Source organism: Mytilus trossulus, chromosome 10 (genome assembly GCF_036588685.1).
Source record: "Mytilus trossulus isolate FHL-02 chromosome 10, PNRI_Mtr1.1.1.hap1, whole genome shotgun sequence".
In the NCBI taxonomy this organism is placed as follows: Eukaryota; Metazoa; Mollusca; class Bivalvia; order Mytilida; family Mytilidae; genus Mytilus; species Mytilus trossulus.
Window position 1 is genome coordinate 2,208,029 of NC_086382.1, and position 113,397 is coordinate 2,321,425.

The following is a 113,397-nucleotide window of genomic DNA, read 5'->3' on the forward strand; positions in this document are numbered from 1 at the left end:
ATGTCACTTTACATGTATATAGAAGACTGAAGCATATTTTCAAAAAAATATATACGCGTTCAAAACTTAAAGATATATTTTTGAAGGTGATATCATTATCATTTTATGTACATGCACAGTCACATGATAATATTGCATAATCCTACCTGTTCCTAGGAGATTCTGTTCAAATAGCATATCTATTTCAGAGGATGAGAATGGATCAGCTTTCATCTTTTTGTTTCCCAGTCCCTGTGACTTCAAGTGCTTTCTTTTCGCGGATAACACCTCTCTACTGTGGTGAAATTCCCTATCTTTAAGAATATTTATTCCACTCTTTTCCATCAAGTGCCTATTAATCGATGACTGTATTGACTTCAGGCTGTCTGGCTCATACTCCTCATTTTTCCGGGACCGGACAGACAAATAAAATCTGGCTAAGTACTGATTGAGTTCAGGTACAGATATATCCTCTATTGCCCGTAATTCGTTGTTCTCCTTTAACCATTCAGTTAATAATTTTATGTCACTTTTAGTTTTTCTCTTTGTATTATCATTTTTCATTTCTTCAATGAAATTACTGGTATCATCATTTGTTACAGTCATAAACCTCTCGTCGTCTGCTTCTGTTGCCATCTTGTTTACAAATAGTATTTGATTGACAGGTTACCGGAAGTCAAACTCGGGGGCACGATATGGGTTTTTGAGGGCTGATATCGATATCAGCCCCGGGGGCTGATAACCAACCTTGACTTCCGGCTATTATTGGCCATGCAAAAACGTACATATCAGTACTAAATATGTGATAATCTGTATTACAAAAGGCGCACATATTCTTTCTTTGAAACAAATTGAATTTGCACCAAAAAAAATCTGTGTTTCAAATTAAACAAATACTTTTTTCCTAACATACTTATTGTACTAATCTTTGAACATTTTGAAAATAATCTTAGAATATTGCTGACGACGTTTCAAAATTAAATTTGTATTGCATATGTTGTTCTTATTGACAAATAAATGTAATTTGCATAAAAAAGGTTTCCTTGTTTTCTTCAACAGTAAAATTTGTTTTATTTGCCTTGTTCTACATGTACATGTTCTGTTTTAAAACAAACAAAAAAATCTATTTTTCATCATGTTTATTGTACTTCTAAAATATAGATGACGTTTTAAGGAAAAGAAAAGTATTGAATTTCTTAAAATGTTGCACAAAGTTTTTCCAGATAATAATGTATTGTAGTATCTGACAAACAAATTGAATTGAATAAAATAGTTTCCTTGTTTTCTACAACAGGAAAATATTGTATTATTTTTTATATTCTTTTTCAAAACAAAACCAGTACGTGTTTGTGTCAATTCATTATATCACTAGAATATAATTGACCATTTACGGAAAAGATTCTTAAAATATTGCTCGTTTTTTCCAAATCCGTTGCGAATATTGATTTTTTTTCTTATCTTGAAATAAAGTTATATATTTTCATCGCTCTAACATTAATCTGGTGATTGCTGAGAATAACATATATATATTTCACTGGCTTTTGTTCGTAACAGTATGGAGGACATTGCACTAGGACTTTACGATTATTTGTGCGAAAGTGTAGTGGGATCAGAAAATAAAGTAGTTTACAGAAGACAGTTTTTTGATGTTCATGATGACTTTCTCAATTGCAGCGGCGGTCATTTAGTGGAATATATCAGCAGTGGAAGTAAGGCTGAGGGCTTAGACTTTCCGGATAGCGATCTAGATATCATGCTTGTTCACAAGATAATAATTGAAAACAACAATTTTAAGGGATCCAACGCAAAATATAAGCACATGGACAGAACCTTTCTACATCTTAATGTACGTGTTGCTCAAAGTTTTTCCAGATAATAATGTATTGTAGTATCTGACAAACAAATTGAATTGAATAAAATAGTTTCCTTGTTTTCTACAACAGGAAAATATTGTATTATTTTTTATATTCTTTTTCAAAACAAAACCAGTACGTGTTTGTGTCAATTCATTATATCACTAAAATATAATTGACCATTTACGGAGAAGATTCTTAAAATATTGCTCGTTTTTTCCAAATCCGTTGCGAATATTGATTTTTTTTCTTATCTTGAAATAAAGTTATATTTTCATCGCTCTAACATTAATCTGGTGATTGCTGAGAATAACATATATATATTTCACTGGCTTTTGTTCGTAACAGTATGGAGGACATTTCACTAGGACTTTACGATTATTTGTGCGAAAGTGTAGTGGGATCAGAAAATATAGTAGTTTACAGAAGACAGTTTTTTGATGTTCATGATGACTTTCTCAATTGCAGCGGCGGCCATTTAGTGGAATATATCAGCAGTGGAAGTAAGGCTGAGGGCTTAGACTTTCCGGATAGCGATCTAGATATCATGCTTGTTCACAAGATAATAATTGAAAACAACAATTTTAAGGGATCCAACGCAAAATATAAGCACATGGACAGAACCTTTCTACATCTTGATGTACGTGTTGCTCAGCCTGGTTTCGGGATGATACTTATAGATCATACTCATCCTTGTTTGAATAATGATATAATAAAAAGGAGCTCTTCTGCATATTTAATGTCGGAATGTGTTGTTGTAACTGATTTTGGAACATTCCTCTCCGGAAAATTATGGAAAACGATGAATGCAAACTTGAATTTTAGAATAATGTCAATAAAGATAAATGGCCCATGTTTAACGAATTTAAAAGATTCAATGGACTTAGCTTTGGCTTTGCCATGTGACAACTGGGGGAATATTGCAGAGTCATTCTTTACAAGATCAAGATCATCTTATTGGCCAGCTGAAAAAATAATTGAAAAAATCCGTCAAAACGGTTTTTTGCTTGTTCCTATCGGTAGCAAATCGGATTCAGTTGAGGATAATCCTCTCGAATGGAGAATTTCATTCTCTCAAGCAGAAAAGTTATTGATACGTTCTTGGAATCATACACAATTTGTTTGCTATGCTTTACTTAAGCTTTTCGTAAAAGAAGTGGTAAAGAAAGCAGAGGCGGTTGACAAGTTAATCTGCTCTTACTTTTTGAAAACAACCATACTCTGGATATCCGAAGAACTCCCTCTTTCTACATGGAGTCCTCAAAATCTTATTAAATGTTTCATGTCATGTCTTCAACGTTTGATTTATTGGAATATGCACGAGTACATTCCTAATTATTTCATACCTGAACACAACATGATTGACAGGAAATTTGAAGGGCAACCACGGGAAACATTAGTTGCAATTTTAAATAAATTTTATGACATCGGATGGTTCAGTGTGTTAGAATGTCAGTCGCTTAAAGAATTTCATTGCTTTTATACAATTGCTAAAGTCGCTAAAAGTGGATATGAGTTTAATATAGCTATTATGCCACTGCTAAAAATTTTTGAGTTCTTTCCAAATGTTACTCAAATTACTGGAAATACAAATTTTAAATTTTGTGTCGATAAAGTAAGTAATTCGAATGTCCCTATCATGACACGAAACATGTATTTTTGCTTCGTCTTATCTGCCTTAGCGAAGATATTGCAGACCACACATTTTACGAAAGCCATCAAAAGACAAACAAGAATACATATACCTTGAGACAGAGGTGGTTATGTCCGGCAATTATCGCAACGTACAAAGACAAAGAAGCATTGATTATTCTTAATTATGGTAGACTTACATGTACTGTAGAAAAACTGTTTACTTTTAATGGAAAGGAGTGCAGAGAGTTTTATTCAGCGAAGCAACAAAATACATCAATGCAGAAAAATAGTATTCTGAGGGACATACGATTGCGTACTATGCTCAAGTTTGTTGTAAGGTCAGAACCAAACTCTGCAAATGAAACACATCCGTTTATTCATTTGGCCACAACAGTAAGAAAAATACATTGCCCGTCCGTTGTTTTTATGTATTATCTTAGGTTTTTGTGTTTCTTTAACTTAAAAGACATTACGCAACTTCGAGGTAGCTTACGAAGTTTACATTGGACTGTTAAAAACAATGTCTGTATCGAACGTGTTAGTTCTATGAAAAACAGAGCATGTTTATATCTGAGTCGAGCATACAGGATTATTGGAAAAGAGGAAGAAGCCTCGTTTTGGTTATCAGTTGCAGAACGAGTTAAGGGCAAATCGTCGAGAAGTAAGTAGAAAGTTTTGGTTGTAATTTACTATGATTGTTAGATATGAACTATATAAGTCAACCTGGTAATTACGTCAAGTGAATGTGCAATCTACGTCATGAACAGTCATATCGAAAGAACACAATTAGCTGTCTGGAATGTATGTCAAGGCGATAGTTTTACGGTATATGTAGTACTTAAGAGGGTGTCCATGAAAAACACAGGCAGTGGATGGCACATGACATATTTTGTTTCATCATCTATTTCATATCTCAAATTCATTCTTTCTTCAAGTTAAATTTTGCCTTTTTATTAACTTCAACAAATAAAAAGAAAAAAATACATAGAAAGCACTGAAAATTCATTGAAAAGGGGAGATAACTCTCCATTTTGTACAAAATTTTGTTGCGTTGTTAGTGAACTTTAAAATCATTTTCTGAGCTATCCACTGTTGATTCAAAAATATCTTTGACATATACATCCTTTGTATGATAAAAACATTGCATTGAAACCAAAATTTCAGTGGGAAAAAAAATATGTTTTGCCACCCATATCGTGGATTTGCTTGATATTTACTTGGACAGCCTCTTAATAATATAAAGAGGATCATGCAACTGAATACAAGACAATTCATAATAATCCCGAGGAAAGTAAGAACCAGGCAGCAGGTGGACAATACATACACACCAAACAAGACATGTATAGAGAACATGTAACAACTATGTTTAAACAAGCATTTGACATTAACAACATAATTAACAAATATATTTTCTCTTTGCACGTTTTCGTTATTTCTTGGGGATCAATTGTGAGCATACACACGAGCGGTGAAATCTAGTAGAAATAAAGGCCAGTAGAAAGGCTGAATAACTGTTATTACTCTTTTGGTAGCCCATACCGCAAGCTGAAGGGTCAGGATACGATTTAGATAAAAATCTTTTGCATACCTAATTGAAGTTTTGTGACCAACAACCTGAATGGTCATTAGGATCACTTCAAAAACAATCAAAATTCAACTTTTTTCCGAGATTGATTCTATTATTGTTGGTTCTGTCTTCCTTTTTATACCTCATCTGTATAATTTTATTGACTCATTTCGTGCCAGATAAAAATCTGACTGGTAAGAAATGATAAACAAAAGAAAATTAGAAATAACACGAATGATATTGTCATATTTTCTAATTGAGTATTAATCGTAAACGTATTAAAACAGTAAACTGATTGAATTGTGTTTGTATAACTTGTATTGGGCAATCAAACTAAGGACTATATATATTTCAAAAGTAATGCAATATGAAGGTACGTACTGCAGAAGGGGTTGGTCGAGATTTTTTACAAGGTGTCTATCTTTAAAAGACATATATCAAAACAAACAAAAAAGACATAAAGTATATACCATGCAATGACGCAACAATCAAACGATAAAAAAAAACTAAACACATAACAAATATTTCCTACCATTTTTTTTTATCTTAATCAAATACACATGTTACACAGGGAATCAGTAAGTTTTCATTTTCAAAAAGCTTTTGGTGGACTACGCTGAGGATCCTACTTACGATTTCCTGAGCATGAAGTGTGTTTTTTATAGTTGAGCTATCGAGAGGTTGTGCAAAATTTAGATTTCAAAATAACTAAAATATATATCAAGAAAATCAAGCAGTATTTTAAACGTATAATCTATAATGTCTTATATGCGTTCATAGAATATGCAAAATGGGCGTAATTAACTGATACAATCTAATTGACATTGTGTTTATACAGTGCTGCAACATAGTTTTATTTCCTTTGTGTTGTCCTAAAAATGTCATATCCATCAGCCCTTCTGTTCTATTGTTTCATCTTTCAAGGACTCAACAGTGATGCTGAATAATTATTTTTTGATGAAAGCTTTATTTGTATCCGATGAAATACTACAAGAGCAGTATTTAAGTATTTTTCCTTATTATATAGGGCAAAACCAGTATAAAATATCGTTTACATATGTCTCCATTTATATACTTAATTGAAATTAAACAAATGATTTGTGGCAGTTTACTCCTTATTGTAATGTCGTCGTCCCTAAAGTCCTCCGCTATGTTTTTAAATTTTTAATGGTTACAACTTGATCGTCGATGTGTCAAGATAGCGTCTAGTTTGATCAAAAACTTAATACAAAACAGATAATACATAAAAGTGACACACATTCAAAACGCTTATCTTGCAATATCTAAAATATCATGCCTACAAAAAAATAAGGTTATATTCCGTAAGTACGCATCCAACCTTATCAATACGATGCTTATCTCCACACTTTGCATAAAAAAAGTCAAATTTACATCATTTAAATAATACAGAATTGTTGTAGTCCGTTGGTTGTTTTACCACGAAAATGATCTAACACTAAGACTGCATGTTTATGCAGTTAAGTTCTAGCACCTTAAACAATTCCAGAAATTTTATGAACGCCATCACGAGTTGGTTGACCGTTCACAGATGACATTGGATATGTTTTTTATGTCGCAACTACACCATACCCTTCCCTTTTCACGAATGTGACCTATCGAATAAGACTATTTGCTGGATGTGTAATAGCACAAGCAACATGATTGGTGCCACATGTGGGGCAGGATATGCCTACCCTTCCGAAGCACCTGATATCACACCCATTTTTTTGTGTGGTTCGTGTTGCTTAGTCTTGAGTTTTCTATGTTGTGTCTTCTGTACTATTAAGTTTCTGTTTGTCTATTTTTTAATTTTTAGCCATGGCGTTGTCAGTTTACTTTCAATTTATGAGTTTGACTATCACTATTTTTATCTTTTATCACTATTGGACATATACGATTTACAATATGTTTCCACTTGCTGTTTGTCGACATTTAACCATTTTGCAACGCCCTTTGTGCAAGGCAGTTTTCAACAGATGTTTTTTGAATCAGTTAAAGCGAATGATCAGCTTTGTCCAAGTTATCAAGTAATTTTATTCGAGTGCATGCAACAACGCTGGTGGTCCAGACTCGTATTAGTCGAAGTCAGTATTTTCCTGGCTGCTATTATAGATAATAATTTTATTTTGTATCTGCTTGCGGTTACGCAGTTTTTAAATCTTCCGTGAATAAACTTCCTGTTTGCCGACAGTTTGAAATTCCTCACATCTCATTGCACATTCTGAATGTCAAAAATCAATTGAGAGAAACCAAATCTTGGTTACAAACTAAAACTGAGGGAAACACATCAACTATAATTATAAAAGGAAAACAACGACAAATCTAAAAAACTGAAGTGCTACTAAAAACAAACGACAGTGTCAGTAATGCCACAGTAAACGCGTTACCTCGAAACATGTTCCAACGGAGGTCCATAACCGATATATTTTTTGTTTCTTTGAGTGCAATATTTGTCCAACTACGTACAATATCAAATTTAATGTATGTTTCACTACGTCGCGTGTCTTGTAATTGATTTTTTAAAAGTATATAGGTTGCACTCCAGGGGCTCAAACCATACGAAAAAGAGAAAACCTACACCAGGATTTTGTTATGCAGATCATATACAGAAGTGTATGAATGATAATGCTCTAGAAAAATATTAATTATAACCTTTACATCGCATGTAATTGCAGTAAATTATCCATTTTCTTAAAGTCACGTTCGGATTTCTGTTTGCAAGAGCATCTTCTGGTGTCTTGCTGTATATTTTGTTATGTATCAAAATCGTGTTGGAAGTACAAAAATAGGAAAGTACAGCTGAAATGATTGTTATAGACGTTTCCTAATGATTAAAAAAACTACTCCAATGTGTGTTACATCAGGTTCAAACTTTTATCAAATCTCGATTTTATGTAATTGAATTTTCATACTTTATACGTGTACCTACCAAAATTTTAAAAAGAACTCAATTTGAGAAAATCAACATATTCTCACAATGAAATGGGGAACAATTTCAGCCAAGCGGAAATACGGGTTTGCATTTTTTTTTAATAGTTTTCCTTTCTTTAGTTTAAGTATAGAAAACCTAGACATCCTGGAGACGCTTTTCACTTTCAAATTGAGGCCTTTTATTTATAAGAGAAATAAGTGATATTATTAAACATTTTAAATCGTTTATATGTTTAGAGACGGAACGACGATTACTCTTACATTGTTGTATTACAATAAGGCATTTGTCTTTAATTCTGATTTAACTTTCTACCCAGACTTTCCGCTTCTTTCACGATATTTAGCACTCGACAGTTTTAAGCATTGATGTACGATTATACTCTATACAGTCTTTATATAATTTTTTATCAAATGTACCAGGATTAAAATTTAATACGCAAGACGCGCGTTTCGTCTTCAGAAAACTCATTAGTGACGCTAAGATCAAAACAAGTTATAAGCCATATAAGAACAAAGTTGAAGAGAACTTAAGACAAAAAAAAACCAAAACGTTGTACCAAATACGGTTAAGGTAATTTATTCCTAGGAAAAGAACAACTAAATGATGATTAAATATTCGAAATTTTAAGCCTTGATGTATGATGAAACTCAATACAATCCTAATATAAACCAGGACACAAACTCAAATTAAAGGATGATTAGGTTCAAATATCAACACTGTATTCATTTATAGAATCACAGAAATGTCAGTGCCAGATTGCATCAAATAACACCATATAAATATCACTCAGAAATATTTTCAAAAAGTTCATATACTTTTCTTATTATGCCCTTTTAAAATTATATTTTAAAATATCGTTGAAAATGAAACTGAAGATGTTCATTCTATATGAAATCATCTACGATATTGAATTTTACATTGTGCATGTCTGACGCGATTTACATGTACAAAAGACATATCCTTGACGCTAGGAAGAATTATTTTTAAACGCCGATTTCTACTTTTTGAATAAGGTAAAAAATATGATATATATTTAATGCGTTTCCCTCGGTTTTAGTTTGTTACCCCGATTTTGTTTTTTGTCCATGGATTTACGAGTTTTGAACAGCGGTATACTACTGTTGCCTTTATTTGTCAAAACTCAAAACACAATTGGTAATTGAGTATGTCGTCAGACTTCAAATATGTATGTTTAGGTTCGCATTAAGTAAAAAAGTTTGATTGAATATCTCCAGAAAAGCGGGTCAATTTCATGTTATTTGTTTGTTTAAAACAATTCATAAATAGGTATATAAAGTACTTATAACTATGACAGGACCCCAAATCCAACAGTAGTCAGAACACATATACAATTCTTAAGGGCATACGATACAGTTACAGGGGAGGTAATGACGTTGTTAACGAAAATGTTATTTTCGCAACGTAAAACTGTCACAGTGACATATATTTTATAAAACTGTAAATAGAGGATTTTTTTTAATTTTGATAAACATGCAGCAAAAAATGACATATTTTCCTCGATTCATGGACATTTGATAAATATGAGTTATTTCTGAATTAAAAAATGCATATTTTTTTAGGATACACAAAAAATACAGAAATTACCGATTATTTAACAAGAAACAATTAAGTGTTTATCTTTTATAACAAAAAAGTAATGTCTTTCCATCGAAGAAGAAATTAGGGCCGCAAATCTGATTTTTGAGCAAATTTACAAATTCGACCTCATTTTACTCAAAAAGTAGCACATGACGATATATTTTTTATTACATATTTGATTTAATCAGGTAAAAATTAGCCTATATGCAAATTTTCACGAACTTGTAAAGACAGGATCAAAACTGTATCGTATGCCCTTAAAATGCATTTGTCGTTGAAATTCGTCACATAAAAAACCATCAATTTGTTTTTCTAAATTCCAATAACAAAAACATTTTTTTGGTGTACAGTTTTCAGGACATTAGTTTTTCTCGTTTGAATTGTTTTACATTTTTGGTATTTCAAGGCATTTATTAGCGGTTCGGGCTTTGCTCATTGTTGAAGCCGTAAGGAGACATGTAGCTGATATTTTTTATGTTCTCAGGTCTCTTATGGATAGTTGTCTCTTAAGTAATCATACCACATCTTCTTTTTGTATGTAAACATGGCATATGGTTCCTTATAGTAACATACTATAACAGAGTCGGAAATATTTTTATAATATATATCTTAAATTCATGAATAGGGTCTAAAATAATTTTTAAACTACTATTTCCGAATGTCAACACCTAATCAGGTTGTAAATCAAGGTTACAAGTATTTATTAATCTTATGTTATGAAAATAAGGACCCACCCTTCCCCCCTTTGCCAATGATGTTAAACACTGCCTCTTTTCAGCCTCCCTGCCAACGCTTGATATGGTATGACTTATATAACGTCCCATATCAAGTTTGGATACACCCGAAGGATTCAGCGGCCAAATAGAACATAAGGCAGTGTTGGTTATATATTTGAACAAAGACAGGTTTGGGAAAACTAACCACAGTTTATTAAGTATGCATGTAATTATTTCAATTATACAATAATTGAAGATAATGCTAAATGAATTAAGGCAAATACAAAATGTAAGTAATGCATGAATACAAAAGATAAATGATGTGTAATAAAAACTGTGGTTCTCAAACATCAAGACTAAACTACACATGAAAATACAATGAATACAATATTATATAATAAACAGTAAAAAAAAAAAATAATAAACATGACAAGATACAAACTTAAAAGACAGTTCATGAACTGATTGCCATTACATAAATACATGAATGAGGGTCGGGAGGGGCATTAACTTGGACTTGGAGGAAAACATAAAAGCTGACACCAAATTATGAGTGGAAGGACATATATCAAACGATAGTTTCAAAGCTTGACAAGGACAGAAGGGGGAACCTGGAATTATAGGTGAAGGTACTTCGAGAGCTCTTTCCCTATTTTGTATGGTCTTTGTTTTCCTGAGTGTTAAAGTGGCCCCCTCCTTCGAAAACTTAACAGATGCCCTATTTAAATGCCGATCAGGATTAAATTCCTGTAAAGATGGTGTAAAAAGGTTTGATTTCCTGAAAAAGGAAAAAATGCTACTAAGCAAGCTGCCCAAAAAGTTATATCCAAACTTTCATTTAAGTCTATAGTGGTAAAAATGCCAGACAGTATTTTAGGAGTTATGGGTAATTTGGGGCGTTTTTCAGCCCCTAGAACTCTTTTAACCCCTTTTAAGACACCTTTGACAAAATGTGTATCAATAGGGTAAGGTAACTCAGCCTCTTCATGCAGGAGGCGCACAATATTTAAATAATTGACAACTGAGTTATAACAAAGCCTTTGCGTTAGAAAAACAATATATCTGGCCAAATTGTCTTTGCTAATTGGGACCATAGGAATTAATAAACCTCTGCAAAAGGATTCATAACTTCTAAAATACAACATATATGTCTTTTTTGTTGAGTCTGCAAACATCCTGCTTTGGAAAAACAAAACCAGGCTATCCAACTCCTGCACCTGCCCTGCACTTGGAATGCCTACATAAAAGATAGGATAGGGCTTGGTTAGACATATGGGATTCCAAGTGCCTTACAAACAGTGGTTTGGGAAGATAAAAATTCATAAATTGGTAAAACGCCTTTGGCTCATGTAACCTAGATATGAAGTCTGCCATAATATTTTCTTTCCCTGGCACATGAACGGCTGTTATATGAAAATTATATGTTGCAGAGAGCCAAAACAAGCCCCTAATGTAAGACATCAAAATTTTGCTGCGTGAAGTGCACTTATTCAAGCATGCAACAGTGGTCATATTGTCTGAGAAAACAACAACTCTTTTATTTTCCTAATCTTTCCCCCATCTTTGCGCTGCCAAGACTACTGCAAGAGCCTCAAGCTCATTGATATGGAGATTTTTCACTACAGGGAAATCATTTTCCCAATTCGTATAAAACCAGTCATAACCAAAGAAACCCCCTCCCCCCTCCTTGCATGCATCTGTGTATACTGATGACAAGGGGATCTTTTCTAAAATGAGGGACTTTCCATTAAAGGTCTCTAGGAATTTTTTCCACCATTCAATATCATGCCATATTTCGCCATGGAGGATTGCCTTATGCCAATCATGCTTTAAAGGGGTAATCGCGTCAATAATTCTGCGAAGGAATACTCTCCCGCCATGAACCACTGCTGATGCCCAATTAAGTTTGCCTGCTATAGATTGCAATTGCTTTTTTGATGCTCTTTTTCGCTTACTAAATTCTGCCAATTCATGCTTAAGTAGGGAAAGCTTTTCCCCTGGAAGCCTTAACTCCATTGCAGTAGAGTCAATTTCTATGCCTAAGAAAGTCAATTTAGTGGTGGGGTCAACCACTTTTGACCAATTTATCATAAAACCCAACTTGCGAAGAAGGGCGAGTAAAATGTTCAATGCTTGAATACAACGCTGCTTTGTTGTTTCACAAATAAGAAAATCATCTAAGTATGCGATGATAGTAAAACCTCTGCGTGACATCATACGACGGACAGCTTGGGATAGCCTATGAAAAATATGGGGTGCCAATTTTGATCCAAATGGAAGCTTTGTATCATAAAAAGTATATTCTGTTCCATCAGGGAAGGTCCATTTTAAACCAGTAACTTCTTGACTTTGTGAGCTTTTTCGTAAAGGGGGTTGTTAGGTGAAGCGGATGGGTGGTTTTTACCAACTATTCCTGATGGTAACTCATTAGCTGCTGAGGTCACAATGTCAAACCCAAATTCTATACCATGAAGTAAGTATTCCTTGTCAAAGTCATACTTTAGTTCAGTAACCCAAGCATCAAGGTGAAGGTCACGCAGAGGTTTAACTGGGCCTATCCGTTTTTTGGAAAGCTAGACTGATGCCCTGAGCCAGAGTGTCTTTGTCCACAACCTGGGACATTACACACATGTTCAAATTTGCACCCACTAAGTGAACAACCTAGCCTGGAGTTGAACTTTTTACATATTTCTTTCCCACCAGCTGTGTGAGAAGAAAATGGTTTGAAACCCTTAGAGGTAGACACTGGAGGTTTGAAAAACTTGGTAGAATTACTACCCTTTGATTTTAAAAACACAGTTTGAATATGTGGTACATCAGTTCCCCATCTGAACTTATGTAAATTTTGCAACCTGCGATACTCTCTATCATAAAAGAAAACTGATGTAACATCATGTGAAAGAAACAACTGGTACGTACGAGTGGCATATGATAGGTAGTCCAGTATGTTATTCTGGACTAGATGACCCTCTTCTAATAACTTATATAAAATTGCCAAGTTTGCCATTGACCATTGGCTTACATTTAACGATTCAAGCTTAGGTTTAGAAGGTCCAGATTTTAAAATTAACTGACCTGAACCTGATTCGGATACAATCCGTTCATCGTTATCCCCACTGTTTACCCCTGATAACATGACAAAATCAACAATGTCTAAATAATTAGAGTTAGTTTTGTTATTTCCTAATGACTTAATAAATATTTGTGGGTCCTGCCAGGACTGAATGTTATTAAAACAAGCACTACCTTGATTAATGACACCGGATGCTGCTTGCTGCTGTTGTAATTGGTTTAAAACATTGCCAACACATGTGTCTGTCAAACCGGATGTTAGGTTGTTATTGTTATTGTTGCCGCCATCTTGGATGTCTGTAACTTCCGGTGCGCACGCATCTTCTGAAGTCGGACATGCCGGAAGTCCACCATTACTGCCTTTTGGCGCGTTTTCAGTTTCTGCTTTACATGACTGCCTTATACTCTTCAGGAGTAGCTTCTGTTGTCCAATCGGTATTTTGGTCTTCTGAAGATCTTCGCCTTCTAAAAGCGCCAAAGCTTCCATTGAGTCAAATCCTAGACTTATCACTGCATTTGCCGTTGCCTCGCTAAGCTTTTTTGCATCTGCCCAGGTCAAAACCCGTTCCACGTCTGTCATGGTTTTGGAGCTTGAGCCTTCAAAAGTCATCTTGCTAACTGACTACACAATATCACAGCAAAGTTAATAAATCCAGTCGTTGATTACTGCACAAAAAACATGATTTCCAGGTCAGCTTCCGGAGTTACGCTAAGTATGGTATTATCCATTGGGATGTCTAGAACGTTCCAGCTTAATGCTCATCAACTTTAAAAGTTCTGGTTTGCACATGCGATACAATTCTGCGAATTTCCAAACTGTTTCATCGGTAACTATTATGCTGTACCACGCGAGATTATCTTGACGTCCTCGGATTGATCACCGTATTCCTATCAAGAAGTTTTTTCACAGATGATATCAAACTTTCGTTAGTATCGTAAATTCATCACATAGTACTGTAAATGAAAGCTTTCCATCGTACTGTATAGAACGTCCACTTTCGGTTGTTAAACTTATAATTAATAAGTATGAGAATAAAAATCTTTAGCCTTAGTTTAAACAAGGTGTTTGCTGCTGCAAGTTATTATTTTGAATGCTGAACCTGACGATGATGCCAGACGATGTTAATTGACCTACAAACTGATTGGCTAAATTATGAAGCGGGAAATATGAATACTAGCTCTTGATTGGTTGATATGAAATGCCAGACATATCAACGGTACCTATGCTGCATCCTGATTGGTCAATATGAACAAGTTATGATGTAGAGGCGCAGGAGATATAAACAATGTACATAGTTACCAGATACGATTGCAATGCAATCACTGCCCTGCGATTTCAACCATGATTAATAATATATTTAAATAAAATATCCACATTCTTATTCAAGACATTTCAACTGATCCCAATACACAAATAAATTATAACCGATATTTGTCGGATGGTCTTTTGGAAAAGAGGGACAAAAGATACCTTAAATAGTTAGCAAAGATACCAGGATTATAATTTAGTGCGCCAGACGCTAGTTTCGTCTACATAAAGACTCATCAGTGACGCTTAGGTCAAAAAAGTTATTAGAGCCATTCAAGCTTATTTAACGAAAGGAAACTGACAACTTGAAGTAAAAAATAAGACTAAATAACAAACACGATTTCAAAAAGACAACATATTTATTATAAAAAAAATCTTAGTAATACGAACTCAATCACACACCAGTGTTATTACTTGTGCTTTGAAAGAGTTAGTAGATTTTGCTTATAATATGTTACCTGGCGATTTACTCATGAAAACCCAACCAGATGATAAGTCGCATTCGATATATCACATTAGAGGTTTCTCAACATCTTACGAACGAACGAAAATCGCCCTAACTTGACGTAACTTGCCGTAACGAAAAAAGAGGGAGCGCTTATTTATTCAATCATTTTGGACTAGTGGCTGTGAACTTCCATTAGAAATGTCTTCTGCATAATCAAAACAAAACCAACCAAAAACATACATGCAGGTTTTTTTAAACCATTCTGAGTTTTAGAAATATTCTTTTGACTGCAAATAGTCTCAGATTTGTACTTAAGTGAATTTTTGTTCGGATGAGAGAGGCAGTACATATTTTTGAAAACTTATTTAAGCTCAAATTAAAGGTGAAAATTCCAGGACAAAAACGGGGTAAAATAGATCTTTGACTGTACGCCTGTATGAATGGTTTTTAATTTGAAAAAAACAACATCCTCGCATCCGAGATAACTGTGTTGATCCAAACCTCTTAAATCCAAATGTGAACTTCTTCGCCTTAAATGATTTATTTTCAAGCTAAATTTGCAAGAAGATAGATAAAGGAAAACGTTGAAATAAATGTTTGAATAAAAAACAAAGCCAGTTGACTTATAACAGTTGACTTGTAAATGATGTTTAGTAATGTATATTGTTTGGCCTTTGGATTGTTTTGATTTTATGGCCATTCTTATTTCCCTTTTTGTATGATTTTATTATAGTAAAGGCGTATACACATTAGTATTAATATATTTCTACTTGTTTTTTTTATATATTTTTTCTCCCCAAGGGTGACTTGGGTATAGAAATATGGTCACTTGGTCTTCTCCCGACCGGCAGTAAAACGCTAGCCGAAGTGGGGCGTCCGTTTGGCTGTGCGGGATGTATCAAGTTCGCAGTCACGTCCGGTCAGAAGGGGTGACGTTAAATCCGATGCCTCGTGTGAAGAGAGTGTCACGCTCTTTGCACGCTAAGAACCCATGCAACAACTCTTTGAGGGGTCCGTAGGTGGCCTGTTGCAAGGCAAAATTTCTGTCCCTATCCAATATACCCTCCTTTTCCGGTGGCAGTCTTCGACCATCATCCGAGATAGCCTCTATTGTATCAACCTACCTATTGTATTTATTGTGAACTTGTTCTCGTCCTGAATATGCATGAAATATTTGCCACCGGACGTTAAGCAACCAACAATCAACAATCAATATATATTTTTTCCATTGAGATTTTATGACATGTTTTTAAAATTAATTTCTGTTTTTATGTAAATCTACTTGTTTCTATATATATATTTTAGTCAGGTATTTTTTTTTAAATGTAAACGATTAATAATAACTATAATTATATGATAATTACTTTTAGTTTTGTTGGTGCTGTATCACTCATAATTTCAATTCGAATACATATAACTATTAATTTACGATTTATCGAATGCAACTTTATATTTCAATTACTGAGACCCCCCCCACCAAAAAAAAAAAAAAAAAAAAAAAAAAAAAATTAAAAATCAAAAACCTCCTTTTAAAACAGATAGTATTATAAGGCTGCCGAAATATTTCGGGCAGATGCAAGAGAAAATAGGAGGATGAAAACATTTTAATAGGGTCATTGGTTCCTTGTATCGTCACCCAAGATGGCAACTGTCATGTGTTGTAGAACTTTGAGCTGGGTTAGCGCAAAGACGTGTTGGTATAATAAATGAAACATACTAAAGTTTTATCATCTCAATCACTTATCAATCCTTTAACACAGCGAAACCAAATGCTAATATCGTCGTGATATGCATTGAGTTCCTGCCACTGAGCGTTAAACATCCAACAATCAATAAATCAAATGCACAGTGGCACACGATTCAAGGTTTTTTAACAACGACATTAGAAAGATAATTTCTTTTTTAATGGATAAGGGAGATAAATCAAACGCATATATTTCACATATAAACAAACGAAGCTCAACGTATGAATACGTAACATCAAAACAACAGCAAATCAATCAGAATACTTATCTTTAACAACAACAATCAAATGCAAGGTTGCAAATATATACTAGTCAACATAAGACGATACACGACTTTGAAATAAAATTTATCAAAAAGTATTAAATATAAAAAAAAATGAGATACTCTATTTTAAAAAGCTTTCATTTGCAATGTATTCACATGTGATAATGAAAATCAAAACTTGTAGGAAAGCATCTAAATTTAGTGTAAACGATCGTAGGGTGCAAATTAGTTTTGCGGAAAGTTGAATAAAAAATCTACACATAATTTTCTAAGTTCTAAATAAAATTTCAATTTTTTTTAAAATATTCAATATGCTAATCAAGTAATGTTTATGTTGTAAGTAATGGGTTGAATTATTGTTTTTTTTTCAAATTTTTGGGAAAAGAAGTGTTTTTTGAAATCTCAAAAAATGAATTTTTTTTTTTATTTTCTTCTCAAATCAATGCTTTAGATATGAACACAACACACAGTAAATTTGGAACCTTTCGGATAAGTTTTAAAATTGTTACCGCTTTTTGAATATCACTTTACACATACTGTCTATGGTAAATCAGTTGATAATGTATACATTTTAACAATTTCTCGTGGTGACAAACTTTACATAACAAATAAACGAAGAAACTAAATGATTTTAAAAAACAACTTGATGGCAAACACTGTCTTTACCTTTAAATAAGAGGTTGACGTCATTATTTGGAACTTCTTTTTTTTAAATTGTCGTTTTATGTAAATTTTGTAAAAAACAAAAAATCTCGAAAAAAACGTCACGAAAGGAAAAAAAAAATTTTTTAACGGATTTATATTCCCATAATGATTAAGTATTACTACCTTAAATATTGGTCCATTGAATGGAAAACTTTATCTTTAATTTGAAAAAAAGTCTTGTATCGTTTCTTTTGTTGACCAGTATAGTATGCAATTGTTTACTGTTGTCTTTAAACATGCTACAATATCGTTAGAAATATTTTACTGCACACAATGACTGCTCCATAACGATACGTTCGTAGAGTTTCGTCCGTTCGTAAGATGTTGAGAAACCTCTATAAGGAGACAAACGGGATAGGATTGTATGAATTTGGTTGTTGGTTGTTTGGTTGTTTTTTTATAACTTTTTGTTCTAGTTTTCCTTTTTTTCAACATTTGTGGGGGAAAATATCCGTTTTACATTTTGTATTATTTATATTGAAAATGTCACTATGCATGGAGTGTTTTCTCAATTGTGATATTTCTGTCTTAGGTAAACACATTGGTTGTATTAGTTTTTTTCTAAATCAGATCTCCAGAAAACAAACAGAATAAAATAACCATATTTAGCTTATTTAATTTTTTTTTTTTCTAAACATTTACAATATTTTTCTAATCATCATCTGAGTTTTATTATATTTATATCCACCCCAATAATACAGTTTATGTTCCTTGTCGTTGAGATATGAATTACTACATGCAATATGCCACCATGGGCCATAAAAGGCAGCACAGTTCCCACGGCCGTAGTCGTCATTATCCTTATCATTTGTAAACGCTATTCCGTTGTTGTAAACCATATAATTACCTGAAAGACAAAACAAAATAAATATACTCACCAAAGACCTTAATTATTGTAACTAGAGGACACCCGCGTCAAAAAATATCAAAACTTCATATACTCTTGATCTTACGAAAATATGATACAAAGATGAATATAGTAAACTATTTATATGGACCTGGACCATCACAAGAAAAGAAATTAAAAATAGTAGTGTATGCGTATTAATCACAACAGATTGAAAAATCTAAATGTGATGCAGTGTTCACAGTTAAATTCAATCATATCATATTATAATTTTTCACCTTGTCCCTTAACGAGGAATCTTTTCCTCAGTTGTATGCGTTTTTCTTATATTAACAATAACGAAATTTGGTACATGTTTTTAGAGCTTATACTGGTGATGATTTACTTTCCTGTACGTTAAATAGTTATTATATTTAAAGAGGGACGAAATGTACCAGAGGGACAGTCAAACTCATAAATCGAAAATAAACTGACAACGCTAAAAATGAAAAAGGCAAACAGACAAACAATAGTACACACGACACAACATAGAAAACCAAAGAATAAGCAACACGAACCCCACAATAACTAGGGGTGATCAGATCTTGCTCCAAATGTGGCACCCGTCCTGTTGCTTATGTGATAATAAATCCGGTAAATAGTCTAATTCGGTAGGTCACATTCGTGATAGGGAAGGGGATTGAAGTTTAAATTAGTTAGCTATTACATAATATATTAGACAAAAACAATGTGTTCTTTCTAAACTGGGGACCGAAGTGAGACGTTATTACAATATTTGACATTTATTCTCTTGTTCCCGATAAAGAAAACAAATATTTCAAAATCTGTTTTAAAGCATTGAAATATTGGACTGTTATTTCAATTCCAGATAAAATGGATAAAAAGGAGTATTTTCTGGATATCTTTTGATCGTTTGATTATATTTGAGTCAGCCGTTCAATTTTTATTAGTCTTTAAGATCTAAAAATGTATGTGAATTTAGCAGCCGGTTCATTATTCGATATTCGATATTTAATAAAACAACCGGCTTATAGCTGTCGGTTCTATAGTCCAATTTAGTTGAAATGTAAAGCAAATATTTGTTCACATTGAAAGCATGATTTTCAGAGTTAAAGGAATGAAAAGATCAGTAAACATTGGTTTTATGACCCCTTAAAGCTTTCGTATACTCTCGTTGTCCTTGAATATAAACCTTGAATATATGTAATAAAACGACATCTAAGATGTAATTTAACTATAATATATGATACAAAAATAATAACTTATCGCTCTAGAAACCTTTAAAAAAATATATATACAACTATATATGGAAATCCCAAATATATAGTGAAAACATGTCTGAGAACTGTTAAATGACAATGAGACCACCCCTCCCCCTTTGTTCTTTCAATATCCACAAAATTCGACGAAATCATATTTTTTGTTTATTTGACGATTGAATCAGAAGGATTTCCTAGAACATGTAGAATATTTTCATCTTCGATATCTATAGGGGCTTACTTTGACACTTTTCAGCTAGAAATTGTCTAAATTTCTGGACAAAGACAACAGGGCAAAGATGAGAGCCCCTGAACTCTCTGTCTGCCTAATATAAAGCAGACATTTGGGTAATAGGTAGATACAGAAGCAAGTCAGTTCGTACCTTGACCATTTTGTACCCCTGCCATTGTGTACCTAAATTTGCAATTTCGTATCAAACAATTACCATTCCGTACCTAGTTTCGTACCCTATGTGCCAAATGCATTTACTATTTCGTTCATCATGGACTTAGTACATGTTATATTTTTGGGGTAAGTTTTCATGATTTGGATGCTTTTTAAAATATAAGATATCAAATGAAATTATGCATCACGACGTCACAATTTTATAAAGACCGATGATTGGTTTTATTAATCAGCACACTAGTTATAATTACTTTGTGTTTGTTTGCAGGATTTAATATTAAGTTATTGTTATACTCTAAAAGGGTTATTTAACCAACATTTGTGTTTTTATCTGCAACTGTTTTTATAGAAATTGGTAGTTGGTTTTGTCAGGAAATGTACTGAAAAGGGACACAATCAGATTTCAACTCAAAAAGTGAGCCATGAGTCACAGTGTTTGCATAAGTATTTGTATCTTTTGTGACCAATCAAATAACTTGCTATGGCTTTTTAATTTAAGAAATTACAGAGAGCCAATAGATTACTTTATCCACATACAAATCTTTCATGAGGTACGACATTGAATACAAATAAATCTTCCATGAGGTACGAAATAGCATACATAAAAAATTTCCAAGATGTACGAAACGGTATACATATAAATCTTCCATGAGGTACGAAATAGTATGCATATAAATCTTCCATGAGGTACGGAATGGCATTCATATAAATCTTCCATGAGGTAGGAAATGGTAAACATGTTAATATTCTATGAGGTACAAAATGGTCAAGGTGCGAAATGGTCGAATATAGGTTAAGCAACCGGCCGCTAACTTCACATCCATTACATTTTTAAAATCATTTGGTATCAGCTTAAACTCTTGCAATTTGCCAGTTTTGTTTTTTCATAACCAAAACACTTGGATTTTAGTGAATCTTAAAAGTATCGGGCCAAAAAATGTGTATAAAATAATTCAAATGTTACGTTTTTCTATGAGGGCACCGTTAGTTTTGAATCTCCCTTACTTTTGATTTCCATAATTGTAGTTTTATAGTTCAAGTTCTGTTCAAAACGGTACCCAGCATATATACATTATTGGGGATATTTCGTGAAAAATAAGTTTATTCATCAAAACCAAGGAAATTTTTGAAAAACCTGTAACTATTACACAATGCTATACATGTAGTACCGTCTTCAATTGTAAAAAATATTAAAAAATCATACATAATTTTATATTAGATATAAATAGTTTTTCTTGTACAATAACCTTTATCTGTCCAGTTGAAGGTATATACGTTATAGCCTATATTTAAAAACAAACTATTTTTTTTGTTAATTTAAGGAGTGAATATTTTTAATTCATTCTAAACACTGATTATCAATAAAAAATAAAAAATAAACAGAACAGTCTTTTTTTCTTTTATCGAAGAATAAAATAATAGTGCCACGTAGAAGAACAGCTTGCTAGAACATCGACCGATGCTTTTAAATCTCTGGAAACGAAAAAAAAAATAACACAGGCTGCGGACTTAACATAAACAAACGTGAGATGGCATGACAGCCATATGACAACTTTTTACAAGGGACCAAATGTTTCAGACATTAACACCTATAGCTCCCCGTACTACCTTCAAAAATAAGCAAAGCCCATATTGCAGCGTTAGTTAAAACAAAACGGTTCCTATATGACGAATGGAAAACAATTCGAACGAGAAACTTAACGGCCGAATTCATTTGCAAACAATTGAACGAAAAACAAATATGTAACACAGCAACAAATGGAATCCTCAGAGTAAAAAGCTCCTGAATTGGGAGATTAGGTATGTTGAAGACAATCAATCTTGTTAAGGTAAGTATATTTAAAGCACTCACAATCTTGTTTAGATTAGATTTAGACCGTATCGCATACATTGACGTATCCGCATCTGTAGATATATATATACATAATATGTGATTCCGAGTGTATTATGCTTCTTTTAAAAAAACTAATTGGAATCTCTTTGAAACAATCAAACATTTAATTTCAATATTTGGTGTTCTGTAAAAAAGAATAAGAGGTTCTATCAACTACTGTTACATGTACTTAAAAAGGAGCCATTGTAGGACAGGTAAACGAATATCGTACACAATCCTTCAAAAATCTAGTGGAAAGAAACAAGATCTTACATGAATAAACACTACTTATATATATGTAACAAACTTTGAATATTGTTCATTTGCGATGTTATCATAATCGGTAATAGAAGTACTGAGTATCACTCTATTTGTCAAATAACAATATGGTTCTCTGTGAGCACAAGTTCATATACAAACAAACGATTTTATTGTATTCACTTCTATCATGCCTGTTACTGTTCAAACTATTCGAAATATCTTTAAAAGTCGGGTTACGCGTTCCACAAAAACTCCATATGTCCTAATTGGTTTGAAAATTTCTGCATTACAATTTAACACGGGGGGGTCTCAACATGGGATTTTGGGTACAGTTGTGCAGCTGGGATTTTAAAAACACCCCCCCCCCCCCCATTCATATATTGAATAATTGTGAAATCACTACCTATACATATATTTCACAGCGAAATCATAACCCAATCATATATTTATGACCCATTGATATATCACAATCGGTCAATTACTACCTATTGATATATTTCCTCGGTAAAATTGCCCCCCATTCATATATTTGATGGATCAAAAAAGGGACCCATTCCAGCGGCACATATGTATATACCTTTATATAGGAAGAGACCCCCCGTGCAATTTAATCAGTCGCCCATTTGCATTATTGAAAGAACATAACATTAAATCTCAGGATCACATACTGTTTTTTGGTAGATACGGATACGTCAAATATATGATACGGTTGATACGTCTTTAAATGACCGAATTCTATTAGAGCATTTGCATTATTCACGTATTTGCTGGCATATCCGTATCGACGTATCGTATAACACGTATACATGAGGAAAGGATAACTTAAGCCAGGTTGGTCCCGATGAAGATATTTTTATGCAAAACATACAATAAGAATAAGTAATAGTATATAAAAAGTCACAAGCCTATAATGCTAATAAACCAAATATAAGTTTTAATAGTCGTAAATAAATTGGTTCTTCGGGCCGCAAGAGCTGCACATAAACAAACAACCCTACTTAAAATATCCTATGACATGTATGATTTCTGTACAAAGTTCCAACAACTCCAAAAAGGCTACAACCGGGTCTTCAACGCAGCGAGAAAATCTACTCCAAAGGGGTTGGCCTCAGCTGGCACCTAAATAGATATGTGTACTAGTTCAGTGAAAATGGCCGTCATCCTCGATTTAAAAATATATAAATGAACAAACATTTGAAAAAAACGTACAAAACTTACAAAGGACAGAGGCTCCTGGCTTGGGACATGCGGTGGGGTTTACTGTGTGTTGATAGATCCCAACCTCCCTCCCCCTGTACCTCTGGAATGTAGAATAAAGAACCACATTGAAATAAGCACAATACAACTCATAAATTAACAAAGGACTACTACAAGTTACTGATATGCCAGCTCCAGACCTCAATTAGAAAATATTATTCAATGTTCTTCCTCTTTAAACTGAATAGCTGCAAAATATAAAGAATTTGATAAAAGTATACTTAATTCCGAAAATAATGCATAGAATACACAAATGATGTTATAGAATAGCCACTTTTTTTTAAAGATAAAGCATTCAAAAATGCAGTCCGACATACCCAATCAATTATTTAGAGGAAAAATGCACAGGAACAGATTTAGATGTAAACTGTTATAATAAAGCAACAAACATAACGTGTGTAGCAATCAGTGGTGGATCCAGATTTTTTTAGAAGGGAGATGGGAATGGGAATAATCTCGCTTACATTTACTGTTTTATAAGCAGTTTACTAATGGGGCCCGGACCATATTCTGCCACATTTCAGTGAGAATTTTTAAATTAATCCTAGATAAGGGGGACCAGACCTCTTGTTCCCCTCTTAGTCCGCCTATGACAATAAACACTTCTATTGATACATAGTGTCCCTGTAAAGTTTTGTAGGCAAGGTGTGTTCGATTTAATCCTATTATATTTGTATATAAAAAAGATACATTTATCACACACAGTTATTAAAAACGAAGCGTGTATGTTCCTGATCTTATAAAAGCAATGCATATTTGGTTTTTTAAACTCTATATTATCAACATTAGGTTCATATTTTACATCTGTTTAGTTTTAACTGAGGTCGGGACTACAGAATTATTTTATACAAATCTACCCGATACGTGTACGTCGATCCCTGCACGTAAATAGATACGTACACGGATCGACGTATAAGGATCGGGCAGATTGGTATAAAATAAGGATTTCGTCCCAACCTCAATCAAAACTTAATTAAAAGTAAATGCATTATTAAATATCTTCATCGGGACCGACTTTACTAAATATATCCTTTCCTCATATACGTGTTATACGATACGCCGATACGGATACGCCAGCAAATGCGGAATAATGCAAATGCTCTAATAGTAATTATTTAAGAACAAACCATTCATTTCTCATTCATTAGAGAAACTGGTGTGCAGTTGATATACTGTCTGCAAAACAAATCTAGTTTGAATCTGCACCCGAGAATGATAATACTGTCTTTTCAATATTTGAAATATATATTTTTTTGTCATTTATTCATAAGAGCTTACCGGCTGTTCCACTGTAATCTCCAATACTCAGTTTGTACTTTGAATTCTCGTCTCCAACACTAAACCTTTTATATACCGCATATGTTTGCTTGTTGTTTGTATCAGTTAGGTCAACCCTCAGCTCGTATTTATCTTTACTTGTAAGAATGTTTAAATATTTGTTACCTTAAAAGAGTAAATATAAAAGTATTATTTCCCGTAAAAAACAATTGTGTAAATTTAGATACTATCCTGAAAGTTAACTTTAAATATAACAGAATCAATTCCAAATGACTCATTTTACTCATTGTTTAACTCATGAAATTTACCAAGCCAGTATTCCGTCTGTGGATCGCCAAACCCTTCCTTATAGTCAATCCAGTTTCTGTCAAAGCTCGTTGTTCGGTCTATTCTACGTTGAAGTACCTACAATCAAGTATACGAAATAAAATCACTGAAACAGTAGATTTCTGAATATAAAATAAATGACAGAAAAAGAATTTATAGTATAATCTGTTTCCCTTAAATGTTCACAACATTAGTTAATTCTATATTATTTAAACTAAACATTTTCAATGTGTTTGTATTATACAAAGTAAACATACAAAGTTTCCCTCTTGCTCACATGCTGTGTACTGGTCACGGTATCGAAAGAAAAAAAACCACTTGACGATGAATAATATTTCCTCAAAATTTACGTCCCTTACATTGTTTTTAAGAAAGTATAGTTTAAAATATGGTAATTTTTTAACGTTTAAGTATAGTAATTGGTTTAATTAATTTTTATTTTTCTCTCAATAAGATTTGTAAATATAAAACTGCACGAAAAAAAAACTGGTGGAGTTTAATTGTCAATTACAAATCCGCAATTGATGACTTAAACCAGCGGAAAGGAACAGAAACTTTTAGCCAAGTCCAACAATTTAACAGTGCAGATTGCTTACTAAAATATAATAGTTTATCAAAATTGTCATAGAGAAATGCTGAAAGTATTTTTTTTTTTTTCAAATTTAAATATAAAAATTTGTGAACAATGAATAATCATTAGAACAAGTAATCAATAAAGAAATCTATTTTTTCAGCCTTTAATATTTCACATTTTGTATTAGTTTGTTGTAAACTAATTTATCTATTTAGAGTGTTTGCTGATATTCGATGTCAACGTTTTTTAACGTCTTTAATTTTGCATTCCAACTTACAATCTGAAAATAATAATGACAATATTTTTTTTAACTGAACTCAAATATGCTAATTCAATAATTTTAGACGACTCAGTATTTTGTATTCCTATAACATGTATAATGTCAATAACAGGCACTTAACGTCCTGAACCAGTATCATCAAGTATGTAAGGCCGTTTATCTGAAACGCCAGATGTATGTTCCTTCTAATAGTAAGTCTTGATTCGACTAAATAGGAGCGCTCAAATATTAAAGCCATATTATATATAAACTCGTTGACTTTTTTTCATGCCAACAATGAAGTACCAGGTATTTGATTGCTATTACCTTGCATGGATACATATGGTCATATGCGATGCATCGACTCAGTGGAAGTCAAAATGTGTTACAAAAGACAATCAACTTCTGTTAGGAAAAAAATATATATCTGAATATCCTAATACTATAATACGTACTGTCCATCCTCCTCCGTCAGTAGACATATCACAGTAAGCCTGTATTCTATTGAATTCATCTGGAAATATGGTATATACTCCACTTAGTGTTGTATTCAAATAGCTGCAATCTTTGGTCTTGTTTAACGGGGAAACTGTTTCTGAAAAAATGTTGTAAAGTTTTAGAATGAGTTAATTTTTCCTATAATTACGAATATGACATTTCTAATGAATAAGGCATATTATTTTCACACAAAAATCTAATTTCAAATTATTTACATTATGCTAATTTAAACAAAATGTTTTGTTCGCTTTTGGCATCTTTTTTTATTTTGCAGTATTTTTTGTTGGACAAAAAACACGTCAACGACATTGTATTTATGTTTGACTATTAAGATAACAATACATCTTGTCACTCTTGGGTTGATGCTTTTTTTAACTTTAAAACAAAATCGCTTCAAAGTATCACCGTCACAGTAATCATTACAATATTAATGGTTCAGATGACTATATGAACTTTATGCACCAAAATGAACTTCCAATATTATTTTATATATCAATGATACAACTAAATACCAAAAACAGAACGCAATAGAAAATCATGATAGGTAAGAAACATTTTTCAATTATTTAATCGGTTTACAGTTTCGAAGAATGTTTTCTCTATCTTGTCATAGTGTTAACTGTTTTCTTCCTGTACTTATTTGTATTGTATGTTTTGAAAGAACACAAAGAATGCTTTTCTTATCTAAACGGAATTTACTAACCATCATTTGATATTCATAATATTCATGTTTAGCTATATTTGCTTCATATTATAATTTCCAGGAAAAGAGACAAAATTACAAATACATAAAGGGATATCTTACTATTTAATGTTTCCATCAGATTTGTTTTCCATTCTTCTAATGCCTGGCTTTTGATTTGCAAGTTTGTAGTACTTTTCTTGAATTCCTCTCTTAATTCTTGGGACAAATTAGCAAAATGAGATTTAAGATCACACGCAAGGTCGTTAAATTTGTGATCGTTAGCATCTTGTGATTGCTGAAGCTTTGATAAATATTCTGACATCATTGCTAACTTTAAACTTTCTTGTCTGTGTTCAAACCCACTTAACGAATCTGTTATTTCAGTATTAAAGGCTGATTCACTTTCACTTAAGTTTTTGTAAACTTCCGATATTTCACGCGTTATCGCCTTTTGCTTGCCCTCAAGATTTTGAACTATGTTTGAAAATCGCTTGTCATATTCCTTTTTTGTCGTGTTTAGTTTTAACGAATAATCTTCGAACATGGATGTCTTTGTCTGGTCTTGCTCGATTTTTACCATATCTTGAATCTCATCAGAAAACGTTGATTTAATGTCATCGTTGATGTAACTTTCTAACTGTTTATTCACCGAAGTTATATCAAGTTCAGCAACTAGCGGTGCTTTAAGGTCGTTAGATATCAATGGCATTCTGACCGGCTTACATTCTGAGTTGGACTTCGAACATGGTTTACTATTTACATGAACAATCGACAATATAACCATTTGTACAATAAATGATATTGTTTTTTTCATAATCTTCATCCTTGCAAATTCGTGTTTCCTATATCAATATAAAGTATAGGCAGTGATAGTTACAATATAAATTGATATATTACAATGTAACATGAAATCGAAATAGTAAGTAATTAGATGATATCTTCTCTGTCATTCAAATTGCTCGTGATGTGAGTACATGGAGTAAGATGCAAGTACAAGTATGTCTTTACTGAAATACTTAACCTATTCAAGATGGCATTAAAAATTGAATATAACTTTCGCTATAACCATCAACTTTGTTGTTCGCTCGGTATTAGAAAAAGGACATTAAGTTTACCTGAATAATAAAGGAACTGAACTTGTAAAACCTGAATATTGACATGCATATTTAACAAAAGAATGAAAAGCAATTTTGTGTAATATTTGCAACTGAATGTTATGAGAAAAAAATCAGAATTTTCAAAACGAGAGACGAAAGATACCAAAGAGATGTTCAAAGTTATAAGCAGAAAAAAAACAATTGCAATAGAAATAGAAAATGAAGATAAAAAAATACAAGTAGGTGTCCCAAGTACACGGATGCCCCGCCCGCACTATCATTTTCTATGTTCAGTGGACTGTGAAAATTATATCAATACTCTTATTTGGCATTAAAATTAGAAAGATGATATAATAAGGAACATGTGAACCAAGTTTCAAGTTGATTGGACTGCAACTTCATCCAAAATTACCTGAACCAACATTTTTATCTTGCAGCAGAACGAACTAATATACGGACGAACGGTCGAAGGAACAGACAGACGGACAAATGGACATACTGACGAGAAAACATAATGCCCTCTTCTATCGTGGGTGGGGCATAACAATTTAAAAAAAAGTAACAAAAATACCAAATTCTGATTACAATTAACCCGGAAAAGTTCCTTAACAAAACTTAGACATCTTAAGTGCAACTAGAACTCCACCAGAACAGCAGGTGCCCTGTAAAGTAATGCAGCACATACCTGAAATAGGCATTATCGGTTTATTACATAGATAAGCAATAAACTTGAGAAGATTGTATGCACATTTTAATCACACATTTTGCATCAGTGATAATGAATACAATACATGAAAATAAGAAAAGTAGATGAATAAATGGCTCACTACTGAACGGATAATAACAAGTTCAAAACAAAATTAATCACGTTATAACATCATATTAGAGAAATTTTGACAGAAACCCTGCTTTGTCAGATTTTTAACTTGTTAGCTCGTTCTCTAATTAACAGTGACGAGGTAACATGTCAACTCGACTCAAATTTTTATAACAACCTTCTACCTTTGTTTTAAATGATGAAATAGGTAGTTTATTGATTGATCATAATGAATGACTCACCTCCATTAAAAAATAATACTGAAAAAACATCAAAGTGTCTTCATACTTCCTCGACATGAAATACGCAAGTTTAAAAATGTTCGCCTATCGTGGTTTTAGTTTCCACATATATCATGGATCTCTCATTTTTATTAAAAAAAAAAATTTGCCTTTTGAAATTCCGTTATATTTATTTATACTATCAGTTTATACTAGTTCTTCAAAAGCGTGTTATTTTGAAAAAGAGTAGCATTCTTCATCGGATTTTAGGTATATTTTACAAAATGACGTAGTAACTAAACACTCAGAAAAGAGTACTTATTTTTTCAAGGCTTTCTGTTGTCATTAAAAATATTTGCATGAAAGCACCTAACGTTGGTTTTAGTAAAAATAAGTATGAATGTAAATAGGTAGAGTGAAACAAATATCCGAAAGATTTTTCCTCGTCAGTACAGTATTATACTGTGACAACTCTCTACAACATACTATTATATATTTTTACTGTATATATATTGAAAAACATAATTTGTAAATCGTGTGCTAAATATAAAAGGTTAAAACACCCTACACATGATTTCACTACGTTTATTCTGTTTATTTCACTTATACTATACGAGTCTAAAGAGAATTAACTACAAAATTAGAAATTTGCAAATTATATAATATTATTATCGGATATTTGTATACTCAAAATTGCCTATTGAATACATCACTTTCTTTATAATTTACAATTGATTTTCTTCTATAAGTTAGTTTAATGTATTAACCTAAATATCAAAATGATAAATTTAGCATACCTTTCTTAATAGACGAAACAGTTCCCTGATTAATGCGCGATCATTAGCACAATGGCTTAACATTGAAATTGAGAATGGTAATGGAGAGCTATGTTTATATAGTCACTTTTAATACCTGGCACTGACGCACCACGCAGCAACCAGTTTTCTTAATGAAAAACTGTAAACATTGTAGTTGCCAAATTGTAACTGCTTCAGAATTTGCAAAAAGTATTGAATCATATTTAAAGAGCATCATGTTTTTCTTCTTAAATCATATTAAAAAACATTTCGAAAACTTTTTGATCTTTTTCTCTTTGTAATAAAAGTTATTTAAGAATTGTTAACTTATAATTTATGTTTCATTTTCTCGATCGTACACCAATCAGTCATATCTCACCATTTATATTGTTATTTTTTATTAACCTGAAAATTAATGAATAATAATGAGGCAAAATCTAATTTGTGTGCTTATCTATATAAATATATCCTCAGGTTTGAAAATACATCGCAATGCTAGCGTACATCTCATTTTCCGTGATAAAGATAATAATGTATAATCACTATTTTTAGTTTCTTTAGAAAATCAGTTTTGTACCATGCATTTAAATTACACTTATTGTTCCTTTAAATAATATTCATTGAAATAAACTGTAATTTACATTGCATATCTCAAAATTGTTAATTAGTTTTTGAAAAAAAAAAAAAAAATAGTTGAGTCCATATCATATGTTCTTTCAAGAACATTTTTTTTGGACAGGATGTCGATTTGTTATAAATCATCACCCAGCAGTTACATGTTGTTACTGAAAAAATGATTTCTGTAAAGAAAGTACTACATGTTTCGCACTTTAGTTTGTACATGTATTAAAAGCATAGACACTATATGTATGTCACAACCATTTTTCAAATTTTCATATATCTTTTTTAGATACGAAAATATGCAGTGAAAGTAAATTCAAATAAATACGATTCCTATAAGTTTGAGGTTTTTTTACATTTTATTGAGCCATCATTGTTTTTCCATCATGATAACTTGTAATAAATCTAAAAGGCATTTCAGAATTGCAAATTTCTGTCCAATTTTAAATTCTTCACCAGCACTTGCATGTGCCTATAATGGCTTGTTCTGTTCCTCCAGTACTAAAATGCATCAATGTGTACCATGTATAGAAATAAAAGTTATAGTTTCTTTAACTTGTATTTATTGAAATAGAATGTAATTTATTTGCATATCTCAAAATTGTTAAACTTGAAAAAATATTGCAATTTATTTATTTTTTTTAAAGTTTTAAACTTGAAATATGACATTGATTTGAATTTTATGCGAAGTACTTTTTATTTGCAATATGTTCAGTATCCTCCTAGATCCTTTAAAACATTTACCGTGCAAATCCCTGGTTAATTTTTTATTTTCCATATTTTTTTAGTACATCAGTCAAACTTTGATGATTTTAAAAACAAAACACATCGGGTTGTCCCTATATTACATTTTTTTTTCAACGGGATAACTTGTTATTAATCTAAAAGTCATTTCAAAGTTATATATTTCTTTCAAATTTAAATTCTCTACCTGTACCTAAAGCATGATGTAATGGTTTGAAAAATGAATTAGAACTGCATTGCACATAAACAGTTAGAATAACATGGTATTGTATGGGCTTTGTTATTGTTGAAGGCCATACATTGACCCTTATTAGTTAATGTCAGTGGGTGTCATTTGGTTTCTTGTGGAGACTAGTCTTATTTGTAATCATATTTTCTTATTTTCATATCTATCATAATATGACACTTTCGTACGTTTGTGTTTTCAGAAATAAGTCAGTTCTATATATGACTTGACACGATGTACACAAATTAAATGTGACGTCATTTGGAACAGCATACATTTTTCTCCTGAACACGATATTAAACACAGTCAGAGGTAAGATGAGACCAACTAAAAACGAATTATTATATCATTGTTGCTGTTAAGAAACATATCTATGTACTAAAAATAACGAATATAGATCTCATCAATTTGAAGTAGTGACAGTCAGATGTAAGATAAGCCCGCTAGAAAACAGGATGAAACATTCCCCAGTATCTTAACTGATTATTGTATCATTGTAACTGTTAACAAACATGTGAATAAATAGGTCATTATGTACTTTGTGTTAGTGCGAATTCGAATGTACGTGTTTTGTATCATTCGATCAACAAATTGTAAATTATCGCATATAAACAGTATTTATTGCTCAGGATTAAACTTTGTAACTCAAAAAGAACAATATCTGATCAGTTGTACTTTAATAAGCTTGTACATGTAATTAGTCTTTGTATACACCCAGTAGCGTAATCATCTAGAGTTCAGAAAGTTAAAAGTTGAGAGTTTCATATCTAATCGATTTTTTTGTGACTGGTTAATAAAATAGACACAAATGAGACAACAACATACAGAATGTTGTAATATAGACTAAAACTTGATATGCGGGAATAACAATAGAAAGAAAAGAGAATCAATATAATAACATGAATGAAAGAGTAAAAACAAAAACAGAAAATAATAAAATTGTTTTTTAAAGCTTTTATTGTACTTTGTATATAGTATATCCTGCAGGACAGGGGCAAAAGATCCCAGACTCGACAGAACTAAAATGCATCATTTATTAAATGTGTTGGGCTAATGGCTTCTGAATTATTTGGTAGATGGACTACATGTATGTTTTAAAAGAGAGTACTAGAATTGAACCAAGACTGTTCAATGTATATTCAACATGATTTTTTATAGTAGATAAATATGACACATCGTCATCAAGTTCAATCAAGAAGATGACATGTTACAATATCGTCTATCTTGTAAGCCTTGACGTAAAAATTATTACAAACAATTTGTATTTTCTGTTCTCAAAATGATTGATGCGTCATGCTTGTGAAGGCATTTAAGTTTCAACCTTCGCTAGCAATGTCGTTTGAGAAGTAATGAGTGTCTTCTACCATCTTGGATTGTAAAAAACAGAAAACCAAAGGTCCAGAGTTTCCATCAAGTTAGCAAAATTTGATGCAGGAATGCAGATATTTAATGTGAATTTTCAGTTAAAACAACCAATTTATTAGCATAGAACTTATAAATATTGATATTTTTGCAAATGTTAACTATTTTTGGTTGTGTTTAGTTTTTTAAATTGGCATTTTAAGTGGAGTTAACTCAAAAACACGTTACAGTGCATTTTCTGAAGGATTCTACATGGAATTTTCCTATTTTGTATTTTAGCCGGAAATAACGTACGGTGACCCTATCATTTCATTTGATATTCTCAAAGCAGTGTCTGAAAGCTTTCTTTTTCTTAAGTATTTAACAATTCTATCATTTTGTTTAGTTTCTAATCACAAAATGGTGTTTTTCCTGTAATATCCATACAAAATGTGTCATTTTGTCCCGTCCTGTAGCTTGCGAAAATGCGCGGTGACCTATAGTTTTTATTATATTTGTCGACATGTAGCAAAAGAAACTAAATTTTGGCAGAGTATGAACAAATTCTATCATGACTCCCATACCACCTTAAGGACTATATTGGCTTCTCAATAAAGCCGTTTTTGGTTTCAACAAACATTTATTTTTTTTGTAATTTTAAACATTGTTAAAGATTTACAAAGGAAATGTTTCAGTAACATCCGATGTGCTATTTAAGCTTGGCAAGCATGCGTATGTGTATGCGTTGCACCAATTTTGAAACCTCGATAAAAAAGTAAATTTAAATTGAGGGCAAAGTGGAATCAAGATATAAGCCATAATAATCAAAACAGAAAAGGGTATCAAAACCCAAATGGCTGAAGGATACGCATGGCCATATACAAGACACAAATAGCAAAGTATCCTCCTTACAAGGGATTTGAACTTCAACACTTCGAAATAATCGTTATATGCTGTTAAATTACGTGTTAAAACATTCTTGTAAATAGTGACTTAGTAGTGTTATTATCATCAAGTATATTTTAAAATATATCAAATTTACTACACCATATACAAGATATACGCTTTTCGTCTGCAGAGTCTTTTCTGTGAAGTTAGAGAAAAAGGTAGGCAAAACAGTTCATCAAAGTCAAAAGGATCATTAGTACAGCCAAAAGTACAATACAGACTTCACGAAATACGCATTTCACCTTATGAATAGATAACCGGTATCTAAGATGAGTTTATTTCATCATTGATGGTCGAGTCTTAACTATTAAAAAGCCAGAAACATTATATAAGTAAACGTTTAAGAGTTGCCTAAACCGAAAATGACAAAAAGTAAAGCCGTATCTGTACAAAGAATAACAGCTTGACATGACCTCGATCTATTTCATAATCGAGAACGTTTTCAGAAACTTTTGCTAAATGCATTATCCAATTTTGAAAATTTAAATGGGTCTGTTTTGTACTTTAATGAAAAATACATCAGTGTCACTTAATAACAGGACAATCATAGTGATTTTAAGGAAATAATAAAATTTCACTCATTAGTAGTTCGAAGGCTTTATAATACAAGTATACCATGTTACATATGTATGCAAAAAAGTCAATTGTTTTTATATTTAAACATAAATGAATCTGAGGTCCAGTAGTTGTCGTTTGTTGATGTGATTCATAAGTGTTTCTCGTTTCCTGATTTTTAAATACATCTTAGACCGTTGGTTTTCCCGTTGAATGGTTTTACACTAGTTATTTTGGGGCCCGTTATAGCTTGAAGTTCATTGTGAGCACAGGCTCCTTGTTGAAGACTGTACTTTGACTTATAATGGTTTACTTATGGTATATAATGGTTACACATAAACCCATCATAGATACCAGGACTAACTTTTATATATACGCCGGACGCGCGTTTCGTCTACAAAAGAATCATCAGTGACGCTCGAATTCAAAAATGTTTTAAAAAGCCAAATAAAGTACAAAGTTGAAGAGCATTGAGATCCAAAATTCCCAAAAGTGTTGCCAAATACAGCTATAGTAATCTATGAATTTGGATGGAAGGTTGTCTAATTGGCACTCAAACAACATATTCTCCTACCTAGTAACATGTTTAAGCAACCTCTAAACTGGTCACTAGACGGGCTAATTAGTTTGTTAATCAATGAAATAGTAGATATGGAAGATTATTTTATCCAGTTTTGTAACCAGTTCGTTCTAACATTTTTACAAATTTATCGTGATAGAGAAAGCATTAAAACAAAAACACATTCAATCGGAATATTCAAAATTTTAAAATCTTAAGATTTAATAATTAGAAAAGCAATACAATTGAAAATAAAACATCAAATATGGTATAAACACCCATAACTAAATGTGAAAGTTCATGTGTGTTAACAGAAAATAAAATGCTAACTTTCCCGTTCCTTTGTGATAGTTTAAACATATTTATTTATAGTGGATTGGGAAACAAGTTTTGCAACTTATATTAATCCCTTTCCACTTTGCGGGTGTGAGTGCTGCCTTGTAGCGGCATTAGCCTACTCTTTTTCGAAATCTACAAGGGTGTCTTTAACGTGCAAGAGATATGGCTCTCTCTTAACACGGGTCAGCCATTTATCGTCCCCGTCCGACAGACTATCATCGTTTCCTCAAGACCATACTCGCAAATGGTGTCAAGGGAGAGCCGAAAATTGAGTTCCTGAAATTTTCATCCCAAACGGGAATCGAACCAGGAACCTTTGTGTTAGTAGTCCGATGCACTAACCACTACACCACGGCTCTCAGTGATGCAGTGGGCTTATGAAGTATCTACCTATTTTGGAACATTATAAGTTATTGTTATCGTTCTTTGGCCACAATCATGTACCACACAAATATCTAGTGAGTCACTTACATTTCTAGTACAGTAGTAATACCAACAAGGATAATAACAGGTATCAAACTGTACGAATTGACTGTGACTGATACTAGTCATATGATCTCGCTACAATTCTATGCATTATGATTCGGATATGATAATATCAAAAAGTGGTTCATCTTTGTCAAGTGATTATAATTTCTATTTAACTGAACTATAAATTGCAAATATATTTCCTTTTGTAACAAAACAAAAAGAGATATATAAATATCTAGTTCCAAGCTATAATTCAAACAGAGAAAGTCAATAGAACTTGACAAAATTAAGGGAATACGGACTGCCCGGAGAAAACCATCGACCTTCGATAGGAAAACTGATAATCCTAGCCAATTCAGATTTTTTTTTAAATGTTTAGGTAGTCCAACTTTGGGTAGACAGTTGATAACTTCGTGTGAATGTGAAATTGATAAATTGGTTTCTTTAAATGCTTCTTTGGAAGAACGCAGCAGGAAAGGATTTGTTTAATAAAATTCAGTGGTAAAACCATCCAAATCAGGAATTTTTCATTTTTTGTATATTATTAAATGCAGTATGCACATCTGTTTTTAAATAACTTGGTAGTGTTTTATAAAGGGTTTATTTGCAAAATAAATCACGAGGTTTTTTTTGGCAGGCAGTTGTAAAAGTAATCAGTAATTTAACAAATAAATTGTATGCTAATTTTTACAGGTCTTTAACATGTTCAGGGTTTCCGCTGGCGGTCGCCATTTTCGCAATTTGCGAAAAAATAATAATTGTGACGATTAAAATTCGTCATTGGCGAAAGAATTTGGCGAAAGAAATATATAGAACGATTTATTTCAGCCATCTTGTTTATTTACTTTTTTCTGGTTTCTCTGACTTCACCGATCAAACATACTCAGAATTCATCTTGAACTCGTTAAGATTTTGACAGAAAATCAATAATCAGCTGATTGCATTCATAGCTATCGACATCAAAGGACTAATTAATAAAGGTGTTGATTGTATGATATGACAAAATGATATGGTTAAATGGCTTCTGTCACATGACATAAAAGGGACTTATTAACCACTTTGCGACGCACGTGTTTGAAGCAAAGTTTTTACGCTTCCTCTTCTTTTAATGATAGTCCATAAAGGAAATTATTGTTATGACGAAAAATGTCCAAAAGCAAGAAAAGTCTCTGATTTAAAACTTTATCATTTAACTTTCATATAGATCATTTATTTGAGTGGGTACTTCAAAGTCGTTTCAGTGACACACGTGTTTCAAGCATATAGTTTTACTTATTTACTATGGTCTAGAAAAGAAAACTGTGGTTATGAAGAAATCTATTCAAAAGGTTGGCATGAGAGTAACCCTTCAATGTAACAATTACACCTTACACGAGGGATCAATTCCAAGTGATAAGATAATTCGATTTGTTGCTTTGGCGAAAGAGGTGGCGAAAAAAATAATTGACGCAGGGGAAACCCTGAACATGTTCATTATGACTTTTTACAAAGAAACGTTTCAACCTTTTTTAATTAGTTCAATCGTATCTTTTCAGTTGAAATTCAGATAAAGGCATTCAAAAAAATAAACCCATCAAAACAGGTTCATTTGTTGTCCCTAAAAGATCTTTCAAATAAATTCAAGAACTTGCAAATTGATAACCTTGATTCGTCGACAAAAATTACTAGTTGTCATAACAAAGTAAAAGAAGTACAGGTGTAAATGCTTTAAACAAAATCTTCCTTTCAGTTTATATGTTATTGTACTTTTAAATAAAAGAAACCTAATATGGTCTAATCTTTTACATGTACATTTTATTAAAAAGTTTTATTGTTATGTTTAACAGGAAGATATCTTAATATTTCATTAATTTCCCTATTCTTGTCAAAAGCATGACTCATTTAATGTTCTTCTGTATTGCATTATTTATTTGAAATTACTTTTTACGGAAATTTTATCAAAATAATATAAAAAGTATTAAATCTAAGAGGGTTGCTCCCTTTACAATGTTGAAATCGCCATACGAATGTATATGTACAGTTTTATGTAAACATACGACAATTTATTCAGAAGAAAATACATTTTTATATTTATCTGACTATTAAGTGTTATTTTAATATTACAGACATGGAGGAAATTTCTCAAAGACTTTACAAGTTTCTGTGCGAATGAGTAGTGGATTCAGAGAAAATTGTACTTTATAGAAGACAATTTTTTAACGTTCGGGATGCATTTCTAAATTGCACTGGAACAAAATCCGTAGAGTATGTTAGTAGTGGCAGTAAGGCCGAGGGATTACATTTCCAAGGAAGTGATCTTGATATCATGTTTATATGCAAGATGCCAGTACAAAGTATGTTAGTAGTGGCAGTAAGGCCGAGGGATTACATTTCCAAGGAAGTGATCTTGATATCATGTTTATATGCAAGATGCCAGTACAAAGTATGTTAGTAGTGGCAGTAAGGCCGAGGGATGACATTTCCAAGGAAGTGATCTTGATATCATGTTTATATGCAAGATGCCAGTACAAAGTATGTTAGTAGTGGCAGTAAGGCCGAGGGATGACATTTCCAAGGAAGTGATCTTGATATCATGTTTATATGCAAGATGCCAGTACAAAGTATGTTAGTAGTGGCAGTAAGGCCGAGGGATTACATTTCCAAGGAAGTGATCTTGATATCATGTTTATATGCAAGATGCCAGTACAAAGTATGTTAGTAGTGGCAGTAAGGCCGAGGGATTACATTTCCAAGGAAGTGATCTTGATATCATGTTTATATGCAAGATGCCAGTACAAAGTATGTTAGTAGTGGCAGTAAGGCCGAGGGATGACATTTCCAAGGAAGTGATCTTGATATCATGTTTATATGCAAGATGCCAGTACAAAGTATGTTAGTAGTGGCAGTAAGGCCGAGGGATGACATTTCCAAGGAAGTGATCTTGATATCATGTTTATATGCAAGATGCCAGTACAAAGTATGTTAGTAGTGGCAGTAAGGCCGAGGGATTACATTTCCAAGGAAGTGATCTTGATATCATGTTTATATGCAAGATGCCAGTACAAAGTATGTTAGTAGTGGCAGTAAGGCCGAGGGATTACATTTCCAAGGAAGTGATCTTGATATCATGTTTATATGCAAGATGCCAGTACAAAGTATGTTAGTAGTGGCAGTAAGGCCGAGGGATGACATTTCCAAGGAAGTGATCTTGATATCATGTTTATATGCAAGATGCCAGTACAAAGTATGTTAGTAGTGGCAGTAAGGCCGAGGGATGACATTTCCAAGGAAGTGATCTTGATATCATGTTTATATGCAAGATGCCAGTACAAAGTATGTTAGTAGTGGCAGTAAGGCCGAGGGATGACATTTCCAAGGAAGTGATCTTGATATCATGTTTATATGCAAGATGCCAGTACAAAGTATGTTAGTAGTGGCAGTAAGGCCGAGGGATGACATTTCCAAGGAAGTGATCTTGATATCATGTTTATATGCAAGATGCCAGTACAAAGTATGTTAGTAGTGGCAGTAAGGCCGAGGGATGACATTTCCAAGGAAGTGATCTTGATATCATGTTTATATGCAAGATGCCAGTACAAAGTATGTTAGTAGTGGCAGTAAGGCCGAGGGATTACATTTCCAAGGAAGTGATCTTGATATCATGTTTATATGCAAGATGCCAGTACAAAATAACGATGTTAAATGCACTAGCTCTACATGTAAGTGTATAAACAAACATTTTCTATTTTTGGATGTACATATTGCTCAACCTGGTTTCGGTATGATAAGAGTAGACCAGAATCACCCTACATTAGTTAATAAAAATAGAAAGAAAAGTCCATTTGGAAACATGCTATCAAAGTGTGTTGTTGTTACCGATTCAGGACCAGTCCTTTCTGGAAAAATATGGAAATCGATCAATGCGAATTTGAATTGTATGAAAATGCCAGTTAAGGTAAATGGACCCTGTTTAACTACACTAGATGATTCAATAGACTTTGCTTTTGCTTTGAAATGTGACAACTGGGCAGGAATTGCTTATCAATTTTTTACAAGATCGCGATCATCAAACTGGCCTGCTGAAATCTTAATAGAAAATATCCGTTTTTTGCTTGTTCCTGTAGGTAGCAAATCCGATTCAGTAGAAGATAATCCTCTCGAATGGAGACTTTCAATCTCTCAAGCAGAAAAGTTATTGATTCATTCTTGGAATCATACACAATTTACATGCTACGCTTCACTTAAGCTTTTTGTTAAAGAGGTGGTTAAAAAATCTGGAAATGTTGACAAGTTAATATGCTCTTACTTTTTGAAATCAACTATACTCTGGATATCCGAAGAACTTCCATATTCAATTTGGACTCCAAATAATCTTATACAATGCTTTATGTCATGTCTTCAACGATTGATTTATTGGAATATTCATGAATGCCTTCCTAATTATTTTATTCCAGAACATACATGATCGACAGGAAATTCGAAGGGCAACCACGGGCATCTTTAGTTACAATTTCAAAGAAATTTTATGACATTGGATGGTTAAGTGTTTTAGAATGTCACTCACTGAAGGACTTTAATTGTCTTTATGCTGCTAAAGTCGCCCATAGTAGTCACGAGTTTAATATCGCTATAATGCCACTGGTAAATATGTTTGGATATTGATTTGTTTGTGGATAAAGTTAGTAATTTTGATCTTTCAATCGAAACCCGAAGTATATATTTGCTTTGTCTTATTTGCCTTAGCGAAGAAATTGCAGGCGAAACATTCTACAGAAGCCATCAAAAGTCAAATAAGAGAAATTGTTTTCTGAGACGAAAGTGGTTTTGTCCTGCAATTATCGCAACGTACAAAGACGCTTCTTTTTTTAAGGATGGCTAAGGATCGCTTTGTACTTTTATTTCCATAAACAATACAATGAAGCAATTACAGTTCTTAATTACGATAGACTTACATGTACTGTAGAAAAGTTGTTTACCTTCAATCTAAGGGACTGTACAGACTTTTTATGAAACAAATATTTCAGAACAATGCTACTTTTAAAGATATAAGATCGCGGGCGCGCGAGTTTATGTTAAGGCCGGAACCAAAAACTACCATCGAAACAGACTTGTTTATCCATTTGTCTAACAAACCTCGAGCAATCCTTTGTCCATCCGTTGTTTCCCTGCACTATATTCAATTTCTATGTTTTTACCAGCTAAATGGAATGACACAACTGTGAATAAGCTTACAGAGACTTTATTGGACTGTTAAAAACAACTATTGCATCGACCCTATTAGCCCTTGGAAAAACAGAGAATGTTTATATCTGAGTCGAGCAGACCAGATTATTGGAAACGAAAAAGAAGCATTGTTTTGGTTATCAGTTGCACAACGACTTAAGGACAACTCATATAATAGTCAATGAGTTGCTGTGGTTGAATTTTACGATATGCTGTCTTTAGTAACATGTGGGTTAAGTACGATTCTGACGTTTACTGTGACCGTCCTATAATATTTTCGTGAAAATTGCTTCCGAAAGCCCCAATCTGATTTTTGAATTTAGATTGAAGACGAGTTATTTCTAAACATGTGTTTAGAATTATACTGATAAAAACAAATTCGCTGCCGTGTGATGCAATTAGTGCAAAACTATGTTTAACTTTAATATACAAGCATGTATAGCTTTTGTAGTCGAGTTTTGGTGCACGGATGTTCAAAGCAAAATACCATTAATAATTAAGACATTTCTATAAACGAATACTGACATAAAATCTTTTTTGTTTTTTTTAAAACAGCTGATAATCGTTGACTCTTCATTGAAGTAATTCTAATGACCATCATGACAGATGACCTGCTTTTAATTAAAATTTTTTAATAAACTGAATTTTTGGAAATACCAGTTCAGTTTACTTTCTTTCAATGTTCATACAAAATGAACAAAATGACATCAATGGGATAGCGCATGTTAATTTTTCGGTAGCGTTGTTTATCTTGCCTCTTAATTTAGATACGAACCGGGCAATTTATCTATTCTTTAGATAAAGTTAGTATCAAAGGTTTACAATCCAACACACTACGTAGATCTTTGGATTTTGTTTTATACGATAAATAAATAAAACATCAAATGAAATATAATTACATTACTACAATTACATATGAGCAGTCACGGTCCAACCTTCTGTTTGTAATGCATACGATCATTTGTTTTCTAACTGTTCATGAGGTGTTTGCGCTTAATTCATTCGATTTTGTATGTGTTCTGATTGATATTTAAGTCTGAGATAAATCTGATTTTAAGAAGTTGTTATTTGCTTTGAACTATGCAGGTTTGTCATTTTCTTGCATTACACTGGAATAGTTGTGGATATCCACTTGCATTTTCGTTGAACCACCAAACTGCAGAGGCATTGTTATTTTTCTTTAATTTGTCTGTGTATATTTTAAACCTTTACTGTTTAATAAATTTTTGGTTATATCCTTTTTGCGTGTGTCAGTATTTATGCATCCCGACATTGTGTCATTGTGACGTTGTCATTTTCTGTATTCTTGTATTTCATTAATGCTTATGTGGTTTGTCTACAGAGTGTCAATATGCAAATTTGTTTTTCTTTGTTGACATTGTTTTTTTTCTTCTTCTAATAGTGAATAAGATTATAACACAATGTTGAACGTGTTGACTGTCGTACCCCATTTTTTTTTTACATGTTTTCCTTTTTTGTCTGTTAGTTTTGCTCACACCTTGTTTTCAATATAAAGGAATTATATTCCACTGTCAAACAATTGAGACGTTAGCTATCTATAAAACCAGGTCAATTTCACAATTTTCCACATAGGAAAATGCCTTTACTAAGTCAGGAATATGACAGTTGCTTTCCACCCTTTTGATGTGTTTGAGCTTTTGATTTTGACATTGGACTTTCCGTTTTGAAGTTTTCCTTGGAGGTTAATTTTGACTAGCGGCAGTTAAATACATATTAGGAATTCAACTTTTTTTAAGCACGTGGATATTCGAATTGTGGATAGATTTTCTAATGTTTTTGTGTGGCAAGACTAAAACAATAGTGCTGTTTTTTCTTCTTTTTTGCTTAATGCATGTAATGTCTAGTGGCAAATATTTTCTTTGAGAACGAGAACAAAGTTACAATAAATCTGATATTAAGTTTCAACGTATGTCAAGCGGGATAGTGCGCCATAGTTTCGACTACCTCTATATAATATTGGCATCAGTATGTTTCATATGGGAAGACATAGGCAGAGATTTTTCTTAGGAACGTCCATCTATACCTACTTTCACAGTTATTGCAAGGATTCTGTTAAGCGCAGAAAGCGTGGCATTCTCAAAGCATAGAATATTTTGTTCCCATTCTTGACGGGTTTTTTTTTCCTGTTTTTTTTCTTTTTTTCTTATTGTGGGGATTGGAGTGTTTGTTGTTTGTTGGAGTTTTATTTTTGTAGTGCAACTCTTGTATGTCATTTCGTCTATAGTGTTTTGTCAACTCAGATTGTAAGCACGCTTCAAGTCAATAATACGTATGATAACGATTTGTGCGCGCACAACTCTCGAATACATGTAACCTACATACCGAACGCTAAAAGCCTAAGGTTAGGTAAGCCAAAAATATAAAAAAAGGTTATGACAATAAATTACAAAAGGGCAAAACCGTTTAAGCATGATTTGACAAAAGCCAAAAACAAAGATACAAATCCAAAAAAATATTTGAAAATGTTTTGCATTGAAATTGAAATAAAACAACCCGAAAAATCATCAAAATTGATTATTTATCACGTGATTTAAAATCACATGAAAATTTTAAACGTTGATTTGTTATCGATATGAAGAAAGTTCATTGTTGCTATGGCCTTTCGTTTCTTTATAGTTTTCTTTGTTCCTGTATTTTCTTTTTAAACATTTCACAGGATATCTCCCATGTCCTTTTTAACACATTAAAATACAAAAGATCAATTGAACAATAGCTCATAATTGACCTTTGACTTTGAAAAACTGATCGTGAAATTTGAAGAGTGATCTCACACTTTTCCAACTTAATCCATATTTCAACATTCCCAGTCAGGTTTTATCTGTTTATATCAGTAAATATAGTTCAAAATCATTGTACTATGTAGATATATATAGAATTCGAATACTGATAACACTGGTCAGGATTCTTTTTCAACGAATTGATAAAATCTATGACGCATTATCTGAAAGATTGGTTTCTGGAAAGAAAATTACGCAGTTCTGTTATAACAAGGAAGAAGATAAACTTGTGTTTAAATCCTGGTTTTTTTCTACGACGTCTGTGTTTTTCATGACAAAATAACGTAAAGGACCTGCGGGGTAAAACTCAATATTTTACTTACATTTTAAACCTATAAAAAGAACCAGCTAAGAAATGAATTTTAGCATACATGCATCATTTTTAATTGTACGCTACAAACTATCGATTCCAATACATGACCTAAATATCGTACAAAAACATTTGTTGATCGAATGTTTTGATTTGAGTTTTCATGCAGTACTATTAGTTCGTTAATATTGCTAAGTTAAATTACAGCCTTCAGGCAAATGATTTCAATCATAGGAACAACTCAACATATGATTTACAATTTGGAAATTTAATTTTAAAACATCTCAATGAGTATATAGAAAGCAAAGAATCAACGTTATTAGTAATACAACTTAACAAATGGTTGTCTAGTCACCTTGAATCATTAAATGGGATCAAATTAGTGTAGGAAGGGACTTTAATGTCACAGCTTCCATAAATTGGAAGATTACATGGTAGTTTTCGTTCTCGTTTCCAGCTGTTTGTCTGAATATCATATCCATCTTTTTCAAATCTATCAATGTTATTATCGGAAACGGACGCGCCAACAAAGTAAATATTGTTTCTTGCAGCATACATTCCAAAATTAGTTCCTTTCGTAGGTAAATCTTTACAGGAAGAAAACGTTTTTGTCTCGATGTCATATTGCAGAAAATATCCCTCGCTTGAAGCAATGAATACTTTCGAATCATAGAGAACGGCTCTACAGTCCGAACATTTTTTCAAAAAAATGGCCACTATTTCGACTGATTTTTCATTTGGGTCAAAAGTTAAAAGGCCCGTCGACTTTATATTTTCATTACTTAATAATTCGGCAACAATGTATATTTTATTCAAAAAAGTCATACATGGGGCGAATGAAAGTTTTACGTTGTCCGGTAGATGTGCAATTGTTTTCCATGACTTTTTAATCAAGAACTTATTTCGATGGTGCTTTGTGTCCAGTTCTTCTATTTCTGACACATTATTTCCATTATGGTGGCCACCAAGAGCGTAAATGAAATCTCCAAGAACCACCAAAGAACATTCTGACCGTTGATGATTGAGATTATGACAGTTTTCATGCTTTAACAGAACAGGATCGTACCGAACAACATGTTTTTCAAATGCAATGTAAACATAAGGTGCTTCGGTTTCATCTTTTTGCGCACATGCAACAGAAAACCTGTCTTTTACGTCATGACTTTTAAATAAATTCCTGTGACAAACCAGATCACCATCGCAGTTGAAGACAGCCACTTCTATTGTATACTTTGATAAAACAGACGGAAGGATCATGGCATGATATAAATGGTATGTTTTTTCACTGTCAAAATATTTTCGAGGAGACCGCTGTTTCTGGACCAAATGTAAAAGTTTTCCGTAAAACATCAAACGATTTTCATGATTCCTATTTAGCCATTTTTCCAAAGCTCGGAAAACATCGTCATGTTTAAAAACCTTTTCGACCTGACAAATTCTTTCTAAGCTAAGTTCATGAAGGTCTACAAACGAATCAGTATGCCACAGATTCTTGAAATGGTCGGCTATTAACTCTATGGCTTCCTTCTTTAGAAGTAAAAGTTCATACTTTTCAGCGATTTGTAAAGCGTCTATTGTATTCATCACTGCTACGCATTCTAGAAGCTTCTCCTCACAAGCTGTTTTCAGGGGACGGGAGATGCAACTCACTTCTAAATACAGCAAAATGTTGTCATAATTGATAAGTTCCTTACACACTTGGCCAGTTTTGAGAATTTCCACAACATGTTTTCTGATTGGCTCCGGGAAGCGGTGAACCATATCACACCTGTCGCAGTTCATTTCACCATACATCCCAACTGAAAAACTGCTTAATTCTGTAAGATACAATGTAGAGTACATTGGAAAGAAAAGTATGACTACTTTTAAAAATTAGGAATTGTTCACAGAGGAGTCAACTTTGCAAGCTGTTTAGACATCCAAAAAAGGAAAATAAACTAATGTACTTATTACCAAGACATTATGTTTTCTTCCGCTTTAGACATTCCGCTTTAGACAGATAGGACGCATGAATGTTTAAATGAGTCCTCTCTGTATAAACAAACTGTTTAAAGGGGTCGTTTATAACACGTGAGACATTTAGCTAACTAACACCAGGTTTAATACACAATTTACTACATATGTAAATACATGTACCAAGTCAGGAATATGCTAGTTGTTATCTATTCGTTAGATGTGTTTGCGCTTTTGATTTTTTCAATTTGATCAGGAACTTTCCTTTTTGAATTTGCCTTGGAGTTAAGTATTTTTGTGATTTTCCCCTATAGTATGTCTTTAGGGTATAATAGTATGTGATTATGTAAAATTCTTAATTCCCTTTTCTACTATTTCAATTATTAAAAGGGAAAAAAATCTTTAAAATTTAAAGAATATATTAAAAGGGAAACAAATCTTTAAAATTTAAAAGAATATATTAAAAGGGAAAAAAATCTTTAAAATTTAAAAGAATATATTAAAAGGGAAAAAAATCTTTAAAATTTAAAAGAATATATTAAAAGGGAAAAAAAATCTTTAAAATTTAAAAGAATATATTAAAAGGGAAAAAAATCTTGCATATGCAATATTAAGGAAATTTTAATGCATAAATAAGATCTTACCTTTGTATGTGAAATATTCTATTTAAAAACACACACAAGTATTTTATAAGAAACAATTATGTACTGTATTCGTTATGTTTATAGAATTTGCTTTTTGAAATTTATATATCACAATACTGTCTTTATTTATATATAATTTTACTTTGTGTGGGAGTTGGAAATTCTTCCAGGCTAAAAATAGCTTATGAACACGCAGGTCGAAGTCTTATGATAAACATCCGTCTTCAAGTTAATGTTATATTTAATAACACCTTACATAAAAAAGCCAGATTTTGATTGGTTGATAGCTAGTGTATTTTTTGCATATTCTAATATGTTTTTCTCATTTCAAACAAGTTTGCCTATTTTCCACCAATGCCGGAGAATTTGCCTCAGATACAATGGTATTTGCTATTTTTGATATTCATGTTTTACCCTCTCGAGCATCTTCCCTTCCAATTTTTTCCGGATATGACGTTACATAATAAAAGCGAGTTTACGCGTATACGTACATGTATAATTCCCGCGGTTCTCTGATATTATCCTTTATCCTCAAAATTATGCAAAAACATGTAAATGAAATACAGCTTTCATGGTAAAAAAATATATATTTCACTTGTACAGAGATTTTCAAATCTTAACAACCCTTGAATTAAAACAATTGTTCTACTTTGTGGACATCATTTTTTCGAATATCAGTTTAACAGTTGTATATAACGATATTGCAAAACAAATCCTTTTTCTGCTAAATACCTGCACATAAAAAGCAAGTAGAAAGAGCATGGTATATAGGATGTAAAACTAATTTTTACATCATTTATGGTAAAGATTGGATTACACAAAATGGAGATTCCGCAATGAAAATCATTTAAGCTTACGTATCTGAACAAATGACATATCCTTGTGGTTTGATTCAGTAGTGTTATAGTACCCTTTCGGATCACCTTGGATCACCCCTAGTTTCTGGTGGGTTTCTTATTGCTTATTGCTTATTTTTTTATGTTGTGTTTTGTGTACTATTGCCTGTCTGTTTGACTTTTTCTTTTTTTTTCTTGTGAGTTTATTTTCGATTTGTGAGTTTGAATGTTCCTCTGGTATCTTTGGACCCTTTTTATTTTCTGTGGTATTCATTTACATGACAAACGATATCAAAAAATAAAATCTGTTATTGGAATATGAATACAGATTTCCATAAATATTTTATGAGACTGTTGCTTGTGATCGCGCCACTAAAAATTCTCATGTCAACCAAAAATATGTTTTTGTTTCGGTTGTTATGAATTAGACAATCATAATGTAATACTCAAAAGGATCAGCAGTATAATAAAAGCGCATAAATAAGAATATGCATATAAATGACCATGCACTCTATCAAAATAAGATGCACATTGATTCTGATGTGTTATCGATGAATTATTTTGCGTCTTTTAAATTGAATAAAAAGTTGGGAGTAAAAACTTGCAGGTGACTTTAAAATAGATATTATAGAAGTTTAACATAGTACAAAGATTATAATTTTATTGTTAATGTAATGAAAAGTCGAATTTTAATAATAAAAAAAATCCATCCAAATTTATATTTTCAAAATTTGACTTGCATATACAGGATAACCAAACAAAGCAGACCAATAATGAGTCAAAAATAGTTTCGACACATTCAGACATGGTATTTATGATATGAAATTGTAGATATTCAATTTAAAGTTTTTTAGGATTTTATGTTCCCGGACAAGTCATTGGGTGTCATACCTGCGACTCCCTGACCATCCTATCCATCTCCATATACTGTACATACGCACAACTCACAACTTATACAGCGCATGATCAGTATGTATTAAATACATTGAATAAATCATGTCTAGCACAAAAAGAAACTCAAGAAGGATCATTCGTTGAGAGTAGGATCATAGTTGTTTACTTAACGTACGTACCGAACAATTCTGATTGTGGACGATTTTTATTAAAAGTTACCTTAAAATTTATATTGTTAGAACATGCATTTTTTAAATTAAATGCATATACTTTACCATTTTGATATAAAATAAAATAAAAGAATTCAAATTAAATGAACGAACATGATTGACTACAAATGAACATACCGATCGATAATTGTTGCGATTCTTATTAATACGATAAAAGGAAATTATTGGATTGCCGTTTTATACCTCAAAATGTATCCAGGATACATGCAGCATCAGATCAGAATTGAAAGTTCCAACTCAAGAAAGCTGAGATCATAGGAAGCGTTTACTTTTGACCACTGTTCTTAAGATTTCCTATTTTCTTTGACTTATATAAAATCAGAGGATTTATGGCAAAAAACGAATTAGTTATTATCGCGATTTCTTATGAATTCGTGCAGTTATCAATTCGTCTGTATAACCCACATTATCTACTTGTTCTCATTTTATTTTGTCTTGTTTATAGGACTAACAGAATGATATTACAAAATATACCAGGTGCTTATATGGGAACCCCCTCCCCCCCCCAAAAAAATTAATTACCCAAACAATTCTGCTTAGTAAAAAACATTTTGATATTTTTACAAAGTTAAACAGAAAACTGATAATTTAAATCGGAAATGTATATAATGCATGTGCTCCCCTTTCATATAAAAACATTCCCGTCTTTTTTTGCGTCAAATTAGACATATTTATTTTTCAGCTACTGTCAGTTTAATTAAGTTTTGTATTTTCTCATTAGGTCTGTCAAAGAATCTTTGATATATAACACGAATACGAAATATCAGTCTTTTAACAAATATAAAAATATCGACTTACCTTGATGTTGATAATAAGGCGTCTAGCTGAATACAAATTAATATAATTATGCATTCAAGGGAGTTGCCGTTGAAATGTTTACCAAAATTTAAAGACTTTTTCAGTTGTTAAAAATAGCTTGTTGATCATGATATCTTAAAATATAAGTGTACTATAGAAACTTTATTATTAGATTGAATGTTATTTCTATTGCGTAATTTCAATAGTAAAATCACTTAACATGAAGTCGGTCAAGGATGATTACGTCATTTCAGTATTTATTTCACTAAAAGGCTAATCAAGAATTAGATAGAACAAACTTTTAACTGGTTTGATCAATCAACTTCTATAAATGTCGAATGTTAAACATTTTTTTTATACAATTTTAAAGAGGTTTAATCATTAACCATTAAATCTATCTTATAAACTATAGCAAATTAGGAAAGGTTTTTTTTTCAAATCTAGTAACATAAAGTTAAATTATGACAAAACAACTATGTAGACAAGATTTTGGCGGGGTCAGTTTTTTATATACTGAGCAAAAAGAGTTAACATTTTATTTTATTACAAAATCATATCAACATAAAAATTACAAAATTACAAATCAGAATTATGACATGTCAGACGTTACATGCATGTTAATCACTCATATTCATTAGACATTTCTTTTTATTGAGCGCAGTAGGGTCAAAATGCGAAAATGGGTATAGTGATATTCAAAATCAGTTTCTCGTCCATGCTGCACGTGCATTAATGAAGGATTGGCAATCACCCCAGCAGCTTCCCTCAGTCAATGCACTACTCAATTGGCCGGAACAAACTTGTCACGTGTTGACGTAAAGCGAAAGTAGTGCCCCTCCCATTGACGTTTGTTTGTTGTGGTCTATGAGATTTCTACCTATCCTGTCCACTTGCAATATGTAATTATCTGTTTGTTAGTCTTTAAACTCTTGCACAGGAAATCGAGCCGCGACGTCAGCAACACACATTCCGGCATCATTCATTTCAAAAGCTTTCTGACGGTCATCGGGGAGGCCTGGTTGACGCCCCATGCAATTTTTTCGAACGTTTATGTGTTTCTTACCAATGGTGTGTCTCTGAACGATAGTAAAAAATAATTTTAGAATGTCGTTTTAAAAGTACAGGTACTGAAGGTAAATCATCAATTACACGTACAGAGCTTAAATGGCGGGAAATCAATCACCAGGAAACAAGTACGACTGTTTAAAATTACAGGTGAACCTTAGGATTACATCAATTATATCTAATAAAAAAAAAAATGCAGAAAAAAAATGGTTTTTTTTGGGCTCAGTATATGTTGTGTTTTGTGTACACATGTTTATCTATTTTCTTTTTTAAGACTTAGTATTTTCAGTTCATTTTACACTTATGAGTTTGGTTTTACTTTCTTTCGCCTCCCTTATTCATGAATTCTGTCAAAAAATAAGGAGGATTAAATTCAGATGTAGTTCATATTAAAGGCACTGTTGTCTTGTTATGTGTGCAATACTTTAGTTTCTTTAATATCCTTTATATTGTAATAATTTCAATCATTTTGTATGTTTTGATTTGCACATCATGAAGCAAAATTGTTTCGATGAATGTTTTTTTCAGAAACGTTTAGTGTGCCTTATTGTATGCATTCAGGGACGGTATACATATACTCTATATTGTATTCATTTTGTATTTTCGTGTCAATTTTACCATACGGTAGATGTCCTTTATGTGGTCTGGTTAAAGGAATTGTAAAATTCACCACAAGTAAAATTCTCTGTCATTGGTTTACTCTCATGAATGAAAATATCGGCAATACTTCAAACTCCGATTCAGAACGAAATCATCTAGGTCAAAGATCCCATTTGCGAAATATATGTGTAATATTTGAATGCGAATCATGTCGCAACAAGAAACACATGTAGTCAAAGTGTACTATCTACTTCATTAACCATAAAAAAAATGTATAAAGTAGAATGTTTATTATGCATCTATTGTTTTTTTTTAGGTGTTAATGTTCATTTATCATTTATTTTATTAGAATTTGATTGTATGGGCTTAATTTATTTCATGATGTGGTATCTTCACTAATATATGTTTGACATATACATAACATCATTATTTGAAGTGCTCAAGTTTTCATCAATCTTATATAAAGCTTAAGGTATCGGAATGTTGAAGAGTTTGACACGTTGGTGTCCCCCTTTAGCCAATTAACTGCATGTGTTTTACTTCCTTGTTTTAAGAAAAACCTTAAAATATGCATTATCTATAACTTAATTCTCTTTTAGCCATAGCAATTGCCGACTTTGTATCCAAATACTGCATGTGTTTTACGAGTAACGAAGTGCAAATTCCATTCTTATAGTCTAAATTATGAAATTGAGAGAAAAAGTATGGAAACATACTTCCTAAAGCCCTATATATGGATTGATCTTCCTCAAATATCACTCATCGTGCATATGATTATTAAATCGTATTTGATGTCGGCAGCTATGAATGAAAAATAAATAAGAGTATTTATTAAAAAAAACCAGTTCCAACAGAAGTGTGACAAAGAGACAATAACAATCAAAACCAAGGAGTTAACAAAGACTCACAAAACTAAAGGACATTTACATCAACAGATATGAATTATAATTAAGAAACAACACGAACTCAACTAAAAACCGGGCGTGAAATCAGGTAATCCAGAAGGGTAAGCATTTCCTGCACCGCAAACGGCACCCGTCGTGTTATTTCTTTATTCAGTTCGGTAATGATGGCAGGTTACTATGACTGGTGAAGAATATCAGATATGATTTCTGACACACTTTTGTCATAATGGTCAATCAGCTCATGATGGCTACCGTAAAATTTCTTCAGTGATGACCTAAATTTGATTGATGCATAGCCCTGTCTTAGCAACTTTTAGGAAAGCAGTATTCCTCGATCGACAAAATCAACGTACTTTGAGCTAGCTCTAGAGTTACGTATCAATTGAGACACATATACTCCATATGCTGGTTTCGCTTGGATATTGCTACACGAAATGGAAATTTGACTATAGGAAAATTAAAATCATCGCGTTTGTCATAAATTTTGGTATTCAACCTACCATCAGCAGCCATTTCGAGAAAAAGATCAAAATATGAGCAGATTTATCTGTGTCGGTATTATCTTTAATTGCAAGTTCACTTGGATATATTAAATGTAAGTGATCACTGAATCTATTATTATTAAGAGAGAGTACATCGTCAATATACCGAAAAAGATGTGCTCAGTATGGAAAGGACTTTTTTTCTAACCAACCCATACCATCAGGAATACATTAAATCATCGTATGATCAAAAGATTTGTCCTTAGATGGTCCCATATTTCTTTATAGCCACCACATAATACACAAGCATGTGTATGTTAGGTGGTCTAAGATATCTCTATAAATGTGTGTCTTCTCTTAATAAATATATTTATTCATTAGATAGTATTTTAGCACTCTAACTGACCGACTTTCGATTACACATTTGAAAAACTGTTCCAGTAAAACACTAAACTTAATACGCAACAATGCTGTACTGATGTTCAAATTCATAAGTCGATCTTGTATATAAATCAAGGTGACATCGAAACACACAGGGAATTGCTTGAACTGTAAAGGACTCAGAAACATGTTTCAGCCCACCACATTCTGCAAATGTCTGTCTAATATTCTGAGCATGCAATTCTATGTTTGTCGTTTGTGTCAGTAACATCGTTTTTTTTTTGTCATATCTGGGTTTTTAAATTGACCTTACGCTCCAGATTTTCACATTATTTAAGGCATACAGTAGCCCATTGTTGCACATAAATCCACGATATTTGGAATCTGGCGGATAGTTGTCTCATTGGTAAGACTTTAAAAATAATTTTATATATTGTCATTCATTACAACCACTACATAGTATATATTGTATGATTCCTTTTTGTTAGTTGGATGGTCCGTGTTATTATTAACCTGTTTATTTACAAATGTTGTTTTATTAGAAAATGATTTAAATAAATACCATAATTTGATAGTAATTTTAGTGATACACTCTAATCGATACATGTTTGCCAAACTCAAGTCCAAGTGCAACCTTTAACTCAAAACATCAATTCCTGTTTATTTTAATTCATGAAACACTGTATTCTTATTGGAAAAAAACAAAAATATCAATGTTATTATATTCATTAATTAGAAAATTTGAATTTCACTAAGTATCTCCCACTACTGTCACAAAAGAAACCGTACGGTTCATTATGATTATGCCAAAGACATTTTTGATTTTGATGTCCATCCTCTTCACTTAGCAATACTTTACTATACTGTCCATCTTTAGATATTACTATTATTCTTTGAGACCTCCAATCTGCTACAATAACGTTGTCATATGTATCTGTACAAAGTCCATGTGGTCCTAATAAATCTTTCGCAAATTTCCAGATTTGCACGCCTGATTCATCAACACAGTATACTGATTTATCCTCATAGTCAGAATAGATAACTCTGTCATGACAGTACATAAGGTACTCTAGGTATGATATACTCTTAACTTGTATTGACTTGAGTTTATTTCCTTCCAAGTTTATAATGCGGATTTCATCTTTATTCAAACCAACAGCAAGAGAATTATTGAAGAATGATAATCCCATGCAAGTTTTGTCTAATGATTTAATTTTGGTAACTGTTTCTGCTTCCATATTGAAGATCTTAATGTCTTTCCTATCAGGAAAAGTTATGGCAATAGTATGCTGGTCGATCTGTGTAACACTGAAGGGCTTATCAGATATTGGTAACTGTTTCTGAAGTCTACCATCAGAAGAAAGTAGGTTGACTTTACCTTTTTCTTCAACCACTAAAACTCTTTCGTTTGTCAGGCAAATCATGTCACTGATCAATTTCCCAATGTTAATCTTTGTTTTTGTAAAGATATTCATTGTCATGTTGTGTATGTTAGATAGTTCTCGTGATTTTACTTGCGCCGTCCTGTTCCTATGTGTTACTCTTCTCTTTGTTCTATCCGATTTAACCACATCCACATCTCCAAAGTTTTTAAGTGATTTTAATTGGATGAGTATCTTTTCGGTCTCATAATTTCGCTTAATTTGGATGTCAACTTGTTTACCTTCCTCATTGCTTTCCACATCTTCAACATATTCGCGATATGGATATATTTTTGTTCAATAATATGTATCCATAAAAAATGATTGTAGTTTTGACCTACGTATTGTGCCTGCGTGCAAATCAACTGCATTTTCTTTACCTTTTTCTTTTTTTCTTCAATTTCAGCTATAAAACCCTTCAGTTCTGATTTCTCCCGATATAGTATCAGCCTCCTTGCACAGCGTCTTCTCTAGTTGCTCTAAGTGTCGATTTATTTCCCTCCGAGTTTTACGGATTGATTCTTTAATGTTTTCATATTGGTCTTCCCCTTTCGTTATATTTCTTGATTTTTCATTTGTCATTTTATTAAAGAAATGAAGGATGGAGGTACTTTCTTTATCTACAGATTCTTTTGAATGTTCTATCTTGGTTTCATCCACTACACTTGATAAACGTTTTATTCCAGCACATTTTGAATGATGACTTGAAATACATTCATGACAACAAGGCATTAAATGACTGGGACAGTACCTGTTTTACTGTTCACCATGGGCGTCACATTTTGTTTTTACAGAGCTCACTTGATGTTTATATCTCTAATAGGTTTGTATATCGATGATCGTGTGATCACCTGTAGAACTACTTCTTCTATGATGACTGTTACATGTTGAACATAATCCTTCATCACAGTTGTAACACCAGATGTCAGCTGTAGTACTAACTTTATCTTGTTTACAAGGTCCACATCGTACAGGTTTACTTGATTCCATGATCTAAATATAAGAAGAATAAAGTCAGTTGTTTATTGTAGATGCTTATTTTTCAAATTTCACTTAAAATGTGGTTTACATTGCATTTGACAAATCAACCTCCACTTCTTTGTCTAAACTATAGAAAATCTACAGCTTAAATATTGTTTTGATACTTGCTTTTTATTGAACATTTTATTTTGACCTCTAAATTTCAAGTATCATATTTCGATCGTTGGTTTGTTCGAATTGTTCGAACTATTAAGGATGTTCTACGCTTCGCCAGTAACACTGCATTTGCGACCATCAATTTGGTAATTGACCGTGACAACTCTTCAGTTCTGTCATTCGTTTGGTGGATCTCACTAAACCGATTTTAAGTATGCGAAAGATTTTCATTTTACAGGTCTACATAACCACATTTATTTTTTATATATGAACCATACACGTAGACCTACAGCTGGTCATTTGGGTTCAGTGGCCATATTCTGTTTCGTCTATCTTCATGTATAGAAGCATGCAGTTTGTTTGTTTGTTTGGTCAAAGACTCAAAATTTGAGCATAGTGTAAAAATTGGACAAATCATACCAGTTATCTATCTTTGGCCTTTTTGGTCATAAATATGTTTAATATTTGTTGATATTCAAAAATGTATTGAATAATAATGGCTGTTATATATGATTTTAATAGTCAAAACTGATGTCTTTTTACCATTGCTGCATAGAAATAATTTACCAAACATAGGACAATAACGAATTTTTCATTCCTTTTAATTGTTAATTACAGACAGAAAACTTTATCCTAAGATTCAAAATATTACAATCTGAATATTTTGAATCTTAGGATAAAGTTTTCTGTCTGTAATTAACAAGTAATTATTTGTATGCAGCAATTGGTAAAAAGACGTTCTTAACAAATAGTGTATGCAATTGACAAAAAAAAATAAAACTGTATTAAACATTTAATCATAATTTAAAGTAAAAAATTCACAAAAAGTACTGGAAATCATGGTTTTTTTTTGTTAAAATAAACCATTGCTATGGCAACAAATAGCCAAACATATATCACATTTCCAGGTTCACCGTTCAGTCTGAAATTTTTAAATAGCATTTATTCCAACAAAGAATGTTTATTCAACCAGCAAATACTAGTATTCGAAGGTAAAACAAATAACCAATTATCTTTGATGGAACTCGGAGTTTCTATCTAAAATGTTGCTTGATTTACTGAATTTTGACTTACTTTTAAAAATTGTGAAACATTTATGTAAAAATATAAAACCTACACATTTAACACATCCACTGACCTGTATATATTGCAAAAAATCATTTGCCTTAACGTTTTTCAAAATGTTAACCTACAATGAACAAAAAAGAAAATACGAATATGATCTTCGTCAAATATTTGATGACATCTGTTGAGTAGCTGTCAAACAATAATCAGTACAGTTCGCATATTTAAATGTTAATCTTCTTCTCATAGAAGGATTTAAATTTTAAATTAAAAGAAAGGTTTTATATATGTGCATTCTTTTTAGAATGACAGATTTATGTTTTACTCTTTCTGTAAGACCATGATATATAAATAGAAACTGCCTTTGACCATTGTAAGTCCGTCCAAACATCTGTCCACCAATGTGTGTATTATGATATATTCTTGTCACTTGGCGTTCGTATTCGTCCTAATTTATTTTCCTAACTAATTTCAACAATACGTTGACTGGATAATCACAGGTTACTATGCTATATGGACTCATTTAATTTTGTTGGTAACACTTTTCGTTGATATATGATTTTACGAAGTCTGCACTCAGTTTGGTTTCTAACTAATAATGATGAATATACAGTTTTGTGTTGACATGAATTATCATTGATATGGTTATATTTATAAATTAACTTTTAACAAAATTTTGAATTTTTGAAATATTACCTAAGGCATAGATTGCCTTAGCTGTATTTGGCAAATATTTTAGGAATTTTGATCCTCAATGCTTTTCAACTTCGTACTTTATTTGGTCTTTTTTAACTTTTTTGGATCCGAGCGTCACTGATTAGTCTTTTGTAGACGAAACGCGCGTCTGGCGTATATAAAAAAATTAGTCCTGGTATCAATGATGAGTTTATTGTTAAACATTTGTGTGGTGATTTGTCTTTGCTTATTAATCAACTTGGCTGATCAGAATATAATGGTAATTAGTAATTGTCTAATATTTGTTAAACCATACTTTTGAGAGAAATTGTTGACAAGGCTAACTTTGTAACAATAGATACATTGTATCTACGACGCAGTTACTTGTAGGTGATATTTTCTTTCGGTGAAGATATTTACACTTAGATTTATAGGGAAATTGTTGATAAATTGATCAGAAGATCGTATATACTATAGTTTGGCAATTTACCCCTTCTAGTTCTATAAACCTTACGTGATGTTTTCTCCATTTGATTTGTGTTATTTTCACGTAATGTTGAAACTACAGGTGCAACTTCTAGAGTAGAGTCCGCTTGTGGTGCAGCTGAGCGGTTCAATGGTTTTGAGACGGGCTGGTGTCGTTATTTTACTTTTCAATTTTTTTGGCCTTAGCATTGTCAGTATGTTTTCGAGATCTCGTTGGTGTTGGGTTTTTTTTATTAGCGTCATATTTAGCAACATAAATGTATTGCAGTCTTAGTGCTAAATTTTCCTTTTGCTATGTCAATTACTTATCAATAATGTCAATGAAATTGTGCTTAAAAATAAATATAATAATGTTACGTTTACCTTAATAATGGTAATGCCTCAGGTTTAATACAAATGAATATAGGTATTTAAGTACGTTTCTGCCAAAAACGGTTAAAAATTCCTTCAGACGTAACAATCTTGTATGTTTCTAAACATATTATGTTTAATTTTAAAAATATAAGTTCAATATAGAAACTTAACATTAAGACTGGAGGTCACTTCAATTGCGTAATTGAATTCGTAAAAATAATTACCATGATTTAGGCCAAGGTTTCATACGTCATTATAATATTCTTGTCATTATGCTAATAAAATAAGATATACTACAACTAAACAATGAACGGTTAAACTTATATTTGGAGGGATAACCATCTATATTGAGCATTTATTCGGGATTATTTTTTTTTAATTTGAAGATATATTGCAAACATTATATTTCATTTGATTGATCTAATTAATCAAAACCTTAAGCAATTGGGGGGAAAACGTATAAATATCAGGCAAAATCTATTACGATACATGTAAATTATACAGATAGTGAATATATTAATATGAAGATTTTCTAAATTGGCATATGGTGAATAAATTAAATAAATTATTTGAATAAATATCGCAAGAGCTGTCCCTATATATAAAGATATCAATTAAAATATTTGACACTATGGGGTGATAATCAATATTTAAACAACGACAACATCATGCATGTTTAACAATGTGTAATTCATGATTGAGAATCTACAAAATACATGACAGTGTCACTTTTAAAAGTCATTTAATTGGTTTTAAATCAATAATGAAAAAGTCATAACGAATGTACATGCCAATAAGTCTTATAGTTTATATATAAAAGAGAAAAGGTGCACTTAAAGTTTGAATTTCATCAATGTTCGTGGCGAAGAAATACATAAATACTGATTTAAAGTATAAAATGAATTAAATTTGGTCTGAATTAATTCGAAAAAAGATAGGAAAAGTATATCAAACGGATACGAAACTCGCATGCCAAAAATAAACTGACAATGCAATGACCAAAAAAGACAAAAAGAAAACTAACGACTAAGCAACACGAACCCCACCAAAACCAGGGAGTGTTCTCCTGTGTTCCGAAAGGGTTTTCTTATCCTGATCCACATATCATGTTGCTCCCGTTGCGTTGCGCATGTTATAATCCGTCCAGTAGTATAACTTATTTTCGATTTATGAGTTCGATAACAACTGTGTAAATTATTAAAATTGGTTAGCTGTGTTTTAAAGGTGAATGAGACAACTCTGCATAACAGACCAACTGACGTATTTGAAAGCACATATAAATCACTATACGGCTTCCAATATTGATCAACATCCATATAGTAAATAAACTTAGTATAGATACCAGGACTAAATTTTGTATATACGCCAGACGCGTGTTTCGTCTACAAAAGACTCATCGGTGACGCTCGAATCCAAAAAAGTTAAAAAGTCCAAATACAGTACGAAGTTGAAGAGCATTGAGGACCAGAATTCCTAAACGTTTTGCGAAATCCAGCTAAGGTAATCTATGCCTGAGGCAAATGTGCTGACTACTGGGTTGGTGATATAAAGGATTGGAAGAGTGTTTGTGATGTTTATATGAACATCTTTTGTCGGTCTTGGGTCAATTGATAACAACATGATCGTCTGATTTTCATTTTTACTGATTATATCATATTCCTCCAATGTGAACATTTTGACTAAACAAAGGCAACAGTAGTATACCGCTTTTCAAAGTCATAAATTGATTGAGAGAACACAAATCCGGGTTACAAACTCAGACTGAGGTTTTGCACCCTGTCGATGCTTCAGTTTGCCTTCATGCAAATTCCTTCTTCACATGTACTTTGATTTAAATCTTTTTATTGTATTTATTATATTTTGTATATCCGTAAACTACTGCTTTATGACTTAAGATACATCAACATGTGGAAATATAATAAGATGTGATGTTTCGGAAGCTTCCGAACAGTTAAATCATATACATGTTATAGAAAACCAGAAACCTTTAGAATGCTGGCATTTCCTATCATGATGTTCTTGATAGAGGGTTGCTGCTCACAAGGAAGCTAATAAACCAAGAGTTTCAAATGGTGAAGTTGAAATCATCCCTTCGTAAATTTTACGGACGCCATCACGAGTTGGTTGACCGTTATGGAAAAACCGTTTCACAAATGATATCGGATATGTTCCTTACGTCGTAACTACAATCCTCTTCCCTGTCATGAATGTGACCTACCGAATTAGACTATTTACCGGAATTGATATCACATAAGCAACACGACGGATGCCACATGTGGAGCAGGATCTGCTTACCCTTCCGGAGCACCTGAGATCACCCCTAGTTTTTGGTGGGATTCGTGTTGTTTATTCTTTGGTTTACTATGTTGTGTCATGTGTACTATTGTTTGTCTGTTTGTCTTTTTCATTTTTAGCCACGGCGTTGTCAGTTTATTTTAGATTTATGAGTTTGACTGTCCCTTTGGTATCTTTCGTCCCTCTTTTAGCTACAGCTTGGAAACATTGATGGTAAAACGACGGCAAATAAAGACAATATGATGAATTAACACAGTTGACTATAAATACTTCGGACTTCTAAATTCAGATAAGAAATCGTGATAAAATTAATATTGATCCAAGTCCAGTTCGATGTAAACTATGGTGATCACGCCTAAGTCACCCTACTTTATTGTTTATTTGTGTGTACTCTGAATGTGTTGTCACTGGACCGAAACAAACACGATAAAACTATGAATTGTCTTCATATTACATTTTTAACAAAGAGTGTTAAAAAGTAAAATCACAAAAATACTAAAATCCGAGGACAATTCAATCGAAAAGTCCCTAATCACATGGCAAAATCAAATGACAAAACACTTCAAACGCATGGACAACGACTGTCATATTCCTGACTTGGTACAGGCATTTTCAAATGTAGAAAATGGTGGATTGAACCTGTTTTTATAGCGTTAAACCTCTTACTTTTACGACAGTTTCATCAATTTCCGTTATTTATACAACGATGCGTGAACAAAACACATAGCACACATAAATAAGCTACGTTAAATTAAGTGAATATATAATTGTCTGTGTATCTATCCATTGACATTACTGATCCACAGAAATGCGAATATATGTCTATAAATGTCTTGTTATGGTGTGATGTGACACTATTGTTTCAGATAAGGGTGAAGGTTTGGTACCATTAAAACGTGTATTCCCGCTTCAACTGTTTGCCCTTGTCCTTAGTCAGGAATCTAAAGTTCAGTAGTTGCCGTTTGTTAATGTGGTTCATAAGTGTTTGTCGTTTCTCGTTTCTTATATAGATAAGACCGTTGGATTTCCCGTTTGAATGGTTTTACACGAGTTATTTTTTTGGGCCCTTTATAGCTTGCTGTTCGGTGTGTGCCAAGGCTTCGTGTTGAAGACAGTACCTTGACCTATAATGGTTTACATTCATAAAGCGTGACTTGAATGGATAGTTGTCTCATTAGCACTCATGCAAAACCTCCCATATCTAATATAGCATAAAAGTCAGTGAAAAACGTTCAGTAATCAACTTCATCATGTTCATGTTAAGAGATATCATTTTAACATTGTTAATATTGAGTATTTGTCAATCGGTACATGCATGTACTTTTGAAAACTTTATCAAGAATTTTAGGATTGGTTGTTTCTTCTAATTAGCAAGCCTTCTAACGACTGTTAGATTGCTCTTTTTCAAATATAATGAAGGCGTTACCAAATCGTTAGTTTTCTGCGCTAAATTGTTCTTTGTTTCTGTTTTTTGGGGTTAGTTTTTTTTTTTGCGGTTTCCAATAGTAATGCTTTTTTTAAATACATTATGAGTCTATTTTTGTGCTCAATAGTTTATGCTTTTCATAAGCAAAAGAAAATAGTAAATCACCTAGTAAGCTCTTTGTGAATGTCACTTATAAAACTACATTTTGCTCTATTGAGAAAGATGTAGAATATTTAATCTAGGATTGAAATATAGACAAATGTTCAAAAACTGACTGAACATCAAATGAATTCTTGAATGCCTTGCGCACAAGTTTGTTATTGGTGTTGTTTGATCACCAGTAAATGTTTTCTCCAATATCTTTATTCTTGAATTAGTTTTCCATGTACTTTTCAATAGAGTAGAAATTGAATTGAATTGCATCTTGTTTTTTCGCACTGACCATTTTGTTTATGCAACGTCCACGACAACGTATTGATTATACTCATTATTGTACAATGTTGTATGATGTCAGAGGAGTAAAATTACCAGATTTAGTTGACACTTGAAATTGTTATTCTTTGTTGTTGTTTTGTTTCACTGGAAAATAAGGGTAATTTAGTGCAACCAGTATAATATTCAAGTTGGTATGATATTGAAAAATTGACAATAATGAATCTTTATATGATTATATAAACACGAGAACCAGATCTGTAGATCAATTCTGTCAATCACCCTACAATACAAGAAAATATTTGAATGAATGTCAAAGTGATTAAAACTTACATGTATATGTTAATATACAAACACTTTTATGTTAATACACAAACGTCTATAAAACAAATATTACACATATGGATTGTTGACAAGCAAAATGTCTAATTGAAATAAATAAACAAACAAAAGTCATATACAAATTTGTAAATTTGTAAGCCATATCCGATGTATCTGTGTGTGTATTTTTTCATGTTCATCTTTTTTCAATATCATATTGAAAAAAGATGGTGATATTTACAACAAATTTAACAAATATTTAATCGAAATAATTCAGCTGTCATTGTTCAGTTCATATGTCTCCATGGTCGGACACTGACCACGAGCCTGATATTATGTAATTTGAATGTTTATTAAAATTGCAAATTCAAAAATACTCAAAACACGTGTGAAAAGACAAATATTATATATAACTTTCAAAGATGTACGCTTACATTTTTCGTAGAACTGCAGTTTGTTAACGGCCACAGCGAGTACATTTGCACTTTATGCCAAACCATCCACCACAAAATTCTCCGCCGCATCTCCTAGCTAAGCAATGTTTGTAACATTTTGTCTGCTTGAATGGACACCCATAATCAGCATCAGCAACTATGTTAATTAATGAGCATAAAATGTAATTATTTTTTACATTGAATTTAGAAAACGAAATTTAATTCTATATTACATTGAGGTAAATGCATCTTTATAAATACTAGTAAATTAAATTCGAAGAGGTATATAAGTATGGAAATTGATAGTGTTCATTTATGAAAAGTAAGTGTCCCTAAATGTTGTGTTTAGTAGATTATTATTTCAGCAGACAATTGGTACTTATTTGGCACCGAACTGAGATAATTGTTTTTGGTACTTTAAATATGCTAATTTTATACACACCATTCTCAAAGATAAGAAACAAAATAGGCTCGTGAAAATATAAAAAAGAAGATGTGGTTTGATTGTCAATGAGAAGACTCTCCACAAAAGACCAAATGGCACAGAAATTAACAAATGCATGTCATTATACGGCCTTCAAAAACGAACAAAGCCCATACAAATTCTTTAATTTCAATTTACAGTAACGATGACGATGTTATGTGACTAAATAATCCAAATTGAAATAAATAATAGCATCTCATAATATTCCAGTGAACTCAACAAGAGTAATTGCTGTGATCTTTAGCTTTAAGGTCAATTACAACACTTATATATTCAATGTACCATGTTTTCCTAAGCGAGAAAATTATTTAATACACCTACAACAAGTTTACAGTTATAAAAGCATTGTGCAATACCAAAATATAAATATAGACAGAATGCAGGACAATAAAAACTACATTTTTTTGTAGCAAAATATATTATATATAGTCACATAACGAGGATAAATCAACTCATCATAGATACCAGGACTAAATTTAGTATATACGCCAGACGCACGTTCCGTCTACAAAAGACTTATTAGTGACGCTCGAATACAAAAAAGTTAAAAAGGCTAAATAAAGTACGAAGTTGAAGAGCACTGAGGACCAAAATTCCTAAAAGTTTTGCCAAATACATCTAACTTAGGTAATCTATGCCTGAGGTAAAAAAAAGCCTTACTTTTTCAAAAAAATCTAAAATTTGTTAACAGTAAATTTATAGATATAAACATAAATGGGTGTTACCTTCAACAGCTGCAAAGCATAATAAGGCAAACAAAAGAATCACAGTTTTCATGTTTAATAGAATAGGTCAATCTAAAATAAAATCCTGTAAAAGAGCAAAGAAGACTGATAAAAAAAATATTAAAATAAAACGAAAATCAAAATGAATAATCAAATGATTGAATACACTGCTCTTACAGAACATATAAGAATAATTGAAATAGTTGTACAATGATATAATGTAAACAAGAAATTACACTTTTTAACTAAAGGCCTTTGCATTTGATTGACTACTTTTTATACGTGAGTTGTTTAGACGAAACGTATTCGAAAATAGTAAGTGCTTAATACGTAACAAAACAATCATACAGTGTGCAAAAATACCATTAAAATTCAACATTTGGTATAAAATAACTATGTTTGATTGCTCTTGAATCAGTCCTTAAGCTGTTCTGTGTACTGTCTGAAATTCATTTTTAGTTATTCGTTGTTTTTCTGATGCTAACAATTTGGAAATGTACTATTATATTTACTATTTATGTTTGTATCTGTCCTGTGTGTGTACTTTAGTTCCGTCATGTAATGTTGTCAATTTAGCGGTATCTTTAACATTGTCAGAGAGCTCGAGGTTTGGCTAGCCACAAAACCAGTTTCCAACCACCATTGTTCATAAAATGTTCTGTACCAAGTCAAGTATATGGTATTTCTTATCTTATAGTTTTATTTCTATGTGTATAAATAAACTCATCATAGGTACCTAGAATAAATTTAGTATATACGCCAGACGCGCGTTTCGTCTACAAAAGACTCATCAGTGACGCTCGAATCCAAAAAAGTTAAAAAGGCCAAATAAAGTACGAAGTTGAAGAGCATTGAGGACCAAAATTCCTAAAAGTTTTGCCAAATACAGCTAAGGTAATCTATGCCTGAGGTAGTAAAAGCCTTAGTATTTCAAAAAATTACAAAATTTTGTAAACAGTCAATTTATAAATATAACCATATCAATGACAATTCATGTCAGCACAAAAAGTACTGACTACTTGGCTTGTGATACCCTGTTGCATTGTCTTTTGTTTTTTTTTATTTTTGCACTTCGGTATTTCTCTTCTGTTATTTTAGTGTTTTCCTCTTATAGTTGATGTGTTTCCATCGGTTTTAGTTAGTTTTTAACCCGGTTTTGATTTCTCTCAATGGATTTATGACATTTGAACAGCGGTAAAATACTGTTGACTTTATCGAATATACATCTTTTGTCTTCTTACTATTGTGTTCAGATTGAACATGTGGCAGATAGCGTTTAATTCGTGTTTCATTTTATTGCAAACATTTGTCAATCAACCACCTGCAACAGCTAATTATAAGATCTAGAGGAGGTAAATGATACCAAAGAGTAATGTATGATATTCAGTTTCGGTCGGTTTTTTATGTGGTTCAAAAGTGCTACTCGATTCTCGTTTTTCTATAGACCGTTGTTTTTTTCTGCTTGAATTGTTTTACATAAGTTGTTTTTGGCCCCTTTATAGCCTACTGTTCGGTGTTCAATTTTATAAATAATGACTTGGAGGGGGAGATGTCTTTTTGGCACTCACACCACATCTTAATATATCTACTTAAAAACATCATAGCATAAAGGAAACAACTAAAGACAAACAATTCCACAAAAACTCTATAAAGTAAGCAATCATTTGAAATAGATTCTAATAAAAACTATAATCATTTGTATAAAAGATTATTTCTATTTATATTGTGAGTATGGTTTAATACAAATCTAAATAATTACAAATTTAATAGTAATTGCGAATCTTTACAAAAGTAAAAGCTCTAATGTATTTTTACATACTGGAAAAACATTAACTTACTTGCTCTGGATGTTTTTTGTTTCTCGTAAGGCAGCTGCAGATGTACAAGTAACAAAATATTAAATCCGAATAACCGTGATACAACGGAAACGGATGAACATCTTCCGGGTTTTTTTTGTGATATGAAAGTATACAATTTTCATCAAAGTAAATTGTGTTTATAATATGACAGATGTATGGCTGTTTAATTGAAAAACAACATATTATTCAATACAATGTATAAAAAAGAAAATTTAGTATAGTTGCCAATGAGACAACTCTCAATAAGAACCAAAATGAAACAAAACAATAAGTCACCTTACGGCCTTCAAAAACAACCAAGCCCATTTAAGTTCTGTTTCGGAAACATAGGTCATAGATTCTGTAAATCTTTTAACCAAAGGAATTGTCAAACTGACAATAGAATGGCAAAAAAAAAACATCAAACGACGAAAAACCAAAAAACAACAGATTTAAATTATAGATATCTAAAAACTAATGATTATCAATCTGTTTATGGAGTCATACAAACTTTTGACATTTTAAAAGTATACAGTAGTACTTACGTATTAGACATATATTGTTTTTGCATAAGGCGGGGAGAACATATTGAGTTGAAATTTTTATAGTTAATGGGAAATCATGGATTTTGATATGAATATTTTCAAGTTTCATGGGACAAAATTAGATTAAATGAAGATATATAGCTTATCCTTCTAAAACCATCCAAGTGCAAAGTTTACAGAGAAGATCGATGACTGTAACGAAACTATCTGTAATACAACAACGTGCTACTGGTGTTGTAGTTTCTTATTTCCTTTTACGGGCATGTACTTTAGTATAAACATTTATGATTTGTTCAGTTAAAATCATGTAAGTTTTACGTGTTTTTTATTTCATTCCTTTTTAATTTATTTGAATTGACATCTATTGAAAAAAGTAAAAATTAAGAAATAGAAAGCATGTTTAAACTTTCTTTCTTTAACATACGTGTTTTCTAATTATTAAGCGTTTTTTTTTTCGTTTTACAGAGCTTATAATTTCAAATCTTTGAGATGGGAGCAAACGTCTTTTTTATTGGATTGTTGATAGTTTTCTCTTCCAACATTCCCAAGGTAAAAAAAAATAGATTTTTTTGTACATCGTGAACATAAAAAAAAGATGTGGTATGGTTGTCAATGAGACAACCGTCCACATGAGACCAAAATCCCACAGAAATTAACAACTATAGGTCACCGTACGGCCGTCAACAATTAGCAAACAGTATGTTTACAAAATACATAATTTATCAACCAACTGTCAATGTACATAGCTTTTTTCAAATATGATTGTTTTGTCATATTCATTACTTCCTTAATTATGTTTGGATAATCAATATACTTTTTAGCAATATACTTTTGTCTTTCTATAGCCATATATTTACACTTCATTACATAGTGAAAATCATCTCCAAAATCTTTAAGGTCACATAGTTTACATATTCTTTTATCTCTTTGATTTTTTTCCATCTTCCACTTTCTATAGGTAATCTGTGGTTAATGAGTCTAAATTGACATAAAGTATAAATATCACGGAATTCCAAAATGGCTAAATACTTTTCAAATCCGAAAAGTTCTTTAAAAAGGCGATTATTTAATGTTTTCGAGTTCTTTTGAATATCTGAGTACCATGTTTGTTTAAATTGATCGTGTAGAGGTGTACTTACAACATTCTTTAACTAAATTTCATTTATACAACTTTGAGTTAACCATACATAAGATAAACCAGTTTTATTAAGGACAGATTCTATACATTTCATCCAATAATATTTAACATTATTTCCATGATATAAACTAAACATTATTTCCATGATATAAACTAAACATTAATTTGTATGCAATTGCTGATAATTTACTGTGTTTGCTAAAAATCAATTTCGCCCAGTATGAAATAATGCGAACCTTGATATCTAAACTAGTAGGATAACGTCCTAATTTTCCATATATTACACAATTCGGGGTAGAAGATTTAAATTGTAGAAGAAGTTTTCAAAATTTCAAATGAACCCTTTCGTATCTTTCGTGTGTACTATTATTTGTCTGTTTGTCTTTTTCATTTTTAGTCATGGCGTTGTCAGTTTGTTTTAGATTTATGAGTTTGACTGTCCCTTTGGTATCTTTCGTCCCTTTTTTCTAATATATCATGATTTCCATATCCCCAAATTCCACAGCCGTACAGTAAAACTGGTTTAACCAATTTATTTAATAAATTTAGTTGACAGCTTAACGATTAGCCATGATTTGTCTCCTTTTTGGTAACTTCATACATGGCTCTCGTCGATTTTTTTTTTTTTTTGCGAGATGCTTCTTGTTTGCTTTAAATGAGCCATTTTTAGAAAAAATAAATTTCAAGGTAATTAAACTCTTTTCAATTTCTAAATCAGAGTTACCACAATTAAATTTAAGATTAACAGGTTGTCTACCACTGCAAAAAATCATGATTTTAGTCTTGTCTACATTGACTTTCATTTTCCAAGCATTACAATATGATTCGATGTTTTTCTAATAACAAATTAAGTTCTGTGGCTGATTCAGCCATTATAATACGGTAACGTCTGCGTAAAGAATTGCAAACAATTTAATATATATATATATCTAGTTCGTCTTCTAGGGCATCTGATATAGTTTTTAAACCTATCAAACTCCCTTTACAAAAGAAATCTTCCAAATCGTTCAAATAAAGCGAAAAAAGAAAAGGGGATAAATTCTGTCATTGGCGTAGACCAATGTTGCCTGGAAAATAATCAGATTTCTGACCATTGTATGACAAGCATGATTTTATATCAGCATACATGTTATGAATAATTTTATACATATAACCATTAATATTATTTACTAGCATCTTATATCCATAAAGCATCTCTATTCCCTGTGTCAAATGCTTTCTCGAAATCGATAAAAGCACAGACCATTTTTTTCTTTTTCAATTTCAAAATTTCAAAAAAAAGAGTGGAATGTAAAGATACAATCACAAGTTGAGTAGCCATTTCGAAATTCACACTGATTTTCATTGAGTAATAAAACTTCATCAGAGAACTTTGCAAGTATATTACTTAAAATAGCTGTAAATAATTTACCCATCAAACTTACAATAGTAGTGGGTCTATAGTTTTTAGGATCAAACTTATTGCTTTTGTTTTTTTATAAAATGGCTTGATCGTTCCAATCACCCAAGATACTGCAGCTGGTACTATTGCAGTACTAAAAATCAATGCAGCATAAACCTCAATAAAAAAAATCGCCAAAAGTCTTAATATAGTCGTTAATAATCATATCATCACCACAAGCTTTGTTATTCTTTAAAGTCTTAATGCATTTTAATATTTCTTCTTCCGTAATTGGACTATTCAAATTATTATTCAGGTCACTCATCAAATTTATATCATAAGTTGGCAAGTCAATTTGATTTGAGTAACCTGAATCTAGCTCTTTGAAAATATTGACTAAATCCTTAAAATTAATATTCGGTTGATTTGAATGTTCGCGTTGGTTCAAAATTTTCCAATACTCTTTGGTGTTTTCAGATCTAAGAATTTTCAATTTTCGAGTCATATCTTTTTTATCTTTTTTAATAGCCTTGTCCATGACCTTTTCTCAGATTCTTCAACTTTACTAGATAATAAAGGCGAAGGCCTCGCCTTCAGCTTGCGCTTAAGTTTTCTATAATTCTGTCATTCAAATTTACACTGAAGGTTTTAACCGTGGTTTATCTCCCTTGTTTTTGAATGCTAATTTTTTCGATTTAGCTAGTCTTATTCCTTGCGGATTCTACAGGGATTACTCCGATCTCATTCACAAAAGAGTTTATCATGTTATCATTAATACTTTCCAGATTTACATTTACTTAATCATGTAATAAACTGTCCAGTTTTTCAAAATTGAAATTTTCTCTAAATTCAGGTTTCTTTTCGTGATCCCATTTATTAACTTTTTTATTTGATTGACTAGTAAATTTATTCTGTTCAATGTCTTTATTTAGAGAATTATTTCAATTCAAACATATATACAATGGGCAATTTACATCTGAATACAAATGCGAAAATTCTGAAACGTTCAAGCTAATAATGTTTGCAATAAAATTAATATTACATAAACAGTAGTATATTATAAAAGTGGTATATTATAAAAGTGGTATATTAAAAAGGCTTAGGTTACATACATCATTAGCACATACACTTTCTAACTCATTATTGTTATCATGTTCGTCAATAAAAATATAATCTTTCTCACTGGCTGTGCGGGCGTTAAAATCCCCGACCATAAATATATTTTCATAATTGGGTGAGAGTTCTAGGTACTCTCTTTTAATTTCACCGAAAGCATCAGATGACGAAAAAGCAGTCTATCCTAGTGGTATTTACACAACACCGAGAATAACATCCCCGTCTTTGAATAATCTTGAAATTTTAAACCATAGTACAAATTTACTATTTGTCTTAATTACAAGCCCAGTAGTCAGCACTTTTTGTGCTGACATGAATTATCTTTGATATTGTTATATTTATAAATTAACTGTTTACAAAATTAAGAATTTTTTGAAATACTAAGTCTTTTTTTACCTCAGGCATATATTAGCTTAGATGTGTTTGGCAACACCTTTAGGAATTTTTAATCTCAATGCTTTTCAATTTCGTACTTTATTTGTTTTTTGTTTTTTTTATCTTTTTGGGATTCGAGCGTCACTGATGAGTCTTTTGAAGACGAAACGCGCGTCTGGCCTATATTTTAGATTAATTCCTGGTATCTATGATGAGTTAATTAACTTGAATACAGGCAGAAATATTGTCCCTCAAACCGAGTACAATACCACCGGAATTCACTCTAGATGTCTTACGTCTATTTTTGGCTATTTTTGGCTTTTATCTTATATCCCGGTATATTCATCCGTATCGTCAGTTTTGGACTCAACAAAGCATAAAATTTCATGTTTTTGTAATAATTTTTCGAATTCTGGGTATTGTAACTTATGTTTTAAGCCACAACAATTGATTTTATGCTATTGAGGGAGAAGGTTTGGATCCATTAAAACGTTTAATCCCGCAGCAAATGTTTGCACCTGTCCTAAGTCAGGAATCTGATGTACAGTAGTTTATGTAATATTTACGTGTTTCTCGTTTCTCGTTTTTTTTTTAAATAGATTAGACTGTTGGTTTTCCCGTTTGAATGGTTTTACACTCGTAATTTTGGGGCCCTTTATAGCTTGTTGTTCGGTGTGAGCCACGGCTCCGTGTTGAAGGACGTACATTGACCAATAATGGTTTACTTTTTCTTTTAAATTGTTATTTGGATGGAGAGTTATCTCATTGGCACTCACACCACATCTTCCTATATCTATGTAAATGAGATTTATGTTTTGAATATTTGTAGCTTTTGCCTGAGACAGATCTCAAGATTCTCTGCTTAGAGCATTTGGATTCTCATCATCTAACATTAAATATCATATTGATCTGATCATATAATTCATCAGTACATGTATAACCCCCTTCAGGTATATCACTTGGTGTTATATCTCTATGATTGTATTATAATAATTTGAAATTAAGTTTATAACATTATAGTGTTGCTCACTAAATTAAAATCAGACAAATCAATTATAAGATTACTATTTGAACTTCATTGGCACTTATATGTACATTGTCCTTTTCGCTACATGTAGCACCAGTTTCATGACTTAAGTTCGAAGTGTTAAGGTGGTGCACTCCTTGGCGCTCCTACCATCTTGAAGGGGTTGAGCACGTGCGAGGCCGTTACCTGGATTTGCGATCTCCTTGTGAGTTTTGCGTCGAATGTTTTAGTTAATTTGTAGTATATTCGTTTACTTATTTTGAAAGCACTTAATTGCAGTAGACTGGATTCTCAAATAACATCTTTTATTCAAATTCTACACATGTACATTTTATCAACAAATGATTTTTACTGAATAAAAATGAAATACAAAAGATTCCTATGACTGAAATGATTCAAAGTGCAATATTATTTGAATGCGATAAAAAGATCTGATAAAGAAATAATCCAGTACCAGGTACATTGTAAGCTCTGGACTTTTCTTTTTTAAAGCCATTATAGAAAAAGTGAAAATCTCAGGGATCTTTAATATCACCATAATAACATGTCGTTTCAAGTTTCTGAAACTAATGTATTTTTATCTCCGTTACATTATCTAATGAAGTGGAAATAAACAAACAAAATGTATCATATAAATACTTCCTTTCCATACAATTTTTCTTGGCGTACCAACGTCATCCCAGTTTAAGAGGAAGTGTATCTTGCTCAAAGATGAGGTCTTATTTTTTATCAGTTCTTTACCGATTTAAAACAGTCAAAAATTAAGATTCAGATATAAATCAAACGAATTTGGTATGTTGATCCCTAGTGACAGTATATAATAAAAATACTTACATACTATTATCACTGATGACTCCTCGGTCTCATAGTAGGCGAACACATAGTTCGATTCCCCTGTAAACTGATACTTGGAGCTTTTTTGAGGTTTTTTGAAGTGTAAAATATTTCATCCCGATTAAGTATAATAACATATTCAACGGTTAATCAACTTGGTTTATGAGAACAAAGAGGGTCGATCAGAAAAGGATAAACTGTTAAAAGGGAAAGTGTAAAGCACTGTTTGAATGCTGAATAATGATATCAATGAATGCTTCATTGTGATCAGACGTTATTGTGCACAAAAGGGTCAAACAGACATTCTCCCCACATAGTCCTTTTTTGATACTGAAGAAATCAAATTGAGCAAAATTATGATATGCATATGTGAACTTTGTATATGGATGTTGAACTCAATGGTTTCCCTTTTCCTTAACATCCACAGCGTAAAGTTCTCGTTTTTATAAACACGGTCTTTGTATAAATATAAGGAGATTTACAGATGAGACAACTATCAAAAAAGTTCAAACAAAGTGGATGTAAGCAATTATAGGCACCCGTACGGCCATCAACAATGAGAAAATGTGAATATTTGAATTTCTAATCCTAAAGGCCAGATCTTATCTTGAACAGTTTCCACTGTCAGCTTCCCATAATACTTTCAACTGTTTTGGGGGAAAATCGCAAATGTTATTTTGTAATTTTCATTGTTTTTACAACATTTAATGTTAATATTACAAACCTTATCTTCAACTCTATCCTATTTTTTCGAAATTTTTAGAAATTTAAATGTGACGTCACTTTTGTACGTCGATCTCATGGACTAACATATAATACGTTGTTCTGCTGTGTCTTTTTTTATGCTGATTTACGTTGTTTTACGTATTTGTTTTTTATTCTGTAGTTATTGACAACTTCGGTGTTAACATGTATATCTATTAAAAAGAAATTTTTATAAATTTACTGTTTTCAAAAGTATGAATTATTCTAAATAATGAGGTTGTTCTTATCTCAGGCAGATAACACTAGCCGTATTGGTCACAACTTTTGGAACTTTTGGTCCTCAATGCTCTTCAACTTTGTACTTGTTTTGGCTTGCAAACTTTCTTTATCTGAGCGTCAATGATGAGTCTTCTGTGGACGAGACGTGCGTCTTGCGTATTAAATTATAAGCCTCGTACCTTTTGATAGCTATAATTTGTGTGTGTATCTGTACTTTTTTTCTCCCATTTAATTGTATTGTAGTCCTGTCATGTAATGTTGTCATGTTAATGTTATATTTATCAATGCCATCAAAGCAGGTTCAATCCACCATTTTTTCTTAAAATGTCCTGTACAGAGTCAGGAAATGGCCTTTGTTATATTTTAGTTGCATTTTAGGGTTTGTGTTGTGTCGTAACTCTCCTGTTCTACTTGACTTGTTTCTCTCAGTTATAGTTTGTAACCCATATTTTTTTTCTCAATCGATTGATGAATTTCGAACAGCAGTATACTACAGTTGCCTTTATTTACTATGGTTATCATTTTGGTACGATATGGTACAATATTTACCAATGGAAGATAAAAGAGGGACGAAAGATACCAGAGGTAGAGTCAAACTCATAGATTGAAAATAAACCGATAACGCCATGGCTAAAATAAAAAGACAAACAGACAAATAATAGCACAGAAGAAACAACATAGAAAACAGAAGATTAAGCAATACGAACCCCACCAAAAACTGGGGGTGATCGTTTATATAATCGTTTATTTAATCGTTTAACCATATAAATTATGTGCAATTTTTAGTACAAAACGTTAGAATTACATATACAATAATACAGTTAAAGCAATGGACAGCATATCATTAGAATAATCGAGTTTTCTTTTTTTTTAGGTACTTTTACATTACCGGAGAACTTGACATTGACTTTACGTCTTCCATACTTTTGATTGTAATATTACTGCAATTGTATTGTTATTAGTTATTGTCCTTTTCGATCTAAAAAATTAACAAGTGCTCACTTGATATATAATTACAGTTTTATTACCGAACTGAACAAAGAAATAACACGACGGGTGTCGTATACGGTGCAGGAAATGCTTACCCTTCCGGAGCACCTGATATAACTCACTTATTATTTATAATTGTTGATGTAAATATTCTTTGGTTTTGTGAGTCTTTGTTTACTCCTTGGTTTTGATTGTAGTTGTTAAAAATGCTTGTTTGTATATAAACCAGTTGAGTAATAATACCTCAAGTCTTCTTTTTCTATTAACTGTAATGGAAGAGGTATTGATATGCAATCTTTATTTTTCTTCTTATTTGTGAATCGAATTTTGGTTACTAATTTAGGGTCATGTTACCATTATGCAGCCATGTACATTGCTGAAATTTTAAAATCCGTAGATCTTAAATGTGTGGCTTGCATAAAATCCCTACTGTTATTTTCATTTTCTTGATTAAGATTAGAAAATAAGGAGAAACAAACAATGTCAATCTATGAATACACCAATGCAAGTTACAGCTTATGTATGTTTATTTATTCCGTTACATCTGAATAAATATACCACAGATACAGAATCAGGAGATACACCCAGGAAAAATATAATCCTTTTTGTAACTATTAGCATTCGTTATGATCAATTGTAATGATATTTTTCAACCAGCTGTTAGATGTAGTTTAAATACTGTTGTTTACGGACATACTCCAAAATCTTCAATCCCAATCAATACATTGTTGAACCTGTATCTAAAACTTTGTATTTCTGTACGCTCTAAACTTTCATTAATAAGTTGAAAAATCGACGACATCTTTTACCAAAAAGTGAATTCTGCTTACAAATCTTTGTTTTGGCTCTCAACAAATCTTATTTTGAAAACATAACTACACCGATTTCAACAAAAACCTGATAAAGATAAAAAAAAAAATTAAGACGTATGATACTCGGCATTTCAATATCTACAATTTACAGACTTCACTTTGTCGGATATCACAAGTAAAGTGTATTGATGTTAATATTATCTCGGGTTAAAATAGGGTTAAGCGCTTGCAAACATACAACAGCACACTATATATGAGCCGGGGAGAAATCAGAAGCCAATTATTGAGAGGTTTCCATTTGTTGCTAATACTATTATTTGCTGTCACACCACTGATCATTGTGAAGGGATTGTTTGTCGCAATTTTTGTGTTCAATCCCACCTTATTGTGTATGTGCCTGTCTCAAGTCAGGGGTGTGTAATATGGTGGTTATCACCAGCCCAGTAGTCAGCACTTTGGTGTTGACATGAATATCAATTATATGGTCATTTTTATAAATTTTCTGTTTTCAAAACTTTGAATTTTTCGAAAAACTAAGGGTTTTCCTACCCCAGGATTAGATTACCTTAGCCGTATTTGGCACAACTTTTTGGAATTTTTGATCCTCAATGCTCTTCAACTTCGTATTTATTTGGCCTTTTAACTATATTGATCTGAGCGTCACTAATGAGTCTTATGTAGACGAAACGCGCGTCTGGCGTTTAAAATTATAATCCTGGTACTTTTGATAACTATTTACACCACTGGGTCGATGCCACTGCTGGTGGACGTTTCGTCCCCGAGGGTATCACCAGCCCAGTAGTCAGCACTTTGGTGTTGACATGAATATCAATTATATGGTCATTTTTATAAATTTTCTGTTTTCAAAACTTTGAATTTTTCGAAAAACTAAGGATTTTCTTACCCCAGGATTAGATTACCTTAGCCGAATTTGGCACAACTTTTTGGAATTTTTGATCCTCAATGCTCTTCAACTTCGTATTTATTTGGCCTTTTAACTATTTTGATCTGAGCGTCACTGATGAGTCTTACAAATGTATGTAGACGAAACGCGCGTCTGGCGTTTAAAATTATAATCCTGGTACTTTTGATAACTATTAACGTTTGTTGCTATATCTTGTTAATAGACTGCATAGATTTTTTATGAATGCAGACGATATGTCTAATTTTTAATGTAATTAATGATCACTGGCAGTGGATATATATGAAACTGTATTAAAAGACTAAATTTAACTTGATAGAGGACTTGTCAGATCTTCCAAGTATTGCAAAAATAGTTCACTTTTAAACTTTGATATACTGGAAGAACATACACCAATAGTGTGTACCAATAGGAAAAGTTTGGTCGTGAAAACCTAAATAGTCACATTTTCACAATATAAAAGATCCAAACCTCAAATATATCATGAATTCAGACATGAGATAAACAAGAAGGGATTTCTAGGATACTTTCAGTGGAAAGCCACACAGACGATTTGATAAAAAAAAATATACTGCAAATGATGTTTAGCTATTTTTACGAACAGCTGTATATACAAAATGCCGTCAATAATTAATCTTTTGATAAGGTTCTTTTGTTCATTTATGAGTAAAAACATGTACATGTGGTCTGACATGGTTTATCTTTTTCATCACTGTATATAACATAAGAAAATGTCTGTACCAAGTCAGGAATATGACAGTTGTTATCGATTTGTTTGATGTCTTAGAACTTTTGATTTTGCTTTTTGATAATGGACTTTCCTTTTTGACTAGGTGTTCAGTATTTTTGTGAACATTCTGACTGTCGTGATAATTCGATTTGTTTATAAAATCAGTTCTTTTATTGTTTTTTTTTTTATTATTATTACTCAATATTCGGCTCTTTAAACTTGTTGAATAAAACATCTCAATATTATTTTCAAGTAAACTCAGGAAATATTATAAACCGTTACGTATTTTCGTGTACTAAAACATGTATTGTTTCTTTAAATTTTACATTTTACGATCCTAGGATTCGCATATCATGAATTTATAAAAAGAAACCAATATTTTTCTTAAAACTATTTTAATTAATGAAATATGAACTTAAATATGCAAAACTTGATTATATGCCACATGACATCTTTTCCCTTCCCTAATCATTGATGAGCTTGTAGCTGAAACCTCCAAAATACATTTAAATACTGTATGGAGGAATCTATGGATCACACATATCTTCAGGAACCTGTAATATAAAATATTTTTGATAACACCAAATGTGGACTCACGTGTAAATGAAGCGAAGAATGTGTTATTCAGTGTGAAAACAAAGTCATAGATTAACCAAACGCAATTTATTTATGAAGTTACAACCTTGAGCAATTGAGAATGTATCAAATCGTATTATCGATTTGGTCCTTATACTGTTTTGTATTTGGCCAGTTTAAACTACGATTTTATTTAATCCCTTGGAAGACACAAGTTACATTTAATTTGACATACAGATTTCTGTTTTTTTCACTATTAAAGTATCGTACCGGTATTGTGTTCCCAATCCTTATTGGATTATATATTCCCTCTTGCCAATCAATCTGCATTTGCCTATCTTCAGAGGTGTTCATAGAACTACAAAGATTTTGATCATTTTTAACTTCTTTGCTTTTGTATCCGGCTCTGCTTTCGAAGGTCTGGAAAAAAAAATTTAAAAACAACATTAGGAGTTAATGTAAACATTGCAACAAAAAGACATCTACCACTTAAAATGTATTTTTAACATAAACGAAAAGTTTTAATCGGGTACAGTACAATAAGTAATATGTGTTCTCATTTTCTACTTTGAAATGTAAACACATTTACCAATTTGTAGTTAATAGAAACAAGGATTGTTTTATGTGTCAATTACAGTAGTAAACTCTTGCTAAAATGCAATCGTTTCCCTCGATGAACCATATTTGGTCGGGATGCGAAAGGTTGGTCAAATAATCTTCTCTAAAGAAAATTATAAGTTTTAATGGTTATATGATCTAAAGTAAAGGATGTGCTATTTATCAGTATATTTGTTAAATACATCTAGATATAAAATATTCTGCTTTATATTGTGATTAACAAATTTTCATCAAACAAAGAAAAGGGCGGGGTTGATTAGATTTTCTATTCTGATGTGTTTCCAAGTTCTTATTTAATTTTTATTTCGGTTAGACAACAGATACAGATGGCGCTTATTTGAATTTGTGAATTGAATTTACCATTTTGCCGTGTTTCCAAATTCTATTATAAACTAAAATCAAACATCTGTAAAACACCAGATACTGATGGCAATTGAGAAAAAGTGGATCTGTTTAAAACATATTCTTACATATTTCACTGGTTGTGGCATGTTCTTGTCACCAGAGCCCTTCACGTCCTTAAGATTACCGGGATCATCATTCTTGTGGTTCGTCAAGCTACGACATCCAAGGTTTTCGTCGTCTGTCTCACGATCTTGTCCAATCTTAAACAAAGTAATACAATGTTACCATAACATGCACATATTTAAAATGATTTCTTTACAGCATCATTCGTCAATCGGAACTTGACAAACTGCTATAGCTTTAATATTGAGCTGTGCTAATTGTCAGTATCTTTGTAAAATACAAATAAGATATAGATGTAAAGTGCTCGGGTATATAGTGTGTTTTTCATGTTTTCATTATAAAAAAAAAGGTAAGGTTGATTTCATTTACTGTTTTTCATGGATTCAAAATTATATTAAGAACTTGTTTTTTATTTCGGTTGGACAGCAGATAAGGATGGCGCTTGAGGAAAATTTGATCGGTTAAAGGTATACTCTTACATCATTCACTTGTGGAAAATTCTTGTCACCAGAGCCCTTCATATCCTCGGGGTTCGCGGGTTCAACTCTCCTCTGATTTGTAAAACCACTGTATCCAAGGTTCTCGTCGTCTTTTTCATGATCTTGTCCACTCTTAAAAAAGTAATATAATGTTGTTACCATAACATACTGGTATTTAAATTGTTTTTTATTTCAAGTATCATTCGTATTTGAGAATTACAAACTGTTTTAGCTTGAGTATAGAGCTGTGTTTTTTGTCAGTATTTTTGTAACATATAGATATAAATGCATCAGGTTAAAATTGTGCTAAACATGTTTTTATTATACATAGAAAAGGGAAGTGTTGATTTGATATACCATATTATTTGTTTCCAAATTCTATTTAAAACTTTTTCTTGTTACACAACAAATAATAAATGCACTTGGAAAAATTCGATACTTCTAAGATATACTCTTTCATCTTTGACTGGGTTTGTATTATATCAGGAAAAGGGAAGCCTAAGGGTTGTTTGGATTTACAAGTTTGCTTTTTTAAACTAATTTTTATTTCGGTTATAAAACATATTATGATAGCGCATGGAGATAAGTTGATCTGTTTAAGATATACTCTTACATTTTTTACTTGTGGCAAATTCTTGTCATCAGAGCCCTTCGTGTCTTCAAGGTAAAAAGGTTCAACTTTCCTAGGGTTCGTCAAACCACTGCATCCAGGGTTCTCATCGTCTGTCTCATGATCTTGTCCAATCTTTAAAAAGTAAAACAATATTGTTACCATAACATGCTGGTATTAGAATTATATTTTATTACAATCATCATTCATCCTTCGGATCTAGACAAACTGTAATAGCTTAAGTATTGAGCTATGCTAAATGTCTGAATGTTTATAAAATACTTATAACATATAGATGTAAAATGCACAAGTATATAGTGTCTATAACACGTTTTCATTATACAAGGAAAAGGGTATGGTTAAATTGATTTTCCATTTTGCTGTGGTTCCAAATTCTACTATGAACTAAAAAACCATTCGGTAAAACAACAGATACAGATGGCAATTGTGTAAAAGTGGATCTGTTTAAAATATATTCTTACATCTTTCACTGGTTGTGGCATGTTCTTGCCACCAGAGCCCCTCATGTCGTTAAGATTACCGGGTTGATCATTCTTGTGGTTCGTCAAGCTACGAAATCCAAGGTTCTCGTCATCTGTCTCACGATCTTGTACAATCTCAAACAAAGTAATACAATGTTACCATAACATGCACATATTTAAAATGATTTCTTTACAGCATCATTCGTCAATCGGAACTTGACAAACTGCTATAGCTTTATTATTGAGCTGTGCTAATTGTCAGTATCTTTTTAAAATACAAATAAGATATAGATGTAAAATGCTCGGGTATATAGTGTGTTTTTCATGTTTTCATTATAAAAAAAAAGGTAAGGTTGATTTCATTTACTGTTTTTCATGGATTCAAAATTATATTAAGAACTTGTTTTTATTTCGGTTGGACAGCAGATAATGATGGCGCTTGAGGAAAATTTGATCGGTTAAAGGTATACTCTTACATCATTCACTTGTGGAAAATTCTTGTCACCAGAGCCCTTCATATCCTCGGGGTTCGCGGGATCAACTCTCCTCTGATTTGTAAAACCACTGTATCCAAGGTTCTCGTCGTCTTTTTCATGATCTTGTCCACTCTTAAAAAAGTAATATAATGTTGTTTCCATAACATACTGGTATTTAAATTGTTTTTTATTTCAAGTATCATTCGTATTTGAGAATTACAAACTGTTTTAGCTTGAGTATAGAGCTGTGTTTTTTGTCCGTATTTTTGTAACATATAGATATAAATGCATCAGGTTAAAATTGTGCTAAACATGTTTTTATTATACATAGAAAAGGGAAGTGTTGATTTGATATACCATATTATTTGTTTCCAAATTCTATTTAAAACTTTTTCTTGTTACACAACAATTAATAAACGCACTTGGAAAAATTCGATACTTCTAAGATATACTCTTTCATCTTTGACTGGGTTTGTATTATATCAGGAAAAGGGAAGCCTAAGGGTTGTTTGGATTTACAAGTTTGCTTTTTTAAACTAATTTTTATTTCGGTTATAAAACATATAATGATAGCGCATGGAGATAAGTTGATCTCTTTAAGATATACTCTTACATTTTTTACTTGTGGCAAATTCTTGTCATCAGAGCCCTTCGTGTCTTCAAGGTAAAAAGGTTCAACTTTCCTAGAGTTCGTCAAACCACTGCATCCAGGGTTCTCATCGTCTGTCTCATGATCTTGTCCAATCTTTAAAAAGTAAAACAATATTGTTACCATAACATGCTGGTATAAGAAATAATAATTTATTACAATCATCATTCATCCTTCGGAATAATAGCTTAAGTATTGAGCTATGCTAAATGTCTGAATGTTTATAGAATACTTATAACATATAGATGTAAAATGCACAAGTATATAGTGTCTATAACAAGTTTTCATTATACAAAGAAAAGGGTATGGTTAAATTGATTTTCCATTTTGCTGTGGTTCCAAATTCTACTATGAACTAAAAAACCATTCGGTAAAACAACAGATACAGATGGCAATTGTGTAAAAGTGGATCTGTTTAAAATATATTCTTACATCTTTCACTGGTTGTGGCATGTTCTTGCCACCAGAGACCCACATGTCGTTAAGATTACCGGGTTGATCATTCTTGTGGTTCGTCAAGCTACGACATCCAAGGTTCTCGTCATCTGTCTCACGATCTTGTACAATCTCAAACAAAGAAAAAAAATGTTGTTACCATAGCATGCATATATTTGAATTGATTTCTTTACAAGCATCATTTGTCAATCGCAACTTGACAAACTGCCATAGCTTTAGTATTAAGCTGTGTTAATTGTCAGTATGTTTGAAAAATTAAGATAAGATAAATATGTAAAATGCTCGGGTATATTGTGTGCTTATCATGTTTTCATTATAAGCAAAACGGGAAAGGTTGATTTTATTTACTGTTTTTCTCTGATTCCAAAGTCTATTTACAACTTGTTTTTATTTAGGTTGGACATTATATAAAGATTGCGCTTGGAAAAAAGTAGATGTTAAAGATTTACACTCAAATCTTCCACTGAGAGTGGCAAGTTCTTGTAACCAGACCCTGGAAAAACTTTCTGCTCGATCGTAGAACCACTGCATCCAAGGTTCATGTCGTGTGTCGTACCATATTTTTCAATCTTAGAAAAGTAATAAAAATTTGTAACCATACCATGCAGGGTTTTTGAATTGATTTTTATGACAAGCGTTATTCGTCCGTCGGAACTAGACAAACTGTTTTAGCTACAGTATTAAGCTGTGCTATTGGTCAGTACGTTTGTAAAATACATAAGATGTAAAATGCTCAGGAAAATAGTGTGCCTATCATGTTTTCATTATACGAAGAAAAGGGCAAGGTTAATTTGATTATTGATTTTGCTTTGTTTCCAAATTCTATTATAAACTTATTTTTTATTTCGATTAGACAACAAACATTGATAGCGGCTCAAACAAAATGAATGCGTCTAAGATATACTTTTACATCTTTTAATGCTTGTGGCAAATTCGTATCACCAGAGCCTTTCATGGCTTCAATGAAAACGGGATCAACTTTCTTCTGTTTCATAAAAGCACTGCATCCATGATTCTTATCGTCTGTCTCATGACCTCTTCGACGCTTAAAAAAGAAATACAAATGTTGTTATCATACCATGATAGTATTTGAATTGTTTTTATGACAAGCATTATTCGTCCTTCGGAACTAGACAGTTTTAGCTTGAGTATTGAGTTGTGCTATTTGTTGGTATGTTTGTAAAATATATATAACATATAGATGTAAAACGCTCAGGTTTCATTGTTTCTAAAATGTTTTCATTATACAAAAAAAGGTAGTGTTGATTTGATCTACGATTTTGCTTTGTTTCCAAATTCTATTCCAAACCTTTTTTGTCAGACAACAAATAGTGATTACGTTTAGCAAAATTGCATATTTCTAAGATATACTCTTACACCTTTGTCTGGGTTATCATTATAAAGAAAAGGGTAGTGTTGATTTAGTTAACTACTCTGCTTTTTTGCAATATTCTATTATGAACTTTTTTTCGATTAGAAAACATATAAAGAAGGTGTTTGGAGAAAACTGGATCGGTTTAAGATATACTCTTCCATCTTTTACTTGTGGCAAATTCTTGTCATCAGGGCCCTTTATGTCCTCAGGGTTCAAGGGATCAAATCTCCTCTGATTTGAACAAACTGTAAAAGCTTTAGTATTGAGCTGTGCTAGTTGTCAGTACGTGTGTAATATACATATAACATATAGATGTAAAATGCGCAGCTTAACATGTTTTCATTATACAAAGAACGGGGCAAGGTTGATTTCATTTATTATTTTGCTTTTTCTTTCCAAACTCCTTTATAAACTTATTTTTATTTCGGGTACACTAAAAATAATGATTACACTTGGAAAAAATATCTGTTTAAGATTTACTCTTATATCTTTATTTGGTTTGGCAATTTCTTGTCTCCAGAGCCCTTTGTCAGGATTGTGTCCTCGCGAATTACGTGGTCAACTTATTTTAATTACAAGCATCATTTGGCCTTCGGAATTTGACAGACTGCTATAGCTTGAGTATAGCTATAATTTTGGGATTATAGGTCTACACAGGTCATTTTTGCTATTTCATGGTTTAATTGAATATTCCAATTACTAGAACAAAAGGAGTTATATTTATATTTGTAACGGACCAGAAACTGAATGTTTTTAAAAATATGTACTTTTATGATTTTCTCCCTTTGAATAATCCACAAACTCTTTATTATTACTTATGCTTCAACACATCAATATTCAATAGTTTATTATAGTTTATTGTGTTGTTTTCCCCAAGTTACATGGTGTTGGAATTTGTTGTTCCATAGAAAGGTGTTGCCGTTAACATTGGAATACGGGTTCCCGGTACATTACAGCATATGCGATATGGGAACCAGATGATTTTTTTGTATAGACTTTATTCATAATCTTGTGTAAGAACATAAAATTACAATCATATCTTATGACACCCCTTGTGTACTGTTTTAGATAGTTTAAAGGTAAACTAGGAGTTACACAACATTTTTGCATTTTCATCGGTCAGATTTCGGTCACTAAAAACATCTGTAAGAAAAAAAAATATATATTTTCTGTAAACATTGTACTCGTCAGAATTAAATAGATTCTCGGAATCTTAAGGCGGCAAGGGTGTCTATCTCCATCTTGGATTTTGAAGTAGCAGTAACAATTGGTCTATTTCTTAAATGAAAGTGCAAATGTTGATAATAGTTTGAAATTCATGTGTAAGACTTTTCATGTTGATATAGAAAATAATGTGTTTAATCATATTTGACACAAATATTTTGGCTACATTTTAAAAAGAAATGCACATTTTTTTTATTTATTCAATTATTCAACTCTGTCACATATGGGGTATTAACTTATAGAAAGTATTTTATAATAGAAAGTACTCGGAACAATATTCCCCAATATTCATGCAATAACACTATAATATCTATTTTAATATGTAGCCAAAAAACAAGTCCGGTGGCTTAATTTGGTTTGCTTTTCTTATCTGAAAGCATGTTTTAAAGCTATCTTCTTACAATTTCTATTGAAAGTCTATGGTGTAGTTTGAAACGATAATTTTCTTTGGACGTTGACAAAAAATTTGAGGTGTTAGATTCCACATTCTACCAGACCGTAATTAAGAAAGCCACCATTTTGAATTCCGATTTTTTTTTGGGGTATGTAATTTCTAAAAAATATAAACAAGATAGTTACATTTTGAGCCTCAAGTCTTCTTTTTGTCTATATTAAAATCATTCTGAAGCGTACGAAAAGTAAAAATACGTTAAGTATACATGTTTGACATCCAGAGAATACATATGACGTCAAATTGTTTAGATGCTAAAGACGATGCAACAGTTTCGCGGACTTTTTCATTTATTGCATTTTTAAGCCAAAATATTGATCAAATGAAATTTATTTTAATATGTGGCATTATAATGGAGATAACTGTATTGTAGTTAGACTTTGGCCTTCGTAAAACTTGATTTTACTGTCACAAATATCCGCTAACCTATCGCCGTGCTGCGTCGATGAGTAAACTCAACTTGCGACATTTAAATCTACGTTTTACGAAGGCCTAGCTTAAAATACAATACAGTTATCTCCTAATTCTATTTTGGATCTTTTTTTACATTTACTTACCAGAATATTCCAACTCTTAAATAGCCATCCAAAATATTTCTCTCCCACAAATTGGTTAATAACACAACTACCTGTTGGTACTGTCTCACTTTTTGATAATGCAAATTCCGTTGAGGTGTTGGAGAGAGGATCCTATTTTGAACAAATGCATTAGATACGTTTTTGCTTTACAAATGTTAACTATTATGAAGTTGGTGAGTAAACTATTAATTTAAATCTTATAATGTTTTTTTATTACTAATTCGTTCCATTTCATTCATAAATGCACCCCATAGGTGACTGGATAATAAAATGTGGTCACTTTGATTTGCGTCTAACCGACATTAAAACCGTAGTATAAGTTTTGCATGAGTTTCGTTGTGCGGGATATAAAAGTACGCAAACACGATCATTCATAATGAATAGTTTAAACAGATGCATGTTGTAAATAGAATGCAAGGCTATCAGCATGTTGACAACCATTGCAACAACTAAAAGAAAGTATATGGCCTGTAAAAATGCAAAATGTATGTCCCTATTCAAATATACTCTCATTTTCAAGTGATGGTCCAAATTTCCCCAACCTTCGTCACGGAAAGCCCCGATTACATGGCCTACTTATTGGTTTTTTTCTGCTGTAAAAAGGTGTCGTTAGAAATATATGAAATACGTTGAGCTACCAGAAACTATTAATCAATCATTAATAGATGTTGTCTTAATGTTGTAACTGAATAATTCGTGTTTATTTGCTTACATTATCACCAACAGCCTCGTTGAAATGGTTATCAATAGTGTTTTCCATTTTTCTTCTTTATTCTTCAACTGTATAATAATTCAACCAGATATTATAATATGCTAATTGTCGCCTTGTGGATTCAGTAGAATGTGTCCCCGTGCCTGTAGTGTATGCCCTTATATTTTTACAGTTAGGGGTTTTTTGCTTGTGAGAGAGATGTCTACTTATTCTATTATCATGATTAATGATCTATGTCTTATACTGTTCTGTGTCATTTTGGTCTTTTGTGGATAGTTGTCTCATTGGCAATCATACCACATCTTCTTTTTTATATTTTAAACGCTTCAGGGATGTACCCGGGGTAATATATTGTTTACATGTATATCAGTGTAAGAATAATTAGAATGTGTACGGTACTGTCTCATCACGATTTACCTGTTAGTAAGCCACAAATAAGCGAATTGAAATAAGTGACATCCACAAAGAGTGCAGGGAATCAGGGAGTATATGTTTGCATTGACGTGACGTAAATCCCAGTTTTTGGTTTCTTGTTAGTCTTTTCATTGCAGTGTATCATTTTATTTTTTTCGCCTTTTATTGTGGTTTCTGTTCCCCAAAATGGTATGTCTTCTTTTTCAATCACGATAATGTAATGTAAACATGAAAAAAGAGTAGTATTGGTAGAAACCATTGTTGTTTTTTGGTATTTAACAAACGGTTGATTGGTGAGTATACCGTGTTTCTTCTCAATAATCTTCTTCACTAAATTCAGATTTGCCTGAATGGTTTAGCAAACACAGTACGAGATTCTCATCATGTCGATGAATCCGGCCTCCTTTTTGTCATTTAACTTTTAAACTATGATTAATTACTAACAACAGTATTGCAAGCAAATAGTAAGTTATGACCATTAGTTTAATATTTTTGTTGTGCAACACATTAAAATTAAATCAATTACAGAATATACGGACCAAAATGTCGTGTATATCTTATTAAGATATGTAAGCCTAAATTACGTTACCTTAACTTTCAACGTATTTAAGCGAATGAGGAAAAGTTTAAACTAAAATGATATATGACATGACTTTTTTTATATAAATAGTAACTTCTATTTTGAACTACTAAGAAACGAAAGCAAAAGTTCATTTGTCAGTTTTCCATTTTCCGTAAATATTTTCCTTGTTATGTTGTACTGTTATACCACTGTCCCAGGCTAGGGGGAGGGTTGGGATCCCGCTGACATGTTTAACCCCGCCACATTCTGTATGTATGTGCCTGTCACAAGTCAAGAGCCTGTAATTCAGTGTTTTTGTTTGTTTATGTGTTAAATATTTGTTTTTCGTTAATTTTTTATACACAAATTAAGCCGTTAGTTATCACATTTGAATTGTTGTACATTGTCTGTTCCGGGCCTTTTATAGCTGACTATGTGGTATAGGCTTTTCTCGTTGTTGAAGGCCGTACAGTGACTTATAGATGTTAGTTTCTGTGTCATTTTGGTCTCTTGTGAAGAGTTGTCTCATTAGCAATCATACCACATCTTCTTTTTTATATTCATACAATTTTAACTAAATTGCACTGATGGAAATATATGTTTCAATTTAATTACATAATTATGTAATCCATGACAAAAAAAAATGTGAATCTTTATGAACGTCTCAATGTGATCTACCTGGAAGTAAATTGATATAAATAAATTTTAATATTCCTACAATAATGAAAATTATAAATAAACATGGAAAATCTAAATCTTTTAATAGATCGATTGGAATGTGATTAGTCGAAATGACCTTGAATTTTTAACTAGGACATACCAAACGTTTCTTTCTTGTGAAATAGCTATAACATGTATAAAGAAAATACGTGTTTAAAAAAGATGTGTATCATTATAAGTGGTTTCATGTGATTTATTTGGAAGTCAAATTGTTATAAATAACCATTCCTACAATGCTTAAAACTATAATTAAACATGGAAAATTCTAAATCTGTTAATAGATCGATTGAAATGTGTATAGTCTAAACTACATTGAATCCCGTAACTAAGACATACTCAAAATTAAATGTTACCATAGTAATCAGTTATTCGAATTCGATTAAAGTGTATACTTTCATTTTTCATGTAGCTCTTTTTTAATTGGATGATAATGTACTTTTATATGTTATTTGTCGATTTTATCACACCCCCCCCCCCTACCACCACCACCACCACCATTTTAGGGATTCAATTTGCAATATCTTTGTTGTTTATTCCAAATCTGACATGACAGGGAAAATATCTAAAACAAATGTCAATTAATAGGGGTAGTCAGGAAGGATTTGCTCAGATGAATGCCATACAAAACATAAGCTATTTTTCAGCACAAAGTACAGATAATATAATAGAAAGAATCTTGAAATACTAGTGCGTGCAAAACTTTGGAAAATAAATACTAAAGAAAAATAAAACGTCCAATTTTAACTTTGGTATATCTTGTTTGCTTATTGACCACCGCTGACTCCTATTGTAAATTATATCATTATCTAATTTCAATATTGAAAGAGAATGTAAATACCTTTTTATCATTGGTTATGTTTTCTCAGTGTGTACTTATTTTTTAAACAACCGACATTCCGAAGATAAATTTTTCGTTCTAATCTTTATAATGTCGAAAGGTTCTTATATTAAAAAGTCAAAGGGGAGGCGAAAGATACAAAAGGGACATTCAAACTAAAAAATCTCAAATAAACTGACAACGCCACATGGCTTAAATAAACACAAACAGACAAACAGACAAATAACAAACACCATATAGAAAAAAACAAAGACTGAGCAACAAGAAGCACATAAAACACTGTTGGTATCTTATAAGCTTAACTAGCAGAAGAAACTTACAAAATTCCAAACAAAGTTCGATGCACTTTTTTGTATTTACCCTCGCCAGGAACGCTATAAGGCGAATGCAGGAAAGTCAAAGTATGAGAAGTTAAACAGTAGAAGAACTATATCACAAAAAGGATTAAAAAATTATATATAAATCCATCTGAGGACCACTTTGACAGACGAATTTGCAACTTAATTAAATGGATGGTGTAAACATAGAGAACACGTATGAGGAATAGAAAAAAGTAAAATCACAAAAATACTCCTTAAAAAACTCAGAGGAAAATCAATTTGGAAAGTCCATAATCACATGGCAAAATCAAAAAACAAATATATACTACATGATAAATAATGAAGACACGAAAACAACAATAAAAGCGCATTTTTTTTATTGTTTTTTTGACTATTTTGTATTCATTTGCTGTTTTTTTGGGTCATGGATTGATACCCAAAATCCTTTTTTTTTTATTACAGTAGCCTAGAAAAGATCTGTGTCCAAGGCATTATCAATCAGCATTAACAATATGTCTAGCGTAATAAAACCGTATTCATGAACTAGTAAAATTGTTAACTAGTATTGCAATGTGACATTCCGATCGTTTATTCAGTAATATAGACTTAAATAAAAGTCCTATGTCTATTCAACATTGAATTTAAAAATGAAAACGCTTTTCAACGATTGATTGCTGACAAATCTGTAAATTGTATTTGTTCTCAATCATTTCGAAAAAAAATTAACAGTTTATTTGTTATATTTATAACTTGAGTTCAAACTTGTGTATCGTTTCTTTTGTTGACTAGTATATAATTATAGGGTATCAAATATCCTTGTAAACATAAGGGTATAACTGGCATATTTTCTTCGGGTAAAATTGTCTTAAACATCAAACCATCAAAGTCATCAAATACATTTAAAACAAATAATATTATAGTTAAAGTATACATTTTGATTGTGTTATAAGTACTTACATTTTTACTTACGGTAATAATGTGAAATGACTTTTGCATATACTGCGTACAAGCCAGATTACCTCATATACTATATTTGCATTATTATTGATTTTAACTGAATTGCATTGGTATTATATACAAAACCGAAACCAAAATGAGAATCATTTCCAAAAATCAATTACAAACTTAATACAGCTAACCACGAATCTATAACAGGATCAATACAGAAAAGGCCAGTTCAAAATACTGTTATCAAACGATTTATTTTTTCGAGTGAACAAATAGTACGAATCTTAACGCTAGGAAAATACAGGAAACTTTTCGCATTCCATTGGATTTTTGGTCAACATTGTCAACTGAAATTTCTGATTTCTCATCGAAGTACTTATCTTTATGCTATTACAATTCATTTCATCTATCAAATGTAAAGTAGCTGGGAAGAATAAATCAGACAGTATAACTATTCCTACTCTTTGTGTTGTCTGCGTTCTTATGATTGATTAACGGAAATGAAACAGTGATAATAATCGAAAGTCGTACTCGAAAAGTCTCATTTAATCGATGTCCCGTTTTATCTGTTCATAATGCATGGCCATGATTTCGTTATGCACGGGTGTGATTTCGTAAGTAATTACTGAGATTTCATAATGACTGGCTGTGGTAATTTCTCCGTTCATAATGACCAGTTGTCGAAATTTTCCTTTCATAAAACATTGACATTTGTATACATATTGTAGTAAGTTGGTTGATAATACTTTATATATTTCAAAATCAGTTTAGATATATACTTGTTAATTGCAAAATAGTTATCTACAACTTTTTCAGTGCAGCTACATGTACTTTTTTTATAATATTATATGAGCATCGTCATTCAAAGTAAAAAGGTGCATCACATTACATTCATTTCATATCATGAATCACTTTTCTGTGTTGTCCTTTCAAAATAGAAGTTGCTGAATATGTTATGCATATACAACTTTTCAATTCATTTACAATCGAATATAAATATATTGTTTTATTATACAAAAGAAAGCATAATGTATGATATTTTTTTAACTTTTGTAATATTTATTTATATTTTTATTTTTTATCAATATCTACATGTACATATGACAATATTATTTGTTCGTATATGAAATACTTAAAAGTATGAAAAGAGATTCCTTAAATAATACTTCATGGTTCATGGTTTAATGCATTATAATTATTATAAATTAAGGAATGTATCTCCCTCATGCAAAGCTCTGATTCCTTTCACGAATTTGACAATACTTTTTGGACCTTTTGGATTCTAGATTTATCTTTTATATAAGCTTTGGATTTCAAATATTTTGGCCACGAGCATCACTGAAGAGACATGTTTTGTCGAAATGCGCATCTGGTGCAACACAATTGGTACCGTTGATTTTATTATTACCACTGGGTCGATGCCTCTGCTGGTGGACTATTAGTCCCCGAGGGTTTCACCGGCCCAGTAGCCAGTACTTCGGTACTGGCATGAAAATACGGATTTATTGTGTTATTAAAATTTGCTGTTACAAAATTTTATAAATTATTATATATTAAGGAATGTATCTCCCTCACGCAAAGCTCTGATTCTTTTCACGAATTTGAGAATACTTTTTGGACCTTTTGGAATCTAGCTCTTCATCTTTTATATAAGCTTTGGATTTCAAATATTTTGGCCACAAGCATCACTGAAGAGACATGTTTTGTCGAAATGCGCATCTGGTGCAACAAAATTGGTACCGTTGATTTTATTATTACCACTGGGTCGATGCCTCTGCTGGTGGACTATTAGTCCCCGAGGGTATCACCAGCCCAGTAGCCAGTACTTCGGTACTGGCATGAAAATACGGATTTATTGTGTTATTAAAATTTGCTGTTACAAAATTTTATAAATTATTATAAATTAAGGAATGTATCTCCCTCATGCAAAGCTCTGATTCCTTTCACGAATTTGACAATACGTTTTGGACCTTTTGGATTCTAGCTCTTCATCTTTTATATAAGCTTTGGATTTCAAATATTTTGGCCACGAGCATCACTGAAGAGACATGTTTTGTCGAAATGCGCATCTGGTGCAACAAAATTGGTACCGTTGATTTTATTATCAGATAAGTGAATGTTTTATCAATACAAATTACATAGAAACGAACTATAAGATAAAAACAAAGGTTTCTGGTTCGATCCCCCACCCCCACAATGGGAGGAAAATTTCAGGTACTGACATTCGGCTCTTCCTTGACACCATTTGCGAGTATGGTCTTGAGGTAACTATGATGAAGGGGATGATTAATGGCTGACCCGTGTTAAGAGAGAGCCATATTTTTTGCACTTAATTAAAACTCTTGAAGATTTCGAAGAAGAGCAGTCTGATTCCGCTACAAGGCAGCATTTGCAGAGTGGAAAGGGATTAACATAAGTTTGTAAATACGTATGAAAAACGCAGCCAAATTTGGATTAATTGAATTTTATGTTGCCTTAATAAAAATATAGACAGTATATATAGATTTTTAAATCATGATAAAAAAATCTGGATAGCATTCGTTGAAATTGCACATATGCATATGCAAAGGTTACGGTTAAACTGGCATAATATTTCATGGTAAAATTTTTGTCAACATCAAAAGTCATCAAATATTGAAAAACCTATAATATGTAATATAATATAAATATTACAATCATTTTATAAGAAATTATATGTTATTTAAAGTTAACATCTACAATTGATTTGGTATTTACAGTTCAGCAAACAAAATATTTACGAAAGACATATGCAATATACATGTAATACAGTGTTTGTTGTCCTGATTTTTAGCATCATCACTTAGAAAAGTATATATAAAAAAGAAGATGTGCTATGATTACAAATGAGACCACTGTCTGCAAGATACCAAAATGACACAGATATTACGAGCTATAGGTAACTGTACGGTCTTCAACAATGATCAAAGCCCATACCGCATAGTAAGCTATAAAAGGCCCCGCTATGACAATGTAAAACAATTTAAACGAGAAAACTAACAGCCTTACTTGAATAAAAAAAAAATGAACGAAAAACAAATATGTAACACAAAAACAAACGACAACCACTGAATTACAGGCTCCTGACTTGGGACAGGCACATACATAAATAATGTGGCGGGGTTAAATAAATCTGTTTGTTTTGAACACGCATCGTTGTCAATATAATGGAACTTGATACAACTGTCTTACAAGTGAGAGGTTAAGCTAGCTATTATACCAGGTTCAATCTACCACTGTCTACATAAGAAAATGTCTGTACCAAGTCAGGAAGATGACAGTTGTTATCCATTCGTTTGATGATTTGAACATTCCGTTTTGAATTTTCATCGGAGTTCAGTATTTTTGTGACTACTTTTTAGAAAGGTCTTAATCATTCAAAGTTTGAACTGTTATTCTTAATCTTGGTAAAGGCATGAATATGATTGTAGATCATGATAAACGTGTCTTCTCGTGGCTATGCCAATAGTTATCAAAAATACCAGGATTATAATTTTATACGCCAAATGTAGATAGGATTTATGATATGAATTAATCAACCTTATTCTTTCATTTCCTGTTAATTTGTTAATTTTGATTTAGATACCATGATAGATAAAATGACACAGAAATTAACAACTATATGTCACCGTTTTTAGCATGTTCAAATATAAGAAGTATATAAGTTCTAGAACTAAAATAGGTTCTTTTATAATCAAATAGTTCTACAGAAAATATGTCATGCAATTTTAGAAGCGTAAAAATCGTCATGTCATGTGGAAATTTTGTCATTGTATTTTCTGTAAGTAACTTAATTGCACAGATTGAAATAAATGTTCCAATTCAATTACATATGTGATCTCTGTGATAAAAAACAAAAGTGTATTTCATTATTAGCATCTCAACGTGATCTACCCCGAAGTTAAATATATTTTTATTAAAATTCCATCTATAATAAAAATTATAAATAAACATGGAAAATACAAATCTCTAAATAGATCGATTGGAATGTGAACAGTCGAAAATGACCTTGAATCTAGTAACTGTCCCAGAACATACCCAACGTTTCTCTATTGTCAAATAGTTATAAAGAAAATATGTCATGTATGTTTATAAGCGTAAACCCCCGTTCTAGTATAACTTTTTTATGAGAAGTTGGGATATGTTCTTATTTAATCAAATATTTAATTTGCGTTAAAAAAAAGTGTGTTTATCATTATAAGTGGTTTTAAGTGATTTATTAAAATACTAATAGAAAGAATTTTGAAAATCTAGTTGGTGTAAAACGTTGGAATATGAATATTTAAAAGAAAAAGAAAACGTTCAATTCCAACTCTGTTATATTTCAAATGTCTATAAACTAAAATGGAGCCGGCCCCTATTATAAATTATATCATTATCTTATTTCAATATTAAGTATCAGTCACACTTTACCGGATAGCACGAACAGACGCATAGCGGATGAAAATAAAAGTTGTCCGTTGACAAAATTGTTATCCGTTGGGAGTCCGTTGATGTACTGACCGAATAAAACAGACGTGTAATGAATGCATAACGGACACACACCGGATCTGCAACGTACTAGAAACGGAAACGTACCAGACAGAACGGATGTCGAACGTTCATCCAATGGACGAGTACCGCAAAAAACGGACACCTAACAGAAGCGTACCGGATAAAACGGATGAACAAGATATACGGAGAAATTAAAGACGACATCAATAATACATGTAAATCGCATAAATATTCAAAATGTTTCTGTGTAACTGGTTTTTGGTTTGTTCTTCAAAATGCCGCTAAAGGGCAGTGTCTGCCCTGAAAAAGAACTGGTTGATTGTGAAGACGTGTCTTTACTCTAAGATCGATTATGAATAATAAGAATTCATGAACCTTTAGAAATCTGACATACCAATGGCTTTTCTGTCGCGAAATTTTCAATTTGCATTTATCCGTTTCAGATCCGTATCGTTCAACATTCGTTTTATCCGTTAAACGTCCGGTAGAAGTTCGTTGGTGAATTTATCTTCCAGACCTCCAACGGATGTATAACGGACACGTAACGGATACAAAACGGAAACAAAACGGATGAGTACCGTACAAAACGGACGCCTTCCGGACGTCCAACGGACATTTCATCCGATGGACGTACGTTCAAAGTTTTGAACATGGTCAAAAAATGTCCACCGGACAAAACAGACGTATAACGGATAAGAACGGACGTCTAACGAACATGAACGGATTGAAAAAAAAGTTATCCGTTAGGCATCCGTTTGACCTATCCGTTAAGGTGTGACCGAGGCTTTAAAGAAAATGTTACATTTTGATACATGTATTGTTTCTAAAAAACATTCAATTTGATTTAGTGTATACTTATTTATTTTTTTATAACCATACATTTTTAGATCAATTGTTCATTCTACTCTCTATAATGTCAAGATTTTTTTATACTATATAGTTCAAGGGGTGTCGAAAAGATACCAAAGGGACAATAAAACTTTAAAGTCGAAAATAGCTAAATTTGCTAAATAGAAAAACACTAACAAACTACATGTAACAAACAAACAACAAACAAAATATAGAAAACCAAAGAATAAGCAACACGGACCACTTTGCTTGACGGACATGCACCTTCATTCTTTGAAAATATTTACACATAAATGAGTTGTTTCTAATGATATTTTTCTTTGGTTGATTGGATAAAAATGCTACAAAAGTGATAAAGCAACCTATGACATCCATATATAGTTTTCAGTACAAGGGATGGTATAAACATAGAGAAACACGTATGAGGAATAGCATATATACTACATAAAAGAGAATTGAGACACAAAAACAACAAGAAAAGCGCTGGTGGACGTTTCGTCCCCGAGGGTATCACCAGCCCAGTAGTCAACACTTCGGTGTTGACATGAATATCAATAATGTTGTCATTTTTTATAAATTTCCTGTTAACAAAAGTTTAAATTTTTTGAAAAACTAAGGATTTTCTTATTCCACGCATAGATTTCCTTAGCTGTATTTGGCACAGCTTTTTGGAATTTTAGATCCTCAATGTTCTTCAACTTTGTACCTTTTTGGCTTTATAAATATTTTGATATGAGCGTCACTGATGAGTCTTATGTAGACGAAACGCACGTCTGGCGTACTAAATTATAATCTCGGTACCTTTGATAACTATTGTAGAAATTTACTGGGTGTTTTGTTTTTTTTTTTTATCATATATAGATACCTATGTCCTTTGCCTTTCTATAACACGAGCCTACGAAAGATTTTGTTCTAGGCATAATCAAGCAGTATTAACAATATATCTAGTAGATTCAAACATCATTGCATGAACTAGAAGAATTAATATTGCAATGTGACATTCCGATCGTGTGTTCAGTAATGAAGACGATCATAACACTCTGGTGTCTATTCAGATGTCAGACCATCATTTTAAAACATATGGAAAAGAAGCCCTTCTCTCACACAAAAAAAAAGTGCTTCTGCTGTCATTGTTTGCTTAAACTTCCAACAAATTTTCAGAAATGAATCTTTTGGTGAAAGAGAAATATATTTATACCATTTTGAGCCAAAATTCACTTGTCTATGAGTTTGTATTAAAAATTCAGAATTGATGCGCTCCATAGCATACCAATTAAAGATTTTGTTTTTTAGTACCTTTGTTCAAGGTCCGTTTTTGTCTGAGAATCTGTTAAAGGTATGTTGAAGATTAGAAAGAAGGGACGAAAGATACCAGAGGGACAATCAACCTCACCAATCGAAAGCAAACTGACAACGCCATGGCTAAACATGAAAAAGACAAACAGACAAACAATAGTACACATGACACAACCTAGAAAACTAAAGAATAAACAACACGAACCCCACCAAAAACTATGGGGATCTAAGCTGCTCCGGAAGGGTAAGCAAATCCTGCTCCACATGTGGCACCCGTCGAGTTGCGTATGTGATTACAAATCCGGTAAATAGTCCAATTCAGTAGGTCACATTCAATAAAGGGAAGGGAATTGTAGTTACGACGTACGGAACATATCCGATATCATATGTGAAACGGTTATTCCATAACGGTCAACCAACTCATGATGGCGTCCGTAAAATTCACGAAGTGGTGATTTAGAAAGCTGATACATTTACAATTCAGGAAATACCTTCTATGAATTTTAACTTAAGATAAAATATTTAGAAAGCTGTGAAAACTGCAATATTTGGTTGAACAGACACGGCTTTTTAATTAGTGGTCAGACAGTTTAAACATGAAATGCCCAATAACGTTTTTTGATTGATTGATTGCATATTATAAATAGGTCAACTGTATTTTTAATTTTGATTAATCTCCTGTGATATTCTTTCTAAAAGTATGGATTAAAATGAAGTTTGGATATTACCCAGAAAACATAAACAAATGAATATTCATTTGAATAAGACAATACATGTATTCAAATTATTAGCATTCGCAAATTAAACATATATATAAGGTATCAAATATCCTTGTTAAAATTGTAGACATACATATGTTAACATAAGGATATAACTGGCATATTTTTTTCTCTGTAGAATTGTCCTAAACATCAAAATTCATCAAAAGACATCACATACATTTAAAACAAATGATATTATAGCTATAGTATATATTGTGATTGTATTATAAGTACTTATATTTTTACTTACGGTTATAATATAAAATAGCTTTTGCATATACTGCGTACAAGCCAATATTACCTCATATACTATATCTGCATTGTTATTGACTTTAACTGAATTTCATTGGTTTAATCTTACTTCCTTTTCATAAAGGTTAAGCGGAGAAATAGAAACAAATGTCTCAATATTCGTTTTAAAAGACAAAAGAATTTAAAAAAAGAAGGGTATTCTATTTTAAATTAGCTACTTTTTAACGAATATTTAATCTTTATTCATGTTGTGCTTGCAATGCAATTTAAAATTGATCTGATCTACTAGGACGTAAAACAGAAAATACGGAAATAAATTTATTATTTGAACATTGTCTTTTCTGTTGTTCCATATCGCTCCCCAACTTAATTTGTCGGTCAAATAAGTTTAAGATATATATAGACGACATACGTCTATTTTGTTTACAATTTATAAAAACGAAACCAAAAGAAGAAGAATTTCCAAAAAACAATTACACATTTGTACATATAATAGATAGTAATCCTATATATAGGTCCAAATAATTTTAAAAATATACTTTTTTAGTTATGTCATAGTTATATACAACTTTTTCAGTGCAGCTACTTTTTTGTAATATTAATTCTGAACAGCATCGTTATTCAAAGGTAAATAGTGCACATCATATTCATTTCATAAAATGAATCACTAAGCAGTGTTTCAAAAATAGAAATTTGCCGAATATGTTATGCAAATTCTTCGTTTCAATTTTTTTATATTCATTTACAATCGGATATAAATATATTGTTTAATTACAGAAACGAAAGCATAATACAATGTATGATTTTCTTAATCCTTTTTATTTTCATTTATTCAAAGAAGATGTGGTATGAGTGCCGATGAAACAACTCTCGACAAGAGACTAACTGACACAGAAATTAGCAACTATAGATAACTGTACGGCCTTCAACAATGACCAAAGCCCATACCGGATAGTTAGCGTTAAACATTGTTAAAAGGCAACGATGTAACAATGTGAAACAATGTAAAACACGAAAACTAACGGCCTTATTATGTACAAAATATGAACGAAAACAAAAATGTAACACATAAACAAATGACAACCACTGAATTACAGGCTCCTGACTTTGGACAGGCACATACATACAGCATCTTTTGGTTTTGTTATCAATACTTATATATGACAATATTATTTGTTCGTATATGAAATACTTAAAAGTATAAAATGAAATTCCTTGAAAAATGCTTCACATATATCATTATAGGACAAAAATGTAAGATAATTGAATGTTTCATAATAGACGTTTAGTAGGTATATTGTTTGGGTGCATTGATGACATCATTTTATCAGTGCAGAACCTGGTTTTATCGCATACCAAAACTCCCACTTTATGACAATGATAAAAAAAATATCGCTTATACGCTGCGTAACAAAATCGCCATAGCATAACAACACAATGATTGAGTGTATAAATACAGAGCCAGATAAAAGAGATGTCACACACAAAAAAATAAACGGTAAAAGTAATATTTAAATCATGGTAAAAAAAACCTGAATAGCATTCGTTAAAATTGCACAAATGAAAATGAAAAAGGAAAAGGTTGTGGTAAAACTTGCATAACATTTTATGATCAAATTGTTGTCAACATCAAAAGTCATCAAATCCTGAAAAACTTATAATATGTTAAATTGTTTACGGTAAATATTGTGAATATTTTAAAAGTACTTACATGTTATTTAAAATTGATATTGAACAATTGATTTGGTATTTACTGCGCAGCACAAAAAATATTAAAAAAAAGAAATATGCAATATGCATTTATATATAGAATCATTTGTTGAATGTATTTCAGGAAACTGACTACAAAGTGTAATGCAGTGTTTGTTTTCCTGATTTGTAGCCATGTAAACAGATCTATAAATAAATCATCACTTAGAAAAAGAAAGAATGATTTGAAATAGAAGTAGTTTTATTTTGATTAAATTATTGCGTTCATGTATTTACATCTTACCTTATTTTTGTATTTGTAATTCATAAAGAAATTGGTCTGTTCAATTACTATGATTAGCATATTAAATTAGGAAATGTTTATTTAATCTTACTTTTTGTAGATTAACTATATATTTATTATTTTGTGTATGAACACTTCATTTCACTCAGTAACTTCAGTTTATTCAGTTTTTTTATGGGCAAATCCAGTTCACTGGATATCAGGAAAAAATACGTGTAATTCTTTAAAGTTTACAAAAACGAAACCAAAAGGAAAAATATTTTTGATAAATCAGTTACAAGTGTCAGTATATAATAGCTATAATTTAAAGACAGACATTTCAAAAGACTATGATTCCATGTCCGTGTTTGGTCCTTTTGAGTAATCAGCTCTTCAATATTTGGTTTATGTTCTAGATTTCCGAAATATATTTGCATCGATCTTCACTGTCGAAACGATCATCTGGTGCAGTAAAATTGTTACTGTGTGTGTTATAAAAATGTGATATAATAATTAACTAGAACGTACAACACAACACGTTCATTTAATATCATTATAAAACCAATCAGTCGTGCGCCTTCAGACAGGAATATTACTGAAAAAATTTGGCAGTTTCGGCTTTTTTATGTCAAACATTGAATATCAATTAGCAATCGATTAAAAAAAAAAATTTAACCTTTGCAAAAGATAACTTGATACAACGCATATATTTGTATGGTTTGCATCAATGAATTAAAAAAATAGAGAATGTTTTGGTCATATACCTAATACATAAACTTTAAGTCTTTACGAAACTTAATTATCTGCACACATGCCTTATCTTCATTTAACTGACTGTATGATTTAAAATTGACATTTAAGATACACATTGATTGTTGATATAAATAAAAAAAAATATTATCAGTGCAGTCACTTAATCGTTACACAATGATTATAAAAAGTAGAGTTCATTAATTTATTTTCATATCTTAGAATTTAGCTAAAACGCTTTGACAATAGACTTTATTGAGTACATTAAGGTAAAAATAGTCATAGATTTACAAATACAATTCTTAGTAAATGTCAACAAATACTTCTTAGAATTTTGTCTATGAAAAGGTTTTAACCGTGTTATCGTCCTTATGTTTAAGTGTATATGATACACTAAGTCTGGGCAGACAAAGCAGTTCTTCATATACAGATTAGCTGAAAGGTAATACTTTTGTCAGTGTGTAGTAAACTTTAATATTCAAATCTAAAATATAGACTAACTAATATGAATTTCATACTATCACAGATAGTTTTGTTTTGTATTTATAGATATACATTTACACATTTAAAGATGTATTTTCTTTACTTACGGTTCACTCTAATACAATGTGATTGATTACATTACAATTACACACCTTATTTCAAATTAATTGATTATATACACATGGAAAAAAGTATTGCAACACCAAATTGAAATTGGAATTAAAAAAAACACTCTTTATTTTTTTCTGATATAATTTGTTAGAATATAACTAGTTAAACATTATTTAAATATCACCTAAGTTTGATCAATAATTATCGACTCGATAAGTTCTTATATTTTTTTTATCTGCACATGCAGCTACTGTATCCCTAAACAGCAAAACAGGTGTTTGTATCCTCATTGATTTCAACACTTTAGATAACCAAGTTTATAAAGTTATGCGATTGCCACCTTGTAATGGGTCCTCCACAACTCTTAACCGCAGCAAGATGGCAGATTATCAGCATGAGAGAAGCAGGAATGTCGCTGTGACAACCGCACGTATTGTCGGTCATCACTATTCCACTATTAGTCGTTTTGAGAATATAAAGCAGGCAATAAACGATGTCAAAGACTTTCAAAGATCAAAAAGACCCCCTATGCCATCTGCTAGGGAAAATCAAGCATAATGAAGCTTGGTCAGAAAGAAACCCATTGCAAACAATTCAATCCTAAAAAGAGAGTGGTGGGCATACAGGAGCCTTTAAACAAATATTGTTCGAGATTGACTCATCTCTACTGGTTATTGTGCGAAAATACCATTTTGGGGACCTTTGCCAACGAACAGACACACAGTTATCCGTATCCAATGTAGTGCAGAGCTCGCCAAAATTGGAAATAAGCATCGTGGAGGAAGATCCATTGTTCCAATGGAATTCTGTTTATTTTCCTTGGCCCGATCGAAGCCCAGATTTGAACCATATCGAGCATATATGGGACACTAGTTGGCGTGACACCCTAGTCCAAACACGTGATGAATTAAACAATTCCCTTCATCAGAAATGGTTGCTGCTACCTTAGCAACAAATTAGTCGATTTATGGCAGGAATTATAATTATGAAGTGGCGGTTGACCGTTTGAATGGAGGCTGCGCATCAAGTACTAATTCTTTGGCGTGTAACGATCAACCATGATGAGAACAATCACCTTAAGATTAATTTTGAAATGTCTGACATTGTAAAGTTCGACTACAGTAAAAGTTGTAAAATGCAGATAAATCTTTTTTTTCAAACATTTTTGTTCGTTAAAATGCCAATGTAATCATAAACTGTGTTTCAATACTATTTTACAAATATTTTATCATATTCCATCTAAAATAAAAGGCTGATTTTTCAAGTTTTTAAAAAACTAAGGTGTTGCAATACTTTTTTCCATGTGTATATAACGTTAAAGTGATCATGAAGATTTTTGATTATTTATGACGACATTGTATATTGCAATATTAAAGAATTCCTTATATCTTTTTATCCTCACAAAAAAGCTAATTTTGTTGGTTTGTTTTAAATCCGTAATCGATTCATCTTATTTATTAGGAATTTAGACAGTGTAACATGTGCAATTTGATAACATAGCTATGGACAAGAATGCTTTCTCTATGTAAAAAATATAACTTTGGTTGGTTTTTTTTAAACAAATTTTGACCAATTTCTGGCAATGTAATCGATCACATAACGATTACTTGTAATCAGAAATGGCATGATAATGATTACATAGGATTACAATGAAAAATGTAATCGATAACAGCTGATTACGATTACCCCGTGTCTTTAAATCAGTAGCATAAATACTAATAACAAAAGCTAATAAATAACGAAATTAAGAGATTATTCAAATGCTGCCAAATGTATATGTATGCGAACATGTTGATTAAAAACTGTTGCTTATAATTGCTTAAACAATCTGCTTCATTGGAACTCTCATAAAATTGAGAATGAAAATGGGGAATGTGTCAAAGCGACAACAACCCGACCATAGAGCAGACAACAGCCGAAGGCCACCAATGGGTCTTCAATGTAGTGATCAACTCCCGCACCCGGAGGCGTCCTTCACCTGGCCCTTCAACAAAATGTATTCTGGTTCAGTTATAATGGACGTCATACTTAACTCTAAATTATACACAAGAAACTAAAAATTAAAAATTAAACTAAAGTTAAAAATGAATAGTTGTCTCATTGGCAATCATACCGTATGTCCTTATTTTTATACTGTTCGAATTTGAAATAATCATATAAGTTTTTATCATTTGAACATTTTCTAAACAACCTTTTGAAGCAGTTGTTCTACAGAAGAAAGTTTATTCAACAAGAAACCAATGGCAAGTATTGATAAGTGTGGCATTTTTGTTTATATGATCACTAAAATATGATACATATTACATATGCAATTTATCCAGATGAAGGCAGCACATATAAAAATACTCCTGTGATGAAGATAGGATGATTTTAAGACTTCTAATTATGAGTCCTAAAGTTAGGAGAACAAATGCAATGCATTCTAAGAAAAGCGTCATGAACATAACACAGATGTGCAATACAATGGTCTTATGACACGTGCTAATATTAAGAAAGCTACCGCAACATCACCCCAGCTGTCTTTTCCCCTTTGCTGTTTTTCATATTTGAGTAATTCCTTGCTATTTTTATTTACTTTGTCGTAGATATGATCATATCATATGTATATTACATGTATAATGTATGTTTAATATTTTTTTTATTTTCATTTTTCTTAAGACTTGAAATATATTTATTGAAAATCACCTGAATATAATTTACCTTGTATAACCCAGGGAAATATACACAAGGGGCCCTGTGTTTACAATGATACAACGTCCAGGGATAAACGGTGGACTCTATTTTAAAAAAAAATCTATTTTATATTTTTCCATACATAAGTTATACATTCATATTAATTACACATATTGAGTTTGCGTATAAAATATTCATAATATTCTACAGTAAAAAAAAATATATCAATACATACAAAATACATATGTTTAATATTAATGAATATTTCAAAAGGAAATTTGATAAGTTAGAACTTTGAAACTATAAACAGTACAAGCGTATTAATGCTATCGTTCGAACTAAGGACTTCTGTTCAAATGACAGTAAAACTTTCAAAAAATATAGAGTTCACCTCAAGTGAAAGTAAAAGTAGATTTTTCAAGTTTCTAGAAATCTTGTTGTTAAGTACCCTTAGATATAGTAAATGTTAAACCAAACAGATTGTGACGCATTTAAAAAGTAACTTCGTCTGGTAAGTATAAATAACCTACTTTATTTCTGTTTTTACTTGCGTTGTTAATACTAGTATATCAATACCACAAATTAATAGTTTACCCATTACCATTTTCAGGTGTCCTTTTTAGGTCCTTTGAATTAACATATTTGTTTTATTTGGATTCTTTTTGCTATATGATACTTTTCGAAATGTGCATCTGGTGCAAGAAAATTTGTACCGTTAATGTTATTACTACCACTGGGTCGATGCCTGTGCTGGTGGACTATTAGTCCCCGAGAGTATCACCAGCCCAGTAGCCAGTACTTCGGTACTGGCATGCAAATACGGATGTTAAGTGTTATTAAAATTTGCTGTTACAAAATATTATAAATAAATTATTATAAATTAAGGAATGTATCTCCCTCATGCAAAGCTCTGATTCCTTTCACGGATTTGGCTATTCCGTGGTATTAAAAGTCATGCCAATTATCAGATACATTGTTTTCTCTGCTTTCAAATTTTTTTCTGTTTGAACCCGTCGACCTATAACTTATCAATTATTGGTATATTATTTATTTGGAAAACGAAAGGTCCTGGAACGGAGTATTCTGAATCAACAGCATTGTCTCATATTATTTATAAGTTGAATTATTTGATTCGATGTCTTACCTCATGCCCGCTAACAAATTGAAAACTGTTCCTATACGCCTTATTTTAAGTCAAGATTTTTAGTATTCGTATTGTTATCTTAGAAAGTCTCACTGATTAAAATACTACAATATGAAAAAATTTGACAATGCTTGAACTTAGTAGCGTTAACCCCGTGATTATAATCCGTGTATATAGCAAAATCCTAAATACAACGTTTGGTGGTGCGCCTGTCAAATGCGGAGCGTACATATAAGGTAATAGGTAAGAGGTGAATATACTATTGGTACCGGTATCGGATTCGACCCGGAACTTGTTAACTATTGGCAATATTAATTATGTGGAAAACAAAAGGGTCTGGAGTGGTGTAATTTTTAATCTACACCACTATCCTATATTATCTATATATAAAGTTGAGTTCTTTGATTTGTTGTTTTTACCTGATGACGGCTGACAAATTGGACCTCGTTATTTAGTATTATAGATATCTTTATGTGATTCTAGACAGTAGGAACATCGACTAGGTTAACTGTTTGACATAGAACACCCTATTATTATTGACTAGCATTACCCTTTCAATTTAACTTGAACCACATGTCATATTTTTTTTAAAGCATACACATCTGTGCGTCTAAGCAAAGTTGACCTTCAATGAATTAGGGTATTCTGTTAAAAAGAAACACGCGGGACAGACGGACGAACAGAACGAACGGGCTAACGGACGGACGGACGCACAAACCAGAAAAAATAATGCTCATAAATGTGGCATAAAAACATGTATCCTAGTATAGACTTTATACAAAGGCTACAAAATCAATACAAAAATTCACTGGACTGATTGTATCACATATTTCATATGTTAGGACAACTCCAATATCATAAAAAAAAAACAATTTATGTGTTTCTATGTAACAATAAGGCATGCATTCCATTGTAACCGATGACTTGTTATTTTGTAATAATCACATGCATGGCTAGTGTTAAAACTTCAAAGAAATGACATTCTTTTGGCACATAAGATTCCTCAACATAAAGGTAAATATGTTTTTTTTGTAATATCGTTACAATATTATAAAATATCTTGTCTAGTATTTGAATTTGTCTCAGACTGATCGCTCAAAATTAAGATTTATGTCTAACAAAGTCACAAAACAAAAACGAAAGTATTAAGGAAAGAATTCAATTGACGCCTAAAACTTTCTGTTTGTATTATTGTTTGTATGAATAACTTGATATCACCCCATTTTCAGTTTCTTTGTATTCCATGCTCACCTTTGTTTTGTAACATTTTGGCAGGAATGGCTAATCTACAATAAAACTTAGAAATATTTATTGAGAAAAGACACACTTTCAAAATATATGTAGAAAAAAATCGTTGTCTTTACTGGCATTCGAACTCAAGACCTTAATCATATCAACCACGATACATATCCCCACACCAGGACGACTTGATACCAACTTTCAATGATTTAACATATCTAAAGGAAGCAACATATATTTAGAAGTGGGGCGAGTAGGCAGACCTTTATTTTCATAAATAAGCCGAGTGTCATACTGATTGTTAAATGGCAGTTTACACTTTTCATAAGGGGCGAAGTATTATTCAAGAGTGGGACAATATTTTAGAAAGTGGCGATTGTGTATGGGCCGATTGGCCAGTAGGGCGAGTTGACATGGTTTCATACTTATATATATATAAACAACTCGTCTAAACATCAACCCAACAATGTTAGATCTGTAAATTTGCTTTCGCAAATTTTTGGTTCTTCCCTCGCCGGGATTCGAACCCATGCTACTGTGATATCGTGACACCAAATCGCCTGCACTGCAGCCGTCCCGCTAGACCACACGACCACCTGGGCTCTCAAAAAAAGAGCTTTCGGTGGCCATATGTTACCTTTCCACGTCAGTTTTAATCTAGCGGCGTACTACAGTACATAATATATAAGGCATGAAGATGTTATTGTTACAGATCAGCTAAATTATCTATAGTAAAGGATCCTACAAATTAATGTAAGATACAGTCACAGAAAATAATTATATTCATAAGTACGTCTGAGTCAGTGACAACCCTACAACAGATGTATCCATCGGATCGCCATCAATGATGGTGATACATGGCTGTGTACATAATGTATATACAACTCGTCTAAACATCAACCCAACAATGTTAGATCTGTAAATTTGCTTTCGCAAATTTTTGGTTCTTCCCTCGCCGGGATTCGAACCCATGCTACTGTGATATCGTGACACCAAATCGCCTGCACTGCAGCCGTCCCGCTAGACCACACGACCACCTGGGCTCTCAAAAAAAGAGCTTTCGGTGGCCATATGTTACCTTTCCACGTCAGTTTTAATCTAGCGGCGTACTACAGTACATGATATATAAGGCATGAAGATGTTATTGTTACAGATCAGCTAAATTATCTATAGTAAAGGATCCTACAAATTAATGTAAGATACAGTCACAGAAAATAATTATATTCATAAGTACGTCTGAGTCAGTGACAACCCTACAACAGATGTATCCATCGGATCGCCATCAATGATGGTGATACATGGCTGTGTACATAATGTATATACAACTCGTCTAAACATCAACCCAACAATGTTAGATCTGTAAATTTGCTTTCGCAAATTTTTGGTTCTTCCCTCGCCGGGATTCGAACCCATGCTACTGTGATATCGTGACACCAAATCGCCTGCACTGCAGCCGTCCCGCTAGACCACACGACCACCTGGGCTCTCAAAAAAAGAGCTTTCGGTGGCCATATGTTACCTTTCCACGTCAGTTTTAATCTAGCGGCGTACTACAGTACATGATATATAAGGCATGAAGATGTTATTGTTACAGATCAGCTAAATTATCTATAGTAAAGGATCCTACAAATTAATGTAAGATACAGTCACAGAAAATAATTATATTCATAAGTACGTCTGAGTCAGTGACAACCCTACAACAGATGTATCCATCGGATCGCCATCAATGATGGTGATACATGGCTGTGTACATAATGTATATACAACTCGTCTAAACATCAACCCAACAATGTTAGATCTGTAAATTTGCTTTCGCAAATTTTTGGTTCTTCCCTCGCCGGGATTCGAACCCATGCTACTGTGATATCGTGACACCAAATCGCCTGCACTGCAGCCGTCCCGCTAGACCACACGACCACCTGGGCTCTCAAAAAAAGAGCTTTCGGTGGCCATATGTTACCTTTCCACGTCAGTTTTAATCTAGCGGCGTACTACAGTACATGATATATAAGGCATGAAGATGTTATTGTTACAGATCAGCTAAATTATCTATAGTAAAGGATCCTACAAATTAATGTAAGATACAGTCACAGAAAATAATTATATTCATAAGTACGTCTGAGTCAGTGACAACCCTACAACAGATGTATCCATCGGATCGCCATCAATGATGGTGATACATGGCTGTGTACATAATGTTTATACAACTCGTCTAAACATCAACCCAACAATGTTAGATCTGTAAATTTGCTTTCGCAAATTTTTGGTTCTTCCCTCGCCGGGATTCGAACCCATGCTACTGTGATATCGTGACACCAAATCGCCTGCACTGCAGCCGTCCCGCTAGACCACACGACCACCTGGGCTCTCAAAAAAAGAGCTTTCGGTGGCCATATGTTACCTTTCCACGTCAGTTTTAATCTAGCGGCGTACTACAGTACATGATATATAAGGCATGAAGATGTTATTGTTACAGATCAGCTAAATTATCTATAGTAAAGGATCCTACAAATTAATGTAAGATACAGTCACAGAAAATAATTATATTCATAAGTACGTCTGAGTCAGTGACAACCCTACAACAGATGTATCCATCGGATCGCCATCAATGATGGTGATACATGGCTGTGTACATAATGTATATACAACTCGTCTAAACATCAACCCAACAATGTTAGATCTGTAAATTTGCTTTCGCAAATTTTTGGTTCTTCCCTCGCCGGGATTCGAACCCATGCTACTGTGATATCGTGACACCAAATCGCCTGCACTGCAGCCGTCCCGCTAGACCACACGACCACCTGGGCTCTCAAAAAAAGAGCTTTCGGTGGCCATATGTTACCTTTCCACGTCAGTTTTAATCTAGCGGCGTACTACAGTACATGATATATAAGGCATGAAGATGTTATTGTTACAGATCAGCTAAATTATCTATAGTAAAGGATCCTACAAATTAATGTAAGATACAGTCACAGAAAATAATTATATTCATAAGTACGTCTGAGTCAGTGACAACCCTACAACAGATGTATCCGTCGGATCGCCATCAATGATGGTGATACATGGCTGTGTACATAATGTTTATACAACTCGTCTAAACATCAACCCAACAATGTTAGATCTGTAAATTTGCTTTCGCAAATTTTTGGTTCTTCCCTCGCCGGGATTCGAACCCATGCTACTGTGATATCGTGACACCAAATCGCCTGCACTGCAGCCGTCCCGCTAGACCACACGACCACCTGGGCTCTCAAAAAAAGAGCTTTCGGTGGCCATATGTTACCTTTCCACGTCAGTTTTAATCTAGCGGCGTACTACAGTACATGATATATAAGGCATGAAGATGTTATTGTTACAGATCAGCTAAATTATCTATAGTAAAGGATCCTACAAATTAATGTAAGATACAGTCACAGAAAATAATTATATTCATAAGTACGTCTGAGTCAGTGACAACCCTACAACAGATGTATCCATCGGATCGCCATCAATGATGGTGATACATGGCTGTGTACATAATGTATATACAACTCGTCTAAACATCAACCCAACAATGTTAGATCTGTAAATTTGCTTTCGCAAATTTTTGGTTCTTCCCTCATATATATATACAACTCGTCTAAACATCAACCTAACAATGTTAGATCTGTAAATTTGCTTTCGCAAATTTTTGGTTCTTCCCTCGCCGGGAATCGAACCCATGCTACTGTGATATCGTGACACCAAACCGCCTGCACGGCAGCCGCCCCGCTAGACCACACGACCACCTGGGCTCTCAAAAAAAGAGCTTTCGGTGGCCATATGTTACCTTTCCACGTCAGTTTTAATCTAGCGGCGTACTACAGTACATGATATATAAGGCATGAAGATGTTATTGTTACAGATCAGCTAAATTATCTATAGTAAAGGATCCTACAAATTAATGTAAGATACAGTCACTGAAAATAATTATATTCATAAGTACGTCTGAGTCAGTGACAACCCTACAACAGATGTATTCATCGGATCGCCATCACTGATGGTGATACATGGCTGTGTACATAATGTATATACAACTCGTCTAAACATCAACCTAACAATGTTAGATCTGTAAATTTGCTTTCGCAAATTTTTGGTTCTTCCCTCGCCGGGATTCGAACCCATGCCGTTTTTTTTTTTAGATTAAACATCATCAAGGCGATGTGTAAATACCGAAAAATTGAAAGCCTCCTTTTTAATGAGAAAGATAAGCATGGTAAATACTGTGGATTTCTTATTATTCGTTGGATACAAATTTTCGTGTATTTCGTTGGTACAATTGAACCACGAATTTAAATGTTCAATGGGGTACATTTTTGCCATTGGGTTGTATGTAGACTTTGACAAAACCACTAAATCAAATATCCACAAAGATGCAAGATGTCCTCAATAAATGAAAATTGGTACCAACAAAAATTCACGACTCACACTTGTACTTACAGGGGACGGGATGAAAGTTGTTAATTTTCTTCTTGGTTCGTATTTACATTACATTTATCGACTGGTTGTATGTATTCCTATGGTCACAGATTGTGCCCCTTAATAGCAGACTTGTTTGGTACTGTTAAGAATACTAGTGTATGGTCAAACTTACTAAAGACCCGTTAAACTGAAATAAATTGATCAATTCAACAACATTTATCGTTTTCTTGATGATTTTTTGTTTCGTTTAATTATCATGATAATTTTTAATATACTGCCAAAATTTCTCAAAGAAACTTACATTAAATAAATCAACTATAAACGATAATAAAAGTCCTTTTCTAGTTTTACACAGGAAATCCTACACTAAAATTCTCGTTCCCTATTGTTTTCCTAAATACGTCTTAACAAGTGACAACTTTACGATTGATTCATCCATTGGATCACCAGTGAAGGTGATATACGGCTGAAAACACATTTCATATGAATAATCACTCTAAATATCAGCACATCAATGTGGAATCTACAAATTTGCTAAAGCAAAGTTGTGTTCTTCCCTTGCCAGGATTCGAACTAATACTACTTGGATAATTAGACAAAACCACCTGCACTGTGCCAATCGCTCTCGCCTCCTCAGCCAACTAGACTGAACTAACATTTGTTTTCACTTTTGTTTCATTCTTTAGGTAGCAACCATTTAACTTCAAGGTGGGGCTGGGTTGTGGTTTTTTGTCCGAGTCAGAATTGGTTTTCGCGCAAAGCTATGTGATCAATTTTATTTAGTTTTTCAACGTTATAAACCAAATCATTTTTTTCTTTAATATTCAACACTATAACGTATGGGGAACATCTAATTCAAAATATGTTTTGTGTCATCTGCTTGAACAGAACATTCTTTTCATCAAATTTGGGATCAGATTTTTTTAGAAAAAAAACATAACCCCTATCGCCACCACCAACCACCACTTGATAAATGGTTGTTCCCTAACTAAAAATCTCTCTTATCAAAAAATATGAAGTATACAAATGAAAATAAAAGTTCATTTTGTTAGGTACCCTTCGTTTTAAGAAAACGTTAAAACGTACAGGTTTCACCGAATTGGTCTGGTATTATGTATTTAATAATTTTAATTTCGGCTTTTAATTGTGTTGATTGTATCAGTTAACAAATATTAATGTTGTACTGAAAAGTATTTAAAACTTTTGAATTCAATTCTCTCAAACAATTTTGCTTGATATTGCTTGATATTTTATAATGTTTTGGGGTAGGTGATGAAACATAATGATAAATGTATTGTGACTATATGTGAAATCTGATAATAAAATACTCTTTTAATCAATTTTTGATTTAAAATGCAACAAACTGACTTTTGATGCAACTGCTTGTGGAGTTATAATTCCCAAAGGGTTTTACCAGCCCAGTAGTAAGCACTTCTGTGCTGACATGATTTATCATTGATAAGTTCATAGTTATTATGGTTATGAATTAACTGTTTACAAAAACTTTTGAATTTTTGAAAAAAAAAATAAGGCTTTTTTCCTCAGGAATAGATTGCTTCAGCTGTATTTGGCAAAACTTTTAGGGATTTTGGTCGCAATGGTCTTCAACGTTTTACTCAATTTGGCCTTTTTAAATTTTGGATTCGAGTGTCACTGATGTATGGTGGTCGGTTAAGATCACCCCTAGTTTTTTGGTGGGGTTCGTGTTGTTTATTCTTAAGTTTTCTATGTTGTGTCATGTGAACTTTTGTTTTCCTGTTTGTCTTTTACATTTTTAGCCATGGCGTTGTCAGTCTGTTTAAGATTTATGAGTTTGACTGTCCCTTTGGTATCTTTCGTCCCTCTTTTAAGGCCATTTTGCGTTTTCGCGTTTTCGCCTTTCATATTCTATAAGGCGAAAACGTGAAAAGTCGAAGTCGAAAACGCGAAATAGCGAAACGGCGAAGTCGAAAACTCAAAAACGCGAAGTCCAAACGTCGAAAACGCGAAGACGCAAAGTAAAAAACGCGAAATGGATCTCGCCTTTTCGTGTTTTCGCCTTTTCGACTTCGCGATTTCACGATTTCGCGTTTTCAGGTTTTCGCGTTTTCGCATTTTCGCGTTTCTCGATTTCGCGTTTTCGAATTCGCGATTTCGTGTTTTCACCCTATAGAATATGAAAGGCGAAAACGCGAAAACACGAATGGGCCTTAACCGGCCACCAGACTGATGAGTCTTTTGCTCACGAAACGCACGTTTGGCATAAATACAAAATCTAACCTTGGTATATATGATGAGTTTATTTCTAGTTTTAAATTGGTGTTCTTATTCTTAACTGACGACATGATAACTCCACAAGTATACATCACTAAAGAGTTATGTTTCATTTAATGCTTATAAAATTAAGAATGGAAATGGGGAATAAGTCAAAGAGACAACACCCGACCGAAGAGCAGAAAATTGCCGAAGCGAGAAATCCCGAACCCGGAGGTGGACCTCAGCTGGCCCCTAAACAAATGTGTACTAGTTCAGTGATAGTGACGTGTGACTTAACTCTAAAACAAAACAAAAATATCATATGTAATGATGGAATATTTGTAAATTTAGTTCTGTGTTTTTCTTAAATGGAATTAAATGGAAAAAACGTAATTACCAAGTCCATGGTTCCGTTTAGTTATATGTCTACTGACTTCAATGCATACTATCTATGTTCCACTGAGGAAATTTGTAATATGTTCACTGTTTTCACATCAATGTGATCCCCAACTAAAATATATCATTTATAATTAATAATGTTTCGGTGAAACTCTGAAACCCTATAATAATATGAAAATGGCAGATATTCAAAAT

At 32.2% G+C, this 113,397-nt stretch overlaps 4 protein-coding genes and 2 long non-coding RNA genes across 10 annotated transcripts in view; all 6 read right to left on the reverse strand.

The window, feature by feature from the left end:
* The window catches only part of LOC134685988 (uncharacterized protein KIAA1958-like), a 2,113-nt gene extending 1,370 nt beyond the window's left edge, over positions 1-743 (reverse strand). The window contains exon 1 of the mRNA XM_063545696.1: positions 147-743. Within this exon, the coding sequence (XP_063401766.1) occupies positions 147-615 (469 nt within the window). The 5' untranslated portion in view covers positions 616-743. The remainder of the gene's footprint in view (positions 1-146) is intronic.
* Positions 744-10,947: 10,204 nt separating this feature from the next.
* LOC134686719 (uncharacterized) lies at positions 10,948-14,723 on the reverse strand. Its single transcript, XM_063546420.1, has 2 exons — positions 13,528-14,723; positions 10,948-11,518 (listed from the first exon to the last, which is right to left on the reverse strand). Exons 1-2 carry the CDS (start codon positions 13,961-13,963, stop codon positions 11,004-11,006), a joined length of 951 nt encoding a protein of 316 aa, XP_063402490.1. The 5' UTR covers positions 13,964-14,723; the 3' UTR covers positions 10,948-11,003.
* A 3,698-nt stretch (positions 14,724-18,421) lies between these two features.
* On the reverse strand, positions 18,422-49,894 carry LOC134686720 (angiopoietin-related protein 7-like). Of its 4 annotated transcripts, none has more exons than XM_063546424.1 (6): positions 49,751-49,883; positions 27,470-28,191; positions 26,622-26,761; positions 25,315-25,411; positions 25,007-25,171; positions 18,422-18,672 (listed from the first exon to the last, which is right to left on the reverse strand). In XM_063546424.1, the coding sequence occupies exons 2-6, from the start codon at positions 28,170-28,172 to the stop codon at positions 18,464-18,466; spliced, it is 1,314 nt and encodes a 437-aa protein (XP_063402494.1). In that variant the 5' UTR covers positions 28,173-28,191; positions 49,751-49,883; the 3' UTR covers positions 18,422-18,463. The 4 variants fall into 4 exon arrangements, with proteins under 4 accessions (XP_063402494.1, XP_063402495.1, XP_063402491.1 ...); XM_063546425.1 differs by lacking the exon at positions 49,751-49,883 and adding an exon at positions 30,282-30,391; XM_063546421.1 differs by lacking the exons at positions 18,422-18,672; positions 25,007-25,171; positions 25,315-25,411; positions 26,622-26,761; positions 27,470-28,191 and adding an exon at positions 44,446-46,212 and having other exon boundaries at positions 49,751-49,894.
* A 12,814-nt stretch (positions 49,895-62,708) lies between these two features.
* Positions 62,709-66,337, reverse strand: LOC134685989 (uncharacterized). The gene is made up of 4 exons (XR_010101497.1): positions 66,277-66,337; positions 64,439-64,523; positions 63,230-63,386; positions 62,709-62,757 (listed from the first exon to the last, which is right to left on the reverse strand). It is a non-coding gene; the product is annotated as an uncharacterized LOC134685989 (long non-coding RNA).
* An 11,320-nt stretch (positions 66,338-77,657) lies between these two features.
* Positions 77,658-83,023, reverse strand: LOC134686519 (uncharacterized). Its single transcript, XM_063546186.1, has 9 exons — positions 81,921-83,023; positions 81,462-81,584; positions 80,840-80,971; positions 80,364-80,498; positions 79,894-80,016; positions 79,272-79,403; positions 78,795-78,929; positions 77,977-78,126; positions 77,658-77,684 (listed from the first exon to the last, which is right to left on the reverse strand). The coding sequence occupies exons 1-9, from the start codon at positions 81,963-81,965 to the stop codon at positions 77,658-77,660; spliced, it is 1,002 nt and encodes a 333-aa protein (XP_063402256.1). The 5' UTR covers positions 81,966-83,023.
* Positions 83,024-85,557: 2,534 nt separating this feature from the next.
* On the reverse strand, positions 85,558-90,160 carry LOC134686229 (uncharacterized). 2 transcript variants are annotated; one of them, XR_010101566.1, is made up of 3 exons: positions 90,096-90,160; positions 86,285-86,352; positions 85,558-85,683 (listed from the first exon to the last, which is right to left on the reverse strand). It is a non-coding gene; the product is annotated as an uncharacterized LOC134686229 (long non-coding RNA). The 2 variants fall into 2 exon arrangements; XR_010101567.1 differs by having other exon boundaries at positions 90,108-90,155.
* Positions 90,161-113,397: the final 23,237 nt, after the last annotated feature.

Bases quoted from the DNA above. Each gene is read 5' to 3' on its own strand.
- LOC134686719 (XM_063546420.1), bottom strand. From the start codon at position 13,963: ATGACTTTTGAAGGCTCAAGCTCCAAAACCATGACAGACGTGGAACGG. The intron at 11,519-13,527 runs GTAGTGCTTGTT...TCTTTTATGTAG, and splicing joins ATCCGGTGTCATTAATCAAG to GCATTCCAAGTGCAGGGCAG.
- LOC134686720 (XM_063546421.1), bottom strand. From the start codon at position 46,189: ATGTATGGTGAAATGAACTGCGACAGGTGTGATATGGTTCACCGCTTC.
- LOC134686519 (XM_063546186.1), bottom strand. From the start codon at position 81,965: ATGTGGGTCTCTGGTGGCAAGAACATGCCACAACCAGTGAAAGAT. The intron at 80,499-80,839 runs GTAAGAGTATAC...ACTTTGTTTGAG, and splicing joins ATTTTCCACAAGTGAATGAT to ATTGTACAAGATCGTGAGAC. The intron at 78,930-79,271 runs GTAAGAGTATAC...ACTTTGTTTAAG, and splicing joins ATTTTCCACAAGTGAATGAT to ATTGGACAAGATCGTGAGAC.